The 144,179-nt window shown below is 41.8% G+C and overlaps 2 protein-coding genes across 2 annotated transcripts; both read left to right on the top strand.

Annotated features, from left to right (window-relative positions):
* The first annotated feature begins 23,361 nt into the window (after positions 1 to 23,361).
* Positions 23,362 to 79,927, top strand: ACVRL1 (activin A receptor like type 1). Its single transcript, XM_032212051.1, has 10 exons — positions 23,362 to 23,773; positions 38,278 to 38,358; positions 42,676 to 42,900; positions 44,698 to 44,912; positions 45,819 to 45,918; positions 48,634 to 48,780; positions 49,062 to 49,337; positions 51,345 to 51,542; positions 65,771 to 65,901; positions 78,201 to 79,927. The coding sequence occupies exons 2-10, from the start codon at positions 38,283 to 38,285 to the stop codon at positions 78,339 to 78,341; spliced, it is 1,509 nt and encodes a 502-aa protein (XP_032067942.1). The 5' UTR covers positions 23,362 to 23,773; positions 38,278 to 38,282; the 3' UTR covers positions 78,342 to 79,927.
* Positions 79,928 to 93,798: 13,871 nt separating this feature from the next.
* On the top strand, positions 93,799 to 139,873 carry ACVR1B (activin A receptor type 1B). The gene is made up of 9 exons (XM_032209968.1): positions 93,799 to 94,091; positions 118,937 to 119,176; positions 121,296 to 121,544; positions 125,741 to 125,971; positions 128,898 to 129,065; positions 130,190 to 130,346; positions 131,275 to 131,399; positions 132,905 to 133,035; positions 134,016 to 139,873. Exons 1-9 carry the CDS (start codon positions 93,992 to 93,994, stop codon positions 134,139 to 134,141), a joined length of 1,527 nt encoding a protein of 508 aa, XP_032065859.1. The 5' UTR covers positions 93,799 to 93,991; the 3' UTR covers positions 134,142 to 139,873.
* Positions 139,874 to 144,179: the final 4,306 nt, after the last annotated feature.

Genomic DNA, 144,179 nt, shown 5'->3' with positions numbered 1-144,179 from the left:
CCTTGAAGCTGGTGGTAGTATTGTTTCAGTTTCAGGATGAAAGGAGCAGAGAGCGAAGCCTATAAGTGATGTTCTGATCAAGGAAATTTACCAGAATCCTAGCAGTATTAGCAACTTCATTGTTCTAATGCCTCCACATTTTCAGCACAAACAATTAAGGAATTGTCCATTTTACCCGAAAACAGAATGAGCAAATTAAAATGACTGAAAGTAAAGAAAAGAATATTTTTTTTAGTTTGTGATTATGGATCACTCCAAAGTTAGTTGTGTTCTAAATAATAATGTTTTATTACTAAAGGATAAACTGATTGTCTCTTCCTTATGCTTCTCTTTTTTTCTTTAGGAGCCAGGTTTCAGCCAAGGTATCCTAGTTATATAAACATTTCCTCTGATATCTAAAATGAGAAATCCTGGTTAAAGAACTCCCTGAAAAGAGAATGTAAGGAGAGATGTGGCTATAGTAAGCAGAATTAAGAATAGTATTGAATAATTTGTTTACAATAAAAGTGCAATCAAAAAATCATAGGCCTCTGAAAAGCATAAATGAAAACGAATAGAATACTTCCAAATCAGAGGGTATTCAGCAGGTTCTGACTAGTTCTGGAAAACCGGTAGCGGGAATTTTGAGAACCGGTAAATACTAACTTTGACTGGCCCCACCCCCCATCTATTCTCTGCCTCCCAAGTCCCAGCTGATTGGGAGGGAATGAGGATTTTGCAGTAACCTTTCTCTGGAGTGGGGTGGAAATGAAGATTTTACAGTATCCTTCCCCTGCCATGCTCACCAAGCTACGCCCACAGAAATTTTGAATCCCACCACTGTTCCAAGTACCAATTGCAATGTAAGTATCAGTAGAATGAGAAATTGTGGAAGTCGTTTGCCATGAAAGCAAACCATCTTAACAAAAGGCTATATAAACCTTGAGCCTCAGTTTGCAACCCTTTAATATTCGGAGTTGGGGAAGAGCCATCAAGTACAAAAATGGGAATCAGGTTAGGAGAGCCACCTCATTATTATTTCATCTCCATTCCCATGCTGTTTTCTTTCTTAGCTGCCTTCTCCAGCAGAGCCTACATATGGGATGGGGGCGTGCTGCACATGGATGTGGGAAATATCTGCTCAGTACACCCTGTCCTTGTTCGCCTTCAGTGTCTGGTGGTGGAGGGGAGAAAAATGGGGGAAGCCAAGGATTCCATCCTGAGAGATGCTAGAAAGTCTCATTCATCCAATTTTATGGGTTCAGCCTGTATGGGGCAGGGACGTAGATGTGTTTTGGACAGTTGTTTAACAGATTAACAGGTTGGAAGGGACCTTATAGGTCATATAGTCCAACCCCCACTCAAGCAGGAGACCCTACACCATTTCTGACAAATGGCAGTCCAATCTCTTCTTGAAAGTCTCAGGTGATAAAGCCCCCACAACTTCCGAAGGCAACTTCTGTTCCATTGGTTGATTGTTCTCACTGTCAGAAAGTTCCTCTTTGTTTCTAAGTTGAATCTCTCCTTGGTCAGTTTCCATCCATTATTCCTTGTTTGGCCTTCAGGTGCTTTGGAAAATTGCTTGACCCCCTCCTCTCTGTGGCAGCCCCTCAAATACTGGAACACTGCTATCATGTCCTTCTCTTCACTAGACTAACCATGCCCAGTTCCTCTAAGCATTCGTCATATGTTTTAGTCTCCAGTCCCCTAATCATCCTGGTTGCTCTTCTCTGCACATTTTCTAGAGTCCCAACATCTTTTTTATAGTGTGCAGTACTCTAGGTGTGGCCCTATTAGGGCTTTATAGAGTGGTATTAGTACCTCAGCTGTCTTCCCAAGGGTTAAAATGGAGTTATTAATATCCTGAAACCAGAAATGCAGTGCAAGAAAAAGGGAAGGCATGCATCTCATGACTCCCCCCACACACACACTCCTTGGGATCAATATTAGAAGTGCATTCAGAGGATACAGAGCAGGTCTTCTAAGCACCAAGCCAAATCTCACAGAAGGATTCCCCCATCCACCAACTCAACAGGATGGCCTCACTTAACCACCATTTGTGCCATGACCATTCAAAGTTAATGACAGCACTGAATGTGGAGACTTACAGCTGGTCCTCAAAGTTGGAGTTTTTGTGGTATCCCTGCATGCATATGATCACAATACAGGCACTTGGCAACCAATTGATATTTACAACAATTGCGGCATCCCATAGCCACATGATTTCCATTTTAAGCTTGCACCGCCAGCTTCCAACAAGCAAAGTCAGCAAGGAAGCTGGCAGGAACTCGCACGTCTCCTCCGGATTCCATCTGCCAGCCAATGTCAGCTGGTGACCCCCAGGGGGAGAGCCTTCTCTGTTGCAGCTCCAGCCCTCTGGAATGATCTCCCTGTCGAGATCCGGACCCTTACTACCCTCCCAGCCTTCCGCAAAGCCACCAAGTCCTGGCTGCTCCAGCAGGCTGGGGGGCCTGTGAAACATCCAGCTCCATGGAAATTGTGAATGTTGCGGTTTTGTTTTTAAAGTGTTGTCTTTATCTAGTTTTCCCCCTTCCCTTGTCTATTGTGAGCCGCCCGGAGTCCTTCGGGAGTGGGCAGCATACAAGACAAATAAATACAAATACAAATACACGTGGGAATCATGTGCCAATGTGCCTAATGGTCACCTAACCACCGCAGCTGGAATTGTCAGAATTGCCGTTGTAAATCAAGTGAGGTCATGTGATATTGTGCTTTATGCCTGCATTGCTTAGCAATAGAGTACCCAGTCCCAATTATTTTTGCTAACCGAGGACTAATCGTAGAAGTCAGTTATAGGCCGTAGCTACATTGACCTATCTGGCACCAAGGGCTTGAATATATAAGCTGCTCTCAGGGACCAATGGCAGCCACAGTGGCACAGTGGTCTCATAGGAATGTAACAGTGTGTAATGAGTATAGAGAATGGCCTTGAAGGACAGAAGAAAGATCAATTGACAAAGCAATGTTCAGGCCAATAAGATTTGAGACCAAGCCAAGAAATTGGTTTACAAAAATGCCTCAGACAAACCTCACACACACCCTGCCAGCCCACCCCCATCACCTCCTGAATATAAAAGTAGGAGGAAGGGAAGCACATTCAGACTTGCAAGATTTTGCTACTATAGTGTTCTAATAAAAGTAGCTTTAGATCTACGCAGTGTCTGTTTCTAAATCTGGTCTGCCATTTAGGGCTAGGTCAGGGGTCTGCATCCTTAAACACTCAAAAGAGCCAATTGGACCCGTTTCCCACAGAAAAAAAGAACACTGGGAGCCACAAAACCTGGGTGGGTGACATCACTCACTCCCACTCAGTCACATGACTCACCTAGCCACGCCTACCCAGCCGGTCATTAGGGCAGAGAACTGGGAACCACAACCCACCCTCTCTCTCCACCCCACTCCCTCCCTCTCTCTCCCTCCCTTCTCTCCCACACCCAGGCTAGGTTATCAAGTCCAAGCTACAAGAAACCAAATTACTAGATGCAAACCCCAAGGCAACCTTCACCTTGACTGGTATTTACACCACTGAAGGTATTGAAAAGTGAGACAAAAGGAATTAGGATAATCAAACAAGGGGGAAGTAAGATTGAGGTATGAGACAGCTTCCAGCGTTCGTTGCTTTTTTTCCTCTTCATGTTTAACATTCTGTAAGTCAAGAACAAGGGAACTGCCAAAAACAATACATGTCAACAGTCAATCATGGGCTACATATAAACTTGATTCATTAAGAGATGATTTGTTGTTGTTGGCATATGATACAATCTTCAGAGACTTCTTTCTTTGGCGAACTTTTACCAGAAAAAAGCCAAAACCCATCTATTTTGTCTTGTTTAGTGAAATGGAGAGTAGATCGTTGGCTTTTAGACTATATACTCTGGGTCAGTGCTTCTTATTGGAAGACTAATGCAACTCAAATGGAGTTTTGGGACATGGTGTTCTATGTATCTAATCAGATGAATTGCAGTGTGTCCCTTCCATCTACTCTTATTCTCCTGAACACAATCCCATATTTATGAATTCTGATTACAAAACCCTGAGACAAATCAGCTTTAGGCTCAATGGGATTGCTTGAATTAATTCCCAAGTACCGTATTTTCACGCATATATCCCGCCCACGCAAATAACCCGCCCACGCAAATAACCCGCAGGTTTTCAAGATTTATGTAAAAAAGTTTTTATACACCCCGCCTTCTTATATAACCCGCGACGATTAAGCCATCGGACCTCCCCATTATAACCAATCGACGTTATATGTAAACTTTATTGCTAATTACAATGGTATTACGCGTTACCTTTACCGATATTTATCTTCAATAAATGTGAAATCTTTTTAAAATATAGGCCATACTGGGAACAATCACGACCGGACTTCGCGCGGGACAAAACCGAACGCGGCGGTGGCGGCCTCAACTTTTTTTCCCCCCCTTAGCGGCCGCGGCGAGCGCGCCAAACCTCGGCTGGCCCTGCGCCACCCCGCGTGCCTTCTTGCGCTTTGTCTTTTCCGCTCGGCGGCCGCGGGGAAGAGAAGCGCGCGGGACTGGAGGCAGCGCGAGCTCCTTTCGAGATGGGTTTGATGATGTAATCGCAAGTCAGTGAGCAATGAAATTCAACACCCGAGCCGCGGTGGGGAGGATTTGCTTTGCTTTGGGGTTGGCTGCTCGCTCCGCTCCAAAGCCAGAAGCTCTCGCCTTTCAGCGCCGAATCCCTGCGCTATTGCCACTCAGGATGCTGCAAAGAGCAATCTGAAATCTCTTCGCCGCTGCTATACTGGTACGTCTCCCTTTAGTTAATCTGCTAGTTGCTGTCGTGTAAAATATTTTCCGTATACCCCGCCCACTTTTATACCCCGCGGGGGGGGGGGGCATGCGGGGTAGGTAAAAACGCACATTGCCCGCGGGTTATATGCGTGAAAATACGGTAATTTCTATAAAATCTGGATATAATGTGGCTTTTGTCTGGGTGATGTGCCTCACCTACCTCAGGAATTTTTAGGCTTTTAACCCTTGCTTAACTCTGCTTGAGTGATCATAAAATGGGTTCTACCACAAATGCGCGAACGACAAAAGCGCGCCTGACTAAACCGCGATGACAAAACCACGCCGACAAAAGCGCGCCGACGAATGAGAGCTGAAGCGCGCCAACAGCGCGCCGACAGAAGCGCGCTGTAACCCTAACCCTAAACCTAACCCTAAACCTAACCCTAAACCTAACCCTAAACCTAACCCTAAACCTAACCCTAAACCTAACCCTAAACCTAACCCTAACCCTAAACCTAACCCTAAACCTAACCCTAAACCTAACCCTAAACCTAACCCTAAACCTAACCCTAACCCTAACCCTAACCCTAAACCTAACCCTAGCTCCCTCCCCCCACCCGTCCATACATCATCAAGATGAAGAGCGAGAGGAGGAATTTGGGAGTTGAAGTCCACAAGTCTTAAAGCTGTCAAGTTTGAACATCCCTGGGGCTTTTTTTTCTAAAGGGTTAGGGGTGCAAGGGTCTTGTTGTAACTTGACAACTTTAAGACTTGCATGGTCAGAGTTTCTGAGCCAACATTTTGGTTGCTAAGCAAGAGCATTGTTAAATGAGTTTCACTACATTTTACAAGTTGGCCATGCCCACCCAGTCACATGGCCGGCAAGCCATTCCCACCCACCACATGACTGACAAGCCACTCCCACCCAGTCACATGGCTGGCAAGCCACTCCCACAAAGCAGGTCACACCTACAGAAGAGGTTCTAAAAAAAATTGAAACCCACCACTGCCCCTAGTCCTTCTTTTCACTAGACTGGCCATACCCAATTCCTACACTAGGTCCTCATGGACTCAGAAACATTCTTTTTTTTCCCCCTGCCTTCAAATTTCAAACATTCCCACAACTTGATAGAACTTCAAAGAAGAAAATTAAAGTCACCTGAGGCAAATTACCCCCAATATTGTTTTTATTATTTGATGTACATTCTGGTTTTGGTAGTTAGACAAAGGAATGGTGCCTCTAAAGAATATACTTAGTTTTCAGAAAGACAAAGATCATTTTAAAGAATTGTTTTGATACAGATTTCAAAAGTGGATCAAAAGGTAAAGGTTTCTTCTGCCCAGCTGAGTCCAACTTTAGGGGTATGCTACCTAAAGCTTTCTCTAACCTTAACCAAATTAATTTGATGCTTACAAGAACTCTTTCCCTTCCACCTGCTTTCATTCTCAATTGAAACATTTCCTGTGATCCTTTGCTTTGCCGTCTTTCCCTCCTTTTCAACTTTCCTTTATCATCTTGGGTTTTCTTGAAGAACTTTTGATTTTATTAAAATGAATAGACGGTTAGGTGCAAGAATGCATGGTTTTTTTCATATATGTCTGGGTGGAGAAAGAGAAAAGATGGAGTAGAAATTTATTGCATTCTTTGCACCTTCTTTCCTTCATTCTCTTTTCCTCGTCTCATCTCATCTCCTTTCCTCTTCCCCTCTTGGTAATAGAAGTCCACATGCAGAAAGTTGCCTTATCCTTAAATCCTTTCTGTCTTATGCAAACTTGCAGAGGGGAAAGTCATGGCAATCCTATGCATGCATTCTATTGTTTTAAAAAGGGATTGTTAGTCTCATGGAATATCTGCATTCCGTCTTCCATGAAGTCAGTATTTTCCTGACAATACCACAAAAATAAGGAGGAGGGGATGGCTTAATGAAATGGTGCTTTTTCTGACAGCCAAAACATAAATGCCTATGGCGTCAGCCTTCCCAACTAATCCACACAGGAAACACAACCAGATGAGCTAATTTCACATTATTGCAACATTACATTGACAGAATCTTGGAAGCCTGAAAGTACAAATCTCCTGTTGTCTCTTTTAAAGCATGGTATGATAGGGGAGGGTCCTTTCTGAGTTTCTTTCTTTTCCCATTATACACCTGCAGGCTATGCCCCCTCTTATTTGATCGTTCCCTAGGCACCATTTCTTCCCCCATCTCTCATGGTCATTCCCACATCCTGTACTATTACATTAGGGGAACCAGAACCCAGTGATTAGAGGAGATGGCATGGTATTGCTGTGGTCAACTACAGCTCAGCATGTTGCCAAGCTGCAAAGATTTTGGTTCATGCACCCTGAAATATCTGCATGGGATGGATTTTCTCCAAGAAAAAAATCTAGAAAGTGTTAAATCAGATAAGACCAGCTTCAGTTTGCTGCAACATTGGGCTACCTATGACTGTTATGGTGAATCTATCACACGTGTGCCAGAGGTGGCATGCAGCGCCCTCTCTGTTGGCACACATGCCCTCGTCCCAGGTCAGATCTCCATGGCGTTTCTTTTGCGAGCTTCTGTTTCCCTGCAAACGGTGAAACAGAAGCTGACAAAAGAAAAAGATCTTACCTCTTGCTATGTTACCAGTGTTGGGATGCCCCGCCTTTCGTCGGCCAACTGGTCTTTGAGTCTCCACTGCACATGCATGTGCATGTCCACGTGCAACCTTTCAGTTTGGGCACTCGGTGTCTAAAAAGTTTGGCATCAATGGCCTATGACCCTGATGGCGAACCTATTGCACACGAGCCACAGGTGGCACGCAGAGCCATGTTTGCTGGCAGGGCAGCCCTCAGCTCCGGCGCGCATGTGCACACTAGCATGCTGGTTTTCGGCCTTCCGGAAATCCGGAGGAGTCTGTTTTCGTACAACTCAGGCTTCAGGAAAGCCTCCGGAGCCTGGGGAGGGCGAAAATTCTCCCCCTGTGTGTGTGTGTGGGGGGGTGCATGCACAGGGAGGAGGGTCGCAAACACATGTGCAGGTGGGAGGGCACATACACAGTTTTGACACACCTTTGGCCTATGACATAGAGCAGTGATGGCTAACCCTTTTGTCATTGCATGCCAAAAGTGAGAGCACCCATAATGCAATGTGCATGCGACTGCTCCGCGCCCCCTGCGCCCCCTAACACATGCACCTAATCCCCCATGCATGTGCATGCCCGCACTCCCCTTCCCCCCCCCAAGCATGTGCCCCTCCCCATTTTTAGCTTCCAGGTTGGTGAAGGAGACCTTCCAGGCCCAAAATTTTGACCTGCAAGTGAAAACCGGATGCAGGGGGGCTGCACAAGGCCCCAAAATGCAATGCAAGCACCCCCCATGCATGCGTCCTGCCCTCTGCACACGCACGGGTGCATCCGATGCACGCATCGCACCCCCACGCATATGCGCCAGAGACCCAAAGACCAGCTTCAGGTCTCAGAGGCACGCACGCATGCGCGGTGGAGCTGTGTTGGGGCGACAGCGTGCGTGCGTTCAGAGAGTGCTCTGAGTGCCATCTGTGGCATGCGTGCTAGAGGTTTGCCATCACAGCAACATAGATGAACCACTGGAAAACATATCCTCAGAATACACCTTTGTACCTACTTGCAAGAAACGGTGTGGATAAACTCTAAGCAAACCACAAACTCTTTTTTTTAACAACTAGAAGCTCAGTTCTTTGGACTGAATTGTTGCAGAAAATGACAGGCTTTAGACTTCTCAGGATACAGGAAAAGTTTATTTGGCAGCCAGGTTCAGAAAGCTAACCCAAGGCTAGCATTGCAAGTTCTGAACAACCTTCATTATCGAAGCACGCATTCTTATTCATTCTCAAAAGCATTATAACACGGAAATACTTAACTTATTTCTTATTGGTTATTTTGGGGGGAAAGCCTTATAAGTAGATGAGGGTCTTACTTCTCCTTTTGTTACAGGTATGGACTACATGCCATTAACGAACTTTATCTGAACCTTGCGGTTTGGACTTTTGACATAGGGATGTTGGCTAGAACATCTTGTGGTTAGAGGCTGATGACATTTCCTTTAAGCAAGCTTCTAACTATCCTTTTTATGCCATGTCTTCATTCTTATATTTTTAGTCCATATTTTATTCTACTTTAAAGTGATAATTTTTAGGATTTTTCATTTTCCATGAATATAGCCATTAAAACATGATGTCTCTTTTAATCTCTATGCAAGAGATTAAAACAAAAGCAAGATCTGTTTTCTGTGTATTTTTCTTTTGCCTAAAATTCTTCAGTCTGGCTGATTTGCTATATGCCAAAATTTCACAATCCTATCCCAAATAATGTGAGGTGGAAAAGATTCAGATCATGACAGATCATAAGCCTAAAATTGGATAAACCATATTTATTTTTTAAAAAATCTAAGTAATATTGTATGAGAATGTTTCAGAAAAATCCTCCCTTCCTGTCCTGTGTCAAATTTCTGATAATATGTACCATTGAACTGACATTTGTTTTTCTCAAATGTGTTGGGATTTGGGAGTTGATGTGGATGCTTAATTTGGCTGCTAAATGAGAAAGTCTTGAATGTAATTGTATTATGTTCTGTCACAATTATAACTAGAATGAAAGAGTGAATAGAACATTTCACACATTGTGACCTTGGAGTTCTGTACTTCCAACCAGCTGACCTCAACCTTTCTCCAAGTAGACTTGATCTTAGCCTCTAACCTCATTTTTCAGCAGGGATATGTACTGCTGTTCTTGTTGATTGTGTAGCAAAGCATCTCCAGGATTACAGTGGCTATAGAAGTGTGAAATTCATTTTATTTAATACCAGTTCTGTGGGCATGGCTTGGTGAGCGTGGCAGGGGAAGTATACTGCAAAATCTCCATTCCCACCCCACTCTGGGACCAGCCAGAGGTGGCATTTGCCAGTTCTCTGAACTACTCAAAATTTCTGCTACCGGTTCTCCAGAACCTGCTGAATTTCACCCCTGGGCTGTAGCATATACAGTTCATTGTATCAGTTCATTGGTTTGAGTTATTGTGGTACTAGGGATTGTTGTGAGGGTTCTATTGGCACCTTCTAGCATTCTATCTGATGGTACATCTCTGCTGAGCCTTGGTAACTGGTGTTTGAGGGTTGATTCTCCCTGACTTAATTTAAAATATTACCTGGACAGCCCAGCAGTTCTTCCTTTGCCCACTTAAGGGCTGGAATCACCAATGAGGCAATGCTCTTTGGAAAATAATACACATTTTAAGTTTACGCATCTTAAATGTAACTTTCCTGGGAAGAAAGAAAGTACACATTGAAAAGAGAGTGACAGTGGTGAAATTAAAATTGTTTTACTACTGGTTCCTGTGGCTTGGTGGGCATGGCCGGATGTTGGAAGGATACTGCAAAAACCCCATTCCCATCCCACTCCTGGAGGAAGGATATTGCAAAATCTCTATTCCTGCCACATTCTGGGGCCAGCCAGAGGTGGTATTTGCCAGTTCTCCGAACTACTCAAAATTTCTGCTTCCGGTTCTCCAAAACTGGTCAGAACCTGCTGAATTTCACCCCTGAGCTGTAGCATATACGTACAGTTCGTTGTATCAGTTCACTGGTTTGAGTTATTGCGATACTAGGGATTGTTGTGAGGGTTCTATTTGCACTTTCTAGCATTCTATCTGATGGTACATCACTGCTGAGCCTTGGTAACTGGTGTTTGAGGGTTAATTGTAGCTAGTTTATCTCTGATGTTATGACTCATAGCAGATGTGCTCCCTAATGGAAAAAATGGTAGTGGTGTTCCAGCTTTAGGAGTTGACTGCACATCCAGTTGTTCTTCCAGGTGTTCTTGGGTTGTATGTAATGTATAGTTTTGCCTATCTCAAGTTATGATAGCAGCAGCATCCTCACTATGTTGAAGCATTGGGTAATTAGCTGTTTTTCAGTTAGCATTGATGCAGATCCTTAGTCTTTCCTTAGATCCCTCATATACTTCAGATACCCCCTCTCCTTAGGTCTGCTACTAAATTCAATCGGTTCCAGAGTCTCTTGCCTCCTCCATGTGTGGTTTGTTCCAGTGACCTATTTATTATCAGATTTATCCTGGTTCTTTGACATCTGATGGACCTTGCCAATCCTGGTGACATCTAAGCCATCTCGTGTCATATTTCAGGTAAGCAGATGAAACGTTAGGGGGTCTTTATCAGGGGTGGACTGCTGGGGGATTGCACAGGTTCAGGCAATCCTCTACCTGGGATTCTGCCCAGTTTGGCAAACCCCCCAAATACCATCCCTGGCTGGCCACGCTCATCCCCCACCCGTCCCAGGAGTCTCCACACGGCCTGTTCATCATGCCAGGTAAGTATAGGGCCCGCACAGAGTTTTGCGGGGGTGGGGAAAACGGGCCAACCAGAGGTTCTAGAAGTCCGGAAATGAACCTGTTTCCCGCCTCTGGAGGGGAGCCCGGGGGAGCCCATTTTCATCCTCCCAGAGGTTCAAGGAAAGCCTCCAAAGCCTGGGAGGGTGAAAAATGCCCCCCCACTGTGGTGCAAGAAGCCAACTAGGCCACGCCCACCATGGCCATGCCCACCCAGCAGCAGGGCAGTGAACCCATTGCTGCAATTGTTGAAGCCCACCCCGGTCTTTACCCAAGAACCCCTACTGGCAAAGTAGGTACCAGCTGAGATTTGAACCCTGGTGTCCCTCACTGAAGGTGGTCTTTTAACCACTTCATTATCTAACTTTTACACACACACGCATGCAAAAGAGAGAGAGACTGCGCATATGAAAGAGAGAGACAGAAAATTAGTAATTATATATATTTATTGTAACAGTAATTTAGCAGGTTACAGTGCATTAGTCCTTCTAATTTAAGATTCGCCTCATAGCCCAAAGAGAGTCTATTGGATATCTAGACTTGGATTTTCTTTTTAGTTTTACCGGCAGGCTCCAGTTCTCTTTCTCTTGGCAGGTGGCAATTCAACAGATCAAGCTTTCCTGTTGCTGAAATTTCAGATGGCGGGAGCATGCATGTCACATTGTAAGGACTGTTTAGGGAGGAGGGTGCTGACAAGCCGCTTGTATCAGGAAATAAAACAACCCTGTCATGTGGCGTTTGGAGTGTTGAGAATTCGGCTGAGGAAAAAGAACTCTTGCACAGAAGCTTCATTCTCTGAAGAAAAACGAGAAATGCCCTGAGCTCCTGCTGAAAAAAATACGTTACTATTTCAAGGGAAGCGTCGATAAAAGATTGGTGCAGAAATCATCTGGGGCTCCATGCTCTGCCATAGATGGGTGGGCAGCTGAGATTTCCAAAAAGGGAAAAAGATGGCTGGCATGATTAGAGGAATTAGAGGTATTCCAAGACCCATTTCCTGCAAGGAGGAGACTTCCTTTTCCTGCCTGCCTAGCAACAGACCTGCTGGTTATCAGATCAAGAGTGTTTATTTCCAGTTCAACAGAGGCAGACGCCTTGCTTTCCCATCTGAGGATCTGAAATCAACCCCGAGGCTAAGATAAGGAACAGCTCTTAAAGCGATAAACTCAGATAGCAAGCGATGACCCCCAGATCTGAAAAAAGAAAAAGAAAAAAGGCTTATCGGTATATGTGAAAGTAATTTCACATATATAATTTCACAATGTTTTAGAAAGCTCAAGTGCTGCCTTTTTTTCCCCACAGGAAACTTCAGAGGAGGAACTGCATTTCAGCTGTTTTCTTCCCCATTCTAATAAAGTTTATAAATAGCTGTTGCAAAATGATTACTAAACTTAAAATGCTATCTTTAAACTTCTGAGGGGGACTTTAAAACATGTGATTCCCACTCTCTGCACTCAGACAGAAATACCAGCGATATAAAAGTATATACTTCATAGAATGTTAAGAATGGTACACATCAATGGTGAAATTCAATTTTTTTTACTACTGGTTCTGTGGGCGTGGCTTGGTGGGCGTGGCAGGGGAAGGATACTGCAAAATCTCAGCCAGAGGTGGTATTTGCCGGTTCTTCGAACTACTCAAGATTTCCACTACTGGTTCTCCAAAACCTGTCAGAACCTTCTGAATTTCACCACTGGTGAATGGGATGTTTGTAAATCACATCGACCATTATACCAGAGTAATTTGTATTCTTAGAGTAAGAATTAATTCTAGCTTTCAGCTTTCATCAAAATGCTAGTATAGGGAGAGAAATAAATATCTACTATTCATCCTGGCTCATCTTCAAATATTAGTCTTGGTCAGACTGTTACATGAATCCCCAAACATAAGGGGGGGGAAGCAATTTTTAAAAGGGAGGGTAGGACACCTGGTGAATTTTTGGAATCAATAAGTGATCAGGAGCTTGATATGGTGGCTTCTGAGCAGGAATTATGTCAGCTGATTCTAGAGACCACCTTGGTTGATCAGAGACCTCTAAAAGATGAAGCAGTAAAAGCAACAGAAAGGATGCCTAAAGTACCCTGGGTAGAGATAGAACACTGAATTTTATTCAAATAAGAGCTAATATTTAAACCTATATCGTGGCAATAAGAGTGCATTTTGAGCTGCAGTCTCCCTGCAGCCTGCTTCCCTGCTCGTCATTTTAGCAATAGCCCTTAGACTTATATACCACTTCACAGTGCTTGTACAGCACTCTTTAAGCGGTTTACAGAGTCAGCATATTGACCCCAACAATCTGGCTCCTCATTTTGCTGATAATATTGCTTACGTTCACTGAAGTCTTCTTAATTGGCAAAATCTGGAGAGGTGATTGAGATAGTTCCTTGTAGAGCAGTGGTTCCCAACTTTTTTTGGCCATGCCCCATCTAAGCATCTCTAAAATGCTGATGCCCCCCCCCCCCCGCCGTGACATATAATTCTTACTTTACTCAAAAAGTGAACTCTACTCACCCAGAGGAAGCCTAGAAGGCCATTAACTTGGTTTAAACAAGGTTCAAATTGGCCCCATTAAAAATCAAAATGCCTCCCTGTGGGGCGTAGGCCCCAAGTTGGGAACCACTGTTGTAGAGTCATGTCCATGCATAGCAACTTGTAATATCATATAAAGTCCAATGAAATGGATAGATTGTTCTTCGTCATAAACTAGGCTATCTTTAGCTTGGATCCACTTCCATTCTTTGGAAGCTGGCATATTGGATGGGCCCCTGAAGTGCTGGATGCTGGTGTTGCCTGTCCTGAAGAGGTCCTTTCAGAATCCAATCATATCAGACAATTATCATCATGTCTTCAATCATAATTTTCTGAGCAGGGTGTTGAAGCAGGGGGTTGGACTAAGGCCAATAGCAGATTTCCCCTCCCCTGCTGTTGGCCTTACCTTCTGGTTCCAGCCCACAGGGCTCGCACTGCTCTGCTCACTGTGGCTGCCAGCAAAAGTAAGGCCCGCACTCGGCTGAAGGTCGCGAACCGGTGCGGGAAGCCAGCTGGTGGAGGAGCTATGTGGGCGGTGCAGCCTCATGCTCCCTGGCTGCTGGCAGCCACAGCAGGTGAGGCCCAGCAGCTGCACAGAGTCCGGGGGAGCAAGATGTGGGCTGGGGAGGGCGAGCGGCAGCGGCTCGCCTTTCTCTCTGCCACCAGCCATGGGAGAAAGGGAATAGTAGGCGGGAATCAGGGGTCATGGCCAGCCCAGAAAGCTGAACTGCTGCCCAGCCCAGAGCAGCGAAAAGTGGTAAGGAGCCTCGCCATGTCCACCCCACCCCCATCCTGAGACGGCCCTTCGGCCTAGCGCAGCAGGCCTGGAGCAGATTTCCCTCCCCTGCCATTGGCCTTATCGTCCAGTTCCAGCTCACGGGGGCCATACCGCTCTGCTCACCGCAAATGCCCGCGAAAGTGAGGCCCACGCTTGGCCAAAGGGCAGGGCCAGTGGGAACACAGGGTGATGTGGGCAGGGCAGCCTCATGGTGCCATGCGGGCTGGATTAATTGCTTCGGTGGGCTGTATCCGCGGGCCATAGTTTGAGGATTCCTGGACTAGAAGATCTTCAAGATCCCTTCCAACTAAGTTGTTCTGTTCTGTTCTGTTCTAATATGTGTGAGTGTCATGGGCAATAACACCTGTGCAGGAAGCCTCCAATTGATTTCTGGGTATATTCCCAAGTGATAGTTTTAACCTATCAACCCCGATTGGCTTGGTTCCAGGTATCTTCAGAGCCACCTCTTCCAAGTAGAACTAATCAACTGGTAAGATCTTCATAAAGTAATGGAGGAAGTGAGTAGGAAGTAGTATTTGGGATTATGGCCCCTGGTCTATGGAATATAACCTTCCCACAAAAGCTGGTCAACCCTAACAATATTCCAGAAGTTGCTGAAGACAGAATTGTTCACTTAGAGGCAATTGTGTACTCTTAATTTGACTGGTAGTATTGTTGCTGCTATTTATAAGCTTTTATGCCCCTTAATTGTTATGTTTGTGACATATTATTAACTGCTGGGAGGCTATTATGGGATTAGATTAGAATTCAAAATGGATACACATTACTGGATTTAAAACAGTGGGAAATAGCTTCAAATTCTCAGTCAGCTATGAAGCTCATTGAATGATCTTCATAATCACTTTATCTCAGCCAAAGTTTTTATGAGGAGAGATAGAAGGTGATTTCTTATGCTTTTGGGAAAATGGAGGAATAAATATTGAAATTATATAAATATTATAGCTTGGAGGGTCTGCTAAGCTTTATGCCAGAAGATTTATATATAAGAGGGGAGACCTGCTCACAATCACTATTAGAAATAGCTATCATAGCACATAATTATATCAGATTATATATAAACACTTTCAGGTTAGTCCCAAAGTAGTAAATTAGCCATAAGAAAAAACTTCATTTAATATAAGTACTGGGTTTCCCCAAAAATAAGACAGGGTCTTATTTTCTTTTGACCCCTGAAATAAGCACTTGACCTTATTTTTGGGGAGGTCTTATTATTTTTGAGGGGCAGGAGGAGGCGAGCGTGGTCACCTCATGGTTACTGCTGTGTTGCAATATTTTCAGGGAGGGCTTATTTTAGCGCATGCACTCAAAAGCCCGATTAGGCTTATTATCCAGGGAGGTCTTATTTTCAGGGAAACAGGGTATATGAGGGGTATCTCAAACTGAATAGACCAACGATGCATCCAGAAGTTGGAAGGATATCATTTATGAAAATGCCAAGCAACTATATTTGAAATATAAATATTCCATTCCACTTTATGCTTAAAATTCTTTTTTACTTACGGTATATACAATCCAGTTGGTTTGAGATATAAGTCATGGGTGCCCGTAGCAGGAATCAGCAAGTAAAGGCAACTGCTGAACTGTGAACCAGGAGGTTGTGATGCAAACTCCACTTCTTATATAGTTGTTTGTGATGTTTTGAGAGAAATATGACAGGCCACAGTTTGCATTGTGATGTCACATTGTTCATTTCATACTTCTGGCAACATCACAATTAGGTATAGAGGCACAAAGATATATTTAAATGGCGAAGATGAAAAGATGTATTGCAGACTGAGGATGGATGGATACTTAGCTGAGATGGCGAAGAATAAACTTCACCTAAAAGTTAGCTGACCAGAGCATGTAAAGATTCCAGCCTTGCAATAATTTCAAAGGTCACCCATACTTGCCTGTTACAGCAAAATTAAAAAAGGCTGACAAACCTGGACGAAAGACTGAATGTCACTGAGGAACAAGAGAATGTTAGAATTAGAAGAACTGTAGGAAGTTAAAACTCTCCTAGAAAAATGAAATATCCTGGGAAATATTGAAAAGGCAAAATATTATATTTCCCTAGATAAAACAAACTCACTCTTAATATCCCCCACCTTTGTCAATTGGCCATTAAAAAAGCCTGAGCTGGTCTACTCTACATAACACAGGTAGGATTAGTCTTCCACAGAAACTCACCACAGGGCACCTGGGAAGAAGCAATGCTCAACCAAACTTGGACTCAAAGCACAATTTAAAGAGTTCCCCTGCATGGCCCCATGAGAGTCTGACAACCAATCAGAATACAAACTCAAGATCAAAGGCCAGAAAGGAAAGCTAGGAACTTTCAGCATCTCTGTCTCTTTTCTTCTTAAACCAACATCTGGAAGCATGTGATCCCCATTTTCTGTTCAGGAACTCAAGCCATGTGTTCCCGTCCACCATTAAACCATCTTTCCAAGCAGCCTCCATGTTCCCAGTGTCTTTTTCCCCACTTGGAGCTGAACCCAGATGGACATTTCTTCCAACAGAACATAACTGGAGGTTTGGTTCAGATCACTTTTTATGGTAGGATAAAGCATGAGTGCTTTAATAGAGATTTTTAAAAGCATTAACAAGAAGTGCTATATTAAGAATATGGAATGAATACAAACTCAGGCTGTGTCCTAAAATACCTTTATTGGTCTTTTAAGCATTTTATAGAAGGAGGAGGAGGAGGAGGAGGAGGAGGAGGAGGAGGAGGAGGAGGAGGAGAACAACAACAACAACAACAACAGGCAAAGACAAATGGTTAACATATCAAGATTTGTAGTGTAGGAACATGGAAAACTTTAAGATGAGGTCAAGAGAACAACTGACTGCCAAGGGATTTATTTTTCAAGTGTTTCATATGCATAATTAAAAGAAATATTTAATTCAGATTAAAAATCTAACTAGAATTGAACAACATAAGATGGAATTTGAAATTGAACTATATACAAATGAGCGTGTGATTGCAGAAATATACGAACTTTTGTTGAGAATTGAAATGAAAGAAGAACAAGTTAAAGTTACATGATAAAATAGATTAAGAATTTTGGTTATAACACAGATGGATCAGTAAGAGAAGATGTGGGTAAAAGGATTGAAAGTTATATTGTGTTATAATTTAAGAGAGACTTTTTATATAATCATGTGCCATTGGTATACTACATCAGAGACATTATCTAAGATATATAAAGCTACTTCTAGGTAATGGTAAAAATGTGAAAAACACAAAGAGAGACCTTGTGATCTTTGGTGGACGTATACAAAAATAAAAAAAATAGATACAAATACTTATATTGATATAAAGAATTTTTAAACAAATACCAAGATGAAAGCTTTTTATACTGGGACATGGATAATCATTTAGAGATTTATAGAAGACTGATTTTTTAATATTGTAATTACAGGAAGATTAGTATATGAACAATGATGGATAATTACTGAAATACTCACAATGGAGGATTGGAATGTGAAGATGACAGAATTACCACCAGCACCACCACCACCCCAAAAAAACCAGCAAAATTTACCTATTAAAAGATTGAAACTTTGAATGGATTTTTGCTGAAAAAAGTGAAATGGTGATTTATGGAATTGCTGATTGAAAAAAAAAAGAGTTGAATCTGAGACCAAAAGGGATCTCTGTAATATAATTTGAATGAGCAAGGAGGGATAATACTTTATCTATAACTGCTGAAAAAAAGATCAAAAGTCGCTTCTTTAATTATCTTTTTCTTTTCTTTTTCTTCCTGTAATTTTTCATCTATTTTCATGTTTACCTTTATCTATTTTTTAAATAAAAACTTTTGAAAACCTGACAAATTCATAACTTTTGTTGAATATGTATGTATGTATGTATGTATGTATGTATGTATGTATGTATGTATGTATGTATAGTAGCTGGTGGAATTTATATCATAATAAATGTGTCAGGATGATTTTTGTTGCTATAACCTTATTTGAGTTTTGGATCTGTGAGGAAATGATTCGGACTGAATATTAGCAAAGGGTTTGAGGAGGTGACTAAGAACTGGACTGTTAGTTGCGAAGTCCTGTTTGACCCATCGCGACCACATAGACAACGTTCCTCCAAGCCTTCCTGTCCTCTACCATCCCCTGAGTACCATTTAAGCTCACGCCTACTGCTTCAGTGACTCCATCCAGCCACCTCATTCTCTGCCGCCCCCTTCTTCTTTTGCCCTTAATCTTTTGCCAGCATTAGGCTCTTCTCCAGTGAGTCCAGAACTGAATAGTTTGATTCAAAATAAGCAGAAAAATTTTGGCAGGGTTTCTGTATAATAGGTAGATTTGTATCCTTTCCAAAGGAAATTGCTGAATTTAGATTCAGTTTTTTCCAACAGGAAGAGGAAGTTAACGGGAGACAGGAAGGAGAATGGGTCTCTTGCCACATTTTTGTCTTGCACTTTTAGTTTTACCTTTATGTGGGGTTCTGATTATACTAAGATCATCGTTAACTGAAGGACTTTGGGAACTAAAATATTAGTTTCACACAAATGCACCCTTTAATTCTGGCAAGTATTTCAGACATTACTCATTAAATCGATAGGAAAACATGACAGAATTTACATCTGATATGAATGCAATCAAATGGGAAACTTTCTTTTTTTTACTATAGAGATTATGAAGTTTATTCGGAAAGGAGATACATTGGTTTGGATAAAGATCCACTCAGTGTAACAAGTTCTGCAAAAATAGTTACATAATACTCACAAATTAAAACCACCATCCTATTTTCTTCACACCAAAAAGCAGGAGGGTTAATATACAGCTTCAGTTACCCGTATATTTTGTGGTAAGTACCTAATTTTCAAGCCTGACTTTAACAGAGCTAATGCTGCTAAATTAAAACTGTCGGGTTCCTAACTTATTTAAAATTTCTAACATATCTGCATTTCCATGGAAGTTATACACAGATGGATTTATTTTCAAGGGCTAAAAAATTAAACCAGTATGGATTAATGTTGGATTAAGCATAGATTAATTTTGCACAAGATTACAAGGCCATAGATATCTTCTAATGTTACGGGATAATAGAATTTATCTTCAGTTGCCCTTATATAGAGTACAAATACAAGTAGTCCTCAATGTATGACCAAAATTGAGCCCAAAACCTCTGTTGCTAAGGGAGACATTTGTTAAGTGAGTTTTGCCCCATTTTACAACCTCTCTTGCTACACTTGTTAAGTGAATCACTGCAGTTGTTAAGTTAGAGACACGGTTGTTAAGCGAATCTGGCTTCCACATTGACTTTGCTTGTCAGAAGGTGGCAAAAGGTGATCACATGACCCCGGGACACTGCAACCGTCATAAACGTGAGTCAGTTGCCAAGTGTCTGCATTTTGATCAATGCTGCAACAGTGGTAAATGTGAAAAATGGTGCTAAGTCACTTTTTTCATTGATGTTGTAACTTTGAACAGTCATCAAATGAAACTGTTGAAAGTCAAGGACAATCTGTAAATTAGCCTTCTTTGAAAAGCTGGCATGGCAGAAGATTGCTTGATTGCCGGTCACTGGAGTTTCTCTTTGACAACTTTATTAAAATTCTTGGTAAGAGCTGCTGTGGCATTAGCAACCTCCTTGCCGTGAAGGATGTCTTTCAGTTTTGCTCTCCAATTTCACTTCTGAGAAATGACACAAATAGAGCATAATGGTCACAAGAGACATTTAATTAACCTTCAGAATTGTTTTAATAAATATTGGAAACAAGGCAAGTTGCTCAAAACACCAAGATGAAATCAGCATAATGCTATTTCTCCCATGTGTTCTCCCAAACCTCTCAGAACATACTATCTACTCTCTCTCATGATTAGAGAACTGGAAGCATCTCTTACAAAACAAATAGCAATTAATTTCTACAATATGTTTGTCCTCAAGGTTGCTTAAGCATTGGCTGTTTCTAAACACTGATATATTTTTTTACTTCGCTCACTATTGTCTGAGTTCATACTGTGTATCCCTTGGTCATAAGCTTTATTCTAAAAATCACAATAGCTGAATTCACAAAGTTACTGTAGTATAATAAAAGCATTAAGAAACGACAATTAGCAAGGGGCTACACAGTCCCATGTTTACATTCTTTAATTGACGGGGTTCGTGAAACCCTAAGTGTAAATCTGGAAAGCCGATGCTATAACCCCATGATGGCGAACCTATGGCACGCATGCCAGAGGTGGCGTGCAGAGCCTTCTCTGTGGGCGCGCGCGCCATTGCCAGCTGCTCCTCATACGTGTTGGCCAATAATGGCCATTTTCCAGGCTGTTTCAGGCTGTTTTTGGAGGTGTTTTCCAGGCCTGAAAAATGGTCTGAAAATGACAAAAAAAATGGCCAAAAACAAGCATGCACACACCAGCCAGCTGGTCTTTGGGTTTAAGGGACTCCAGCACGCGCATATGCGCACATGTTCCAGTCCTATATTAAGGTTAACAGAATTCTACTCAAAATCAGAAGTTTGAATAGCATCTTAACAGTTAAATGTTGAAACCCTTTAACAAACCAAGTTAATGATTGAAAAGTCCAATCCAATGCACATTTATGTGTAATCAATAAACATTATACCCTGGAAAAATTGGCATGTAATTTCAACCAGTGGGATGTTTGGATGGCAGGAAGGGCTTTTATAATACCACTTTATAATGCCTTGGTAAGACCACAATTGGAATATTGCATTCAGTTTTCATTGCCACCATGAAAAAAAGATATGGAGACTCAAAAGAGTGCAGAGAGGAGCAACGAAGATGTTTAGGGGACTGAAGGCTAAAACATACAAAGAATGGTTGCTGGAATTGTGTATGTCTAGTTCAGGGGTCAGCGATCCACGATGTTGGAGCTGCATGTGGCTCTTTCATCCTTCTGCTGCGGCTCCTTGTTGCTCAAACTATGCATCATAACCACCAATGTGTGACACCCACCAGCATGCAAGTTATTGAGCTTTTCAACTCCAATTAAGCCAACCATGGATAAATCCAAAAAAAGAAAAGTTTCAGAAGAAAACAAAATGTGTAATTCAACTGCATATGCTACTTTTGTTGTCGCTCAGGAAATAGTCAGGCACAGGGTTTTGTGGCTCCCGATGTTTTCTTTTCTGTTGGAAACGGGTCCAAATGGCTCTCTGAATGTTTAAGGTTGCTGACCCCCGGTCTAGTTTAATGAAAGGAAGGACTAGGGGTGACATAATAGAAGTGTTCTATAATAGAAGTGTTCAGGGGCTGCCACAAAGAAAAGAGTGTCAACCTGTTCTCCAAAGCACCTGAAGGCAGGACACGAAGCATGGATGGAAACTAATCAAGAAGAGAAACAACTTAGAATTAAGGACAGAATAATCAATCAGTGGAACAACTTGCCTATAGAAGTTGTGAGTGCTCCAACACTGGATGTTTTTAAGAAAAGATTGGGCAGCCATTTGCTTGAAATGATATAGAGTTTCCTGCTTAAGCAGGAGGTTGGATTAGAAAGCCTTCCAAGGTCGCTTCCAACTCTGTTATTATGTTATTTTTGTTAATGGGGCCACAATATTACAGTTAAAGGGTCACCTCTTTGTGCATGTGTATGATGAAGATACACACTCAAAAGAGGCAGAGGACTGACATGCACTCATATACAATGCTGCTAATTTCAGTCAAAGAGTTTCATAAAAGCTACTCTTTTAACCTCTCCAGGTGACTGGCATCTTCTGTGACAAACTCTTACTAAAGAAGGAACAATTCAGAGTCTTGCCTGAAACTCCTTAGTTATTGCTGTCCCTAGTCGGGACCAGTTCTAAGGAGTGAGACAAGAGATACCAGATACCAGCCAGTCAAACAGGGCAGCCTGCTTTGGATTTCTAACTGGGTCAGGATCAAGTATGGGCCAAAATGTGGAGCTGTGCTTGCAGGATGCAAGCAGCAAACTGAGGGCCATGAGGATATGGCCATGCTAAGCAGGTTGAAAAGTCAGCTCTTCTCCAGATGTCCCCTGGCTGCAGAGCCGAGCACACAATGTGGAGCCATTGCTGCTCCCAACAGAATACAATTGTGCCACTTAGGGCCTTAAGGCCAACCATGTGAATCCATCAGTCTGTAATCCAGTCAACTATGGCTTCATCAACACATCACAGCCAAGAGAAGCATGATCTAAAGGAGGCATCAAGTCACTGGTGGATCTGGCAACCTCTGAAAATGAAGCCCATAGCAAGGAAGAGGGGGGAGGAAAAGGTGAAACAAGAGGGGCTGTATGGGAGATCATGGAAAATGACTGCCGAGGGGGGTGCTTGGGTTTTGTAGGGAAAGTATGTGTGTGTGTGTGAGAGAGAGAGAGAGACAGACAGACAGACACACACACACACACAGAGAGAGAGACAGAGAGAGAGATCCAGCCAGAGATACAGAGATACAGAAAGAGAGAGAGATCCAGCCAGAGAGAGAGATACAGAGAGAGATCCAGCCAGAGAGAGAGAGAGAGATACAGAAAGAGAGAAAGAGAGAGATACACAGAGAGATACAGAGAGAGGGAGAGATACAGCCAGAGAGAGACAGAGAGAGAGATACAGAGAGAGATCCAGCCAGAGAGAGAGAGAGAGAGAGACAGAGACAGAGACAGAGAGACAGAGAGAGAGAGAGAGAGAGAGAGAGAGAGAGAGAGAGAGATACAGAAAGAGAGAAAGAGAGATACACAGAGAGATACAGAGAGAGGGAGAGATACAGCCAGAGAGAGAGAAAAAAAATACAGAGAGAGAGAGACAGATACAGAGAGAGAGAGACAGAGAGAATGTGTATAGATCTCTGCTCTACAATAGGAAATGCTTTATTAGCTGGGAGTGGTGGAGAAAAGCCAAGCAGGAAGAGGCAGTAATAAGAAACATTTTTAACTTCTCCCACATCCAGATCTTGCCAAACCGCTGCTTTCAGGCAAGAGGCTAAGAGAGGGGCTGGAAATAAGATCTCGTCTTCTATCCCCCCCCCCCCGACACACCCACCCTGCTTTTCAACACACCACCTCCCTGAGACAAACTTTAGCCAGACTGAGCTTTGGGCTGAATCAGTGGGAAATCATCTTCTTTTCCAGTTGGGAAATAGCGAAATGGAGAGGATGATCAGAAAGGAGGTCTGTGACCCCCTCTCAGGTTAAGGCGCAATCAGAGAAAAACTGGGATTTGCCCAGGGCAGAGACATTTAAATACACCTTTCCAAAAGGCACTTCAGGTTTTGATACTGGAAGAAAACCACACATCGGAGGAAGAGTTCATCACAGCCTGCCAGAAGCAGGAAAGCAGCAGGATACAGGACGTAGTCAAGCTCTGCTCCCCTCCCAATTCAAAATCTTCCGGGTAAGTTGCAATATTAGTGTTTCTTTTTTTCTGACTTTTCTAATTTTTTTTCCTTTTCAAAATTCAAACGCTCCCAAGCAAGAAAGGAAAATATTCCCATCTCCTAAGACTGACTCTTTCAGCATCAGGTCTTCTGCAGGGGGCGAGAGGGGGCAGTGGGGGTGGAGGTGTCAGAACAGGAGACGCAGCGTAGCAGGCTGGAGTTTCCCAGTGAAGTTGTCAGATAATCAGTCACAAACTAAATGAGTTTACTTTTGCCCCTTTTTTTCCTGAATGACTGCCCATTTCTTTCTTGCCGAGTTCAGCTTGAAGAATGGTTCCCCTTCTAAATCCAGGCAACAGTCATGTCAAATTTCCAAAGCATGGTGAAATTCAATTTTTTTTACTACTGGTTCTGTGGGCATAGCTTGGTAGGGGTGGCAGGGGAAGGATACTGCAAAATCTCCATTCCCTCCCCACTCCTGGGGGAAGGATACTGCAAAATCTCCATTCCCACCCCACTCTGGGGCCAGGCAGAGGTGGTATTTGCCGGTTCTCCAAACTACTCAAAATTTCCACTTCCGGTTCTCCAGAATCTGTCAGAACCTGCTGAATTTCACCCCCACTCCAAAGACAGCATGAAGCTACTTCCACTCTAACTTAAAATTCAAAGTCCATCTTCCAGAGGGGACTTCAATTCCTCAACGGAAGGGCATCCACATCTGTTGAAAGGCTGTCAGGCCATCAGCAGTTAAAACTGAGCATGATGGCCTTGTAGAATATTTGTATAAAGACTACATCTTGGGATAATGATAGCTGATTTATTTTTTAAGGGATTTAGGAGGGATCCATCTTGGGTTGTAATAGCTCCAAAGAGCAGGGCCATGACTTCTTAAGAATCAAAACCCAGTCACTACAAACTCTTTAAATATTTCAAACATAGGTGACAGTTTTTGCAGGCCTAATTCCAAAGAAATATAGTATCAATGGTAAGCTAGTTCCAGCAGCAATAAATGTAGGCTCTTCCATTCTTTTCTCAAAATATGATTTTAAAAAAATTATTAAATTTATATGCCACTCAGGTCGCTGTTTAAAGAGACTCTGGGTGACATACATAAATTAATACCAATTTAGCAGGCAACTGGAAAAAGCAAAAAATGGACAGGTAATCTGACTGACTACATACACTTATTTAAGGGATATAAAATGTAATTGTTGTAAGATCCAAAAACTATATGGAAATGTTAATGCCAGAAATGTTGCACTGTGTCCAATGTTTTTAATGTTTATCTAATAAAAAACCTTTTTAAAATAAAAAAGCAAAAAAATGTCCTCCCACCACCACAAACAGACCCCATCTATGTATTTGTTGGATTTGTACTTATTCCTGTCTAAGGGACTGGTTCTGATTAAATTTTAAATGGGAGACGTCTTGGGACTTAATCCAGATTGAGTTGGGGGGAAACCCCAACAACCCCATTGTACCAGGAAAAAATGTAATCACAAGTCAGATCTGACTTAAGGACAATTTACGTTTTCCCTCCTTTTTTGTGTGTGGAGACTCTGGCTTTTATGCCAGCATCAGGCAGTTGTAAGATGTCAAGGTAGTTGGCCAGAAATGAATAGAGAACCAGCACAAGAAAGAAATAGTTAAACCTCGTTTGTGGAGAAGAGATGGTTTCAGAGAGAAAGCAGTACTTTTCTCTCTGGGCTAGAGAAAGGTTAAGTCTTCCTCCGTGCCTAACCACTCCCTAAATCAGGCCCTTCCTTGCTAAATTGCTAAATTCAGATGTGCTCTGAGATTGTTGAATATTGCAGGTGCTGCCTCTTCAGAGTAAAACAAAGCAATTAAAATAATTTGCTGCCACTCACAAAAAGACCACATTTCCAAATCAGAGGTATAATTAATGTCTAATGTGGAAATACTTACAATACAGAGAGCAGATTGAACTGAAACAGAGATTGCCTAGTCAGTTTTTTTCTTCAATAATGAAATACAGTAGATTGCTATTTAAATTACAGTCAGTGTCAGTGGTGGTATTCAAATAATTTAACAACCAGTTCTCTGCCCTAATAATTTCTTCCAACAACCAGTTCACCAAAGTGCTCAGAAACCTAACAACCGGTTCTCCCGAAGTGGTGCAAACTGGCTGAGTGAATATCCACTTATGCATGTACACATGCAAATGTATATGTATGTATGTATGTATGTATGTATCTATCTATCTATCTATCTATCTATCTATCTATCTATCTATCTATCTATCTATCTATCTATCTATCTGTGTTCTATATCATATTTTGCTCTCTTATTTAGTGATCCTTCAGCAGCCAGTTTAATTAAGATTTGTTGCCTGAACAGATTAGAGCAGTGTTTTTCTATCTTGGCAACATGAAAATGTATGGATTTCAAACTAGCTAGTGAATTCTGGGAGATGAAGTCCACACATCTTCAAATTGCCAAGATTGGGAAACACTGGATTAGGGAATACAGAGCAGTCATAGAGAAATGCTGTACTCTGTTTGCATAATGCCTTTTTAACTGCTTGTGTTTTCTGCTACTGGCTTGTATTTACTATGTAAACATGGGACATCTGTGTAATGCAGCAAGAAGGAGGAATAAACACAAATCAGTAATATTAGAGATATTTGGAGCAGTCATAGGTTCTATAACTGGCTATTCTATAGCCTCAGAATATGTCTGTGTATTCAACAGAGACCTCAATATTAGGTCTTAGAGACACGGGATGTTATCTATATAGGCATGTGTCATTTCCATATGAGGAAAGTACCTATACAACATTCTACAATATTTCTATATAGTAAATGCAGTCAGTAACAGAAAACCACAAGCAATTAAAAAGGGCACTATTCAAACGAAGTGCCTACTTTGTCGATGGCTGCTCTGTATTCTCTAATCCAGTGTTTCCAAATCTTCCCAATGTTATCCTAGAGCATTGATGGTGAACCTATGGCACACATGCCCCAGATGGCACACAGGGCCCTTTCTGCAGGCATGACAGCCATCACCCCAGCCCAGCTCCACTGCGCATGTGGGTGCGCCTCTCACCGGCCAGCTGTTTTTGGGGTCTCTGCTGTGTATGCCCATGGGGGCATGTGTGTGGGGTGTGCACGTGCATGTGTGAGGGGCATGCATAAGGTGTGTGTCCCCGTGCCCGTTTTGGCTTCCGGATTTGGTGCAGAGGCTTCCCAGGCCCAAATTTGGGGGGGGGGGACACATGGAGAGGCAGCATGCACAGGGATAGGAGCACGCGGAGGGTCGTGCATCCATTGCATTATTGGTGAGGGCACAGCACATGAAGACAAAAAGGTTAATCATCACTGTCTTAGAGTCTAGATTGAGGAACCATCCCCAGAAAAAAACTTTTTAGTCCTGACATTTCTGAATGGATTTTCCTGTGGAAGGTCTTTCAACCTCGGTTTTCCATGCAAGCCTGTTTAGATGAGGAGATGGCAGCAAGGGAAATGTTCTGATCCAGTAGACTTAACAATGGCACAGCCTTGCAACCAACCATCATTTTATTTTGCTTAATACAAGGACACTATGAGATACTGTGCAAATGGCAACATGGTGGTTTTCTCTTTGATTTATTTACTCAGCACATCCAAATCAAAGGATGTCCAAAGGAAAAAAAAAGATCAGATCAAATGCTGGTGTTCAGAGTAAAAAGTGTTGCATTTGGTCCTGATTATTCTGAAGGGGGTAATGCTGAATTATGATAAATCATGGTTCTAGTAAATCTACATACATCTGGAGATGGGGAGGGAATGCATTTACATAAACATTTTCAAGTTTAACTGCCCAGAGTCACTGTTACAGCACATAACACAGTGGTGAAATTCAAATTTTCTTACTACCTGTTCTGTGGGCATGGCAAAGGAAGGATACTGTAAAATCTACATTCCCTACGCACTCCAGGGGAAGGTTACTGCAAAATCCCCATTCCCTCCCAATCAGCTGGGACTTGGGAGGCAGAGAATAGATTGGGGCGGGGCCAGTCAGAGGTGGTATTTGCCGGTTCTCCGAACTACTCAAAATTTCTGCTACCGATTCTCCAGAACTGGTCAGAACCTGCTGAATTTCACCCCTCATGTAACAGTATATATAAATTTAATAAATAAGTAAATAACCTCAGTAGATTTCTCCCAGTAGTCATATATCTTTCAATCAAGGGCTAAAGAGAGAATATTTGAGTTTTTGGGGAGGGGAATCAGAGTAGATCCCCACAAGCCTGAAATCTATCCATGCTTGGAAGCATAGATTGAAAATCTGAAACTGAACAGGTTAAGATAATTGTGATAATATAGCAGGAGTGTCAAACTCAATTTCATTAAGGGCCACATCAGGGTTGTTTTTGACCTCAGGGGCTGAGGTGGGCTGGTTAGGGTGGGCATGGCCAGCTTGACGTCACTCGTGTCGGGAATGCCTGTGGTGGCTCAAGTGCTCTATCAGTGAAAATGGGCTCCTGAATTCCATGTTCAGCCACAATGACCTCCTGCCACCCTCTACCAGCGAAAATCGAGCCTGGGCTGTATGCAGCCCTCCCAAGCTCTGTTTTCACTGGCAGAGGCACCGCAGGCCAGTCCTTTGCTGCTTCCAGGGTGGCCAGAAATAATTCCTCTCTTCCCCCAAACAATTTTTAGTAGAAGAATATATGTAATCTTTTACACTCAGAAAAAAAAATATACAATGTGTTTGTTGGAATGTGGTATGTTTGAAAAGGATTTGGGGCTTCACCAGATCACAAGGGAAGTCTTTTCCACTTGCACCTAATCACACCATAAACATACATTGACAACAACTTTTTTCTTCAGCATCTCCAAAATATTGCCTTCATGTCACTTCCAGTCCATGTATAAAGTTATATACTTAGATTTAGATTGCCCTTGGTTATAGGGATGTCTGTTTTCTTTATTCTGGCATCATATATAGGCAGCCTCAAAAAGTATAAATCTTATTAGGCTTGCTGTCAGACCTGCCACAGCTTAAACCTCTAAATAGAAATGATCCTTGGCTCCATTTGTTGAGAAAGGAATAGTTTATGAGAGAGTGTATTGCAATAGTGCAAAACCAGAACTGAGAATCACACGCCAAAATCCTTAAATTCTACTTTTCCATCCCTTAACTCATTGCTCCCCCCAGCATAGCCAATCTATCAGGTAAGATGTTTTCCTAATGGTCAATTAAAGCATAACTTTAGTATGCAGTTTCCAATTGCCTTGGAGGCATATCAAGAAATTCTAGTGACCAGGAAGAAATATAAGCTGGGAAGGGCAGCAAATCTGACATTGGTGTGTGTGTGTGTGTGTTTTGCTAACTCAAGGATTAATAGAAAGCACTTTAGCTTAGCGGTGGTAAAAAAAAAAAGAATCACACAACTTCCTCAACTACAGCTAGGTTTCTGCACAGAATCAATCAAACCACATTTTGTACGTGCCAATTTACTTGTGTTATTTGGCTGTAATTTGTAGAGTCATCGTTTCTCTTTTTATATGATAAACATATAGGAAGTCGACAAAAGCCAAGCCAATATAAGAACCTGTTTAGCTGGGTTCTTCCCTTTATCCAATACTAGATTCATTTAAGTGGAGATAGTTGGGGTTTAAGCTGGGACTCTGCTACTGAAAGCTCTTCCAGACATAGGTGATAATCAGAGGTGGGTTTCTGTCGGCATTACTGCCTGTTCGGTGCGTGTGCGATTTTGCGTGCGCACATGACGCGCGCTCCGTGCATGGGTGCAGTTACCTACAATTAGGTCTGTGCATGTGCAGAACATTTAAAAAGTTCAAAAAAAGATGTTGCGGTGACCGGGGAACCAGTTCGGGGGCGTGGCGAGCATGCCGTTCCTATCCGTTTGGAGACCCAGTCGCCATTTCCACTACTGGTTCCACTGAACTGGTGCGAACCAGTAGGAACCCACCTCTGGTGATAATCTAACAGCTAAGGAAGATGACATCCCAGGGTGATACAGAAGTTCTAAGTTAAAATTGTTAAATTTAAATGCAATATGGATTTAGATATTCTGTTGACTTCTGATTTTTCCCCTCTATTGCTACTCTTTATTGTTTTAGCACTCGTGTTTAATAGCAATTAACAGTATGACTTGAGTATCAGGTCCATGTAACATATGAGACACAATGGATGGCTTCATTGTAACCCGAAACCGTAATAAGCACTGTATTGTTTTTGCTTAGCATAAAGTGTGAATTTAGCCATTGTGGTTTACAAGCCATGCCATATTGCTTTTTTTGTTGTATGAATTCAACAAATTATAGTTTATTCATCTATGGCATATGATGTGAGCTCGCTCAACATGCCATTTTATCAATTCTCACCCATCATCTATAAAAACATAAGCATACTTTATCCAATCATCATAAAGATTGGGAGCTTACTGAGAAGTCATTGGAATCCCCGAAAAATCCTTTCCAAATGCAAAAAAGAATTCTGTTGGTCTCAAAATCTCAAAATAATTTGCTGATTCTCCTTTTTATCGTTAAAATAAACAGCTGTGTCTTGGTTCCTCTTCTAACAATAATATCCATGTGTCTTTGTGTGCAGAAGTGACTTTTGGCCAAATTTCAAAATAGAGAACTGGAGTTGTGATGCCCAGGCAGTGTCATACTTCCGCTCCACAACAATAATGAAAGAAAGCCTAACTAAAAGCCAGATTCATGCTTAAAGAGGGAATTGCAACAGTCTTGTAATTTCACCAATCTTTAATAGTTTCATAGCAGTGACAACGCCTCTATCATAGTTTAATCTGAAGACAAGCAATATTTTTGGGGCATGCAGTTATTGTGTGGACTGTTAAGGTTATATTTTAAAAGGGGATGGTGCCACTGGGGAAAAAAGGTCCAAGGCATTAGCTAATATTTAATATAATTAAAAAGAGCTCTGCCATCTGCAGCTGGATCCTTCTACGACAGCGGTGTCAAACTCAAGGCCCGCAAGTCAGATCCTTGCCAGAGTGCTGCAGGAAGCTGTCACAGCTGAAAACAGAACCTGGGGAGGTCGCATTCCCCCCCCAGCTCCTTTTTTCACTGGAAGACTGCTAGCAAAACAAACTAGTAGCAAAAGTGGATCCCCCCCCCCCGCAACAGATGCCCCTGACAGGAGTGGTGTTGAGCTGGCCACGCCCATAATGCCCACTCACATTGGCCACTCCCCCCAGGCCAAACACAACCCTGGTGTGGCCCTCAATGAAATCAAGTTTGACAGCCCTGTTCTAAGAGATCCAAAAGAAAGGGATGAAACCCTTAAACCGCTGAATATTCCTATATATATATGACACAATTGCCTAATATACATAATTTTAAAATATTTTTATTATGCCCTCATATTTATGTGTGTGTATATATATATGTGTATTATCTATCTGAGGGCACACACAGAGAGACCCTTAAAAACTGAAGATAAACTCTTCTGAACTATGTACGTTAAAACAAACACTGTACATTTTGTGATTACATGGGTTACTGAAAAAATGAGAAAAAAAATAATGTTATTTTTTAAAAAACATCAATTTCAAAATAGTTTAGAAGCTTAAATTTAGAAGGCGGTTAACCATGAGTCTTAGTTACAAATAGAACTGCCATAGATGTCAGATGGCAAAGCATTTGGTAATATGATCAGAAGGTTCCTAAGCCCAGGCTGTATATTATTTTCCCTCTATTAATAAGTTTGTGAATTCAGTGCTGCAAGATCTGGCAATAACCGACAGCTCAGATGACTTTAAAAAAAGTAATTAAATTTATGGAGGAGAGCTCTATTGGTAGCTCACAACTATGTTTCTCTGGAAAGATCAGCCATTGTCTTACATCATCATTATAACCTTTTTCTATGAAATGATATAAGATTTCCTGCTCCAGCAGGGGTTGGAGTAGACGACCTCCAAGATCCTATCCAACTCTGTTGTTCTGTTATTCTGTCTTCATATGCACTGTAGAGAGATGTTATTGTCACAATTAATGTAGAGATAGATTTCTCCTTATTCTTCAATATCAAACTGCTAATTGTTGCTTTATTTTCTTCTATCGAGCTTTCACAGTTTATTTAAATGCCTAGAAAAACACCTACACTTGAACCAATTTACTTCAGTTAAAATTACACTAAATTAATTAAATTTATAATTACTTTTCAATTATTTATTCTTTTTATTTTTCTAACACATTAAGAATTGAGTTGGTAGCTAATTCTCAAGGGAACTTGAATTCATACCTAAAGTTTTAAAGGTTCTGGAGCTGCTGATTAACCCTAACCCTACTAACTCTGGATAGCAGCACTTTTCACCAGTGGAAAGTTTTCAATTGTCTTCACAGGAAGATCCTCAGAAACATGACACAGTAGAGAATTTCCCCGGAAGTCTCACCAAAGCAGAACTGGGTGATACACTTCTCTTCATGGAGATTAGAACTTCAGTAACCTTTGAATTGCTGATTCATTCTAACCACATTTAGTACTTCCCCATTCCAGCAGCTTCATACATGTAAAATGTGACTCTGGTACAACTTGAAGATAATCATATTAGTATTCTGACCACCGATGAAGCTTGGAGCATAAGTTCCAGGTCTCAATCTATTCTGAATTACTTAAGGAGAGAAATTGTAGAAAACATCTCATATATAAAAATATGTGAAAAGACTTATTTAATCAGTTTATTTATTCATTCATTCATTCATTTATATTTCCTATTTCTTAACTGCCCATCTCCCTTAGAGATTGTATTCAGTGTTCTCTTTCTCATATCCCTCTGAAAAATCCATAGGGCTGAATCCGATAAACTGACATTCAAAAGATGTGTTTCTTCTGAATCTAGGAATTGTTCAAGTGGCATTTAATCACTGGAAAAGAGGGGGGACGAAAGTAAGTTCGTCTTTGTATACACTGATTTACACCTATCTTTCTCTCTGTGTGTCTCTCTTTGTCATTTAAATGAAAATGGACTGAAATTCTGGTTTTAAATGCATGAAAAATTAAGGAGACACTGTTTTTAAGCCTTTAGATATTTATTTCTGAGTGGTTCCATTCTGAAATGCCATGCATTTCCAGGAATGCCATCTGAAATGCTTACCCTGAGTAGAAAAACAGATTACAAATGAAATAAATAATTTGTTAATGTTTCTAGGTGAGATGGGTGGCAAGTAAGTCAATCAGCCAATCAATTGCTATAATCTCATGATTATGTCATGAATCAATGTGCTATAAAGATTAAAAGAATTCCAGATTCATTTGATTTTACAGTTTCAGTGAAGTTCTAGAACCATTTCTCTTTGCTTATAAATTGTACAACAATATATATATATATATATATATTTAAAGATGTTTAGATCAGACTTTGACTCAACGTTAGAGTGAACTCCATAGTGCTGAGTTCCAAATATTATTTCTCCTCAAGCATTGTGGTTTGTAAGTTTCATTCATGGCTTCTTTGGTTACAGAAGATAAAATAGTATTCCCCACCCCCACCCCTCCATGTTTTTATGTTTTTCTTCTCTCTACTCTTGTCAAAATGTAATTGCCCAATTTTTGGATCAGAATTATAAAAAGGTTTGATTGTATGATTCCCAAGTCTCCTCTTAAGAGAAGACACAGAAGATAGTTGACATGAGAAGGCGCCTCTTTGGCGTATCCTCTGGGGACTCCAATGTAGACGATGTCTGTGAGAATTAGAACTCAAGCCAGTTGTGAAAGAAAGAGGTCACTGAATTTTGCACCGAAGGCAGAGGAGTCTGGGAACAGTTGGAGGAAAAGTAGAACTCAAATGTTGAAGCTGAGGAGCTGGCCAAGAGGAGGAAAGATACAACAGAGGGGGAGGAAATACAATGGGGGGGGAAGAAACGTGGGAACCAGACAGAGTTCTCCTGTCATCTAAAATATTGGCCCTAAGATGAATATGTCCAGAGAGAGAGGGTGTTCCACAGTCTGAGTATAATCAGACACACAAACAAAGTTCCTTTTGGAAAATGGGAACAATCAAAGAAGACTTCTGACAAATTCTTCCACTTCAGAGCAATCATTGGCAAGATGCACTAAAGCGTTGGCTGTGTGGCTTAGCCTGAAGTGCAAATTCATTCCTTGCGATTCACAAACTGTACAATAATTGATGGTTTATTATTTGTTCAACACACAGTGTTCCAAATCAACAGTGGCTTAATATAATTGTGGATCCATCGTATAAACCATGGCTTGCAGAAATGCAAAGGTGCTACCCTGTTTCCCTGAAAATAAGACCTCCCCGGATAATAAACCCAATCCAGCTTTTGAGTGCATGTGCTAAAATAAGCCCTCCCCTGAAAATAAGACCTCCCAAAAAATCTTGCAACACAGCAGCAGCCATGAAGTGGCCATGCTCGCCGCCTCCTGCACCTCAAAAATAATAAGACCTCCCCAAAAATAAGGCCCAGTGCTTATTTCAGGGGTGGGTCAAAAGAAAATAAGATCTTGTCTTATTTTCAGGGAAACACGGTACTAAACACTCATTAAGGTCTGCAAGGAAAATGAATTGGTGGTAGAGATGAGAAAGAAGCACCTGCATTAGATTTTCTGGGACATCGTATGCAGAACTTTGATAGCGTTCTTTTCTGAGTTCTCAGTGTTTATAGGCCTATATTGTTTGAAAGTTGTGCCTGTATTTTTCTTTCATCAGCAGGAACAAACCCAGCTGTTTCTTCGTGAGGTAGTTTGTTTCCCTGCGAGGCGGCCTCATGGCTGGAGCCACATTGGTGATGTCTTCCTCCGATAGATCTTTACAAGCTTATAGATCTCTCTGTATATGTCTCCGTTTCTCCCCCATCAACAGCAGAATCTAAACAATCTTGATTCCTGTCCAGCCTGCAACGCCCAGGCTACAGGCTGGAATTTTTGAATGGCAGGAAACCGAGACATAGCTTGTTTGTTGTGTTAGGAATCTGTGGGTGAAACAGAACAAAATGAGTCCTGGACTTTCAGGACCCAGATATTTCTGCATTTAACAAAGGGGAAGGTTGCACGCGTTGGAAGCAGATTGGGCTGGGTCACGACTCTGCTCGATTTAGTTTGGCAGGAGTTTTTCTTTCACAAGGAAGTGAACAAATAAGCAACCTCTTGCACTCAGAAAGAAAGAAAGGGGGGAAAAATCCGTTTTGCTCCTATCTTCTCAGTGGAACAGCTGGAACCTTTTTGGATTCTTGCAAAGAGTATTTTTATATCCTTGATGAGGTTGCTGCAAAAAAAAAAATCCAAGTCTCTCTCAAATCAACAGTTGACCTCAGTTCATGAAGATACAAGAGCAAAGCTGGAAAAAAGCCAGAAATGGTGTGGGGGGGGGAATCCATCACCATCATAGTAGTCTAGGGAAACCCAGGATCTTTTGAGGCCAGAGACTACCCCTAAATAGCTTTTTGTCTTCTGGACAGGCAGGAAGAGTTGAGAACAAAAATATAAAAACTTAAGGTTCACAAATGAACTGGATGTGCAATGAGGCCATGCACATTACCTCTTCCATGGCTTATTATTAAGATTTATTAAGATTATGGACAGCCTTCTAGTGCATTTATTTGCAGATGACACTAAGCTGGCAGGAATAGCCAACATCCCAGAAGTCAAATTCAGGATCCAAAAAGATCATGACAGACTTGAACAATGGATCCTATCCAACAACATGAAATGTAATGTGGAGAAAAGCAAAGTTTTACATTTCAGCAGGAAAAACCAAAGAGGCAAGTACAGATTACATTTACATTTTACATTTTACATTTTATTGAGATTTATAGGCCGCCCTTCTCCCTGAGGGGACTCAGGGCGGCTTACAATCACAAGGGGAGGGGGTGCAATACCAAGAGACAAACAATAGTGAACAAAATAAAATGGTAAACCACAACATGCATTCAACAGTCAGCACTCGGGCGGGTAAATTGGAAACCTATCCCCAGGCCTGCTGGGAGAGCCAGGTCTTGAGGGCTGTGCGGAAGGTCTGGATGGTGGTGAGGGTACGAATCTCAACGGAGAGCTCGTTCCACAGGGTCGGAGCTGCAACAGAAAAGGCTCTCCTCCGCGTAGTCGCCAGTCGGCACTGACTGGCGGATGGAATTCGGAGGAGGCCCAGCCTGTGCGATCTAATCGGTCGGAGGGAGGTGATCGGCAGAAGGCGGTCTCTCAAATATCCAGATCCACTACCATGGAGTGCTTTAAAGGTGGTCATCAATACCCTGAAGCGCACCCGGAGACCGACAGGTAGCCAGTGCAGCTCGCGGAGGATGGGTGTAATGTGGGCGAACCGCGGTGCACCCACTATCACTCGCGCGGCTGCATTCTGGACTAACTGCAGTCGCCGGATGCTCTTCAAGGGCAACCCCATGTAGAGCCCATTGCAGTATTCCAGCCTAGAGATCACAAGGGCACGAGTGACTGTTGCGAGAGCCTCCCGGTTCAGGTAGGGCCGTAACTGGCGGACCAGGCGAACCTGGGCAAATGCCCCCCTGGTCACAGCCGACAGCTGATGGTCGAAAGTCAGCTGTGAATCCAGGAGGACTCCTAAGTTACGGACCCTGTCTGAGGGGTATAAAATTTGACCCCCCCAGCCTGAGTGTTGGAATGTCAGCCAAATTATTGGGAGGGAAGCACAACAGCCACTCGGTCTTGTCCGGGTTGAGTACCAGTTTGTTAGCGCTCATCCAGTTCTTAACGGCCTCAAGACCCTGGCTCATCACGTCCACCGCTTCATTGAGTTGGCACGGGGCGGACAGATACAATTGTGTATCGTCCGCATATTGGTGGTATTTTATCCCGTGCCTCCGAATGATCTTGCCCAGCGGTTTCATGTATATGTTAAAAAGTAGGGGGGATAAGACCGAACCCTGCGGCACCCCACATGTTAGGGGCCTCAGGGACGATCTCTGCCCCCCGACCAACACCGACTGCGACCTGTCCGAGAGGTAAGAGGAGAACCACTGCAAAACAGTGCCTCCCACCCCCACCTCCCGCAGTCGTCGCAGAAGGATACCATGGTCGATTAGGCAAAATCTGGCTCAAAAACAGTAACTGTGAGAAGGACCTTGGAGCCCTAGTGGACGTTCACTTAAACATGAGCCAGCAGTGTGTGGCAGCAGCCAAAAAAGCTAATACAATCCTTTGTTGTATAGGCATAGAATCAAAATCAAGTGAAGTATTAGTATCGCTTTATAAATCCTTAGTAAGACCACACCTGAAATACTGCATCCAGTTTTGATCACCACACTACAAAAAAGATGTTGAGACTTTGGGGGGGGGAAAGTGCAAAGAAGAGCAACTAGGATGATTAAGGGCCTGGAGACAAAAACATGCATAACAGTTGCAGGAATTGGATATGTACGGTCTAGAGAAAAGAAGGGCAAGGGATGACATGATAGCAATATTCCAGTTTTTGAGGGGCTGCTACAAAGAAGAGGGGGACAACTTATTTTCTAAAGCTCCAGAAGGCAAGACAAGAAACAATGGATGGAAACTAATCAAGGAGAAAAGCAACCTGGAATTAAGGAAAAACTTCCTAACAGGAAGACAATTAACCAGTGGAACAGTTTGCCTTCAGAAGTTGTGTGTGCTTCATCACTGGAGGTTTTTAAGACTGGACAGCCACCTGTCTGAGATGGTATAGGGTTTCCTGTTTGACAGGGGGTTGGACTAGAAGACCTCCAAGATCCCTTCCAGCTCTATTCTGATTCAATATAAATCTAAATGCTATTGCAGTTGCTATACACAAAGGTAGAAGAAGGAGGGAGGGAGGGATACAAATTCACTCTTAATTTGACTAGCCCAGGGGTCGGCAAACTTAAATACTCAAAGAGCCATTTGGACCCATTTCCCACAGAAGAGAAAACACCAGGAGCCACAAAGGTCCTAACCGGAAGCCCCCTGTTCAATTCTGGAGCTGACCAGAAGTTTACTTCCCTCACCATAAAGTCTCCTCCTAGTGCGGTGTACTTTTTCCTCTACCTGTCATAACTGAAAGCACTATCAATTTTGGAGACAACTAGAAAACCCTCCCCTTGCCATAGAGTCTTCTCCTAGCGCACTGTGCTTCTCATCCCCACCACCACCGGAAGCTCCTCTCAAAATTGTGGTGCCGACTGGTGACGGAGCCGCAGCAGAGGGAGGAAAGAGCCACATGCGGCTCTAGAGCCGCAGTTTGCTGACCCCTGGACTAGCCCAATGGTCAGGATAAAGACGAACCACTAACATTTCCATAGAGATAATTATCCTAAGATGTTTTCAGCAACTGTGTCTTGTCCGGTTCATTTGTTTCCTTGGGAGAATTCCCAGCTCTACAGTATCTTTTCCCTCTTATTTTATTTGATGTTTTTTTTTTCTTTCTTTCTCTCAGATGGATAACCATACTCTGTACGTTTATCCTTCGTTTAAAAAAAGGATGTGCGTGTAGAAATAGGCACAAGACATATTTTAAGATGACAAGTTTTATTGCAGTGTGTGTTTGAAAAGTGCTTGTTAGTATCCTTATTAATAACTCATTTTGTTTTTTATTCTGCAGAGAAAATGCTTTCTCACGAAGCTATCGCTGGCATTTTTCCAATAATTCTGTGTCTTGCAGGAAACATCGCCCTCACAGCTGGTAAGAAATATTTGAAGAATAGAGAGGCTTCCCTGGAATTGTGTTGTTCTGGTTTGCATTAACCTCTATGAAGTTTAGAGAAAAATATTAATGTTGAGCTCCATTGTCATTCACAAATATGGTCCATTTTATGTGGGAACTCTTCATTTGTTTCAGTATATTTTATTGAATCGGCTTCAGTTGGCTAGCTTTATTCATTGTATTAAGACTGTTAAATTAAGACTATGGTTTACAACCCACAGTGGCTTGGTTCATAAATCATTTTAAGCCAAAACCATGCAAACCACATTAAGGTTAGTGTGTCATATGTGAATTTGTATTGTCTGAAGGTCTCCTGTTGTAGTGGGAATAGAGAATGGCCTTGAAGGACTGTGGGAAGATCTGTTTCCAAGACAACAGACAAGCCTGATTTTGAGCGCATTCCAAGAAAAAAAAAATTAAGAAAATGCCTCAGACATTTTCCCTAAGTCACATGAAGACAAAATGAGGGAAGCACATTCATACTTACACAATTCTGTTACTATGACTGTTCTAATTAAAATGCTTATCAGAACACCACAAACACAGATGTCATTTGTTTCTTAATGTGGTCTATCTTATAGGGCTGACACCTGTTCCTTCAAAAAACTCCTACCCCTTTTTTCTTTCTGCCCTGTACACTTGAAATGCCTCGCAAGCACAACTATCTTGGTTTTATCAGATCTCTCAAAAATCTTCAACTTTTTCACCGAAATCGTTGGAATCTCTTCCCAGGACTTTAATGGCAACTTTAACTGGTGACTTCCAGTGAGCTAGTTAGCCATATTCACATACTTTTATGAGCATTCCTAACATTATAATCTTCATTGTCACCACTTCTGTGATTTTCCTTTCCACAAAAGAATCTCTCTGTGCAGGGTTTCCTTGTTTACTCCTTCCTTGGCATAGTCTCCCATTTCCTCTGCTGTTTTCCGCAGGGTTGAAGTTTAGAACATACCGCCTTGTGGTTTGTGAAATGCCATACATGTAGATGTGGTTGTCTAACTCTAGCATTAGAGAGCACTAGTTAATTTGTAGATAATTATGTCCAGTTTCAGGAGAAGATTAAAAAAAAAGAGGGAGTAAAATCAAAGAAGGAAAGAATTCAACTTACAGTATCACGCTGCCCTGGCATACAACTGAGAGAGCTGGAGGATCACTATTAAAAGCTTAAACATTGACATCCAGAAGCTAAATGTGGCTCTTTCTTAATGCTTTATGTGCTTTAAGGGAAATAAAACTTCCAGAAGGGTCTTTGAAGTTATCAACGTTAAAATGTATTTTGTGTCTGAAGGAATGGGGATGGGGGAGGGGAACGCACATAGATCTTACAGTTTTATCATATGAGCCAAGCTAGCATTTACCAGAATGAAAAACAATGGCCCTGTTGTTTTATTCTCCCAGTACTGCATATCCCTCTCTTAATGCTAGTGATTGATAGCATTTTCCAGAGTTGTCCAACCATCATTGTACAAAATAACAATAACATGGACTAGCTTTACAGTACTTCAGCAATAGTTGGGTAATCGTAGGAACATGCTGGAAGTCACTTTTGTGGAATTTACTCGTGACTGATTTTGTATGCTTTTGATAGTTACACCGGAACACTTCATTAGATGCCAGTAGAATGCTCATGGGCAGGGCAGACGGACTAGATTAAAGCCACCACTGTTTTCTCCTCTCCCATATCAATGGTTTGGTGGTAAAGCAGCAAAGCATGTCAGCTGGGAACAATTCACCAGCAGTTTCTTTCTGATAACAATTTGAACAACAAAAACCAAGCAGAGAACCTGGGGACAGAGTGAGAGAGAGTTTGAACTGTTACTCTGCTTCTTATTCACTCCTGCAATTTGGATCCAGACAGCTTGGGTGTAATTGGTCTTTACCAAAACAAAAAACAAAACAAAAAACCCGCCATTTTTTTTCTGAATCTGAAATTGCCATGATGTGAAAAGCCTTTCTAAGCCAAGTACAGGGACTGATTCTTAGGAATGGAGACCAAGTGGGAATCCCAGTGACATGTTCTGCAGAATATCTTGAGGTAGTGATTCAAGGGGTGAATATTCCCCATTGGATTTTGCCTCCATTCTTTTATTGTGCTTTGCCATTTTTCTGGGAATGCTCAAGGTACCCAGAGAGCTCTCATCCATGGATTATTGATCCATCCAAAGCTTACTTCTTTTCTCCTCTATCGTTAACTGCTCCTGAAAGCATTTAACCTTAAATATTGGCTGGCCCAAGTAGGTAAACCTTTCTGGCACCAGAACTTCAGAAGACATCCAGTGTATTTACATGAATGTGCATGTTGATACAGACACACTTCCTCTTAGATGCAATTCTGTGCATAGACATATACTGAGTCCACATGCAATCTATTTTTCACTAAACATTGACTCTCTCCTTTTTTGGTCTCAAAACTACAACATGAGGTTCACCCGTTTCATTGTTCCAAAGTCTGCTATATCTATGTATGTCCATATCTTGGACAGATCATGATAGAATGTTTATGTTTCCGGTGTTTATCCTACTCACTATAGCTGTTGGTTTATTTAATAACCAAGGGGAAGGAATTAACTTGTAAGTAGTTTGCACATTTATTTTTTCAGTGCAGTTTTGTTAGTGGTGGTGCAGTAGTTAGAATGCAGTATTGCAGGCAACCTCACTGCTCACTGCCAGCAGTTCGATTCTGACCAGTTCAAGGTTGACTCAGTCTTCCAGCTTTTCAAGGCTGGTAAAATGAGGAGCAAGATTGTTGGGCCCAATATGCTGATTCTGTAAACTGCTTAGAGGGTGCTGTAAAGCATATAAAGCAGTATATAAGTCTAAGTGCTATTGCTAGTACATGAGCTATGTAGAAGGTGTGTATGCTTGAAAATAGCCAATTTCTTGAAATTTGAAAGGCACAAATCAATCTCTGCATAATCTCATCCTGTGTTGTCACATTAGATATTATCCCATCATTCACTCTCACTATATTTTTAACCATCACTATTATCTTTTAAACATTCCACAAGTTCTTAAAGATGGACAGGAAGAAGGTAGAATTTGGGCTATTCACTAAATAAAGATTGTATCATTTGGAGCTTCTATAAAAGGTGCATCAATTATAAAAATTAGCAAAGATGCAAGACATATTACAAGATCAATTTGGACTCAACCATGAACACCCACCCACCCACACCCACATATACACAGAATTTCTTACATCAACCCATGCTGATATGAACTCACACAGGAGCATGTGAACCCATAAACCTATACAAATGGACAGCCTTCTTACCCACAAGCCATTCCTTTAGACACAAACAAAAACATGGATGTACTTAGCCTCTCCTTCAATACACTGATAATATATACCTATATACCACATAAAAGCTCCCCATCACCATACATACTATAAACGCATACATGCCACCTACCAAAGCACAATTATTCTTCACACACATATCTGCACATACACAACCTGAATAATCTTCATCTAAGGAAGTAAAGGAATCGTAGTTTTAGAATAGCTGTGTTTTCACTCTCACTACCAGCCAAATAAGAATAGCTACTATTGCTTCATTGTAGTAAAGGAGGGCAGAGTGATTCACTAGTCTAACTGAGACATAAAGTGTATAACATAAAGTTATCCAAGGGCTGGATAAGCAACTGGGAATTCAAAGAAGCTGGCAGGCATATGGATGCAAACCTGCATGCTCAACCATGTCTGTTTGTCAAATACTAAATTATGGTTAATTATAAAATTAAGTTATTTATAAAGAAAGTCAGTTTGGTGTAGCGATTAAGGTTTTGGCCTAAAAACAAGAAGACAGTGAGTTCTAGGTATGAATAACTGGCTAGGTAATCTTGAGCCAGTCATTCTCTCTCAGTCTAACTCACTTCACAGGGTTCTTGCTCTAGGAAAAATAGAATGAGATATTGGTATGTTCATCACCCTAAGTTGTAAAAGGTGAGATACAAATTTAAAAATGTGGCGGGGGGAACCTGGATACACCCAATATTTTCAAATAAAACCAAACAAATCCTAATTGTGTGACTCCCGCCACTAAATACTATGCAGCTGTTGTATTAGCTTAGTGGTTTCCAAACTTGGCAACTTTAAGACTTGTGGACTTCAACTCCCAGAATTCTCCAGCCAGCAGAGCAGAGCTGGCTGGAGAATTCTGGGAGTTGAAGTCCACAAGTCTTAAAGTTGCCAAGTTTGGAAACCACTGTATTAGCTGATTTAGAAGGCATATGAACAAATAAGATGATATCCATGCATATTTGTGAATGATATTTTCTTTTGTATTACAGGTCAGCCAAACTGCGTCTGTATGAATTCGCTATGTTCAGAAAATTTCACCTGCTCAGGAAATTGGTGTTTTGTAAGCAAACACTTGGAGAATGGGGAAATGGTCAATAAGAAAGGCTGCCTGGAGGAAGCACATGAACTTTGCTGGGGCTCTATCACAAAAATCTACGGCATAAAATGCTGCAAGGGCAACATGTGTAATTTCAATCTTTCTATCCGGCTAATAGGTATTTTTTTTTAAAAAAAAATCCTTCCATAAAGGCTATTCTCCCCTAGACGGGAACAAGATTGTGTGTGTTTTGACTTTCCCCCTACAATAATATACACAACAGGTTGTAGTATTACATGCACACGAGTGCATAGACACGCAGCCAGCAGTTGTAATCTTTCCATTCTTGGACAAAATGAGATGCCATGCATTTTGTGAATGGATTAGCTAATCAACCCAATTATTGTTATGATTCTGCTTTCTTTTTAAATTGGATTGTTACTCACCATAGTTATCTCTTGATGGTTTGGGTTTTGTGCAGAAGTTAGGTTTGCAATAAGGTGAAGAGGCTGCTTTAGGTGCTAAGCTTTCCACACTTTTTAGAATCATAGGACTAGATGGGACCTTGCGGGTCTTCTGGTCCCTGCCCAAGGCAGGACGCTTTACACCACCTCAGACAAACGGCTGTCCAATCTTTTCTTGAAAACCTCCAGTGATGGAGCACCTACAACTCCAGGAGGCAAGCTTTCCCATTGATTACTTGTTCTCACTGACAGGAAATTTCTCCTTAGTTCTAGGTTGGATCTCTCTTTAACCTGCTTCTGGTTAAAGAGATGTAAAGAGGACAATGTTTCTTGTCCTACCCTCAACTGCTTTGGAGAATAAGTTGATCTTGTCCTTTTCTCTCTGGCAGCCCTTCAAATACTGGAAGACAGATAACATGTCTTGTTCTCTTTGTTAGGCTAGACATACCTAGTTCCCTAATTGTGCATCATTTTAATTATCTCTAGACACTATATTAGCATATTAAAAAGCAGAGACATCACCCTACCAACAAAAGTGCATATAGTCAAGGCCATGGTTTTCCCAGTTGCAATGTATGGCTATGAAAGTTGGACCATAAGAAAGGCTGAGCGCCAAAGAATTGAGGCCTTTGAACTGTGGTGCTGGAGAAGACTCCTGCGAGTTCCTTGGACTGCAAAGCGATCAAACCGGTCAGTCCTACAGGAGATCAACCCTGACTGCTCTTTAGAAGGCCAGATCCTGAAGATGAAACTCAAATATTTTGGCCACCTAATGAGAAGAAAGGACTCACTGGAGAAGAGCCTAATGCTGGGAAAGATTATGGGCAAAAGAAAAAGGGAACGACAGAGAATGAGGTGGCTGGATGGAGTCACCGAAGCAGTAGGCATGAGCTTAAATGGACTCCAGAGGATGGTAGAGGACAGGAAGCCCTGGAGGAATGTTGTCTAAGAGGTTGCAATGGGTCGGACACTACTTTTCAACTAACAACAAGACACCATATTAATGCTCTTTCTTGTTAATTATATTGTCAGAGGAAATGAAAATTCGAAGACTGTATGGCATCCTTGAGTTATGGAGTAAAGAAATTCTGATGCCTCCTTCCCAGAGAGATATTTCTATTTGTTCAGAATAACTGGGAAGCCATACATGGTTAGCCAATAGGACCCATTGCCATCAGAAAAGCAGTAGTACCCAACTTTAACACTGGGCTTTGATTATTGGACTTGTTTATGGCTATAGAAGTACCAAGTGTTATGGTTGATTCTAACTCAAAGGGTCACTGTATTTTACGTTTGCATCTATACCCAAAAAAGTCAGGAATTACTTTTTTCTACAGCTTTTTTCCTTTCTTGTCAGCATTCGCCAATTTTGCTTTTTCCCTGTCCTTTCCTTCTTCTCCCTCTAATTTCTTTTTTTTTGTACAGTATTTTGTATATTTTTTTTGAAATTTAATAAAGTTTTATTTTTTATAAAAAGCCGTAGTAACTAAATGGATTCTTCTTCCAATCAGATGACAGTCCGATTGAAGAGGATCTACCTTTGAAGAACCTTCTCTTGATGGTCCTGGTTCCATTGTTTGCTGTTTTGATTCTCATGATATTAGTTGGTCTCTTTGTCTGGAAGTGGGCCCAAAGCCGGCGGAGACATATGCCATTTGGGTCTAATGAACTGGGCGATGTGGATTTTATGCTGAAGAACTCTCTGGCTGGGGACAGCACCTTAGAAGTAAGTCTGCATTAGGAAGGGCATTCAATGCCACTGTGGTTAGTTGCTTGCCTTAGTAAAGAATGAAAAACAATACATTCCACAATCCTACTCCTTCTATTCCCCCCTCCCATCGACTATACTAATGAAACAGCATAATGAAATAAGAGAAAGTGTGGCAGGCCAAAATTCTAAAAGGAATATAAATGCAGGCCTGACATACATGTTCCCTGCTAATTGTTAGCCCTGTTGCCTTCCCCCATATGAAGGATCCTAGAGATCCACTAAAATTTCTTTCAAAGTAACATCGGTATAAAACTATGGAGAAGTTTTCTGAGATGGCAAGCTAAATCAAGCTAAACCAAAATGACAAAGGTACATTAGAATAATTTCTGGCTGGTGTTAGAGCTTGATTTTTTATTCTTTCCAGCCCAACTGAACATTGTAAAAGAATTACAGGTACAGCAGTTCATTTAGTTACAAGGGCATTGAAAAAAGTGATTTATTACCGTTTTTCACACTAACGACCGTTGTACGCATACACAAGGTCGCATGATCAAAATTCACTTGGCAACTGGTTCATATTTATGATGGTTGCAGTGTCCTGGAGTCATGTGACCTTCTTTTGCAACCTTTTGACAAGCAAAGTCAATGGGGAAGTCAGATTCACTTAACAACCATGTCATTAACTTAACAGTTGCATGAGAAAGTTCCCACTGCATTCCTGTGATGGAAGCAATTGTCACATAATGCTGCCAAACACACACACACACATACCAGCTTTCCTTCATGGGCATGCGGTGCAGAGTGCAATTTACTAAGGAGTTGGAAATTCCAGAAGCAGGCTTGGCGTGCTTATTACTCTCACCAAAATATACCTCTCCATCTATTCCTCTAAAATTCTTCCCATGTTTGATTTCTATTTAGGTCTTGCTGAATGATGACTGCACTACTGGAAGCGGCTCTGGGCTGCCCTTTCTAGTCCAAAGAACGGTGGCTCGGCAGATCACCTTGGTTGAATGCGTTGGTAAGCTAAGGAGAGAAAGAAACGTCTGAATTCTCACAGGCAGAGGACTGCTGAACTAGTTGGAAACAAGAATACACATTCCAGTTCTCTGATAAAACATACAGATTTGAGCCATCTCTTTATTCATGAGGCATATTTGTGTCTCTGGCTTGCACTTTCAGAACACTTCCACATGCAGCACTCTTTCTACGCACAATCCCTATAAAGTGCTTTGAGCCTACAGACTGTAGATTATGAAGCAATAGCAATAGCACTTAGACTTATATACCACTTCACAGTGCTTTACAGTCCCCTCTAAGTGGTTTACAGAGTCAGCCTATTGCTCTCAACAATCTGGGTCCCCATTTTACCAACCTTGGATGTCGGGAAGGCAAAGTCAACCTTGAGCATGGTGAGATTCAAATTCCTAGAGTGAGCAGTGAGTTAGACTGCAGTAGTGCATTCTAACCACTGCATCACCGTGGCTCTTGAAGCAATTAAACTCTGAGAGACCCCACCCTCAATTTGCAAAAAAGAAAAATTCAGTATTGTTAGTAACCTCCCATCCACATTTTATTGCATGTTGTATAATTCTGGATGATGATGAGGAGGAGGATGATACCATCACCATGACAAAATTACCTTCAGCCAATTGTAAAAGGCTGCTTGACCTGGAACCAGGGGTGAAATGCTACCGGTTCGGACCGGTTCGCCTGAACCAGTAGTAAAAAAAATGCTACTGGTTGGCTCGAACTAGTATTTCCGACTATCAGCTGTGACATGCAATTTATATTAGCTAGAATCATCAAATTTCCTGATTTCTAGCTAATCTAAATCACGTGGCAAAGAGGATTCCCCCCCCCCCCCCACTATTCAACTTGCCTTTGCAGACTCGGAAGGCTTCAAAATGTTCCTTTTTCAGCGCTGGGTGGGCATGCCTCAGGTGCAAAGCGCACACTCGGTAGCAGACTCACCGAACCGGTACCCGACTTCAGAGGATTTCACCGCTGCCTGGAACAGCATATAACATCATGCAACAATATCTTTAATATTATTAAATAACAGCATCTGGCTATCCCAGGTCATTGGGAGAACTTCATGGACAAATGTGAAATCCAATCTAAGCATCTGGCTAGCTGCGTCACCAGCCGTAATAATAATATATTCGTAATGGGGTGAATCTGCTCAGCTACCTCCTTATCTCTAAGGATTCCTCTTCAGAAATCTCACCTAGAGCTGTGAAGATTGCATGACATCACTATATTAATTTCATAACCAGAAATTAATTTGCTTTTCCCAAAGCTTCTAATCTTGGTTATAGGCTGCCCTGAAGGTTACTGGCAGGAGGGAGAAGACAGACAGCCTTGAAGCGGGCCAAGTTCCCCTATAAACAGAAATATCATTTTTCTTCCAGACAGGATTATCCCACTATAAAGCAGAAATTTATTAGCTCACTTGCTGAATATAGAATACATCATGAGAACACAGAGGTGCAAAACAGATTCTGTAGTCGAGTAAAGAAATAGCCTGACTTCTTTTATGTGCAAGGATTATTTGCGCATGGAAAAATTCAAACCCTGGGTAGTCTTCCTGCTGCCTGAACTATTCTGTTCCATTAATCGATGCTCCACGTAAACATGCTAAGATTTATCACTCAGTTCTGAGCCCTTTCATTAAACATGCTTCTTTCTGTTATCTGCAAGCCAACCAAAAATGGAGATCCAGCTTGCACTTGGGCTGATCTGCCTTAACTCTGAGATACTGAGAAGAAAATTCTTAACTTAACGGGTAAACATTAGGCAAGGAAAGAGCTGTTTGTCATCTGTTAATTTTTCCATGGAAATATCTCTTATTGCCAGTTTTCTGCTAGCAAAACGTTTTGGAATATTTGACAAACAAACTTTGCGTTCTGCTAGCAATCATCCTCCAAACGTTTTGTTCTCAAGCATTTAGAAGTATTTAGATTTTGAATGGGTTGCATATTTATCCCTGGCAGTTTTGGAAAACAGGCTATAATAGCCAACTATTCATCAGTAACTATCGCTGATTAAATTGATCAAAGGATTTTTCACTGCTGTCAATTCCTGCAAAAAAAAAAAAAGAGTCAGGTACCTTATTTTTCAGAGTATAAGATACACCGGAGTATAAGATGCATCAAGATTTTGAAGAGGTACATTTTTAAAAAATGTTTTTGCATTCTGCAGACCTCCCAAATCCTTTGCACACCTCATTTTTGTGAAAAACGGGGCATGCAGAGAGTTTGAGAGGCCTGCAAAGTGCTCCTAGGGGCTGGGGGGGCAAAAATGAGCAAAAATAGGCCCATTTTTGCCAGAAAAAGGACATGCATAGCCTTTACAAGGCTTGCAGAGTACTCCTGGGGGCCAGGGCGGCAAAAATGGGCAAAAAACAGTCCGTTTTTCACTCGTTTTTGCCTTCCCCAGCCCCCAGGAGCACCTTGCAGTCCTTCCAAACCCTCTGCACATCCATTTTTGTGAAGGAAGAGGGGTTTCAGGAGGCCCAAAATGCTGTATTCAGTGTATAAGATGCACCCAGATTTTTACTCTCTTTTTTGGGGGGGAAGGTGCATCTTATACTCCGAAAAATATGGTACGTCACATATTTAAATACTAAGATTACATCTAATATGAATGTGAAATATCAGTCAGCTTAGGCAAGAAGTCATTTATGAAGGCAAGTGAAAAGGTTTGAAAATTATGTTCCTCTCCCCCACAATAGGCAAAGGACGCTATGGGGAAGTGTGGCGTGGCATTTGGCATGGGGAGAATGTGGCGGTCAAGATTTTCTCTTCCCGTGATGAGCAGTCATGGTTCCGTGAGACTGAGATTTACAACACGGTGCTGCTAAGGCACGACAACATCTTAGGTGAGTGAAAACAGTGCAGAAATTCAGCAGCTGTATCAGTCCCAAGACGTCCTAGCCAAGCAATCGGAGGCCGCACATTTTAAGACCCATGAAGCTAAGTACATTTCCTAAATGTGCACGAGGGATTTAAAGAGCTGAAGAAGCTCAGAGATTTAAAAGTCTCTGTCTCATTTACCCATACACACAACATAACATAATTTATACATACTTTGATAGCTTCTTTGGCCCTTTTGGTACTTTGGCAATGTACGCTGAGCTTTATCCTCCTTCCCTGCCCACAGGATTCATTGCATCAGACATGACATCACGGAATTCAAGTACTCAACTCTGGCTAATCACCCACTATCATGAGCATGGCTCCCTCTATGATTACTTGCAATGCACAGTGTTGGATGTGGAGACCTGCTTGCGTTTGGCCACCTCGATCATCTGTGGGCTGGTTCACTTGCATGTGGAGATCTTTGGCACCCAGGGCAAGCCAGCCATTGCTCATCGGGATCTGAAAAGCAGGAATATCTTGGTCAAGAACAATAAGCAGTGCTGTATTGCTGATTTAGGTGAGTGGGTTTTAGAGCAAATGTTTTTGGCAAAGCAGAGGTGCTGATGTGTACCTTTTTCTTAAGGGCAGAAAAGCTTTCTAGGGGAAGTAATCTGGGTTCTTATATTTGCCCCTTAGAACTTCTAAGGCATTAACCTAATAGCCTTCTACAATCTGGTTGCCCTCCAGATGTGTGGGCAACGTCACAGAATTCCCACTGAGAATTCTGGAATCAAAATTTATATATCTGCTAGGTTGGGGGAGCCTGGCTTAACAATATACTTCCCACCCTGCCTGCATGATACACCTCTGCTACAAATATAGGAACAAAATGTGACACAGGTAGGGATGGAAGTTACAATCTTGATTAGGCTCCTAGCAGAGGGCTTAGAATTTAACTACTTCCTGTTTACTACAGCCCTTATCTGATTTAATTATATTGGTTGTATGGTGTAAAAAAATTGGATGCTACATTGTTCTTATCTTGTTCTTACCCTCCTCTTTTCATGCATGTTCTTATTTTATTGTATTTTAGTCTTTTTACTTTAATATCTTTTGTGAGTCTGGGACCTGCTGGGATGGAATAGAATGAGCCATTCACACCAGGGAGACAAAGTTTCCTGGCTTCAGATATTAGCTTTTACCAAATCCCAGGGATTAAGCTTTCTGTTTAGACCAGAGTTTTCCAAATTGTGCGGTGTTCCCCTCTCGAGGAAGTGCAGGGAGACGTGAAGAACATTTTAGATCAGTGGGGCCCAACACCCCAGTCCATGAACCGCTATCGGTCCATGGCCTGATAGCAATTGCGCCACGCAAGTGGTGGGGAGGCACAGGAAGCTCTATTTGCGTAAGCAGTGTGCGTTCATGTGAAACCATCTCCTCCTCCCACCGCCACAGCCACCGTCATCTGTGGAGCCAGAAAGTTGAGGAACACTGTTTTAGATACATTGTTAAAATAAATTCACCTTTCCCAAAATTTCATTGCATTGTTTTCAATATCCATTTGTATTCATTTTGATGTTTGGATTTTTAGGGGAGATGTGTACATTAATGTTACACTAAAGCGCGGTATGATAGCAAAAAGTTTGGGAATCCCTGATTCAGATATTCCAAAGAGATTTGATTGACTAGCCCAGTCAGCCTTATTCCTAATTAGTTTCTCAGCAGAACTGTTTTGACCTAGACTTCCCCAAAAAGCATGAAGCAGAGTCCTGGTCCCGACGAAGCTCCTTTTATCAAATGAATGTGAATTCCTCTCATTCACATTAAGCAAAGGCCTGGCAAACAGTCTTTCAAAGGAGTAATTATGACTACAGACCTTATCTATCTTGGAAAGCTGCCATGTAAATATTTTCCAAATGAGGTGCTGTGCAAGGAAAGACTGGGCACAGAGTCTCTGAGATTCACGGACAGATCTTCACACTCCTGAAACGAATCTAAAACGAATCTAACAGCTCTAGCTGTTCCTCGGCCCCACTGCTGTCTAGCTCCGTAGGCACCTGATCACTGCCAAACAGCCTCAGCCCCTTCTCTGCCTCCGAAGCACACCCCTCGTTTGAGCCTTCCCCAGCCTCCATGTTCCTCCCCAACTTTCTCACTGTCCGACTCTGCTGCCAGCTCCACTGGCGGGCCACAATAAGAACAGAGTTTACAGAGTGAACCACAGTGGCACCTCTCAGCTCCAAAAAAAAAAGAAGCATGATTCTTACTTCATAGAAAGCCAAGTGCAAATATAGTAAAAGAATAGACAGGAGTTGTGGTGCATGTGAACTCGAATGCCATAGACAAAGGCACATACATATACATTCAGCCCACTAAACCAAAGTGCATATGCTCTCTCTGTAATGCTATACAAGCCACAAAAGTTAAGCTATTCTCCTAAACTCAGTGTAATTCCCCTTTTTCCAGTTAAATCTGACCCTTTTGATGTTTAGCTTCCTGATGTAGGATTGCCCTCTTGTTACAAAAAAAAAAAAAAAAATAGGACAACCATCCTTATAATGGTGGCATTGTTCCTCTTTTTCAGGATTGGCAGTCATGCATTCCCAGAGTAATGATTACTTGGATATTGGTAACAACCCACGGGTGGGCACCAAACGCTATATGGCACCTGAGGTTTTGGATGAACAGATTCGTATGGACTGTTTTGAATCCTTCAAGCGGACAGACATCTGGGCTTATGGTCTGGTCCTGTGGGAGATAGCCCGAAGAACCATTGTGAACGGTAAGGAAAGCCAAATGGAAATGAGTTAAGATGCGGTAATCTAGGGCCTTACCTCATGGTTCAGGCAAATTACTATCCACTTATTTTTGCCGCAGGGTGTTTATATATCATTGTAAATTGCAAGTAAGATAAGATTCTAAGTTCAAAAGGAGAGCTCTACAAAAATGGATAGAAATCTAGCAGAAATCAATCCTCTCTGATCCAGACACAATCAGATGTTTGTTTTTTTCCTGCTAGTCACAGAACTATTTTAAATATCTGAAATAGCATCTTCATGCGCAACATTTAACGGCTTCTGGCAGTGTGCCCACCTGTTCAGAAAAGGGTAAAATAGAAAGCATGCTGGAGGTTACAGAGAGCTGTCAGAGCAATTTGTCTTGGTTGCAGGAAGTGGCTTTGTGACTGGCCACACCCAGGGGTGAAATCCAGCAGGTTCTAACAGATTCTGGAGAACCAGTAGCAAAATGTTGAGTAGTTTGGAGAATCGGCAAATGCCACCTGTGACTGGCCCCAGAATGGGGAGGGAATGGGGATTCTGCAGCATCCCTCCCCTGCCACGCCCACCAAACCACACCCACAGAACCCGTAGTAAAAAAGAGTGAATTTCACCACTGGCCACACCTACCAGGTCAGCCATTTTGTCAGGGAGCCTTATGCTAGCTACCTTCTTGGATCAGGCCAAATGTCCATTGAGTCCAGCCATTTTAGCAGTTTGTAATGCAGACGCTGGGTCAGTAACACTCTGGCATTGCTGGCCCTCATCAACTGGGATTCAAAGGTCTCTCTGGTATTCAGAGATTTATTCCCTCTTAACATGGAGACAGTTATTCCACTCCTTCATGCCAAAGTGTTGCCATAAAGAGAGGAAGTGTTTTGCTCAGTTTTCTGTATCAGTCGGCCATCTGATCAGCAGTGGCTGAAATCTCACAAGATGGCCCTCTCTCTTTGTTAGTTCATGCTGGATTCGGCTTCCTGCACAGTCTTGCAAACATTTGTAGAGTTGTCTTTGCAGTGCTGTGGACCAAGTTAGAACTTGTACATATACGAGTGGAATAACAACCAGCTTTTCACAGCTCTCCAGCAACTCTTATCTGCTCAGAGATCCTGCAAAGAACAGATCCTAATTGTGTGGCCTAGAAAATCTTAGGACAGTTCATACAAGGGGTTGAGCATAATTTGCTCAGCTGTGATTTGCTGAATAGATTAAAACTGGCAGGGTTCACAGAGGGCCGTTGGTTCTTTCAAAATGGCAGTGGGCCATCTCCATTCCTCCATCAGACCAAGCCAACAGAGAAAAGGATTGCCCGGAGCTGGAGTCTTTGGGGATCTGCAGGTTGCCCACCTGTTGAAGAAAAAACCTGTAACTTCTGGCGCTGCCATTGAGTTCATTGCTTTATTGAAGGAACTGGAATCTCAGCTGCTGTTAGAGAATGGAAGGAGCCAGCCCTGGCTGCCATCCCCCCACCCTCGCCTTTGGCTCCCTGTGTAGAAACAATCGCTAATCAGGCCTGTTAATGGGGATGTTTTTGACTGGCCTAGTTGGAAGTGTTTTCATTTTTCTTTTTCCACACGAATGATTAGCTGTAAATTATAAACACTGTAATCTAGTGTCAGCGCCCAGCTTGCAGATTAAAGGGACCATTAGACTCAATCAGCACTTTGTTTGTTCAACTCTGATTAGGAAACAAGCAGCATCGCAGCTTAGCTTGGCAACTGGCCACTTTCAAGGGAACTTCGGCTATCCTCTGACCAACGCAGCAGTGAAGCCGCCTCTCTGCTCCTACGTTGGCAAAATAGGCAGAGGCTTCCAGTGATGGTTTCTCAGTTAATTTTTTTGCCCCCTCTTTGCATTTTAACATTCCTTCAGGGAAGAGGCTGGAAAAGGATCCCACCGCTAAAGTGTTCTTGTGTGCAGGCCTCCTATACAGGTTTACAGCGAAGATTGCTGAAAACCAAGCAAAGATCCAATTTATTTTTGTGTGTGTTTGGTGGTGTGTGTGTGTTATGTACTTGTGTTAAAGATTAAACCAATACAAACTATTGTATTTTTCGGAGTATAAGTCGTACTTTTCCCCCCCAAAAAAGAGGGAGAAAATCTGGCTGCATCTTATACACTGAATATAGCATTTTGGGCCTACCAAAACCCCACCCCCTTTGCCAAAATGAACGTGCAGAGGGTTTGAGAGGCTTGCAAAGTGCTCCTGGGGGGGTGGGGAGGGCAAAAAAGAGCAAAACATGGGCCATTTTTGCTCGTTTCCCCCCCAGCCCCCAGGAGTATTCTACAAGCTTCCCAAAGCTCTGCATGCCCCCCCTTTTTTTTTGCAAAAACTGGACTGCTTTTGCATTCCCCCCCCCCCAGGAGCACTCTACAAGCCTCCCAAAGCTCTGCATTCCCCCCCCCCCTTTTGTGCAAAAAACGAGGCATGCAAAGAGTTTGGGAGCCCTGCAGAGTGCAACTTTTTTTAAAAAAAATTACCTCTTCAAAATCATGGTGTGTCTTATACTCCGGTGCGTCTTATAGTCTGAAAAAATATGGTAATATAAAGTAGAGAAAGAAAAGAAAAGAAGAACTCAAAAGGAAAAGCTAAAAGTGCAAGAAAAAGAAAAAGAAAGAAAAATAGAAAAGAGAGGAAAAGGTACAAAGGATACCTCCTCTTTATTAAGCAGGTAGAAGAACAATTAAAATTTACCTCTTACTGTTACAACGTATGATTGAAAATTGTAAATCATAAATTCAATTTTTGTTTTAGTTTTATGCAAAAATCCATACAGCATTTCCAGTTAGCAATAAACAGTTTTTGTTTTCTCTGCTCAAAGAAGTCAATTTAGCCATCCCAGCAGGGTCTATCATCTTTACCAACCATTCTTCTAGCCTTCTATCTCACTGCAGTAAGATCCAAGGAATTTTTGGATTTCCAGGTTTCTGCTGGAAGCACTAGTGCAGAAACTGCCCTAGTGTGAAAAAGTAAGACAGTGTATCTATAAACCTGTGCATTTTTCAAGGATCAGAAGTATTCAGTTGATTGACCCATAGAATATGGATTTGGAGAATTATGATGCTCAATAGTAAAGTTTCTACGTTGTTCAAAAGGGCCCCAGTTCAACCCTCTAAATGGGGGGGGGTCCCTTTCTGAAACTTTCTGAGGGACGCGGTGGCTCAGTGGCTAAGACACTGAGCTTGTCGGCCAGAAAGGTCGCAGTTTGGTGGTTCGAATCCCTAGCACCACATAACAGAGTGAGCTCCTGTTACTTGTCCCAGCATATGCCAACCTAGCAGTTTGAAAGCATGTAAAATGCAAGTAGAAAAATAGGAACCACCTTTGGTGGGAAGGTAACAGTGTTCCGTGTGCCTTAGACGTTTTATCATGCCGGCCACATGACCACGGAGACATCTTCGGACAGTGCTGGCTCTTTGGCTTTGAAACAAAGACGAACACCACCCCCTAGAGTCGGGAACAATTAGCACATATGTGATGGGAACCTTTACCTTTTACCTTTCTGAAACTATGGGCTGGAATAAGCAATTCTGAGCTAAAGGCCAGCCCTCTTGATTTCAAGAGCAGCTTAAGTGAGGATATACATGTGAATCAAGAGCCAGCCCAGCACTGGGGTTAGAATGCTAAAATAGAAACTAAGGTAGTCCTCATTTAACAACTGGTCAAAATTGCAATGGCCTCAGAAGGGGTGCTTTACAACTTATAATAATATAAGAGAACATGATGCCTTGTAACATAAAAAATACACGGATTCATCTCAATCTCACATACACCCCCATTCTTTCCTCGGTTCCCCAATGCATGTTGAAACAGCCATGTCTTTAAATGCTTCCTAAATATACCACATGGGGGTGCAGTTCTCCTATCAGGGAGGCAAAAGCTATAACATAGAAGGTATCTCCTACCAGAAATGGTTAAAAATTAGGAAGTTGCTATGTACAGATGCTGACTGCTGATTCATGTTTGTGATTGGATTGATTTGATCAAATGAATGAATGATTGCCCTTTATCCCACCTTTGTTATCTTTTATAAATAATTCAAGGCTGCAAACGTACCTAATATTCCTTCCTCCACCTATTTTCCCCACAACCACCTGTGAGGTGAGTTAGGCTGAGAGAGAATGACTGGCTCAAAGTCGCCCAGCCAGCTTTCATACCTAAGGAGGGACTAGAAGTCACAACTTTCTGATTTCTGGTCTAGTGCTTTTACATCAAACTATGCACTCGTTTTCAGATCAAAGGCTAAAGTTCTTGACTGAAGGGGAGGCAGAATTTTAATTTTAATGTAAATAGTTTAATTTAGAAGTCGCCCATCTCCCAAATGACTGAGCCACTGACAACTAAAGTTTGCGGTGCCTTCCTCTGGTTTTTCCAACCCATTCTTGGAGATGCTGGAAACTAAGTGTGGGATTTTTCTCTTCGCAAAAGAAGGAAGGAAGGAAGGAAGGAAGGAGAGCAAGAAAGACAAAGAAAGAAGGAAGGAAGAAAGGAAGAGTTTGTTAGGGGCTTTTTCAACATATTAAAAGGCATAAGTTTTCATGAGCTGCATTAGATGCATAGAATGGTTCTCCTTTTCTGCAAAAGTTTTCCTTTTTCCTTCTTTCAAGAGAGGCACCCTCGGGACTAAATAATTTTACTCACCCGGGCAGAAGGGAAAAAATGAGGAGATGTTTAACAGAGCAATACCAATAGCCCACTTTGTCCAAGCTTATTGGAAGGTGCTCTCAATGTGTAACTCTGGATTACCACCCTACAAACCCTTACTTCTGTATGGTCCCTTGCTGTTTGGCTTCTTTTAAGTTCTTCCCAAACCACTAAGTCATTGGTCTGATTAACAGACTGTGCTAAACCAAATGGGTTTCTTATTTTTGGCTTAGCCTGATTAAACAAACAGAAGCTCAGCTTGGTGCCTGAAGCTAACCATGTTGATGTCTGCCCTGTTTCAATCTGGAGGTTTCTCCACCAACCCACCCCCGTATCCAGAGATTATACTGTTGAAGTTTGTGAGCGTGTTAATTTCTTTCTTCTAAATCTCATTTCGTGTCTGATCCTTGACTACAGAAACAAGAGGCTTCAAAGAAAATAGTGATTACATTACAAACAGCCAAAATATTGTACAATCCAATTGAGGCATGTATTAACTGAGCTAATTCTGTCTCCCTTTCTGAATAAATACCTGTAGTACTAGTTAATAACTCAATTACATTCACAATAAACGATCTTCAGCTGACTGCCTTTTATGTGCCCTAAGATACATAGCCACTCTCTGTCTTTGGAAGATCGTGTACCACCTGCATATGAAAATTTGGCAGTATTGCTTGGCCAGGCATCATGCCTGTCTTCTAGCTAGAGCAAAGCACTGAGATGTGCTTTTACTGGGAATCAGTACCCACATTCAAAATCAGGTTGTCAGATGGATTAGGGTCAAGTTACATTGAACTGTTTAGTATAGAAAGGTTTAACAAAACTGATGGAGGTCCTAGGTAAATAGAGTTCTTGACCAGCAGGTGGCACCAAAAGCATTAGTGCTGACAGCTGGTAGGAACCATTGAGTATTGTTAAGGAAAACATATCCAATGAACCTATGGTAGTTTATTTTTTTATTTATTTGTCAAACATGTATAAGATAACAAATATATGTAAAGGTAAAGATTCTTCTTGCACATATGTGCTAGTTGTTCCCGACTCTAGGGGGCGGTGCTCATGTCTGTTTCAAAGCCAAAGAGCCAATGCTTTCCGAAGGCGTCTTCGTGGTCATGTGGACGGCATGACTAAATGCCAAAGATGCACAGAACACTGTTACCTTTCTTCCAAAGGTGGTTCCTATTTTTCTACTTGCATTTTTACATGCTTTTGAACTGCTAGGTTGGCAGAAGTTGGCAGAAGTTGGGACAAGTAAGGGGAGCTCACTTGTACCTCGTAGGATCCCTGCTCCGGAGCTTGTCGGGTGTGAGTCCCTACTGGTGACGCTGGACCTCAAGGGTCAAGTGGGTCTGCTGCTTACGTACCTGCCTCCCAACTGCGTTGCAGCAGCCCTCCCCTCGCTCCTCGAGTCAGTAGCCGAGCTGGCAGTTGAGTTCCCTAGGCTTATGGTTCTGGGGGACTTCAATCTGCCTTCGCTCGGTGAACACTCTGATGGAGCGCAGGAGTTCATGGCTTCCATGACAGCCATGGGCTTGACCCAGGTAATTCGAGGCCCAACCCACTCAGCGGGTCACACGCTCGACCTCGTATTCCTCTCGGAGCAGTGGAGTTATGATCTTGGTCTGAGGGGAAATGAGACCATTCCCCTGTCGTGGTCAGACCACTGCCTACTGAGGCTAGACTTCCGGAGGCCAAACCCCCACCGTAGGGAGGAGGAACCGGCCAGGTGGTTCCGCCCCAGGCGACTTATGGACCCAGTAAGGTTCCAGACGGAGCTTGGGGTTATTCCAGATGCTCTCGCCCACAGTTCGGCGGAGACTCTTGCTGCGGCCTGGCACTCGGCAGCATCAGAGTCTCTGGACCGGATTGCGCCACTACGGCCCCTCCGGGTCAGTGGCCCACGGAGGCCTCCTTGGTTCACCGAGGAGCTCCGTGAGGTAAAGCGCCGGAGGAGACGCCTAGAGCACCTGTGGAGGTCCGATAAGTCTGAGTCGAGCCGGGCACTGTTGACAGCTTGCACCAAGGAGTATATTCGGGCTCTAAGAACAGCCAAAAGATCACACATTGCCTCCTTGGTAGCATCCGCCGAGTCCCGCCCAGCCGCCCTGTTTAGGATAACCCGCTCCCTCCTAAATAGGAGGGAGACGGAGAGCCCCTTACAGGGTAAGGCTGAGGAGTATGTACAGTTCTTGGCGGACAAAGTTGCTCGGTTTCGATCGGACCTGGACTCCACTCTTGCAGATCCAGCCGAGACACAAGGGAATGATCTGGCAGACCATCTCTGGGTTGAGTTTCAGGATGTTGCCTCCGGGGATGTGGACAAGGCTATGCGAGCTGTGAGCGCCTCCACCTGTATACTGGACCCGTGTCCCTCCTGGCTGGTTGCCAACAGCAGTGAGGTGACACGAGGCTGGATCCAGGCGGTTGTTACCGCCTCTCTTCGGGAGGGGCATCTCCCCACCGCGCTGAAGGCGGCGGTGGTGAGACCCCTCCTGAAGAAACCGTCCTTGGATCCAGCAGTTCTTAATAACTACCGTCCAGTCTCCAACCTCCCCTTTGTGGGGAAGGTTGTTGAGAAGGTGGTGGCCTTCCAGCTTCAGCGTACCTTGGAGGAAGCTAACTATCTTGACCCCTTCCAGTCTGGCTTCAGGCCCGGTTACAGCACAGAAACCGCTTTGGTCGCATTGACCGATGATCTCTGGAGAGCCAGAGATGGAGGCCATGCGTCCATCCTGGTTCTCCTTGATCTCTCAGCGGCTTTCGATACCATCGACCATGGTATCCTTCTGCGACGACTGCGGGAGGTGGGGGTGGGCGGCACTGTTTTGCAGTGGTTCTCCTCCTACCTCTCGGACAGGTCGCAGTCGGTGTTGGTGGGGGGGCAGAGATCATCCCCGAGGCCCCTTACTTATGGGGTGCCGCAGGGCTCGGTCTTATCCCCCCTACTATTTAACATATACATGAAACCGCTGGGCGAGATCATTCGGAGGCACGGGATAAAATACCAGCAATATGCGGACGATACACAGTTGTATCTGTCCGCCCCGTGCCAACTCAATGAAGCGGTGGAAGTGATGAACCGGGGCCTTGAGGCTGTTAAAGACTGGATGAGAGCTAACAAACTGGTGCTCAACCCGGAAAAGACCGAGTGGCTGTTGTGTTTTCCTCCCAATAATTTGGCTAATGTTCCATCAATCAGGCTGGGGGGACAAAATTTATACCCCTCAGACAGGGTCCGCAACTTGGGAGTCCTCCTGGACCCACAGCTGAGTTTTGACCATCATTTGTCAGCTGTGACCAGGGGGGCATTTGCTCAGGTTCGCCTGATGCGCCAGTTGCGGCACTACCTGAACCGGGAGGCCCTCACAACAGTCACTCGAGCCCTTGTGATCTCTAGGCTGGAATACTGCAATGTGCTCTACATGGGGCTGCCCTTGAAGAGCATCTGGCGACTTCAGCTAGTCCAGAATGTGGCCGCGCGAGTGATCGTGGGCGCACCACGGTTCGCCCACATAACACCGATCCTCCGTGAGCTGCGCTGGCTACCTGTTGATCTCCGGGTGCACTTCAAGGTCCTACTTACCACTCACAAAGCGCTCCATGGTAGTGGATCTGGCTATTTGAGAGACCGCCTTCTGCCAATTACCTCCCTGCGCCCCATCAGATCGCACAGGGTAGGCCTCCTCCGAATTCCATCCGCCAGTCAGTGCCGACTGGCGACTACGCGGAGGAGAGCCTTCTCAGTCGCAGCTCCGACGCTATGGAACAATCTCCCCGTGGAGATTCGCACCCTCACCACCGCCCAGGCCTTCCGCGCGGCCCTTAAGATCTGGCTATCCTGTCAGGCCTGGGGATAAAAATCTTAGTTTGTCCCCTCCCGAATGATGAATGAATGTTGTGCTTTATTTTTAATATTATGTATTGTCTTATGTCTTTTGTCTTTGTACCCCCCTCCCCGTGTTTTGTAAGCCGCCCTGAGTCCCCTCAGGGAAAAGGGCGGCCTATAAATTATAATAAACACTCTCAAACACTCTCATTACACGGTGCTAGGGATTCAAACCGCTGAACTGCCAACTTTTCTGATCGATGAGCTCAGTGTCTTAGCCAGTGAGCCATGTGTCCCTAAAGTATAGGTATGAACATAAAAATGAAGAAAGGAAATAAAAACAGATAAATGGGGACAGTAAGACAGGGATGGTAGGCACGCTGGTGCGCTTATGCACACTCCCTTTACGGACCTCTTAGGAATGGGGTGAGGTCCACGGTAGACAGTTTGAGATTGAAGCTGTGAGGGTCAAGTAGAGCATTCTAGATGTTGACCACTCTGTTGCTGAAGTCGTATTTTCTGCAGTCAAGTTTGGAGCGGTTTACCTTGAGTTTGTATCGATTGTTTGCCTGTGTATTATTGTGGTTGAAGCTGAAGAAGTCGTTGACAGGAAAGACATTGTAGCAGACAATTTTGTGTAAAATGCTTAGATCGGACCGCAGGCGGCGCAGTTCCAGATTGTCCAAGCCCAAAAATTTCAAGCCTGGTGGCAAAAGGGATTCTATTGTGAGCAGAGGAGGAGTAGTTCAGTTTCTCAAGTCATTTGTTTGGTAATGCTGAGTTCCACAACCATTCTAACTGTAACGTCAGACATTTAAAAGTCCATTGATAGGAAAATTCACATCCAACTTCAGCAGAGCATTTTAATACTCGAAACGTTGTGCTGAAGTTGGATTATGCCTCAAAAATCTATTAGAGTAGGGTCTGTAAAGCAAGATAAATACTGAATCCATCCACACCATGTTTGCATATGTTTTTCAGTCTGCATGTAGTACTTTTCACTTTGTCAGCATGCACCTGGGTGCTTGTTCATGGATCTTCTGAACTGAAGAACTTATGCACTGTGGAGAGAAATATTCTTTCTGGTGCAGGCTTTGTTTCGGTTATCATCTAGAGCAGTGATTGCGAACCTTTTCGGCACCGAGTGCCGAAAAGGGAACACTTGGCTGCTATCAAGAAGTGGAATTACCCATGTGCCCCCCCAACATTAACTTCCTGTTTCCGGCCCATGCATTCGTGCCAGCCAGCAAGCCTTCCACTTATTGCCACACTTATGCACGCATCAATCAGCTGGCGCATGCGCACTCTGGAAAATGGAAGGCCAGCTTTTCTGGTTTCTGACACTGCACACACACAAAGGCCAGCTGATGGGCAGTGCGCATGTGCACCGGAAACCCAGAAGAGGAACAGCTGATGGCATGTGTGCCAGGCAAAATGGCTCTGTGTGCCACTTTGGGCACGCGTGCCATGGGTTCAATACCATGGATCTAGAGTTTTTTTTCTACTGTACATATTTCTATGCCCTGATTGTGACATTGCAGACTTGTGTCCCTGATGAGTGCAACGCTAATTGGGTTAGCCAGAGGAAGCCCCTTAAAAGGTACACCCACTTGATGAGGTATGTCTCAGGACTTTGGAGAGGGTGGGGTGGCTTTTAATGTATCCTTCCCTCAAAATTCACACACTTGTTTCACACACTTTTTGTCTTGCAGGAAACAGCCAAAACTCTTTTTTCTGGGCAAGGTCTTTTGAGTGTAGCTTTTTTATCCACTTGTCATTGTTTCACCCTTGGATTTATTTTTATTATCATCTATTTTTACATCCTATGATTTGAAAGGCATGCTAATGTGGATAGTGAAGTTATAATAATAACAGTATAACAATGACACATAGACTTATATACCATTTCACAGTGCTTTAGAGCCCCTTCTAAGCAGTTTACAGAGTCAGCCTATTGCCCCCAACAATCTGGGTCCTGATTTTACCCACCTCGGAAGGATGGAAAGCTGAGTCAACCTTGAACTGTTCAGAATCGAACACCTGCAGAACTGCATTCTAACCACTGCACCACCATGGCTCTGTGTAATATTTCCATCAAAATGAAAGTTAATAAAAACTGACAGGTTTTTTTTTCCAGTTAATGCATTGGTAGTTCCTTCTACCTATAACGATGCCAGGATTTTGTAACCATTAGTCTCAAATATCTTTAAGGGGTTATGGTATAATTTAATTCAACAGATGCCCCATAATTTATAAAGATATTCTTTCTAGATGCTTACTAAATCATTTGTTATTAATCTTGGCTAAAATATGTCCCAACAGCAGAAACTATATAATTTTGATCCTAAGTCAAAAGTTGAACTACATTGGTTTAATATCACAAACATGTTTCAAGAACATGAATCTTGTGTGTTTCAAGTCGTAATGAGTAGAGCATCCTATGAATGTAATTTAGAAATGAATAAAATTGCAAATTGGGAGTAAGATTGCAGCAGTACTTGTCTGTGTTTGTTTGCACAGAAACAAGAACAAGATAGATGAGTCATTAGAACTGCAATATTTATGTTTGCCAAATTCAAAGTAGCTTTCACAGTGAGAAATATTGATTCTAGCATGAGGTCTGCAAGACCCTTGCCGAGCAAGTAGCTCCCAAAATATATACAGATAGTCCTTGACTCATAACAGTGTGTTTAATGACCGTTCAAGTTACAACGGCACTGAAAAAAAATGACTGCAGGCTACTTCTACTGACTGCCGGCTGCCTGCAATTTGGCAGTTCAAATCTCACCAGGCTCAAGGTTGACTCAGCCTTCTGTCCTTCCGAGGTGAGTGAAATGAGGACCCAGATTGTTGGGGAAAATATGCTGACTCTGTAAACCACTTGGAGACGGCTCTATAGCACTGTGAAACGGTATATACCATATTTTTCGGACTATAAGATGCACCAAGATTTTGAAGAGGTAAATTTTAAAAAGTTTTTGCCCTCCCCAGCACCCAGGAGCACTCTGCAGGCCTCCCAAAACCTCTACATGCCCGATTTTTTAAGCCTACAAAGTGCTCCTGGGGGCTGGGGAGGGCAAAAAACAAGCAAAAAATGACCCATTTTTTGCAGAACAATTGGAGGGCAGAGGATGTGGTAGACCTGTTGAGTGCTCCTGGGGCTAGGGAGGGCAAAAATTGAGCACAAAATGACCCGTTTTTTTGTGGGAAATGGACCCATTTTTTGCTTGTTTTTGCCCTCTCCAGCCCCCAGGAGCACTTTGCAGGCCTCCCAAACCCTCTGCGTGTCTGTTTTTGTGAAAAACTGAATGCACAGGGCCAGGTTTGGGGAGGCCAAAAATGTTGTATTCAGTGTATAAGATGCACCCAGATTTTCACCCTCTTTTTGTGGGGGGAAGGTGCGTCTTATACTCTGAAAAATACAGAAGTGGAAGCTGCTTTATTGCATTTAATGGAAGACATGTGAGCATTTGCTCATGAGGCGTGCATGGGCATGTGTGTTGTCACTAACAAAAGTAGTCTCTCCACTTGCTATTCCTCTGCTATGGAGGCTGTTTAAAACACTTTTACCTTGGTCTTTCCTGTATTTTTCCACTCAGCTTTCTCAGGGCTCTTCTCATGCTGTTTTCATACAAAGTACCTTATGCCAGGGGAAAACCAGTCATGTCTGAAATGTAATACTTGCTAATTTTGTAAGTTCTTTATCATTTTGTAAGGGATGCTTAGTGTCCACTTGCCGAATTCTGACAGCTCTGAGATGATAGGAAATTGAGCTCACTGTGGTTTCGGATTGTCCTATAATGCACAAACCTGTTGTGGCTCACCAGCGGAGCTGGCCGCAGATTCAGAGAGTGTGGAGGTTAGGGAGGAACATGGGCAGTCCTGGAGTCTAGGAAAGGCTCTGATGAGGGATCTGTGTCGGAGGCAGAGAGGGGCCAAGGGCTGTCTGACAATTATCAGCTGCCTTCAGAGTCAGACATCAGTGAGGCAGATGAACAGCTGGAGCCTGTTCCCAGTGTGTGCATGCGCAGAGTTGCCAGACCAAGGGAACAGCTAAAGAACAGGGGTCAACTTGGGAGTAAGGCCACAGGTGGATGATGAATGGCCCCTCCCAGAAGAAATAAAAGAGGAGCGAAAGGGGAGTGGAGTTTGCAGGAGACAATTAGTTCGCTTAATTGGTTCGTGACTCTTGAAGACTCCTTGCCAGGTTTTGCAGATATCAGCCTGGCAGCTCTCCAAGCCAGATAAGGTCTGTGACTGTAAATCCTCCCTTGAAAGACTTTGCTGGATATGAATGAGCAGAATTCACAGTAAATTAATAAAAGGGGTTTTTATCGGAGTTTGCTTCATGTTCTTGGGAAGCCTCGGTCAGAACAAAACCATACTGGCTTCACTGTCATATTACCTGTAAGATTCTAGGCTGTCTTTGGATTCTTTGTTCTTTCTTAAACTCTACACATTTGATATTGTGCATCTGCTTCAGGTCGTAAGAGAAAATACATTTGCTTTATGCGATTTTTTTTTCTTATGTCTCAAACTTTAAGAATCAATTTGTAAATGGATTCTTGGGAGAGTTGCTGATTTGCTCATGCTTCCTACTTGTCTCCAAAAGATTTCAATGCTCTCAACTAAAGAGTTAACAAATCAGAATAGAAAATCTGACTACTGACCACGAGTATTTACTATTGTGCTTAATAAGAGTCAAACCAAATATCTAATTGACACTCTCTAGATTCTCACAGAATAAAGGGGCACTGGAATAAAACCATGTGGAGCACTTTGCCCTCATATGTTGCCTCCTATGCCCACCTGGACGTTGTCAGGGTGGAATCTTTTCTGAGATTTTTCCAGAGGAAATGCTTTAAAGTCCTTTATTTAACACACTCTTGGAACTGGTTGGGTTGCCAAATGATAGAAATGCACATCAAAATTGGAAAAGGGAAAAGACCCGAATACAACAAGACCAGTGTGTGTATGTGTGTGTGTGTTTGTGTGTGTATGTTCTGACCCCCCTCCCCTCCATACGGTGAGGCACGCCGGCACAAGATTAATGCTAGACAATTTATTCACAGTAAATTAAAACAAGGACAAGACTTTGGCAGCAACCAAGACTTCCAAGATAAGAAATACATACGAGAGCTTCTCCAGCCTTAGTATATTAGTTGAATCCTGCAAACAGCCTCCTCCCAAAGTCTCTCTTTATATACTCTCTTGGGAGGGACCTAATCACAACCACCTGGGTCCAATTATCTCCTTTCTCTCCTTAATTGCTGCCGGCATTTATCCGCCCGCCTCTGCCAGGCGTCCGGGACCAATTCCCTCTGAACCTCATCACTGCTCAAAGGCCTGACGTCTTCACTACTGCTCCAGGGCCTGACATCATGACCAAACTCCCTTTGGCTTTCACCACTGCTCCATGCCTCAGGCGCCTCCTGGTGACCAACCAGCCTCTCTGGTCCCTGCTCAGAGTCTGAACCCTGTCCAGGGTCCTCCACATCTTCCAGAGTCGACACATAGGGTGTCTCGCTGTCGGAGTCTGTTTGCAGCTCCAACAGCTCCTGCTAGGCCACAACATACATACATACATACATACATACATACATACATACATACATACATACATATTATATTCTTTTGTCCTTATTTGACTATGTTGGACATAACAGATGGTACAGGAAGACGATGTTCACACCCAATAATCTCTGCATGCTTGCCATCTCAAGACTTCACCTTCCTGTTCCCTCCATATTTTTATCCTGCAGGGATTATTGAAGATTATAAACCTCCTTTCTTTGACTTGGTTCCAGCCGACCCCAGCTTTGAAGACATGAAAAAAGTGGTTTGCATTGACCAGCAGACACCCACCATTCCAAATCGGATGTTCTCTGACCCGGTGAGTCAGTTAGAAAGATAACTTTTAGCATTTTATTTTGTTATTTAACAGGAAGGGGTGTTTCCTGTTGTTTCAAAAAGGACGCTTTCTGAGCTAGGATTGATGTGTGGCCATCAACTCCCAGAGTAGAGGCAGAAGCAAAGAAAGCATCTTATACCACGCCAGCCTAGGAATCAAGCTTCCCAGCTAGATCTATTGAACAATATGGGGAGACAGAGGCTCCTTCCATGCAGGAGGAAAGCTATGCCCTATCCCAATGATGCCATGTATCAAGAGGTGGGCTTCAAAAATGTTAACAACGGGTTCTCTGCCTGGTTGCTGGGTGGGCATGGCCATGCTGGGCGTGGCCTTGTTGGCCTCCTGCACCACACTGGGAAGGGGCATTTTCGCCCTCCCCGGGCTCCAGAGGCTTTCCTCACGCCTCCAGGAGGGCAAAAACAGCCTTCCGCAGGCTCTGGTGGCTCTTTGGAAGCTGGAAAGTCCCGTTTCTGGCCTTCTAGAACTTCCGGGAAGCCCATTTTTCACCCTCCCAAGCCTCCACGTGGGCCGTGTATGGGGACTCCTGGGAGAAGAGGGGCAGGAGGGGAAGGGCCAGCTGGGGTGGAATTTGTGGGTTCTCTGAACTGGGAAGATTCTTAGCTAGAGCCTCTCCCAAATCCGTGCAAACCCTCAATAGCCCACCTCTGCATGTATCTTCTAACTGTCTTGGAAATATGAGATGATTTACCCCACCAGCTAATTCACTCCCCTTCTTCTCTGAAAGAGCTGCCCTGATGATCATGTTTAGCACTTCCTCCAAAGCAGCGTTCCTTAACCCAAAGTCACTGTAATATGCGTAGACTTCAACTCCCAGAATTCCTCAGTCAACATGCTAACTGGGAGATTCTGGGAGTTGGAAATCCACCCATTTTAAAATTGTCAAGGTTGAGAAACTCTGCTCTACAGCTGCATTTCCCTACAAGAATGCTCACTTTTGCTACACAAGGGCTGCTGTGCCTTGGCGTTCTTCCCTTGGGAGAATTCTGGGCTGCCATCACATTATGGCCCTGTTTGGGATACTTAACTATTTAATTTATTTATTAATCATATTTGTGTGGCAACCCAGCTCACAAAAAGTGACTTTTGGCAGTCTACAACACAGATGTCAAACTCGCAATGTCACATTGTCGTCATGTGACATATCACGACTTTTTCCCCTTTTGCTAAACCAGGGTGGGTGTGGCTAGCGTGTAACGCATCCAGCCTGCGGGTAGAAAATTTGATATTCCAACAACCAACAAAATAAGAACTATATTAAAAAAAACAATCATTATAAAAGAATCAAATATCATTATTAAAACAAAACAAAAAACACTATTAAAATTAAAAAGAGACTGCTTTGTAAGGTTGTTTCAAGAATTATGAGGTGGGCTTGAGAGGCAAGCTATCTGCATGGCAACATCTGAAGAAATAATATTTCTAACAGTCCAGATTGCCACTTAAAGATTTATCATATAGCTTTGTGTCTTCTAGCTAGTCAGAAGACACAGGGCCCATATGTGTCTTGTCCTTTCTAATTCCCTATCCTTTTTCTACATTTTCTATCTTTCCCAATTTTCTTTGTTACAAAAACCAGTATTCTACGACTGTAGAACATCTGTCTAAGATGTGGCTGAATGAATGAAGCAGGAATAGGGAAGAAAATCCGTGATTTACTCTTTGTTTCCAGTGGGCCAGGCCAATCTCTGACTTGATACCCGACAAATCAGTTGCAGGACCTACTCGACTTTTATAAGACAGAGAAATGCAGATTGTCTTGTAAATTATGACTTCGGATGCATGGAAGAGAATCTTGGCACTAGTTCAGGGAAAGAAAGAAAAAAAGAATGCAAAGATAAGACAAGCAGGAAGAATCGTGGGCAGCAGCTGCTGGAATCCCAGAAGCTAGAGGGAGGATGACCAGAGCCTTGGGTGGTCAGGAGATAAAATGCCAGCACAGAGCTATTCGCCCTCCATAGAGTAAACCATGCGGACAAACAAGTGGGTGATAAGGGATTGTTTGTTGCTTTGCAGACCACCAAATTGAAGATTCCTTCATGTAAGCAAGGGTGTGCCCCAATTAGCAATTGAATTTGAACAGAGCCATAACCTTAATTAAGCAAGGAATGAATGAAGGGCCAGCATCATTGAACCTGAACACCATTTCATTCCTTGAAGAGCCCCGTCCGCTACTTCATCCCATGAAGAAAGCTTTTATTTCTCATTCTCATATTCCATGACATTTTTTTTCCTTCACTGAGATCTGAATCCATGATGGCGAACCTATGGCACAAGTGGCGGGCACACAAGCCGTTGCCCAGCCTAGCTCCACAGTGCATGTGCGCACACACGCATGCCTCCTGCCAACCAGCTGGCCTTTGGGTCTTTGCCACATATGTGCAGGGGGTGGTCACATTGCATTTTGGGGGTTCACGTGCACATGCCCCCCTGCTCCCCATTTTGGGCTTGGAAAGCCTCCTGCACCAACCCTGGAAGCCAAAACGGGGTGCAGGGGCACCATGCGACCGCCCCCCTCATGCTCTGTTTTGAGTCTGGAAAGCCCCATGCACCAACCTGGAAGCTGAAAATGGGCGAGGGGGGTGGGGCGCATGAAGGGGGGGGGCGCTCGCATTGCATTTTGGGATTGCACACATGCACTTTGGGCACTTGGCACCAAAAAAGGTCTCTATCACTGATCTAAATGGTAAATATGTCCCCTAAACTGAATTAGTGCTGAGCTAGCAAATAGCTCAAGATCATATACAATACAATAGCAGAGTTGGAAGGGACCTTGGAGGTCTTCTAGTCCAACCCCCTGCCTAGACAGGAAACCCTATACTGTTCCAGACAAATGGCTATCCAATGTCTTCTTAAAGACTTCCAGTGTTGTGGCATTCGCAACTTCTGGAGGCAAGCTGTTCCACTGATTAATTGTTCTGTCAGGAAATTTCTCCTCAGTTCTAAGTTGCTTGTCTCCTTGATTAGTTTCCACCCATTGCTTCTTGTTCTTGTTGCCTTGGAAAATAGTTTGACTCCCTCTTCTTTGACCCATGAGATATTGGAACACTGCTATCATGTCTTCCCTAGTCCTTCTTTCTATTAAACTAGACATATCCAGTTCCTACAACCTTTCTTCATGTTTTAGTTCTCCAGTCCCCTAATCATCTTTGTTGCTCTTCTCTGCAGTCTTTCTAGTGTCTCCACATCTTTTCTACATCGTGGCGACCAAAACTGAATGCAGTATTCCAAGTGTGGCTTTACCAAGGCATTATAAAGTGGTATTAACACTTCACGTGATCTTGATTCTATCCCTCTGTTTATGTAGCCTAGAACTATGTTGGCTTTTTTTGGCAGCTGCTGCACACTGCTGGCTCATATTTAAATGGTTGTCCACTAGGATTCCAAGATCCCTCTCACAGTTACTACTATTGAGCAAGGTCCCACCTATACTGTACCTGTGCATTTCATTTTTGTTGCCTAAATGTAGAACCTTACTCTTTTCACCATTGAATTTCATTTTATTAGATAGTGCCCAAGTTCGTCAAGATCCTTCTGTATCTTAAGCCTATCTTCTGGAGTGCTGGCTATTCCTGCCAGCTTGGTGTCATCTGCAAATTTGATGAGTTCCCCATTTATTCCCTCATCCAAATCATTGATGAAGATGTTAAAGAGTACTGGGCCTAAAACAGAACCTTGGGGTACTCCACTGCATACTTCCCTCCATGTAGATGCAGTTCCATTGAGGACTACACATTGAGTGCGGTTGGTCAGCCAGTTACGAATCCATCTGGTGGTGATGCGTCCCAACCCACATTCTTCTACTTTATCTAGTAGTAGGTTATGTTCTACCTTATCAAATGCCTTACTGAAGTCCACGACATTCCTCTGGTCCACTAATTTTGTCACTTTGTCAAATAATGGAATAAGATTAGTCTGGCATGATCTGTTTTTGACAAACCCATGTTGGCTTTTGGCTATTACTTTGTTTACTTCTAGGTGTTCACTAATTTGTTGCTTGATTAACTTTTCCAGAATCTTTCCTGGTATTGAGGTCAGGCTGATAGGTCTGTAGTTTCCTGGATCTATTTTTTTTCCTTTTTGGAAGATGGGAACCACATCAGCTCTTTTCCAATTCTCTGGTAGTTCCCCGGTGCTCCAGGATCTCTGAAAGATATAGTTCAGTGGTTCTGAGATCTCGTCTGCCAGTTCCTTCAGAACCCTGGGGTGTAATCCGTCCGGTCCTGGTGATTTGAACTCGTCTAGGGTAGACAGGTGCTCACTTACCATTTTCTTCCCTAGTTCAATGTGTTCAATATGATGAGCTTCATACTGAGGTGAATTTCCTTGGTCCAACCATCTCTGTGGCTGATTTCATTTTGATAGTGTTTTTTCTATACAGGTAGTCCTCAACCAATGACCACAATTGAGCCCAAAAGTTCTATTTTAAGGGAGTTAGCTGTTAAGTGAATTCTGCCCCATTTTATGATCTTCTTTGCCACCGTTGTTAAGTGAATTGCTGCAGCTATTAAGTTAGTAACACAGTTGTTAAGTAAATCTGGCTTCCCCATTGACTTTGCTTGTGAGAAAGTCACATGATCATATGACACACACACACACACACCCCAGGAGGACACTGTAACCATCGTAAATGTGAGTCAGTTGCCAGGCATCCAAATTCTGATCATGTGACCATGGAGATACTACAGAGGTCATAAGCATGAAAAACAATCATGAGTCACTTTCTCAGTGTTATCGTAACTTAGAACCATCACTAAATGAACTATTGTAAGTTGAGGACCACCTGTAGTTTATTTGGAAAGGAGACTGGAGTGTAGCACTCCGAATTATGAAACTCTTCCCAGACCCTCATTGCCAGCTACCAGAAGCCTTGAGACACAAATAATCTATCCTCAATACTAAAGCCATAGGGTGGGGGTCAGCAACCTGCGGCTCTGGAGCCACATGTGGCTCTTTCATCCTTCTGCTGCGACTCTCTGTCGCTAAAAATATGTGTCACAACCGCCAACGTGCGACACCCGTCAACACACAATTTATTGAGCTTTTCGACCCCCAGTAGGCCAACCATGGATAAATCCAAGAAAAGAAAAGTTTCAGAAGAAAACAGAACCTTTAATTCAAATACATCTGCTGGTTTGGGGGGCGCTCAGGAAACAGTCAGGCACAGGAAGGGTTTTGTGGCTCCCAGTGTTTTCTTTTCTGTGAGAAACGGGTCCAAATGGCTCTTTGAGTATTTAAGATTGCCGACCACTGCCATAGGGTAACATAGCTTTAGCCTATGTTAGCCAACATTGTACCAGGTCCTCCTGATTATGTAACTTGTTCCTACAGCATGGGAAATTCTGTAATGTCATTACACAGGCTATATGCTGAGACAACACTTTTAGAGCTGACATTTGCGTGCCTAATGAAGCAACAGAATAACTTTGCTGCACAGCCCAGGAAGAAAAACAAATGAAAATTGTCCTATCCATTTCGCTGATGTTACTCTAAAGTTACAACAAATTGGGATGAAGTCATTCACATTATCCTTTGCCAAAGATCGAACATTCCTAGTGATCAAGAACCCCATCACAAGATACACAAATGCATTTATCTTGCTTAAATTACTGCAAGACGCTTTGCAAAGGCTGCCTTGGAAGACCATTCAGAAGCTTCAAACTGGTCCAAACTGGGACAGTGCATAGTTAAAGGCATATCATTGACTGATAAGATGCAGGGAGTGCAGGGAGGCGCAGGTTCACGGTTTGGAAAAACCTGGATGGCTTTGTAGATTACCCATCCTTGGCAGCAGGCACTGGTCTGCTAAATTTTAACCCTTTTTAGTGCTTAAGTAGAACAATTCCTTTCTTTCTTCTGTCCATCTGTCTCCTATGCCTACTCATCTCTGGGTTTTTTTTCTAAAGTAGTTTTTATTAAACATTTTTACCTTTAAAAACAGGAAGAAAAACACAATAACAAAAAAAGAAAAAAAGACATACATAACAATATAAAGTAATTATACAGCCTTCTGTATCGGCATTCATTTAGCCTTTGTAGTTCTCCATTAGCCATTGCCTTCCTATCGGTTTTGCCTTCTCTAATAATATAATAACAGTAGTACTAACACTTGTAATAATGTTAATTGTTATCTCTGTTTTATTTTTGAATTGTTTCATCTCTCTGTTTTATTCTCCCTTCCTCTTTGCTTCTTTGGCAGCTCAGCTACTCTTTTTCCTTGCCTCTCCCCGTTCTGTTTTTTTTAATTGGGGTGGGGAGGTTGAAGACAGGATGTGTCTCTGCACAAACATATACAGTGACCATTTAGTGACCATTCAAACTTACAACAGTGCTGAAAAATGTGACTTATTGCAGTTTTTCACACTTTAGAATCGTGGCAGCATCCCCGTGGCCACGCGATCAGAATTTGGACACTTGGCAACTGACTCGCATTTATGACGGTTGCAGTGTCCCTGGGTCCTGTGATCACCTTTTGCGACCTTTTGACAAGCAAAGTCAACGGGGAAGCAGATTCATTTAACAACCGTGCTACTAATTTAACAACTGCAGGGATTCACTTAACAACTGTGGCAAGAAATGTCATAAAATGGGGCAAAACTCATTAAACAACTCTCTTAGTAACTGAAATTTTAGGCTCAATTATGGTCGTAAATTGAGGACTACTTGTATATGTACTTGTGTTTGTGCACGTGAGGTTGATTTTGGTGTAATTGGCCATATGCAGATTGGCCTCAATTTATTTTATAAATGGATATCTTATTTTATAGGTCAGTTATGGCTAACCGTTTTGCCATCCCATGCCAAAAGCAGGGGAGGGTGGGGGGATCGTGCATGTGCGTGCCCATGCCCATAATTCTATGTACCTTCCCCCCATGCATGCGTGTGACACACATACCCCCACGCATGCGTGTATAGACATCCCCCACGCATACACGATGGAGCCATTTTTGCCCTCCCCAGGCTCCAAAGGCTTTCCACAAGCCTGGGGAAGGCAAAAACAGCCTCCCCCATCTCCCCCACCCCTGGAGGCTCTCTGGAGGCTGGAAACGGCCGGTTGGTGTGTTGGGCTGTTTTTCATCCTCCAGAGGCTTTATGGAAGGCTCCTGAAGCCTCCAGAGGGCAAAAAATAGCCCAAAATGAAACCTGAAATCAGCTGGTCAGCACGCGCATGCACGCTGGAGCTGACAGGACAACACTACACATGCCTTAAGAAATGACTCCACGTGCCACCTGTGGCACGCATGCCATAGGTTCGCCAACACGGTTATAGGCATTTCTAATTCATTCTAGTACTTGCGTTGTGTTTTTGGTTTTTTTGTCCCTGTCCTCCTTGGATAGAAGCATATTCCCCCCACATATTTATTTGGGAGGGTAGGCCTTTCACAAGACTTTTCTCTCTCTCTCTCTCTGACTGCTTTTTTAGAAGCAGTCATCTTAAAATTCAGGGTTGCCTTTTCTTTCATGGATATATTTCATTATTGATGCCTTTCTGATGTCCTCAGTGCCAATCTCCTCAGGGGCTATGACTGTTGCTAGGACACCTCCCTCCTTCCCTCCCCTTCCCAGAACTGTGTGATTGACACACAAGCCCCGCTTCCACTTTTCTGTAATCCTTGTCAGACCATCTTGGTACCTGAACAATGAGGGACGAGGGTTTGCATCTGTTGCTGCCCCCCCTCCTCAGGTGATATGTACTCAGAACACAACAGAGGTGGGTTTCTGCCAGTTCAGTCCGGATCGGGCAAACCAGTAGTGGTGGTGGTGGGAGGCTCCACCCACCTGCCTGGACTCTTCTGCACAAGTGCAGAAACGTCACGTGCACACATGTGCACCAGTGGTAGGTTCCGGATCCCTTTGCAACCAGTATGCTCAGCAGAGCATCGGGCAGGCACCCTGTGTTCTATGCACATGCGCAGAAGCGCCGAAGAGCTCAAATACAGGTAAGGAGCTCAGGTGGGTAGGTGGGCCCTCTGGAGCACCGTACTGGAATGGTACCTAGTGCTCCAGGCAGGCACCAGTACGCCCTTACCGGGTCGTACCGCCTGCAACCCACCACTGATACGCGCTCGAGCAAACTGGTAGTAAAATAAAATGGAAACCCACCACTGGAACGCAATCTCTAAATGGCATCTTATGGAAAGTCTGGAAAACACCATGCTTAGTCGGTTCTATTCCAACTTTCATTTCAAAGTGTACATTGCTTCCTGTTTACAACAGGCACCTCCAGAAATCCCTGTTCCATCAGATAAATCGAGGGTTATCTCTACATTCTGTCTCCCAGGGTATCCTATAGTCTGGAGACATTACATTCTCAAATGCCTGCTAAATCCTCAGAAGGAAATGATAAATCTTCAGGGTAGCTTTAGCTGTCAGCCAAAATGAACCTTTCATTTCCTCAGCTTATTTTCTTTTCCCCTTCGAGGAGATTTGCTTGCTAGTTGCAGATGTAGCAGTGATATAATTGAACAAAGGCAACTAGGTGACCTTGTAGCAGCCATTCTGTCTCAGCTTTAGGCAGAAGGGAATGGCAAACCACTTTTGAAAAATCTTGGCAAGAAAAAAAAAACTGCAGGGACTTGTCCAATCAGTCACGAGGAGCCAACATTGAGTTGAAGGCGCCCCTCCCTCCAAAAACATATTTAATAACCTCCTGCTTAGAAGCTTGTTTGCTTATTTATTTATTTATATATGTATTGTTTATATCCCACCTTTGTTATCTTTACAAACAACTCAAGGTAGCAAACATACATAATGCTCCTCTTTTCCTCACAACAACAAAGCTGTGAGGTGAGAGAGTGTGGCTGGCCCAAGCCAACTTTCCTGCCTAAGATGGAACTAGAATTCACAGGCCCCCGGTTTCTAGCTTGGTGTTTTAACCACTAGATCAAACTGACTCTCAAATGTGTTGCCAGCCATATTGAGGAAAAGAATAAAAGGAAATTTTATAGAACTAAGATCTATTCTATATTATTGGGTGTCACAAATGGAAGTTGACCAAGTTTGACCCTCTCAGAGTAGGAGAGAGATGTTCATATTTGATTCTGTGTTAATGATGGCACCCCTACTGGTTCAATTGCTGTTTTGCTGCAGAGATCACCATGACAATGAAATCATTTATATTGTACCTTACCAAACTTCAGTTCCTCCCCCACGCACACACACAATTCTTTAACATGCGTCTATTCCAGGAATAATTTTTGAACAGTGCTAAAATTCTTTCTTCTACATTTCAACCAGAAAATAACAAAATAACTGGTGCTACAACAGACTTTCCAAGCTCTTTTAAAAATCAACTCAAACTGAGTAACTTTTGGGGGCAATTCACCCTAGTAGACCCTGCCCCTACTGGACATGGGATCCAGATATAAACGCAATCTTAATCAGAGACTGATTCACTAATGACAGTCAAAATTTTGATTTGATTTGATTTTTGATTTTATTGACATTTGTAGGCCGCCCTTTTCCCTGAGGGGACTCAGGGCGGCTCACATAAAATCAGGGAAGGGGAAATGCAGACAATAACATAGACACATATAATAAAAACAGTAAACAACATGCATTCATCATTCGGGAGGGGCAACTATCTTCATCCCCAGGCCTGACGGGCTAGCCAGTTCTTCAAGGCTGTGCGGAAGGCCTGGACGGTGGTGAGGGTACGAATCTCCACGGGGAGTTCGTTCCAAAGGGTCGGGGCTACAACTGAGAAGGCCCTCCTCCTTGTGGTTGCCAGCCGACACTGGCTGGCCGATGGGATACGGAGGAGGCCCAATCTGTGTGATCTAATTGGTCGCAGGGAGGTAATTGGCAGAAGGCGGTCTCTCAAGTATCCAGATCCACTACCATGCAGGGCTTTATGGGTGACTAACAGCACCTTGAAGCGCATCCGGAAATCGACAGGTAGCCAGCGCAGCTCGCGGAGGATAGGTGTTATGTGGGTGAACCGCGGTGCACCCACAATCGCTCGCGCGGCTGCGTTCTGTACCAGCTGAAGACGCCGGATGCTCTTCAAGGGCAGCCCCATGTAGAGCACATTGCAGTATTCCAGCCTAGAGGTCAAAAGATTTGAGGTACAGGTAACCCTCAACTTACAACCACAATGGAGCTCAACATTTCTGCTGCTAAGTGAGGTAGTTGTTAAGTGATTTTTGCCCCAACAACCTTTCTTGCCATCTAGGATTTATTCACCAAACCGTAGTTGTTAAGTGAATCACTGCATTTTTTAGTAACATGGTTGTTAAGTGAATCTGGCTTCCTCATTGACCTTTGCTGGTCAGAAGGTTGCAAAAGCTGACCACATGACCCTAGGACCAGGGGTGGACTGCTGGGGGTTTGCATAGGTTCGGGAGATCCTAGCGAACATTCTGCGTGGTTCAGCAAACCCCCAAATCCCACTCCTGGCTGGCCATGCCCACCCCTTCCCTCCCACCCCACCCCTCTCAGGAGTCTCCACGCAACCTGTCCATCATGCCAGGTAAGTGCAGGGCCTGAGCAAAGGCTCGGGGAGGGGGCAAAATGGGCTACTGGAGTTTCCAGAAGTCTGGAAACGAGCTTGTTTCTGGCCTCCGCAGCCCAGGGGAAGTAGTTTTCTTCCTCCCAGAGGCTCAAGGAAAGTGCCATAGTGCAGGATGCCAACTAGGCCATGCCCACCTAGCAACGAGGCAGCGAACCCATTGCTGCAATTTTTGAAGCCCAATCCTGCCCGGGACATTACAGCTGTCATAAATATGAATCAGTTGCCAAGCGTCTGAATTTTGATCATATGTCCATGAGGATGCTGCAACGATCATGTGAAAAATGGTCATAAATCTTTTTTTTTTAGTCCACTGTAAATTTGAACAATCACTAAATGAACTGTTATAAGTTGAGGACTACCTGTATTCCCACCTAAGAAATATCTCCCTAATCTGAATAACAGTATAAACTAAGAATTTAATTTTCATTGTGTGTTCACATTATAGCTGTGCTTGGTGCTATAGACTTCTGAATTGCTCCCAAAGTCAGAAATTGAGAATATGACTATGACTATACCTAGACTCCTAAATGTCATAAATCTAAAAAACTTCAGCATCAACTCCAAAGCTAGCTCTGACTGAAAATTCTGTCAGGCAGTAAGAAATGACATGAAAGTATTAATCCCTTAGTTTATCCTTGATCTATCCTGATAGACTCTAACTCTGATTGTGGCACCAAGTTCAACAAATACCATCCCTGACTTCCACCTCATATTAACAAGCAGGCCTAATCAACGGTGGTATTCGAAAAATTTTGCTACCAGTTCAGTGGGCGTGGCTAGGTGGGAGGGCATGTGACTGAGTGTACGTGGCCAGTGTGATGTCATTCATACCCATGCCCACACAGTCGCATGCCTCCACACCTAGCCATGCCCACAAGAAAAGGTAGGAACATTTTTAGGATTTTTCCCTATCCATCCCCGCCCTCCCTTCGCTAGTCGCCGTTTCCCCGCTTCCCCCCCCCTTTGGTTGCTTACCTTCTGCGGTGGCTGGTCCAGCCCGGAAGGCAAGCTGACTGGCGTTTTCGGCCACCCCCAGCCTGCTGCCACTGTTGGGAAGCCGCTGGCTGGCAAAGAAGCTTCCCAGCTGCCGCCTCGTTGCATACCAGCTCTCAAAGAGGCCAGCAGCTGGCCACAAACTGCTGAAAAGTCCTCCGGTCAACAAAAAAGTGGCTGCCATTGCCGCCATCTTCTTCACACATCCACATCCTATTGCCTTGCAAGTCTCCTTGGACTAGAGCAGTGTTTCCCAACCTTGGCAACTTGAAGATGTCCGGACTTCAACTCCCAGAATTCCCCAGCCAGCGAATGCATTCGCTGGCTGGGGAATTCTGGGAGTTGAAGTCCGGACATCTTCAAGTTGCCAAGGTTGGGAAACACTGGACTAGAGGACTACCAGTTCACCGAACTGGGCAAAATTTCTGTCCCTGGTTTGGGCGAACCAGTGCGAACCGGCTGAATACCACCTCTGGGCCTGATACTTAAAAACAGAGAGACTGTCCTTTAAAACATGTGAGAAAAGTCTCCCACCCTTGCATGACTAGTCGTCTCAGCATGATGTACAATCACAACATCTAAGATTTATTCAGCAAACCATAGTTAAACTGTGTCAGGCTTTTGCTCAGGATGGGAATCCAGTGAATACACATGCAAGATTCTAGTTGTTTGGGAATTTTGGAAGATGTGTTAAGTCTAGATTTTGATTCTAACTATCCCTTCTCTTTCCCTCAAACCCCCCCCCCCCACCTTCCAGGCTTTATCTTCCCTAGCTAAGATCATGAAAGAATGCTGGTTCCAGAGTCCCCCAGCAAGACTCACAGCTCTGAGGATTAAAAAGACACTGAAAAAACTCAGCAACTCCTTCCACAAACCCAAACACTCTCCTAACTTCTAGGAGCAGAGATTGAATTTCTGGCTCCTTGGCGCAAAGGAAGTTCAAGGTCACCCCTTCAAGGTTTCCTGCTGGTCCTGGCCTCTGTCTGTGGCTTGAACAGACCTCCTTTGAAGCTTGACCAAGAGGATTTGGACTAGAGCTCTATAGCTCAAACTAACCCTCTGCAGGGAAGTTTCACAGAACAGATGACAGCTTCTGGGATCCTTAATTTGTTCCTCTAGCAACAAAAGGGAGGAGGGGCCCTACCCACTTCTTGCAGAATGTACATTAATATAAATACTCCCTGGATCTGTAACCTGACGCCAGCCCGTCTCGCCACCAAATCCTGAAAAATGGGAGGGATCCCATTTGCAAAGAACACAGCTGCTATGCCCAAAGGGGTTTGAAACGCCTTTGAAACGCCAGTTAAGGATCATTTGCAAAGGTAGTGTTTAGATTGAACGCATAAAATCTATCCGTGCCTCTAGCTGTGTGTGCATGTATGTGCATGCATGCATGCATGCGTACAGAGGAACCATTTCAAAAGCACCTACAATGGTTGAAAGGGATAGGCACAACTATGCAAGCCTTTGTACCAGATAAATCTGATTTATCCGTTATGGGCATACGACAGGATTTTTTCTATCTGTATGTGAACGTGGAAATCTGTCTAGATTACCAGTGTGATGTTGCTTTGCTTGTATGTAGTCATGATTTTTTTAATATAAGCCGGAATTTATAGCACGAGGCTCCAAAATGGCTCTCCATCCTGTAACTCATCTTAGAACCAGCCCTGACTAGCCCTGTCATATAATCCCTGAACATGGTCAGTAAAAACAGGATGTAGCAACCATGCTGAAGAGAGCTGGCTTTACTGCCTAAGGATGGAAGACGACTACCGGTAGTGAACATACACACACACAATCACACACACACAAACACACACAGAGGGAGGGAGAGTGTGAGTCAGGGAATTGCACAACAGATGTCCAAATGAAGTCAGAGACGCTGATATAAATTTGTAGTTTTATATAAATAAATATATTTTACATCTATGTTTGCAGCAAACAAGATAGTCAGACTAACAGGAGCATCATGAAGTAAATCACAGAGCATGGAGGCAAAAGGCGGGAAAACAAAGAAACTCCCCCTTTTACATCCACAGAATCCAATCACAGCACAGACGGCCTCACACAGGAGCCAGCGCTCTCCAACCAATCTACTACAACTGTGGCTTCTGGCTCATTGCACAACCCCACTGCTCTAGCTATTAAATTTAAATACCTTAGCGCACTTGCACACGCACGTGCGCGCACATACCCACACACAATGCAATTTTTTCTGCATTTGAGCCCAGCAAGAATTAAGCCTCACCAACACTATTGTTCAGCCACTGCAGTTTTTCTTAGGAGCCCTCAAAGGTTTTAGGGAATTCAGAACCAAGGTGAATGTCCAACAGTTGGATTTGCATATGATTACATCAATTGAAATTTCAGTATGCAGATGCAATAAAAGGCAAAAGTCTAACCAAAAAGTCTAACCAAATATAAATCATTGGAACTTGACCCTATTGGTTTTAAGATGGGAGTGAGAGGAATGCACCCTATTTAAAATATAAGCTGGGTCAAACATTACGCTTTCCACCTGATGTTAATGTATTGCATGGATGAGTTGCAATAGCTGTAAGCTTCACAAACCCTGTGCACAAATGGAATAGTTCCGCTAAAACTGAGATGAGTCGATTCCTCCTTGACATGCTGGATACATCTACAAGTAAACAAATTGCAAAGGCCAAGGCCTGTCCTTGTAAAATTGCTATTTTGAATAAAAGTGTGGAAGGTGGAAAAAGTTTTCAAGATTTTAATCAGGCCTAAGACTGAATTTCTGAATAGCCTATTACAAGACAAAACATTAACAGGAAAGCAGTGGGGAAGGCCTGTTCATTCAACAGAGTTGCGCTAATATCTCCAAGGAATTAGCTTTCTATGCCATAGAAATGTATATCAGCATATAATATATATGCAGGATAGTTACGTAGACCTTAGTGAAAAACGCATAACCTCATTTCATCAAAAGCCTCAAAATTGACATCATTACTAATTTGTACAGAAATTATTTTTTTATTTATTAAACATCCGGGGGGGGGGGGAATAAGCAGCCTTTTCTTGTTGTTTGCAAAAATGTTCCAAAATAACTGGCTCCTGAGAAAGATTCTGTAATGTGGAGAAGGATGAGAAGCACAAATTAACCAAAGAGGACAAAGAGTTTCAGGGGGGGAAACAACACAGATTTTTTTTAAGCTACATCTCCACTCAGAGACCACTTAAATTCCATTAGGACTAACAGAAGTCAAGTGTTCTAAATGCATTCCAAGATGGCAAGTAATAATTAAACTATGCCTTTTCTTTCAGCTCATGCAAATGAATGGTGCATGCAAGCTTGTTGGATTGCAGTAGTTTAAAAAAGAAGGGAAAAACATATTTGTTGAGGGATACCGATATTTCCAAACGATCAGCTGAAGTGCAATCTGAATCCAGGATTTCCTCTGTCAAACATCTGCTTGTCGAAGTCTTTTTTGGCATTTGCCATCATATACTTTAATAAGACTGATTGAAAATACATCCATGTTATTGAGCTGTGGTGGCACAGTGGTTAGAGTGCAGTACTGCAGGCTACTTCTGCTGACTGCAATTTGGCAGTTCAAATCTCACCAGGCTGAAGGTTGACTCAGCCTTCCAAGGTGGGTAAAATGAGGACCCAAAATTGTTGGGGGCAATATGCTAACTGTGTAAACCACTTAGAGAGGGCTGTAAAACACTGTAAAGTGGTATATAAGTCTAAGTGTTATTGTTATACTGGGAAGTTAGTCTCCCGATTTTCAGTGATGATTTTCACTGATTTTTAAGAGCCGAGGTAGCGCAGTGGTTAGGGTGCAGTACTGCAGGCCACTTCAGCTGACTGTTATCTGCAGTTCAGCGGTTCAAATCTCACCGGCTCAAGGTTGACTCAGCCTTCCATCCTTCCGAGGTGGGTGAAATGAGGACCCAGACTGTGGGGGCAATATGCTCACTCTGTAAACCGCTTAGAGAGGGCTGAAAGCCCTATGAAGCGGTATATAAGTCTAACTGCTATTGCTATTCAGGAAATTGCATGCATAATGCTTTTTGGCTTTTTAGATGTACATAGTATTTTATATATAACTTAAAAATGTCAGGAATAAAACATACAGTAATAAAAAAGGTTTTGCAAATATACTTATCATATACTAATCAGAGGCAGGATTAGCTGCAGGATGCTTGTCAAATGCACAGTTTGTCTTGGGTTCAATCCTGATCACTTGGGATGAAGTTGGGAACTCTCTGGAACTGAGGAAGAGCCACTGCGAGTCAGTTTGTGACTGAACTAGATAGCTTCTTATGCGCCCTAAGAGCTCAACAGCTACATGATTTCATAGCCAATTGCTTGCTGATTGCAAACTGCTGTTTATCCAGGATAGATGAGCGTCCAAAATATTGCGGCTGGCTCCATATTTTTATTAGTATAGGAAGTTCTGAATTCCACGCAGCACAGGCTGGAATTTTTATTATGCTATTTGCCCATTAAGAACCCAATCAATTTTCCAGCTTTATAATGGATGTTGGACAAAACTACAAAATAGCACATTGATAAGCCAAGAAAACACTATGTTAGATGCATCTGCTATTACAAACCATCATCTCAGCTTATTTGTTAGCAAAACGGTGCCCCCACAGCCCTCCAATTGGCACAGAAGCTTAACTGTATATTTATTTTAATCAGAAGCTTGCCCATGTGAATCAGTAACATATGTAGTAATAAGTCTACATATCCAAACAGCTCTGATCAAAAGTAATTCAGCATAAATCATTCCATGTGCTGGAAAGAAGCCCTCATGTACAGATTCTAAACTCAGGGACAAGTCTCAGTCTAAGCTAAATATGGATTTGATTTAAAAAAAAAACCTCTGGTCTCCATAGCCACTGAGATAGCAGAAATGTGCAAGTCTGCAGGAAGAAAAAATTAGGTTAACCAGGGAGACAGGTACAATTTAGCACAAGGATCACATGCATGTTTCTCTCATGCTTACGGGATCATAATTTAAGAGCTGTAATTTATCCTTAGAGAATAGATCAGGGGTGTCAAATTCAAGAGCTGGGGGCCGGATCTGGCCCTTGCGTGGGCCCTGTGCAGCTCTCACGAGCTCCGTTTTCGCTGGCAGAGGGTTTCAGGAGGCCGTGGCAGTTGAAAACGGAGCTCAGGAGCCTGTTTTCTCTGACAGAGTGCTTGGGCTACCAAAGGCGCCCCCGACATGCGTGACATCGAGCTGGCCACACCCTCTGGGCAGGGCTCCCTGTCTCCCCCCCTCCCCAAGGTCAAACACAACTCTGATGTGGCCCTCAATGAAATTGAGCTTGACACCCCTGGAACAGATGGGTTTTTTTCCTCAGCATGTATTCAGAAATTCCTCTGTTTTCTTTGCATGTCCATCCTGACATCTGATTGTGAGACATATGAGAGCCGAGGTGGCGCAGTGGGTAGAGTGCAGTACTGCAGGCCACTTCAGCTGACTGCTAACTGCAGTTCGGCGGTTCAAATCTCACCGGCTCAAGGTTGACTCAGCCTTCCATCCTTCCGAGGTGGGTGAAATGAGGACCCAGACTGTGGGGGCGATATGCTGACTCTGTAAACCGCTTAGAAAGGGCTGAAAGCCCTATGAAGCGGTATATAAGTCGAACTGCTATTGCTATTGCTATTGATTGTTGAAGGACCAATGGATATACATTGCCAAAATGCTGCCAATATTGTTCATATACTTTCTCACTGTTTAGTTTACATTCTTTTCCTCACCCTGTAAACATTAGGTAACACTGAAAATAATTAGGCATTCATAGTTAGATTTACAACTCAACTGTGAATGAGTCCTGTGCACAACTCTTATACAATGTCCGTAATTTTCCAGTGAATATGTGAAATTTTAGCATTCATATAACGTACGCACTTGTGTCTCTGTTCAGAAACTGATTAATATTGAAAGAAAGACAGATCCTACAGCTGATAATATGCCAACAGTTGTTCTAGTCTTGTGTAACTACATTAACACAAAATAAAACTTTAGTTCAGGGTCAAAGAGGTACCCCCCCCCAAGCTCTCTGTCTCACCTGATTTTCATGTTTTTTTTAAATTAATTTATTTTTTAGAGAATAGGAAACAGGCATGCTGCAATGCAAAGCAAAATGCTCTAGCACCATATTAATTTGGAGCATGCCTTTGGGCCCCATAAAGGCCCACTGGGAGAGTAGAAAATACGCTTGGGGGGAGTGAGTTTGTTCTCTGGCTAAATGGGCATTTGGGGACCACCGTTGCTCATTGCAGCAACCATTATCAAAACAGGAAAGTCTGACTGAGGGCCCTTTGGGGAGTAATGCTCATCATGTGCTCTCAACATTATGAATGTGCCCCTAAGTTGAGTCCAGTTCCCTACATGGTTAAGGGAACCTTGATCTGTCTGAAGCCCCTGAGCAGAGAAAGCCCATACACAGTGGTTTCATTGTCTCCCTGCAGGGATCCTTGCCAGTGGCCCTGTGATACTTCTCGTGAAAACTTTGATCTTCCAGCATTTGCATACCCTGAATGATTTCAGTGATAGTTGGCTGTTCTTTTATGGGCCTTTTCAGCCTTCTAATAAACTTCTGGTTTGCCTTAATCCAGTAAAGCTGTAATAGCATTTGCTTGGGAATAAATCTCCTTGAACTCTGCAACCCTAACCCTGAAAAAGTGAACAGGCTATAAATCCATTCCGAGATACAACATGACTCTATGTGTTTTGTTAAAAATCTTTTCTGTTCAGCTTCGAGTTTAAAGGGGCAAAGAGACTTACTTATCAAGAAGCAAATCCCACAACTATACAAGCAGTGCTTACAATACATCTGAGTTGACAGAGATAAGACTGTCCTCTAATTTATGGATACTTTGTTGTTCCATACAAAAAGCTGCAAGGATTTATATCCCCCCCACCTTTTTTGTTTTTGTTTTACTATAACAAAATCTGGAAGAAACTGTAAAATCCTAACAATAAAGATGAGGCATGAGGGGGGTGGGGGGGGTGGGGAGAAAAGAAATCTGTTACTGTGGCAATACTGAACACTTTTGTAATTAGCACTAGCAGAAAAACTGAAGAAGCAATATGGAGGCCTCATTATTAAAAAGCAATGATGATGCTTATTTTCTAAACTAGCCCCATCTTTCCCTACCTTGCCCCATCTTCACTTTTAAAACTAGAAACTTCTAGAATGACATTGGCCTTCAACGACCCAGGCTATATTGTTCTGTCCTAGATGCAGGAAAGTAGTGGAAGTCCAATTGTTGCAAACCATAAATCCTAGTGATTTCCATCCAACCAAATAATGGCGAGAATGCTGGCAGCTTCAATTCAGCAACATCTGGATGGCCACAGCTTTGTTCTATTATTATTAATAAACATAGTCTCAATGTGCTATTTAGTTTGCAGAATAGGCCTTTGCTGAGACAGCATGTGTATTTGCAGATTTTATGGGAAGAGAATAAATAATATGCACTCACTGCATGTATTTTTTGTCTGAGAAAAAAACATGGGCTTGAAGGCCATGTTCAGGAGATTCCATTTTGATTAAGCAGATCAAGTCTGCAGCCACTGGAAATCAATCTCATTGTTTAAACAAGACTATAGTACAGACTCAAAATGTCATGCATGACCCAAGCTTTTATCAGCCAAACTACTACAGCTAAAATTCCAGGAGTTTCCTGTTGATAGCAGCAACAAATTCAACCCCTCCATTTTTTTAAAAGAAATCAACCAGGACAGAGATGAAAGAAGCAAATAGGCCAAAAATTTTGTTGAAATGACTGGTATAAATCTATGATAAAAATCTGAATGTGCAATTACATTTCCTGGAATATGTTATTTCCCCCACTTCTTTGTCACTGATTCCAGTAATATTGCAAAATATTATAATGTACATGAACTGAAAATGACCTATTAGACAATCATTAGACTTAAAAGCCCTTTACCAAGGAAATATGCTGCATGCCTTGGCTTGTTAACAAGGAGGGCAATTTTAGGACCATCCCACTGGTAAAACTGTCAAAATCCCTCTCTCACATCTCACTTGTTCCAATAGAACAGACATTATCATTAGACAATTAAAAGTGGCCTTGGGAGTTCAAGTCAACTGAGCAATGAAGTACATAAATACATGGCTCTGAGAAGCTCCAAATTATTCCCAGGCCAAATGCATTTGCCAAGTTGCTTTCTAGGCCTGGGCAGCCTGCAATTCCCAGAATTCCCAGGCAACATGGCTATTGTTGGAAATATTAAAAGATGAAGATTACATCCCAGTATCCAGAGTGGAAAGTGACATCTCCCAGTTCTCAAAGTCACGTTACTGTATGCAAAAGCATATGTAGGTTGACAGCAATAACTATCTTCTAAAAGTGTCATCCCCAAATTTGGGGCACTCCAGAAACATTAAACTGTGCCTGTACTTCATATGTACCATGATAACTGGAAATTGTAACAACTGCAGTCCATCACATCTGCAGGTCATTGTTGGGAAAAGCTCTACTACAAGGTAAGTTGGATATTTTCTCTATCAAGACAGAAATTCTATTACATTTCTCAAAGCCCACTCTGATGGCCTTTAGGAAAGCCGTAAAAACTTGGCTGTTCCGACAGGCCTGGGGCTGTTGACCTCACTGTTGAGGTCCGGCCCCGACTAGAATGACTTCATGAGAGATGACTGTTGCTTTAAATTGTATTGTTTTTATGTTTTTTATATTTCTATTTGTAAGCTGCCCGGAGTCCTTTGGGATTGGGCAGCATATAAAAGTTTTAAATAAAATAAAATAAAATAAATAAAAAACAGAAAAAGAAACTAGACAGAAGATGATTAAACCTGATCATTGAAGTAACATTACTGTTTACAAGTCTATTTACTAGTCTGTCCCCATGAGCTGAGTGGAGATTTCTCCTGGACTAAGGATGGATAAGAAGTGCGGTTGGAAAGTGTGTTCAGGAATTATTCATGAGTATCTTTCTAGTAGCATTTGATCTTGTGAAAACTTGTTGCCACAATAAGAATTTTGGAGATACGTCATCAGTCTATTTACAAAATGACCTTTTGTACGATGGTTGCTCACAAAATTGTTACCTCGACTTATGTTTTGGCTGATACTCAACATTTGTATTATTCAAGAGTGCTAATGTGGTGCCCACTTGAACTCCAGAGGCATTCTTGGCAATAGAGATGATCCTGGAGACTGACATACTACCTTACTATATAATTCAGGGGGACCTGAATTAACATCAGTACTAACTCCATATTCTGTTAAATGTTTTCCTAATACTTTTTTTCTCCAAGGCAACAGAACAAGCAATATGTACAATTAGATACCCTTAGGATTTGCAATGATGTCAAATTTCTCCAAATCCTATTGATCCAGAACCCAATTCAGCATCCTCAATGCCTCTCATGTTCCTTCTTGCATATGCTGAAGGAGCAATAGCTCCCAATTTTCTGTCTTCTCTTCTGTACATGGATTGGAGAACAAAAGTATATGGTAGTATACATACTACCATATACAAAAGTATATGGTATCATCAAGGAATCGACCATGGTATCCTGCTGCGGCGGTTGCGAGAGGTGGGGGTGGGAGGCACCGTTCTTCGGTGGTTCTCCTCCTACCTCTCGGGCAGGTTGCAGTCGGTGTTGGTTGGAGGACAGAGGTCGACCCCTAGGCCCCTGAATTATGGGGTGCCGCAGGGGTCAGTCCTGTCCCCCCTCCTGTTCAACATTTACATGAAGCCGCTGGGAGAGATCATCCGACGGCACGGGATAGGATACCACCAATACGCGGACGATACTCAATTGTATCTGTCCGCCCCGTGCCAACTCAGTGAAGCAGTTGACGTGATGTTCCAGTGCCTGGAGGATGTGAGGGTCTGGATGGGGGTGAACAGACTGGCTCTCAATCCTGACAAGACCGAGCGGCTTGTGTTTTTTTCCTCCCACAAATTGGCTTAGTATTCCATCTCTCAGGCTGGGGGGTGAAATTATACGCCCCTCAGACAGAGTGCGCAATTTGGGAGTCCTCCTGGACCCACAGCTGACTTTAGATCATCAGTTGTGGGCTGTGACCAGGGGGGCGTTTGCCCAGGTCCACCTGGTGCACCAATTGCGTCCCTACCTGAACCGGGAGGATCTTACAATAGTCACTCATGCCCTCGTGACCTCAAGACTGGACTACTGCAATGCGCTCTACATGGGGCAGCCCTTGAAGAATGTTTGGAGACTCCAGCTGGTCCAGAATGCAGCCGCGCGGGCGATTGTGGGTGCACCCCGGTACACCCACATCACACCTATCCTCCGCGAGCTGCACTAGCTACCTATTGGTCTCCGGATACGCTTCAGGGTGCTAGTTATTACTTATAAAGCCCTACATGGTATTGGACCTGGGTACTTGAGAGACTGCCTTCTGCCGATTACCTCCCACAGACCCATTCGATCCCACAGATTAGGCCTCCTCCGTATTCCATCTGCCAGCCAATGTCGGCTGGCGACTACTCGGAGGAGGGCCTTCTCTATGGCTGCTCCGGCCCTTTGGAACGAGCTCCCCATGGAGATTCGGACCCTCTCCACCCTTCAGGCCTTCCGGACGGCCGTGAAGACCTGGCTGTCCCAGCAAGCCTGGGGTTGAGTTCCCCCCGCTACTCGAATTTGCTGTGTCTGTTGTGCTTTTAAATTGTTTGTATTGTCTGATTGTTTGTCTTACTTTTTGTAATTTCCCCTCCCTTGGCTTTTGTTCAGCCGCCCTGAGTCCCTTCGGGGAATAGGGCGGCCTACAAATAAACTCCAAACTCCAAAAGAATTGAAATGGAAATGGGCTGGTTACATAGCAAGAAGGCAGTGGACCAAGGCAGTCATAGAATGGGTCCCACTTGATTAAAAAGTGTCCACAAAAGAGACTTAAAACAAGATGGGTCAATGACATCAGCAAGTATTGCAGGCCCAATTGGCAAAAGAAAGCTCAGGACGTATTGGCTGGAAACATGTGAAAAAGGACTTCATCCTGCAGTGGATGGACAATGGCTAAGATGATGGTGATGATTTCCCATTCTGCTCCAGAATTATATCAAAACTCCCAATACTAAGCCAGGTTGTGAGAAATCACAACCAACAAGGCAGGATGTTGGATTTTTTCTCCACCTCCTAGCTCTTCTCAAGGGACTAGGTTCAGGGTGAAATGATGCATTTGCTTAAATAGGGAAGTCTGGATCGAACAGATTGATTGATTGATTGATTACATTTATATGCCGCCCTTTTCCCCGAAGGGGACTCAGGGCGGCTCACAATTCAATCAGGGAAGGAGGTACAGACAGGGGGATAAAAAAGACGAGACATAACAATACAAAATTTAAAAACACACAACAACCATACCATTCGAGAAGGGGGGCAAAAACTCTTTAGCCCCAGGCCTGTCGGAACAGCCAGGTTTTAAGGGCTTTGCGGAAGGCCTGGAGGGTGGTGAGGGTTCGAATCTCCACGGGGAGCTCGTTCCAGAGGGTCGGAGCAGCCACAGAGAAGGCTCTCCTCCGGGTTGTCGCCAGTCGGCATTGGCCGGCGGATGGAATTCGGAGGAGGCCTAATCTGTGGGATCTGATCGGTCTATTGGAGGTAATTGGCAGCAGGCGGTCTCTCAAGTACCCAGGTCCAATACCATGAAGGGCTTTATAAGTGACGACTAGCGCCTTGAAGCGTATCCAAAGACCAATAGGCAGCCAGTGCAGCTCGCGGAGGATAGGTGTTATGTGGGTGAACCGAGGTGTACCCACAATCGCTCGCGCGGCTGCATTCTGGACAAGCTGAAGTCTCCGAATGCTCTTCAAGGGCTGCCCCATGTAGAGCACGTTGCAGTAGTCCAGTCTAGAGGTCACAAGGGCACGAGTGACTGTTGTGAGGGCCTCCCGGTTCAGGTAGGGACGCAACTGGTGCACCAGGCGAACCTGGGCAAGGAAAAAGAAGTTCCTCCATATATTAATTTTGAAATCTTAAAAACCAGTATCAGTCTAAGATAATGGTCAATTTGAAAAATTTCGGAGGGGGGGGGGAGGACTTGGGATCCTCTGACATCAGCACATACTTGTTTGAAAGGTTAGCCTCTCATAGTGCTTGTACTTAAACTTCATGCTAAGGAACAAAGCAATATGATTTGTTTTCTTTTGAATCCATCTGCTTTATGAATCCAAATGCAGCTTATACAATAAGCAAGCATTGAGATAGCAAAACATATGAACAGTCTAACTAACTCCTCACTATTTCAGAACAAGCTGTTTTCCTAAAAAAAAAAAAAAAAAATCCCCAAATTCTCTGGTCTTTCTTCACATAGCATGCTTCTTTTTCAGGCATCTCTGGTCTGCAACCTCAGAACCTCTCCTGGCGGGAGTCATATAGCTAGACAGGCTCTCTGACTTAAGCTTTGGAGCTCTGGTGTAACTCTGTCCAAATGCACGCAGACTACAAATTCCACAAGTGAATCATGAGCTGAGCTTTCAGAAAGAATTTAAGATAGGGATTTTCTAGAAGGCAACTGCTCCAACAGCACATCTGCTTCCCAAGGGACCAGCAGTAGCACAATATACAGGAATAAATGTGGGACTCCAGATCTCAAACAGAGCAAATGCATTTTCAGTGCTAACCCACATGGATATATGCATTTCTGAGGAGCCACCAGTATGGCTTGAAAAGAGTCAAAGACCAAGAAGCTCTCACCAGGCTATCCTCCTGACGACTTTAGCACAACTCCCTGATCAGTTCAGATGTTGAGTATCTGAAAATAGCTCTTCAGATTTAGGGATATCCAATGTCATTGTGTCTGCATTTTACACACCATCAACTGTTCATGAAGCACTAAACCACTGGCTTCTGAATCCCACTCAACAGTATTCTAATTTTATGGCCATTAATTTTATTTGAAATGAAATCATTTTCAAGCCCATACCTTAATGGTAAGAACTTATTTGCACCAATAGTATCCATTATCCATTAACATATCAGTTAACATAGAAGCAACAATTTCATGCTACCTTTGATACATTTAAACATATGACAAACTACCTATTTTTTTGCAAAAAGTATACATATATTGCATTCTTTCTTTCTTTTTTCTTTTTGCATGTAACAAGAGCCCGATATTTTGTGGTGGGGGGGGGGTGGGGGTAAAATACCATGCTAAATTGTGGTTTACTTTAACAATTGCTTATTAAATAAATTACAGTGGCTGAATTCATTCATTAGACTGAACAAATAATTCCAACAGATGAGTGTATATGTATCTCAGGGTTTAACTGTGGAGTCCTTGGTGCTCTCTGAGCTTGGTTGTTTGCTTACATACATTGCATTAAACAAGGAATAAACTCCACACTCAGTAACACTGATGGTGTTATCAAGTCAGGTAATGAAACATCTACAAGCACACAGCCAAGGTCAAAGTAGCATTAAGGACACCACAAAAACAAATGATTTTAATGGCTTAGCTCCATGGTGATTCCAGCCTATTACTATAAGCAAACACATCTTTTTTTTCTCAGTAGCTGAATTCAACATGCAGCCATAAAGCAGAACCAAATATAATGATAAATATGTTTGCTGGATGTTACAATTTTAGGTTAACATTTTCCTACCCAGGGATGAACACTATTTCACTATTTCTTGACCCCTATCTAGGGCATGCAATATTTCATTATTTCCTGATCCAAAACACAAAGTTCTTCACACATACCTCACTACATTTTTGTAGTCATATGCCAAACAGTAACAATTTTTACATGTGAATAAGCATTAGGCAAGGATGCATAATGGGAATGGTATTCTGGGTGTTTCAGTAAACCGAAGCCAGCCATATAATGCAGCTACTAAAAACGCAAATACTACATTGTGATGGAACACATTCATTTTCATTCATAAGAAATCACAGTCCCACCCTACTCTGCATTGGTCAGGTTCCATTTTGAATACGGGGTCCAGTTCTTGGCCATCAAGATGGTGAGGTGGTTGGAAACCAAGTCCTATGAAGAACCATTAAGAAACCAGATATGTCTGGAATAGAAAACTGGGAGCGGGGGAGGGGGGGAACAAACACTACCAATCAGCAGACAATTAAATGGTTGTCACAGAGAAGAAAGGGAATGCCATTATTCTCTTTTGCTCCAGAAGACAGGATGGGAACCAATGGGCTGAGATTACAGGTTAGGTATCTCCTGACAGCCCTACATGGTATTGGACCTGGGTACTTGAGAGACCGCCTTCTGCCGATTACCTCCTACAGACCCATTCGATCCCACAGATTAGGCCTCCTCCATATTCCATCTGCCAGCCAATGTCGGCTGGCGACTACTCGGAGGAGGGCCTTCTCTGTGGCTGCCCCGGCCCTTTGGAACGAGCTCCCCGTGGAGATTCGGACCCTCTCCACACTTCAGGCCTTCCGGACGGCCGTGAAGACCTGGCTGTCCCAGCAAGCCTGGGGTTGAGTTCCCTCCGCTACTCGAATTTGCTGTGTCTGTTGTGCTTTTAAACTGTTTGTATTGTCCGATTGTCTTTGTCTTACTTTTTGTAATTTCCCCTCCCTTGGCTTTGTTCAGCCGCCCTGAGTCCCTTCGGGGAATAGGGCGGCCTACAAATTGAATAAAATCCAAATCCAAAATCCAAATACAGTAAGAGCAGTCTACCACTGGAGGTATTCAAACAGAAATTGGAGAGTTATCTGTCTAAAATGCATTGGTGACTGATCCTCTTGCACCATAGGAGTTTTGAAGTATCTGCAATAATAGTTGTATCTGCAACTATTTAATTAATGTTATGGTACAACTCTAGCAAAAAAAAAAGTTCATATAATACCAGATAACAAAATAAGCCCACTTTTTTATCATCCCTCATTGATTTGATGAATTGCTTGACGAATTATTTCAAGTGAGAATTTCAGAGATTTTCTTGGGCTGTGGTGGTCAGGGCCGGATTTTCCTATAGGCTAACTAGGCTTCAGCCTAGGGCCTCAAGATCAAGAGGGGCCTACATTCAAATTGTTAGCAAAATTAAAATTACACTATTCTAAAAACAGTGAACACTAAAACACTGAACCGAAAATAAGGAGAAATCCTACGCATATGACTAATAAACAGACATAAAAATGTATTGGTTAAGATCGTTCCAGCGCCGCGGCAGTTGTGGAGCCCGCCCACATTCCCGGCACCGGCGGTCGGGCAAGAGGTGCGGTCGCTCCCAGTAGCCGCCTCGTTGACGCAGAGCCCACCAGCGGCCAGTCAGGTGAGGGGGCTGAGCCGGGCAGCTGAGCGCAGCAGGGGAGGCGGCTGGCCTTGCTGCCTTTGCAGAGCAGAGCCACCCTCCGTCGGGAGGCCAGCTATATATATTGATATATTGATATATATCACAGTAATGATATATTTTATTGTCTCTCATGTAATTTACAAACTTAAAAATGGGAGGTGAAAGGGCCTCATAAGTGGAATAGCCTAGGGCCTCTTTTCATCTAAATCCAGCCCTGCTTACACTTAACAAAGTGGTCAAGTTGTGCGTGAATATCTTTCTTTATGATGGGGGATACCACCTGACTTCCCATATTTTCATTATATCCCAAGAGAGGACATCATGAGGAAGATCTTTGGACGGGGGCATTGTTGATAACAGCGTTTGGCCACTGGGAAGGACTGATCATTCAGGCCTTGAAAAATCATTAGAATTTATTATCCCCCCCCCCCCCCAGCGAAATCCAAAGAAATCATCCGCCCAAACGTCTTCTTACATATTTGGTGGAGAAATACGAAAGATTACGGTGTTATTTCCCACAATCATTAGAGCAACATCCTTTTTAACTGAGCTGCCTGATACAGCAGTGTGGGTGTCTGTGAGCATAGAGAGAGCGTACATGAACCAAATTGTATCACCCCCAACCAATCATGCCATATCTATCTCGCCAAAAGATATCTGATGCGAGCCTAAATGTCTTATTACTAACAATAAAATACGCTCTGCTTTGTCCCTCGGATGGCTTCCGATTTATGCGGGAGCCAAACGGAGCCCGAGTCACCAGCTCTTGACTTGATGTCTTCCAAGCCCTTACACGATGCGCTTCGGGGAGATCACTTCCCTAGATTCCACCACCCGAGGTACACAACGCACGCTTTCACGCGCACACCCGTGTCTTGAAAGGTAAAGCAACGACCTCCATAGGCACGCACCCAAAACAACCCTGTATACCCGCCTTCCTTCATACTCCGGGAACGCCTCACGATCTTCTTTGTGTACCGCCGCGGATTTACTGTCGGAGGATAATTTACCACTTCGCCTCGCTTTCCCTCCCTTCCTCTCCTTTAAAGCCCCAAAGCCACATCCCCTTTAAAGGCCGGCTGGCTTGTCCTCTGTTGAGAGCTCGCTCGCTCACTGGCGCGCGCTCGCACTCTCCCTCCCTCCTTATGTCTAATTCGTCTCGCGCTGCCGCCGTTGTTATTCGCGTCTCCTCGGAGCCCGCGTGAGCTCTGCAACGGGCGTCCGCGAGGCTGTTCTCTCTGCCTCCGGCGCTGCCGTCGCCGCCAGGGAGCCGTTGCCATGGCGGGGGGGCTGGCTCGCGCCGCTCTCCGCGCCCTCCCCCCGCCCGTTGGGCTGGCGCTGCTAGCGCTGGTGCTCGGGGCCCAACGGGGGGCCCAAGGTGAGCGTCGGCGAGGTGGGAAAGGAGCCTCAAGCCAACATGGCGGCCAGCGCTTCGGCGCCGGGCTGGGCGTGGGAGGGTAGGGGTTGCCCCAAAGCCGTCAGCGGGAACCTAGGGGCCACCTTCCTCCAGGTGTGTGGGGTGGCGGTCTGCGGGAGGGTAAAGGTGCCGCAGCCATGGCTTCCCGGGGTTGAGGGCTGGTGAGGGGAGTCGACCGGGAGTCGGAGGGAATGAGGAAGTCGTCTCCCTTTTTCTGTTCCCCCCCTTACTGAAGCCTTTTCCCCACGGGGGGGTGGGGGTGGGGTTGGTAGGGTGTTCCGTACTGAGGTGCAGGGCCCTGGCAGGCTTGGGGTAGCGAGGTGCATGCAGGGATTGGGGAAGGTATGGCGGATAAGACGATGGAGGTATGGGGGAGGAGAGGCTGGAATTAAGGAGTATTCTGGTAATTGCGAGTGGCATAGAAAAAAATGATTTGGCAGGACAACCATCAGAATGTGCCTGTTTTGCTATTGTTTTATTTTGAAGCTGAAAGGGGCTTTTTGCTTTGATCTTTTAGTGGTCTTCAGTTCTGTATATCTGGGATGCTTTTTGATGGGGTTGATGGAGGTCACATGGCCACGAAGCCAATGAGACTCATTGTTTTCATGAACTGTTGCAGATCACATTTTGTAATTAGCAGTTAAAAACGCACACCCTGAAATGGGTACCATAGCGTTGAATTTTTTATATATGTATGTATGTGTGTGTATGTATGTATATATATACAAAACTCAGTAAACAGAAACATGGTGCCAGAAAGATGCATTAGATTTGAATTCTAAACCTTTTAAATCTGCTATATAAGCTTGAGTTCACCCAAAAGCCTTTTCAAGCCTAATAACTGAAGATTCCTCTTTGCTGTCTCAAACAAATTCCTCAAATAAGCAAAATTTAATGTTGTGTTTGCAGACTTCTTTGCTAATATTTGTTTATATATAATATATTGTTTATAATATAAAATATATTTCAAAAGAAAAGTGTAGGATGCTGCCAGAGGGACATACTATATATTAATAAAGCTTTTGATGAGATATCTTGTTATCTACAGATACTTCCATTAGACAGCTGGAAAATAAAATTAAGAAAAGTGGATGGCTAGAATTCTATTATAAAACGGCAGTCCTGTTTCTGATATGTTAAAAACCTGTGTTGAATTTAGTCTCGGTGAGTTGTGCCATATGGTAACCTGCCTGACTGAATGCTTCAATATGTTCAAATTACTTGTTCAATTTGTAATGAGTTAGTCTATATTAGCCTTCAATTCTTCTTTCTCCGATAGCATGGATAACCAAAATTATGATCTGAGAGCACATACAGTCATTTAAGATAATTTGAGTTTGGGTACAGTTAATCTCTGAATGGAAGATTATCTAAAATCTACCTAATATATGCTGCAATATATTTTATTTTGGGGAAAGAGTGTATGAATCAAAGCACTTACCCACTTTTCCACTATCAAAAGTAAACATGATTTATATGTGGAGTATAGAAAATGAATGGGGAGAAAATACACTCACATGGACATGTTGGGATTATCAAGGAAGCTGATGATGGAAGTTTCAGTCCTGGCAAAAAAAAAGATGCTACCTCACACTACAAAATGAAAACAAGCAATTTAGATAGGTTAATTCTTTCTATTAGTGTGGCTAAGAAAAGATTTAAAACTGATGTCTTCTTTACCATGTACTGAGAATATATAGGAAGTATTGCATTTATGTTTTATATGAACATCTGATTAGTTGTTGTGGAAATACACTTTTAAGATGAATCACTTTTGCATGCTTATGCTTTGGATTGGAAAGGTCTGTTCCCTAGCAAATAGTGCATCTTCACAGCATTATTTTGACTTGATTATTTACCCAATACCAAGGTATGCACACACACAAAAAGAACCCCAGTTCAGAAGGAAGTAACAAGAAGCAAAGAAAAACAAGTAAAATCAGTCATGGTCACATGATTTTCACTTAGTGATTGCTTCATGAGGACAACCTCTTATGAAAAGAATAATGCCATTTTAAAGAATAAATTTGTTTATCTATCTATCTAAAATTGTTTAAAAACAATAAAATTGTAGTCTTGAATATGTTGGTTCTACCAAATTCAGTACTTGGGTTCATACATCATCCTAAGACATAGTTTAATGTTTTTTCCCCATAGGTCATTGTTAACATATAGTACAAAGTCAAAATCAGACTTCTAATGTTACTTTTTAAATTGAAGATCTGCTTTTCTTACAAGTATGTCAAAATAACGAGCAGTTTAAAAAATCAGTAAAATCAGCAAGATAGTCAGCCACAAATATATTAGCTATGTAACAGATACAAATTCAATTAGTCTTAGAATGTTTAGAATTTCATCCTGAAATGCTTGTTTAATATGGGTAGCTTGTGAACTTGGTAAACAAATTAATATTATGCTATCTTGTATCTTAAAGATGAATTGCTAGCAAATATTTTTTGAAAAAAGCTAAAAGTTATAAGTATATACGATGTAATAAATTCAGATTACAAGATACTCATAATAAGATTTTGGGGATAGTGACAGTAGTCGTAGCTATCTAACATGGAAGGTAAAGATTTTTTTCTTTTTTACTTTATAGTATTTAATTCCTTCAGTTGCTGCCTGCAAGAAGACTATAGTGAATGTTCTTTCAAAGAAGAAACTGGAGCTAAGATACTCAATTGTTTTAGATAGGATATCAAATAATTTTTAATAATTTTAACTTTAATTATGGACTTAGGTGCCCAACAATGGATGAAAGTGGATTTTAGAAAATTAGGGGTGCATTTATAGTTAAATACCTGTCTATAAAAATCCTCATGCAGATGAAGAAGCTTTTGCCTTTGATATTTCAGACTCCTCTGAAAAGCTTATATTGATTTCCTTGTAATTTATGCTTGTTCAGAAAAATAAACAGGAATGGGGAAATTGACTTGATTATTCTTTGATGGCTTTGTTTGGGCAGATGATTACTATTTCCAGGAAATGCTGCTGCTTATTTTTATGTTTCTTGATAGTGTGCATGTATTTCTGTAATGACTATGCAGGCGTGTAAACTATGCAAAAAGAGATTGGTGTATTTATCAGTGAATGAGATCAAGGAAGGAACTAATTCTGTCCAGTTACAGGTGAAGGTTATCAATAAGTGAAAGTTATTTACAGGATGTATAGCAAACAGCAAGAACTGTGAATGCTTATTCTTTCACTTGTCTGTTTACAGGCACAATGCTTTTTTCCTTACAAAGAAGGGCAGTTTTTAAACTTGTTCTAGTTGCATTTGGATATGTAAGGTTTTTTAAAAGTGTAAATTTAAACAATCTCGATGTAAAAACTATAGTTCAGGTTGAAATTTTCCTCAGTTTGATTTCACATGTTTCCTCATCATATGATTGAGGAAGCTTTACGAAGAATCTATTCATTTCTTAAAGAAAAAATTAAAACTGTATATTGTAATCTTAGTAATTCTTAGAACATAGATGTACATAGCTTAGATTGGTTTTTAATACAACATAATTTATGCTTCATACCTTCCCAAGAAAGGTACCATTTAAATGGAGGCTAAGTGCACTGTCCCAAAAAGCATTAAAAACAATAATAATTCAGCTTGACAGGTAACATTCTATTTCCCCATTTCTGGCAACTGGGCAGTCTATGCACTATTGTGAATGAAGGCTTTGGTGGGAAACTGCTTTTGCAGGTGACCTCAATTAAAACAATATTCAATATTCAGGGACTGACAGTGTTGAATTTGATTACCTTCTGCATAAATCAAGTGGGTTTATTATCAACGTTGATTCTGAATTCTTGCATATCAAGAGGGCAGATGAGACCAGCTAAAAGAAGCCTGATGAAAGGCAATGAAAACTGAGATGGCAGCCCTATAATGATTCTAGATATAAGTGCTGGGTTTAAGAAGCAATAAAATTAGAATCCATTCTCGAGAATCAAGAACAGCAATACCTGTTATTAAGCTTGGAATACTTGGTAAAATTTATTGTAAAGAAAATGATTTAATCATCCAAAAGATAACATACGTAATTGTGAATCAGACCATCCACAGATAAGCTAATCCTCAGAATTTCAACTGAAATACCATGAAATATGTTTCACTCATATATAAGGTGATCATTGATTTTTTTAACCACAATGACAGACAGGAAACTTCAAACTGTTACATCATCATTTGCAAAATTGCATCTGTGATGGGCTTTAAAAATCTGAGCTATGGTCCGCTGATAAAACACCCTCAAAATTCGGTTCGTATTTTGGAACATTCTTGCTTATCCACGAATATGTCTTAAGTGTAAGCAAAAAACTATTGGGGTTTTACTGTAGTTAGAATATGTATAGAAAAGGAAGTAATGTTTTAACACTGTTCTGTGTTGCACTTTCTTCTGCCTGTGTATGTGTATGCAGGAGTCCTGTTTCTACTGATTTTAGATTCCAATAGATGTTTTTCAGTTTAAAAAATAAGATGAAGATGCTATGTGAAACTTTGCACAATATAAAACTACACTTAATCTGTTTGTATATTGGCTTTAAGTTTAAAAGTGAGAAGTCTAAAAGTTATTTCAAGGGATTAATATAATTCACACTATTAGCTCTGAAAGCTAACAGGTGGATACATATAACTCTACAATTCAGAAGTATTCAGAACATTCAGAATCCAGATTGAACGGATATGCTTTTGCTTGTCATGTCCCACACTTCACAGTTCTGGCTTTACAGATATTGGGTACTGCTAAGTTAATTTCATCCTTCATATTTATAAGCTTTAATCACAGAATGTTTTAAGTCTGTAATATAAATGCTGAGTGGGCTGCATTTAACTTGACTTCCTCTCATGAGCTTTTATTGGAGATTTGCTGCCAGATGCAGTTAATAGCTTCGAATGTTGCTTAAATATTAACAGGCAAATATTTAAAGAACAGCTAAAATACAAAAGTAATATTTCAGTAGACAAATTATGTAGACCTAAAATGATGCCTGGAGTTATTCAAATGAATAGATACATTGTAGCAAGCTGTGGTTCACTTGTTTCACATAGCTGCACAAGTCTAATTAGGAGGGGATGTGAGGGTGGAGGTCTGTGAAGAGCTGAATAGCTCCTCTTCACAGACCTGTACCTGTTCCTAAATGAAACCTATATCTGTTTATTTGAGCCTCCAGGAGCCATTTTAAAGACTCCTAAAGATGTAATCATATCAATTAACTGTGGGTAAGCACTTTTAAACACAGTGGTACTTTATTCTCAGATGTATTTGCGTTTATCTAGAATTAGAAAGCAGAGGATATGTACTCTGGTTGACACTAATTTGTAGTATTTATTTACATTTGTTATAGTTCCCAGTCATAGTAGCATTACTAAATCTTGGACGTGGAAGAATAAGAAGGTTTTTAAGGTCCTCTTGCCATCTGAAGCTTAATATTTGGCAACCAGAAAAAGAATGTATTCTGTCACAACTAAATTCCACTCCTGAAAAAGGCTTATTAGGCAGCAATATGTTTGGCATTGTGAAAGATATCTTTCTCCATAATGAGGGGAGGAGTATCCAGGATGGGTTAACCTTTTCTTCTCGTTGATTAGACTGAGTCAGATAAGCTCTTGTTATATGCCCCTGGTCCACTAGGCACCGCCAGTTATCAACTCAGTCCCTCAACTGGACGGTTTGCCATCCTGGATCTCTGATAATTTGGAAATAATTTTAAAGAAAGAAATAGGATTAATTCATCTCCCTACAGCAGCAGCCGCAAGCAAGCTGGACAGTTCCCCAAGGTGCAAGAAAGCCTGCCAAAAGCCCCCTTGGGGGCAGCACGCTGCCCAGGCATCTGGGTGAGACAAGTGTCACTCAGAAAAGGAAATCTGCCGGGCAAGCAGGAAACAAAGGGCACAAGCCTTCCAAAGGCAAGCCCTGCCGCAGAGGCTACAGTGGTGCTAGAGTGCTCCGCCGCTCCACACAGGGTCGAGTGGCAAGCTGCGGCTTCCTCAAGCACCGCGGGGCGCGAATCTGGCCACCAGCAAGCGAGGGCAGCACTAGATCCCCGCCCAGAAGATGAGCCTCACCGCGGGAACTCTGCTGGGCGCCGAGCGCTCCGTTGCTCCCAGCTGGGTTGAGCAGCGAACCACGGCTTCCCAAACGCCCACACCATTATTCACGTGGCCCACTTCACTTGAGGGGGTCCATGGGCAGAGCAAAGCCTCTAGCGGAGGCAGAAGAAGTAAAAAAGTAAAAACCAGCTGCAGAGGCACGCGGCAGTTTCTCGGAGCACAAGCCGCCAGAACAGTACTCTTGCTGAATATTTTTTACTTAACTTTACCATATTTAAAATGCCATATGGTATTTTAAAATTAATGCAACTGAGACACTTTTTTTTTTACTGGATAGATGGTTTTAAATGTATCAATAAAAAGCACTTGTTTTGTTTATTGAAAAAAAATAAAGAGAAGAAGGGTGAGAATGGCCTTTATTTCCCCACTCAAATTTGTGTCATAACAAGTTTGTGTTCTGTCTGTGATTAAAGTACAGTTCATTTCAGCAAAAATGCATACCTTGTAGATCTCTTGTTCAAGAACAAAGCTTTCATTCTGAGGCTCTGAAGCTTAATGTTAAGCTTGTTTAAACAGCTTCTTCAGGGGTTGGGTCTGACTTGCAGCAGAATGTCAGACATAAGCATGCCAAACAGATATAAATACAATTCACAACAAGCTTGTCTTGCACCTTTTTTCCAGTGCATCTTATCAGAGGTGTAGATAAAGATCTTAATCTCTCCTTATGGTATCCAACCAGAAAAAAATTCTTTTATTTAATTACATTAAATTATATACTGAGGACTTCTACCTCTGCCCTTTATTTAACTGCTAGGAAAAAAAAGTATTTTTATTTTATTTTTGCATTTGTATAGGGTTGTTTTTTTTATAAATGTTGGACTTGCTCAGACAACCTCAGCTGCAGTCTGAATCATTTTGTTAAATATATATATACTTGCCTCATACATGCCTGTTGTTTTATGAACATTCCCTAAGCCGTAATAATTGGGAGTCTGCTAGTTTGATTTTAATGATGCAAAAAGATTCATTCTCAGTCACTACCTAGAACTTGAAATGCCAGAATTGTCCCAATGCTTTTTTAACTGATATTTGCTGGTCATCGCTTCTTCACTGGAAGGATTGAAACTGATTTAGCTGATTGCTTCTTGTAGTTGCCAGTACAAGATGTTGTAGACAAAGGAAGGATTCGCATTACATTGCCAGTTTGGGATATATATTATTTAGTATTTCTTACGTTCCTAAGATTGTTGTATAGAAATTAAAAAATAAGATGGTATCTGTTTGCAGCTTCAGATTCGAATAGAAATAGAGCAGAAGGAAGGAGATGAAAAAAAATTTGTTTTGAGAAACCGCTTCTTCATTGATCATTCTTCCTGGATGACAGATGGTGCTTTCATTATCCTTACCAGTGCTTCTTACCAGTGGAGAAGCCCAATTCGTGCACTTATCTTCTGTGCAGGCTTAACATCTTGCTTTCCGTTAAAATCCAGATACATTGGGGTAGGCAAATATACTTCAAAAATGGTTTTGGAATATAAAGCAAACTTTCCATTCTATGCATGTTAATTGTTGGAAGTAGCGTTCATGGTGCTTGGGGATCATCAGGTTATGGGAAGACTGCTCTAGAAAGTCTACAGGTAGTCCTTGACTAACAATCACTATTGAGCCCAACATTTTTGTTGCTAAGTGAAACACTGGTTAAGTGAATTTTGTCTCATTTTATGACCTTCCTTGCCATTGTTGTTAAGTGAATCTGCAGTTGTTAAGTTAGTATCATGGTTGTTAAGTAAATCTGGTCTTTCCATTGACTTTGCTTATCAGAAGGTCTCAAAAGGGGATCACATGACCCTGAGACACTACAACCGTCATAAATATGAATCAATTGCCAAGCGTCCAAATTTTGATCACGTGACCATGGAGATGCTGCAATGGTTGCAAGTGAAAGGCAGTCATAAATCACTTTTTTCAGTGCTGTTGTAACTTTAAATGGTCACTAAATGGACTGTTGTAAGTTGAGGACTACCTGTATTGTTTTTAATTGGCATCTGCGTAATGTAATTTTGATTCTGAGGAAAAGTAAGAAGAAAATAATAGGAAAAGGGTACTATTTTAATCAATCCTACCTATAGAATTATAATAGGAAGGCTAACCATATTTCTGTATAGATATCTTGTTATTCCTTCTATTACTAAGAGACTGTTTCCATGTAGAAGACTTTTTGTACTTGTGGATGCAGTGGTTAATTATACATGACCTACCTCTAATATGTGGACTGTGTTGATATGTGTTTTTTTCTCCAAATTATAAACTATTTTTTTCAGAACTGTTAAGTGTCAGTCATTAGCTACTAGACAAAGCTCTGGTTAATTATTAGTGGTACTTTAAGTTGCATTTGTGCCCCATCTTATTTTCAGTATGAAATCTAGACTGGGATAGTTTTCTTGGTCATTAAAGATGGAGCCATCAGAAAACATTTAACTTTACCAAATCTAGTTAAAAGGAACAGCTTGGGTTTTATTGCTCTTCTGTGGAAGAAACCCTTCTTCTTTAGTCTGAATCTGTAATACTGTTACAATCAGTAATTTCTAATGCTTTTGATCCTTCATGGATTTCCAGAAACCACATTTTTTGTGTCTCTCAGGCTTTCTATTGTTTCATATTAGTCTACCTTATTTCTTGATTTATTTTCAAATGTGAATATTTTTTCACACATTCATATTTTATATATAACGTAAAACAAAATGTTAGGCAATTCTTAATCTCTTTTCTAAAACATTTCTAAAATATGTTAAGCCAACCAACTAGTGTTGGAGCTGATAATGTTTTTGTAATGAAATTTGCAGAATTAACCATAATCTACTAAAAGATACTTTGAAGACTAGTTTTATTCTTAATGATTGCGTCAATGCAGTTCTTGCAGGTGTTTTGTAAGTGATTTGCCATTATTTTCTTCCAGTCAATATGTTTTTCAAATTATCAAACAACTTTACAAGATGTCTGATCCAAGTATAGCCAGCATTGTTTGGCTTTTGAGATTTATTATGGTTTAGTTAGATTGTGCCATTTGCCAATAGCAAAATTTGGCCATAGAGTCAGTTTGGAATAGTAGTTAAGGCATCAGGCTAGAAACCAGAAGACCATAAGTTAGGCAGAAATCCAACTGGGTGACCTTGGCCAATCACTTTCTCAGCCTATGTTCAGTCAGTGGCAAATCACTTCCGAAAAAACTTGGCAAGAAACTGCAAAGACTGCAGGCAGTCTCCAAGAATTGGACACAATTAAATACCATTTTATTATAAAAATAGTTCGATTGGGAAGATATAAGATAAAGAATTATATGTTTTTGAACAAGAATGTTCACATAGCCCATCCATAAAAAAATGAACTGTGATCTATCTGTGTTAATAATGTAGAGTGCACCATTTTCATTACTTTAACCTAGTAAAATACAATGAATTCAAAATGCTGGGGAAAGAAAATCTTTATAGCTGTGCTTTACATTCTTGAATTAGCCTCCTGTATATTTAACATATTTCTCACACCTTAAAAATTGTTCTGGTGCAAAGCAATATGAGTTTAAAGTTGTTGCATCTCACTTTTACAATGAAAATTACTTCTAAATCTTATTGCAATACTGTATTGCTGTTCATTTATTTTACCAAATATTATATGCCACAATAATCAGGGATTCTTAGCAGCTCACAAATACAATTCCTAAAATACAAGATAATAATAAAAGGAATACAACATAACTAATAAAAGATCACTTAAACTAAAACAACAAAGCAATCAGTTCCAATAAATCATCCTTTTTGTACCAAAGATGCAACCAAACCACTGTCTTAACTGCTGTCCCAAAGATAAAAATAGAGATTAGACTGAATTTGTGGGACTAAATGTTCCATAAGCTTGTTTCTGAACCTACTATATAACTCTCCACCTTCATATGAGGGGGGAAATCCTCAACAAATTAAGCAGGATTATATGTGTTGCAAAAGGAAGGACAGACTGAAAGCCAAATAGAGCATATAAATCATGTGATAGCTGATGCTTATCATCTGGTGCCTACTGTATAGGTATCACCCAGATTAAATCATCATCTAATATATTTTGAGGATAAACAGCCTGTTTATGTTTCTGAAATTCAGTTTGAACTTCTTTTATCCCATCCATTCCCTCACTCCTCCAAATGCCCATTTGGAACCTCCACTACATCTCGTCTTTGGAGATATTTAACAGGATATCATCAGCACATTGATGATGCTTTACTCCAAATTAAGAGATGATAACTCCCAACACTTTCTTATAGATGTCCAATAGGATAAGAAGAAGGACCAAGCTTTGAGGTACTCCACACAGGAATGGCTTACAACACCCTCCTGCTTAGGAAAGAACAAAACCATAATATAATACATTGCCTCTAACATCCAATCCTTAGTAGATTGGAATAAGCACTCAAGAATAGTATGATCAGTGGTATATAAATGCCACAGAAAGCCTGGTAGAAACAAAGACTCACATTTGCTCTGGTCAGATTACACTCTGGATCCTCACAAGAGTGGCCAGTTTCCCTCCCTTGCCTAGATCTGCAACCACACAGGAAGATATTAAATAATCTAATTCACTCAGGATCCTCTAAATCTGGCACTCTACCGTCATCTTCACAACATTCCCCCCAAAAGAATTGATTGGGACTAAGCAGAAATAGTTCAACATAGCTGAACCATCAAAATAGTACCATCGGAAAGCAGCTGGCATTGATATGTAGGTAGTTGTCAATTTTCCTGGGCGCTGCTCTGGAGAATCGAAGAGTGGGTTAAATACATCCAATCTGCCCAGAACTGAATTGGAACTTTAAACCACACCTCTAATGCTGACCATCCTCCGTCGCCAGAAGGCCTTAGAGAAGCAGTTTTCCAAGGCCCAACAGCAGGCCCAGGCTCCAAGCCGGTGTCTCCTAGGGAACCCTCTCTGGAAGCCCAGCCTAGTCAGGAACATCCCATTTATGAGAATGAGGATGATAGGCAGGAGTTTTCTCCCACTGCTTCCCTTGCCATGGCAGGTTCCCTTGGACCCTCAATGGCAGACCAGGCAGACCTCTTCGCTTGCCCTTCAGACTTTGAGGAAGAGCCAGCTCCTGTGGATCCTCTGGCGCCCCAGCAGCTGGTCACACAACCTCCTTCCGGGGTTAGGCCTGTGGAGGATCAGGGTCACAACCTCTCAGCAGAGATGCAATATGTCATAACCAGGGCCATTTCCCAGGGCATAGAGGCAGGCATACTGTAGCGGGCCAAACGCCCATGCAAGTCCAGGCCTCTGCCGACCCAGAATCCCTCTCAAGAGGCGTCCGTGGCCCATCCACCTCAGTCTCCCCATTCTTCCCTGGCCAGTGAGGATTCCGACTGGGAGGAGGACATCCTCCCCAGACCGGAACCTGAGTTCTCGGGGGACGAAGGAGCGGCCTCCAACAAACCCGCCTTTACTGGTTTGTTTAAGCTTGTCAATTTCAAGACTATTTTAAACAAGGTTAAGGCCTCGACCCATTTGGGTCCACCACCACCCAGCTCAGACAGCTCCTCACCTTATGGACCTTTCCGAAGGGCTCTTTGAGGAGCCGGTGCCAGTACAAGAGATCGTGCCTGTTCCTAAATTACAATAATAAAAGGGAATGTTAGTGCATAGCTTGGAGATTATCAACTAGAAATTTTAATTTGCCATTAGAAATGGCAAACAATTGTTGTTGTTTTTAACTACAAAAATAAAAGGGAATGTTAACGTATACTTTGGTGATTATCAACTAGAAATGTCAACATTTTTCTTTTTCTCTTTAGATTGTCTTAGATTTTAAATAGTCATTTTGTTAACACATATTAATAGATTGTTGTTTAGAGATTGTTGCTTTTTTGCGTCTGTGGAGAGAAGAGGAGAGAAAAATGCAAATAATCCCTAGTTAACTATAATAACAATAAAGATATGTTAGAGAGAGGAAATGTTAGATGTCCTACTAATTGACTTTTTCTTTTTCTTAAAATATGTTATAAAGATATGGCAGATTGACTGAGACTTGGGGAAGGGGGGAAAAATGCCAGCAGGTCGCTGTGTTTTTGAAATCTTAACAAAATGAAAATGGTGGTATGGTGATAATAAAATATATAAATTTTTAACATATACAATTTAAACTGAATGGAATATATGTGATTGTGGAAAGAACGCACGAAATGTACTTGTGACCAATGGATACGCTTTCTACAAGATGTAATGAAAGATGATTCTTTTCTTTTTGTGTTTTTTTCTGTAATAAAACTAATAAAAAAATTTTTTTAAAAAAGAGGGCTCTCATGGAACAGGAGATCCTTTATCTCAGGGACATCAGGGCCATAGAACCGGTTCCATCAGGTCAGGAAGGGACAGGCTTCTATTCCCTTCTATTCCTAGTCCCCAAAAATTCTGGGGGGTGGAGGGGAATTCTCGACCTAAAGAAGCTAAACCATCATATAGCTTACAGGAGGTTCAAGATACAGTCCCTTCAGTCAATCCTGGGCTGCATCAGGCATGGGTACATGCTAACCTCCATAGATCTCAAAGAGGCCTATACCTCCACCTCCCCAATTTCAAAGCTCACCGCAGGTTCCTGAGATTCTTTTATGCAGGCCACCACTACCAGTACAGGGCCTTGCCGTTCAGCCTGTCATCGGCCCCCAGAACATCCACAAAGATTCTCGCAGCGGTGGCGGCCTTTCTTAGATCCCATCCAGTGCGACTTCATTGCTACCTGGACGACATCTTCATCCAGTCATCGTCGCACCAGCAAGACCTGCATTACACGATGAGGATTCTGCAAGACCAGGGCTTCTTCATCAACTTAGAAAAATTTCAACTACAACCGACAACCAGACTACAGCATCTAGGCGCCATCATCGACACTGTGGACTGTCAGGTATTCCTGTCACCAGAAAAAGTGGTGAGTCTCAAGGAACGGGTCCTGCAGGTGCAGCAATCCGCTTACGCCAAGGTCGTGCAGTTGCCCCAGCTCTTAGGGAAAATGATGTCCTGCCTGTCCATCGTGCCTTGGGCGAGCCTTCATTCTCAGCCTCTACAGTGGTTTCTTCTACTTTACCAGAGGGCCAACAAAAGCAACTCCACGGCGTTGGTGCGTGTCTCCCCGAAGGTACGTCATTCACTCAGGTGGTTGCTGTCTCCCACCCTAGTGAAAGGCAATCCTTTCAAAGAGCTGGACCGTCTCACCATCACAACGGATGCCAGTCTTTATGGCTGGGGAGCCCATCTCCACAACCAGATTGCGCAGGACAGGTGGTCTCCAGCCGAGGCAACGCTGATGGCAGAGGCTGAGTCCCTGGGAAGGTGGGCAGAGCAGCACCTACACTCAATACAGGCGGAGCACATATCCGGAATCAACAACATCCAGGAGGATTGGTTGAGCAGAGCCACAGTTGACCACTCGGAGTGGCGACTACATCCGGACCTGTTCCACCGCGTTTGCCCTTCACTGCCCATGGTCGTCGGGTCTGCTGTGTACATTTCCGCCATTGCCTCCTCTTCCCAGAGTCATCCGGAAGATCCTGTCAGAGGGAGCGGAGGTCCTGCTCGTAACCCCGTTCTGGCCCAGAAAAACTTGGTTCGCCGACCTGGTGAGTCTCTCCGTCAATCCTTCTTGGCGGATTCCCCACCACGAGGTCTCTCTCAGCCAGGGAGCACTTCAACATCCGGAGCCCCAGTGGCTGCAACTAGCCATCTGACACTTGAGAGGGACCTCCTGAGCAGGGGCAGTCTTTCCACCAAGGTCATTCACATCATTCAAGCATCCAGATGGCCCTCCACGATCAGGATCTACGATGCCACCTGGAGATCATTCGACACCTGGTGTACATCTCATGGTGTGACAGCGACCTCAGCTACTGTTCCACAAATATTGGACTATTTGCAAGATGGACTAGACAAGGATCTGGCGCCTAACACACTCAGGCATCAGATGGCTGCATGATACTTGCCCCAGATGAGCACTCATCCCTTGGATGTGATCCCACTATCCGTAGTTTCCTGAGGGGGGCAACCAACCTGAGGCCCCCAGGGGTCCACAGATACCCATCATGGGACCTCAATGTAGTCTTATAGGCCCTGATTGGGTCACCATTCGAACAGCTTCATACTGCCAGCCTTAAGCATTTGACGTTTAAAACCGCCTTTTTGATTGCCGTCACTTCTGCACGGCGTACTTCAGAGTTGGCAGAGGTTCGCGAGGACTTGTGCATGATACAACCGAACAGGGTGGCCCTCCGACTGGACCCGTCATTCATTCCTAAGATCAACTCCTGGTTCCACCGGGCCCAGGAGGTCATTCTCCCGGATTTTTGGCCGCATCTCAAACACCCTAAGGAGAAAAGATGGCACATGCTCGATGTCTGTAGAACTCTCCGTAAGTACATCAAGTGCACAGCTGTGTTCAGCATTCTGAATCACTTTTTGTTTCATTTCAACCTGCATCTCAAGGCCGCAAAGTTTCCTCATCTACCATTGACTTACCTGAAGGGTCGTTTTCTGGGCGCTGCGAAGGAAAGTCCAACCCCACCCTGGGGTCTGCCTCCACTGTTCAGTGCAGACTTTATGGACTGTCCTTTTGGATATAGTCATACCTTGTTTGGAATTGGATTTGTTATTGGTCTTCTCAGCGAGCAACAGTTCCACGCCTTCATTGAAAAAAAACTCAGGATGGTCAGCACCAGGGGCGTGGCTTAAAGTTTCAGTTCAGTCCTGGGCAGATTGGATGTATTTAACCCACGCTTGGACTCTCCTTCGTAGCACCCAGAAAATGACCCTTCAGGTAAGTCAATGGTCATTTACTACTAGTTTGAACCGGCAACTTGGTTGTTGATCAAAACAGTCATTCAGTGACATGCCTACATGATGGTTTCACACAATAACCACAACTCTGGTCTCCCAGTTGCAGTCATTAAGTGGATGGAGGAAAAGAGCTGACTTCCAGACAGTTCCACTCTGTGTATAGAAGTTCCTCTCTGTGTATGAAAGAGAATTTCAGCAGTTGGCAGGGGCAGAGGGGAAAGGAACTCCTGTGCTGGGCTAGAGAAAGGAGGCTCAGATTTTTGTGATCTTTGCAGGGATTGTAGAGACTTGAGCTTTATTTCTCCAGCCTAGCACAGGAGTTGTTCTTCCCTCCCTGTGCATAAGAGGACACTTGTGAGGTGTAGGAGCAGAACTTGGGTCTTTGGGATCCCCACTTTGTTTTCTCCAGCCCAGCATAGAAGTTCCTCTCTTCCATCCGCACAAGGGAATTCCTCCAACAAGGGTTGAAGAAATAAAGCCTGGATTTTCATGGTCCACTTAAACTTACTCTAAGATTAATTTCTTAGTTAATAGAGAGTCAGCATACTTTATGACCAAACGAGGAAAACTGCTCAAAAACATACTCCTTATCTTAACAAAAATTTGGGGGAAGTGCCTACTGTGTTTTATCCATTTTCTTTGTATTTTCGATAAACGTTTGACAGACTTATTGTCAGAAATACATTAGCTTAACAACTCATTAGAGCCCAAACCTTAAATGGAGTGTCTGATTCTTTTTCACAATAAAATAACATTTCTCCTTTATTGTGGTTGAAACACATACCATCTCTCCATCTTGGAACACTAAATTTTATTTGTTCAGTTTCTTTTTCCCCAGTCCCCAAATAGAAAGGATATCTCCCTGTAGCAGACTGCAAGGTTGATGAATTAATTTATGTTTATTTTTGTAAGCTATTATAGGATGCCATGTTTAACTTTTTCCTTTAGTTTGTAGATTGTCTTATATACACAAAAATCCACATTTAATGAATGATATATTTGCTATCAGATAATGCAGTCACTTTCCTGCAACATATTAAAGATATATGAGGGGGAAACGAAGTTGGGGGTGTAAAGATGAGATTATTCTAATCGTAGCCAATAATTACTTGTGTTGATGACTAATTTTCTGCAAAGATCCCATGATTTATCAAGGCTCTCTGGTGCTACACTAAAGCTTTTGCTATAGTGGTAATATTGAGAAGTATGTTTCTTTGTGTCACTGCTTCTTGTAGTATCTAGAATATTTCCTTTCAACTGTCTTTCCAAAAAACACTTAACTTGGCAAACAAGTTTATTGCTTCAAATCATGTGATGACTCTTTTTTATTATTGTTTTGAAGTAATAAGAATGTGTCTGTTTCAGTATATATAAAGGCAAATTGTAAAAGGCACACCAGTGTCCATAATGAACTGGTACTTCATAGCTGCAGATTTTCACATAGTGTGTTTACAATTCATGAAAGTATATAGAAGACCACAATAAACACTATTGAGGATGAATTGTGAAGAGATATGATGTAATCCTATGATCTTCTTGATTTATAGCATTCTCTTGTTAGGAATGGGAAACCATTTCCCCCCTTTGTTTAGATAAATCTAATTTTTTGCATTAAGCTGTCCAACAGGTACGTGCATGCTCTTTATTCCTTCTGGGAAACAGAATCTGCTGACTATTGTAGAAAGTATGTTATGTTTCTTAGGTTCACACACCTTTTTCCTTGACATTACTAAATTTATCCTTACTGCTTAGATTTAGCTTGATTGATTTCTCCATAGTGAGGGGGGTTGAGTATCCAGAATGGGTTGACCTTATCCTCTCATGATTGGATTGAGTCAGATAAGCTCTTTGGGCAACGCCCCCTGGCACCAGGTATTCCCCAGTTTCTTATGACTCATCCGATTGTGAGAGGTTGCACATTCTGGATCTCCAGCAATTTACTAGGATTTAAAGAGAATTCATTTAGACCTGTCAAATCTTGCTTCCCTGCACTGTGCACAGCCTCCTCCTACAGGATTGGGACTGCCACCAGCCCCCCTGGGGCGGCACGCTGCCCTGGCCACTGAGTGAATCCGAAGACACTCAGTGAAGACCTTGGCCGGGCAGCAGGAGGAGAGGGCACAAGCCCTCCTGGAGGCAAGCCCTAGCTGCGGAGGGTTGTAAGTCGCTGGAGTGCTCCGTCACTCCACTCAGGGGTTGAGCGACGAACCGGGGCTTCCCAAATGCCCCGGAGTGCCCGCGCTGCCTCCACGTGGCTAGAGGATTGTGAGGAAGCCGAAGAAGCCTTTCCTGGCCACAGCGGCATCAGAGAAGAGGCAGGAGGAAAAGAATCCAGCTGAGAGGGTGCGTGGCAGCTCCCTGCATCACAAGCCACTCTGCAAGTACCTTTGAATTTCTCGCCCCTTTTGCCAGCCATGCGGCACCATTTTGAAGCCGGGAGGACCCACGTGGTCCAAGATGGCGGCGCCCAGCAGCTACCAGGAAGAAGAAACCCAGGCAGCTGCAAGCATGGACTGCAGCCCCACCGGATGGGCAGAAGAGCAAGCATCCAGGTCAGTGGCTTCCCCAGAGACTGCCCGAGGGGGGGGGGGGAGGAAAGGCTAAATGTAAAAGCAAGCACCTCTCCCCCAGAGCAGATCCAGAGGATGGGGGGGGGGTCACAAGCCTTCCAAGCCCTCTAAGTACGAGAGGAGGAGGCATAAGACTTTAGAGAGGCTCTGCAAGAAGGCTGCCAGCCATCAGGCCAACCCAGGCAAAGGGGGAAACACTCCAGGCACTCCCTTACCCAGTGGAGGCACAGTGGAGAATCCAGCCCTGCCAGCAAGGATCCCTATAGACAACTCAGGACTTTGGGGCGCTACTCAGGGGTGGCAATCCCCTACCACTCCTGCTGTGGGGGCAGCCTTGCCTACTGGACTTCCCCTCTTGGGCATTCCCCCTGCTCAGGGAGGCATAGGCCCCAGCCAGACACCTCCCACAGGGGCCCCCAACTTTCAGGAGATAATGATGCAGGCATTTCAGCAATGCATGGCAGCAGCATTCCACCACTATCAGTACCGGGCCCTCCCCTTCAGGCTTTCTTCGGCCCCGAGGGTATTCACCAAGATAATGGCAGCGCTGGCAGCTTACATGAGACAGGTTCCGGTGCGCATCCAATGTTACCTGGATGACCTGCTTTTGCATCTTCCTTTAGGGGTGCCCTACAGATCTAGACGTCACCATGACAGTCCTGAAACCTAAACCTAGCCAAGAGTTACCTCCACCCCTCTACTAGTCTGATTCACCTAGGAGCCAGAATAGACACCCAGACAGGCATGGTTTTTTTATCGCCTGACAGACAGATAGCGCTTAGACAGCTAGCCTCCTCAATAGCCAGGAAGCGCAAGGTGTCCTTAGCCACTCTCTAAACTGCTGGCACCATGGTCTCCGCCATTGGCATCATCCCGTGGGCTCGCCTCCACACCAGAGATCTCCAATGGTTCCTCTTGCCATTCCAGCGAAGGCACATGAGCTCTCCATAGACCAAGGTACTTCTCCCGGTAGAGGTCTCCCGCTCCCTGACTTGGTGGAGGTCCCCAGCAATCACGAAGGGCGAAACTTTCTGGACACTAGATCGGTAACAACGGATGCCAGTGTGAGCGGGTGGGGTGCCCATCTGCTGGCTCAGATGATGCAAGGACAGTGGACTCGGGCAGAAGGGACTCACAACATAAACTGGTTGGAGCTCAGGGCAGTCCGCCTGGCCCTGTTACATTTCCAGAACTCGGTCAGGGGCCAGCACATATTAGTCCTCACAGACAATATCACCACCAAGGCCCACATAAACAGGCAGGAGGGGACCAGATCAAGGGCCCTCATGAAGGAGGCCAAACGTGTGGGACAGTGGGCCGAAAGGAACCTCCGGTCTTTGAGGGCAGAACACATAGTGGGGGTGGACAACACCAGGGCCGACTGGCTCAGCCGGGCTGAGGTGGACAACCCGGGCTGAGGTGGAGGCTGCAGCCGGCAATCTTCAAGGAGGTGGCCAAGCGCTTCGGGTGCCCGGAGGTCGATCTGTTCGCCACACCCCTCAACACCCAGTTCCCGAGGTTCTTCTCCAGGTACCAGACACGGGGGTTGGAAGGGACAGACGCTCTGCGAAGTCCATGGCCCAGGGGTCTTCTGTATGCCTTTCCTCCCTTGCCCCTGATCCCCAGGATCATACAGAAGGTCCTTCAGGAGTGGGCGGAAGTGGTTCTGTTGGCTCCTCACTGGCCCCGGAGGCCGTGGTTTGCAGATCTCCAGTCTCTGTCTGTAGAGAGGCCCTGGAGAATCCCCCAGGAGAGGATATCCCTCAGCCTGGGGTCGCTGGAGCACCTAGATCCTCAATGGCTCCAGTTGACCGCTTGGCGATTGAGCAGAGCATCCTGAGGAAAGACCTCTTTTCCCCCAGGGTGATAAGGACTATCCAGGCTTCCCGCAAGCCCTCCACGGAGCGCATCTACGGCTCCACGTGGCGGGCCTTTGACTCTTGGTGTAACTCCCAGGGGTACAATCCTATCCAGGCTACGGTGCCACAGGTTCTGGACTTCCTCAGGTGGGCCTGGATAGAGGGTTAGCTCCTAACACAATTAAGAGACAGGTTTCAGCCATCTTATCAGTTCTTCTGTGTGGCAGAAACCAGAGTTTGACGCACCACCCCATGGTCAGGCAATTCCTTAAGGGGGCTTCCAATCTCAAACCACCCACGGTACATAGATACCCTTCCTGGGACTTACACAGGGTATTGGACGCTCTAACAGGCGCTCCATTTCCCTTAAGTTCCTGACTCTGAAGTTCCTGGTGGCCATCACCTCCGCCAGGCGGATATCCGAATGGCAAGCGCTGTCCACCAGGGAGGATCTCTGCATCTTCCACCAAGACAGGGTGGTGTTACAACTGGATTCGTTCTTCATCCCCAAGGTGTGCTCCTGCTTCCATCGAGCCCAGGAACTGATTTTGCCCAACTTCTGTCCAGACCCTTCTCACCCGTTGGAGAAGAAGTGGCACACTCTGGACGTAAAGAGGTATGAGGATTTACCTCAGGAAAACCAGGCCAAACAGGAAATCCGAAGCTCTGTTTGTCTCCTTCCAACCAGGGTCCCTCGGTAACAAGGTAACTTCCACCACTATAGGCAAGTGGTTGCGAACCTGCATTGCCGCTGCATACCAATTGCAGGGCTTACAGACACCAAATCATATCACAGCTCACTCCATGCGGAGCGCAGCCATATCCATGGCCTGGGCCACGCAGGCATCCCTGGCCGAAATCTGCAGGGCAGCCATGTGGGCTTCCCCCTCTCCCTTTGTTAGGAACTATAAGCTGGACTCCTTTGCCTCGGCAGAAGCCTCGTTTGGCTACAGGGTGTTGCAGGCGATTCACAGGGCGGGGCCCACACCTCAACAGGCTTGAGTGGGGGACATGGGGCCTCAGGGGTCTCAGGCTTTGGTATGTCCCATTCTGGATACTCCTCCCCCCTCACTATGGAGAAAGGGTGTTGGTACTTACCTGATACGCCTCTTCTCATAGTGGGGGGAAGAGTATCCAGTCCCTCCATGACTATGTTTGTACGACTAAGTGTTATGTTCATTGTTTATGAAGTTATATAAATATTGATGTTGAAGACAATAAAAGCTAAGAACTGAATTAAGAGTCTGGAGTGAATGGTGCAACGAGTCAGATAGAGCTCTTCGTCAATAAAACTGGGGAATACCTGGTGCCAGGGGGCGTTGCCCAAAGAGCTTATCTGACTCAATCCAATCATGAGAGGATAAGGTCAACCCATTCTGGATACTCCTCCCCCCACTATGAGAAGAGGCGTATCAGGTAAGTACCAACACCCTTTTTCCGTGTACCTTGACAGAGGAATGGTTTTTGCTCAAAAGCTGTAAAGGTGAAATTTGATAGCTGCTTTGTGTTTGATTAAAAAGCAGAATGTAGTTGTTTTCCAGTGACATAGCAAGTGACATCACACAACATTTGAACTGAAATTATGTGCAGTGTTGACAAATATTTGTTCCCAAGTCTGATTTTCCTGACATGGAACGATTGGCAGAGGGGGGATTAATTATTCCTGTGCATATTAATATTTTCTGCAATTTTTTTCTTCTCCTGCCATTAAGTAGTGTTATTTCATTCGGATTCATTTTCTGTTTTTGAGGAAAGCTGGAAGTTATCACAATATCTAGTAGCAATATCATTTAGATGGGAGAACTGGATATAGAAAGATCAAGCAGCCCTCTTATAATTCTCCTGTAAAATTCCTCTTCTTCTCTATAACTTGTTAACAATTCTTCCTCCCTCACAAATAGATTTGTATTATGAGGGAGAGAGAATGGTACCAATTTTTGCAATTTAGTTCGCTTTACATGAGATTTTGTAACAAGAGGAATATCATACTTTAAGTTATAATTGGTGATATTTTGCTTGTACAGCTAGCACTTGACTTACAACCCAGCATTTTTGTTGCTAAGTGAAACACTTGTTAAGTGAATTTTGTCCCATTTTACGACCTTTCTTGCCACAGTTGTTAAGTGAATCTCTTCAGTTGTTAAGTTTAGTATCATGTTTATTAAGTGAATGTGGCTTTCCCATTGACTTTGCTCGTCAGAAGGTCACACAAAGGGATCACATGACCCTGGGACACTGCAAGCATCTCAATTTTGATCATGTGACTATGGAGATACTGCAACGGTTGTAAGTGTGAAAAATGGTCATAAGTCACTTTTTGCAGTGTTGTAACTTTGGTCACTAAATGAACTGTTGTAAGTTGAGGACTACCTGTAGACTTTTTCTTTGTTATTTGGGGTGCCCTCCAGTCATTGTTGCCTCCTGGATAAGTATCTGCAATTTTCTTGGCAAGGTTTTTCCGGAAATGATTTGCAATTGCCTGTTTCCCAGGGCTGGGAAAATCACCCAAGATTATCCAGCTTCATGACCAAGGCACAACTAGAGCTCATGGTTTTCAGGTTTCTAGCTTGGTACCTTGACCACTGTCCAAACTGGCTCTCTGTAATAGCTGTTATGACTTACTAATGTCTGAAGAAGTTAAATTGGAGTACAGATATAGATAATAAAAATGTCCTTGAATTATGCTTGACTTCTAATCCTTCCATAGATATGTTCATGTAATTTTATAAATAACAGTCTGGAAATTGTTTGTCAATGCCATCTGCTGAATTTTTCTTCTAAAAACTTTCCATTTTAGTTGACAACCTTGATATTTCCTGATAGTTTCCTATCCAAGTATTAATCAAGCCTGAACTTACTTAGCTACCAAACCCAGAAAAGGTTAGCCAACTGCTACCATTTTCTGAGACATGTAAATAATAATATCCATACATAAATGTTTTGAGTTATATTTACATGCATATTTATTAAGAAAACAGTAATCCTTCTAAACATAATGGGGCTTACAAATAACTTTATAGAGATTGTATTTTAGTATTTAAAGATTTTTCTCATACTGTTCAGATATTGTATTCACTTCTCTAAACCACATACTATAGCCATGATGGCGAACCTATAGCACGCATGCCTCAGGTGGCACACAGAGCAGTCAGCACGTGAGCCGTCACCCCAACTAAGCTCCACCGCACATGTGCCGTGCCTTCCACCAGCAAGGTGATTTTAGGGTCTCTGCCGCACATACATGGGGGGCAGGGGGCATGCTGGAGACACATGTGCAGGGAGGGCAGGGGGAACATGGCACCCCCATTTTTGGTCCCAGGAGGTGGCAGGGAAGCCTTCTGGGCCCAAAATAGGGTGGGGGCGCATGCGCGGAGGGGAGGCGCACATGCAGGGTGGTGTTGCACACACATTGCATTATGGGTGTGGGCACATGCGCATGTGACGTTGCATGCACGTGCACGCTCTCAGCACATGATGACAAAAAGGTTAGCCATCACTGTGGTATAGGATACATTTTGTTTTCTCTTTAATACATCAATTTCATAACCTGTTTTTATCTAACCACCATTTGCTAAGGCATTGAATTAAGCAAATTATGATTGTTGTTAACCTCAAACTGTGGATTAAAGTGGTTTTGTGGTGTACAATTTGAAATGGTTACTAAGCATAATTTGGTCAGTTAAGATATAAGTACAGTTGGAAGAAACTAAAATATAGGAGAATACTGGTGTTTGAGAAGACAGAAGAAAAGTAAGAATTTTTAAGTATTTTAAGTAGTGCTTTAGTAAACCATTCAGATTTGGCCCCAACCAAATAAATCTTTAGTCATGCTCTGTAAAATAAGCTAACATCAATATTAGTACATTGATAGAATAGGGTTTATTCTAGAATACCTAGTATATTCAGGACAGGCCGGAGGTGGGTTGTTCCCAGTTCAGCCCAGATTTGGTGAACCGGTAGTAGCGGTGGCGGGAGGCTCTGCCCATGCGCGGAAGCTTCACGAGCACAAGCAAACCGGTGGTAAAAAAATTAGAAATCCACCACTGGGGCAGGCTAAATTTTCAGTTGCAATGACCATTCTTTCTCACATAATTAATCTATAGTAAATCAAGTGAAATCTGTCTTGAACTGATCTTGACTGCTGATTATGTATGTAGCTTCCCCCCTCCCCTCCCACAATAGTATGGAAATGCCTTGCCATTGCCTTCTTCCAGGATGTTTTTTTTTTACTTTTCATGATAGCCTACAGGACTAAGATTTCCTGGTGATCTTTCATCCAAATACCAAATAGACCTGACTTTGTTTATCTTTCTAAGGGAAGCCTTTGTCACATAAGTAAAGTCACATGAAACATAGTATAAGTTACAGATAGTTGTGAAAAAGCTAGAGGCAAAACTGGCTGGAATTTCCATTATTTCAGGATTGGATAGCTCTTTGTTTCTTTCTGCCACTTCACAAAACAAGCTTGAATCTACAGCATTTTTCTTTGTTCTTTAGCCCCAGTAAAATAGAGAGAGGGAAGAAAATACTGCTGTGTTTGTTTATTTTGCTTAAATATTTCATGTATTTGCAAATTAATTATTAAAATATATTAATTTGTCTGCATATAGCATTCATCATTTTTAAAAGAAGGAAATTTATTTTTGTTCTAGAGAATTGATGGTTGCCTTAGATAACGTTTTTCTAGATGGTGAGAGACTAATTGCTGAATCTTTCATTTCAGATGTTCAGTTTGAATCCTGATTGGTCATTGATATTCACACCAATGTTTGAACCTTCTCTTTTCAAGACAAGTTCAGTGGAAGTTATTTTGCATGTTCATTACAGTAGATTTTCATTATTCCTATTAAAATTCAGCTCACTTGCCACAAACAGAACTGCATCTATAGACTTGATGCTTTCAATCTTTAAAAAGTCAGATGGAGCAGAAACAGTGCTGAAATAAATGTATTACTGGCCTTTGTCCAACATAGGATTTTTAATAGTGTTGGTCCTTCATTGCAATAGATGGAATATCTTTGCGTTATTCAAAAATATTTTGTTTTGTAGATCAAGTGTAAAGAAATTTAGTACCTACTTCTAATATCAGATTTCCTTCAAAACTGAATTGACAGAATAACCTTGAAATATGAATCTGCATTCTGTAGAAAGCAGCTGTGCATAAGAGAAATGGGCTTGTGTTATTCCATGGGGACATTTAAACATCAGAACTATACCAAGTAGACATTAATTATTTTGTTCTATAGGCTTCTCACAGAGAGGAAGCCTGTGGAATAAAAACATTGTTCACATAATATTGACCTAATTTTGTTCAAAAATATTTTGCAAATGTCATTTGTATTACTTTAAACTGCTAATGGCTCAGTTAAACCTTGAAATAATATATGTTCATTTCAAAGGTAATACAATTCCAATTAATCCTTCTCATAAGTAGTTTGTCACACAGAATTATTTTTCTCCTTACTCCAGCTTTATTATGTTTGTGCTCTGACTGCAATCAAGCCAATGCCACATGCGAAACAGATGGCGCCTGTATGGTCTCCATAACAAATGTGAATGGAATGAAGCATCACACCCGGACATGTATTCCTGAAGTAAAGTTGATTCCTGCTGGAAAACCATTTTTCTGCCTTAGTTCAGAAGCTGTACGCAACACACATTGTTGCTACTTTGACTACTGCAACAAAATTGATCTTATGGTACCCAGTGGTAAGTACAGTGATTATGAGAATGTTCTGTGAGTCTTTATAGGCAATTAAAGCAAGCCTGATTATTTTTATGCTGTAGCTATATCAACCTCAATATATCCTGGTAGTTATTTAGTTATTATTTATCTATTTATTCAATTTAAATAGCTTCCCAACTCAAATTCATGGCTCTGGACCACTAAGAGTGTTAAAAGAATGCATATACATTTAATTAATTAAGAAGAAAAAATAAAAATAGAAGCTTATCTTGCATGTGCGCTGCACATTTGTGCACACTTTTGAGAAAAAGTACCTTCCCCATTACTGCTGGGCAGAAAAAACATCTGAGGCGCAGTGATCCATTCTGCAGTGCGACTCAGCTAAGAAGATATAGATGAGCTAAGTGCAGGTGCAAGCAGGCCCACTTCATCATTGGAGCGAATCTGTTCGCTCCCAGCTGATGGTCAGAGCTACCGGTTCACCTGAACCGGTCTGAACGAAGAATCCCCCCCTGTTGATAGGGTCCAGAGCCAATTTAATCTCTAGGAACTATATTCCGACAATAGGTCAATGAAAAAGAAAAAGCTCCCTTCCTGGATACTCCCAAATGGCATTCATTATTTTATATAATTATTTAAAATTTTTACACCACTCATTTCACCCAAGTGACTTGGATGGTTTACAGTGTCTTAGATAAAAAGCACAGTAAAGCAGCTGAATTTTTTAAAAAGTATCAACAACATAAATGTATTTTAATTTTTTTCCATAAGAGTTTGTCTGCAATTTTTAAAAAAAAAAAAAAATAATAATCCCTGGATTCTCGGGAAATATCCAATTAACCTGAGATATTAGAACTGGATTTATGTTAATGAAGATTGCATTTTAAAAGCTGGACTTGTATTTAATGTTTAAGGGGCTATTTGGAAAAGTATATTACTGCATCTGTTTATGGTATCATTTTGTACCAAAACTAATAAAAATTGGTGAAAGTACAGCCATATGAAATAATCAGTTGAACTTCTAATTAAATGTCACTTTCCAACATATTATAAAATCACAGGCAGGTTTTTAAAAATCCTATTCATTAGCTAGGTTACAATATTAAGTTCTATGGCAATACTATCAGTCTCAAGTACCATAAAGAAATATAGTTGGAGAAGGGTTTGACTCCCCCTTCTGGCAATACATTATAGTGCAGTATACTTATTTTTAGCTAGAGGTTAAGACTGCATGAGTGATTTCAGAAAAATAATCTGTATTTAGAATATATGGAAATCTTTAACAAAAATTACTAATATACTGTATGCTCAATAAAACATTTCACAAAATTATTCCTTAATCAGTTAGGGAAGTTGAAATGGAACATTGAAAGTAATGCTTAATACTATTGCAATAATCTTTGGAAGTATAGTGGAGTCTTTTGTCTTCCGAATTGAACACTCAAGGTGATGTAAGCTTAATTCTCTTTCCATAAGCTATATTATCAAAAAGTCTCCACTGACAAATATGTTCCCACTAGAGGTACTCAATCTTTGGGAGGTATTGCTTTTATTATATGAGGGTATATCTTCATATATATTAAATAAAAGCAGTGAGAAGAATTAGTTTCAGTGATCAAATAATAGTGTTAACTTTCAACAGGAATATAGGACCATGAAAGAAGAAAGGTCCATTTTCTTATTTTGAGACAATGTTCTGTTTATTAGCAATATGGGGAAATGATAGGGAGAAACTTTTAAATTATTAAAAACATTATTTCAGCTTATTTGATCTTTGTTGTTTGCAGTTGTTTATATGTAATGCTAAGCAGAAATTTCATGTTATGAACATGAATCCCAATTTCTTGTTTTTGATGCAACAACAACGGGGGAATAACAGAAATATCTATTTCCACTTTTTATGCTTTTGGTGTAATTTACAAGCTTTTATTTTTAATCAGTAAAAATAAATGTTTCTGATTTAATTATAGTTCATACATCCCTGAGACTCCAAGCCACTGTCAATGCCTTTAAGTGTTTACCCTTACTTTTCAATTGTATGCCTTCAAATCTATTAAATGTAGACCTCTTGGTTTTTTTTTAATCCTTAGCTATATAGTGGTTTTGAATTTGAGGCTTTTCTTTCTTGTCTTCCCTCTCCAGGACATTGGAAGGATAATGAAACTTCTTCAATCTGGGGGCCTGTGGAGCTGGTAGCTGTCATTGCAGGACCAGTCTTTCTTGTGTTCATCATTATGATTATAGTAGTTTTTGTCTTCCATCACCATCCACGTGGCTACCATAATCGTCAGCGATTGGACATGGAGGATCCATCTTGTGAGATGTGTCTGTCCAAGGATAAGACTCTGCAAGATCTAGTCTATGATTTGTCTACTTCTGGCTCTGGCTCAGGTATAATGTGTCTTTTATGCAAAGATGTTTAGCTTTATTTTATTATAAACTTCAATACATAAATAATTTGTATTGTTAACCTAAGAATACCCAAGGCTCCTAGTGTTTTTTGAACAACTTCCACCTAAATGGCTACCCAATGTTTTATTTGTACTGAGTGTTTGCCACATACTGCAGCTGTATTAAAAACTAAAAATACACTTCGGAATAAATTATTTGTCCCCAAAGCATATAGTTCATGCTTCCTTTAAATAAGTTATACAGAGCTACAGGTAACTACCGTATTTTTCAGAGTATAAGACTCACCTTTTTCCTTCAAAAAAAGAGGCTGAAAATCTGGGTGCGTTTTATACACTGAATACAGCATATTTTGCCTCCTGAAACCCCGCCCCCTTCTCCAAAATGGCCGTGCAAAGCCTTTGGGAGGCTTTCAGAGTGCTCCTGGGGCCTGGGGAGGGCAGAAATGAGCAAAAATATTACACACACCCCCAGCCCCCAGGAGCACTCTATAAGCCTCCTAAAGGCTATGCATGCCCTTTTGGGGAAGGGGAAAGGGGGGGCTGTTTTCACCAAAAACGGGCCGTTTTTTGCTCATCCCCCCCCCCCAGAGCACTCTACAAGCCTCCTAAAGACTATTCATGCTTTTTTTTTTTTTTTTTTTTTAAAGAAATGGGTTCATTTTTGCGAAAAATGAGCTGTTTTTGGAGGGGGTCTGCAGAGAGCAAAAACTTTTTTTTTAATTTGCCTCTTCAAAATCTTGGTGTGTCTTATACTCCGAAAAATACGGTATTTGAAATCAAGGAGATATATAGTGTTCTAATAAGGACTGATTCTACTGAAGTTAGTGATAAGAATGCTAACAAACAAGATGAAATATTAGTAATTAATAACAATATTATTCTTTTTACAAAACTATTACGTTTCAATAAATGAGAAAATACGAAAGAACCAAGCATTAATATAGATAATGGTAGAGTCAAGAAAAATTAAGAATAGAGGAGGTCAAAATATAAAAAAACACAGAAGAGAATAGCTTCTGGCTTTCTTTGATATAGCTACAAATATAAAATATAGTAACCTTTTACTCTAAATTTCACCATAATACACTGTACTTCCATAATTATAAACAGTTATAATCATCAAATCCCAAAATAATAATTTTATTTCTTTCAGTTTCAAGTAAAAAATCCTAAAGTGGTTTCCAAATAGCAGTAGACTTATATACCGCTTCATAGGCCTTTCAGGCCTCTCTAAGCGGTTTACAGAGAGTCAGCATATTGCCCCCAACAATCTGGGTCCTCATTTTACCCATCTCGGAAGGATGGAAGGCTGAGTCAACCCTGAGCCGGTGAGATTTGAACCGCTGACCTGCTGATCTAGCAGTAGCCTGCAGTGCTGCATTTAACCACTGCGCCACCTTGGCTAGAAAGCTAGAAACTCCTCTTTGATCAAAGTCAATTTTGCCATTTCCTTCAATTCCATTAATTTTACTGTCTGTTCTTCTGTTGTAAGAATTTGTAAACCTTGCCACCTCTGTGCAAGCAACAGTTTTGCTGTTATCTTACATAAAAACCAAAGTTATGTTTTCTTTCAGTTTGTCCATCAAACCTAAAAAGAAAATGTCTTATTTCAATTGTATATTTATTTTAAGAATTATCTGAATTTAAGTACATAATCTGATCCCAATATTTCTTAGATTTCTTATAAGTCTAATAAAAATAATAAAAAGTGCCTTCACACTGATTGCATTTCCAACATATATTTATATACCTTTGATAATTTATCCAGTCTTAAATACCAGTGATACATTATTTTCTATAAATTCTCTTTCAAATTATACTTTAATGTAATTTCGTGTATATATTTATTACCGGCATGTTTTATCAATGAAAATAAAATAAGAAACAGGAAGAAACAAATATCCAACAGTAACAACAACATGTGGACAAAAAGAAAAAAGACTCAAACATCCAACATTAAACATGAAAAAAAATATTCTGGATTTTATTTTTCTTTTCAGCATCCAATCAATGTAATTTCAATCCTTGACTCCACATATTTCCCCCACTGATCAAACATTGCATTGTATCCAAACTGTTTTGTCCATTACAATCTTTAATCTAGTCAACTTCCATATAAACCTTTATTAAGTTTATACATCTTAGCAACAGCACATTCATCATTAATCTAGTTCAAAGTCAGGTTTCTCATTTGTAAAATCATAATTTTTATCCTATTTAAACTTTTTTTTATCACTGAGCATAAGCACTCTCGGGTATGAACTTCCTCTATCAATTCTTCTCTTGAATTTAATTTAGATAAGTCAACCAGTTTCATGTAACTATCATTTCTGTTTTGAAAAAGACTTCTTGAGGTACAACAATAGAGGAATTTTAGGGGAGTCATTCTTTGGTTATACCTTTCCCAAACCCTTAATTTGACATGCCTGATAAAGTGATAGGGTGTGTCTGTGTGCAGTGTGCAGTGATCAAGCAGTTAAGACCCTGGGCTTGTCAACCAGAAAGCTGACAATTTGAGACCTAAGTACTCATGATGGAGATATTCGCCCCGGCTCCTGCCCACCTTGCATTCAAAAGCACATAGACACGTAGATAAAAGATACCAATTTGGTGGGAAGTAAGATGTTCTGTGTGCCTCTGCGTATAGTCATGGCAGCCACATGACCACAGAAGCATCTTTGGATAATGCTGGCTTTTAGGCTATGAATGGGAGATGAGCACTGTCCCCTAGAATCAGGCCCGACTGGCAGGGAAAATCTTTTACCATTTTAATAAATATTAATATCAGTATTGTCTGAAACAAAAATAGCATCCTGGGTAAAAATTCATCTTAATTACAGAAATTATACCCAACAAGAATAGCTGTATTTGTCACATCTCAATTTTTTTTTAATGTCATTCCACACTTTCCCATTGTTATTTTGAAACAGCATGCAATTCATGTTAGTCAATGTATTCCCCAAATGTTTGACATTCATCTTGATTTTAAAACCAGTGTTTTTCTCTTGATCTTGTACACTCATTTTTTTTAACGAACATCTTCGTTTTGTATTTACTACTGCCTTTCTTATACTTTTATCAGGGCTTTCTGGAATAGCTCTAAGTATTAAAAATCTTTCTCTCTATGTTTAATTAACGTAATATTATCTAGTCTTCTATCCAGCTAAGCATCTCTAGGCCCCATTCTATTTCCAGAAAGTCCATTTTGTCATTCACTTGTTTAACTTCGCCAGTAATTTTATTCAATTTATTGTCCAAATATTTTTCCAGCATCTCAAATGTAATTTCTATAGATTGTGTCACTTTTATTGTAAATTCTTCAAACATAGTCCTAAAGAATTCCAATTCTTCAGGTCCAAATGCTGTGATTTTTTATGAGCCAGTCAGTGATAAACTGATTTTTTAAGAGCTGTGGTGGCGCAGTGGTTAGAATGCAGTATTGCAGGCTAATTCTGTTCAGTTCTCACCCGCTCAAGATTGACTCAGCCTTCCATCCTTCTGAGGTGGATAAAATGAGTTGGGAGCAATATGCTGAAGCTCTGTAAGCCACTTAGAGATAACTATAAAGCATTGTGAAGCGGTATATAAGTCTTAGTGCTAGTACTACTTATAAATCCAGTTGATCTGTGCACTCTAGTCAATAGCACCATCTAGTGTCTAAAAATAAATATAAAGGGAAAGGTATGAGTTGAATAAAGAGGTAGGGCTTACATCAAGTTTGAAGGTATGGCGTGCCTGAAAAAAAACAGACACTCGAACTAACATACATAGATACCAATTCATTTCAAAAATATCTTAGAATTATTTTTTAACTCCCAAGGGTGCTTTTTCAAAGGTCAACTGGACTTTCTTCTTTTTCTTAAGACGTTTTGTTTCTCATCCAAGAATCTTCTTCAGCTCTGATTGGATGGTAGGGAATGGAAGGATTTATACTCCTTGTGGGTCATTTGCATCCTTTTAGAGAGTCATTGAGGCCACTTGGAGATTTATGTGTGTCTTCGGGGTTACCTGAGTAGTGTGAATATTCCCATGGGGGGGGGAATGTCACATTGACATCTGGTATAATTATATCAGATGTATGTGTACTTGAAAGATAATAAAATCATGGGGAGCTTACTGTTCTTGTCATTGTCTTCTGCTTTGTGTCTATTTTCATCCTTCATTCTCTGCTTTCAGGCTTACCACTGTTTGTCCAACGTACTGTGGCTCGAACAATTGTCCTCCAGGAAATCATTGGCAAAGGTCGCTTTGGGGAAGTGTGGCGTGGTCGATGGCGTGGTGGTGATGTAGCTGTGAAAATTTTCTCATCACGGGAAGAGCGATCATGGTTTAGAGAAGCTGAAATCTATCAAACAGTCATGTTGCGTCATGAGAACATTCTGGGATTTATTGCTGCAGACAACAAAGGTATTTTTTGCTTTGATGCTCCAGTAAACAAACAAATGCTTCAATTGCCTTTGAAGCCTAATATTAATGTATGATAGGTTCATACTTAAATCTAATTTTCCTTTTTTTTAAATGTGATTCAGCATGTACTACAAAAGAGATCACCTTGAAATTAAGACTTGTCTCTTAGCATGATCTGTGAATATGCTTTGAGGCTTGTGGCTTCTTGGTTTATTCCACGTTTTCCCTATCCATACTTCTTACCAATCTGCAGAGTATGGCAAAACAGTTTTAAAATTAAAAAAGGCAGAAACACAATTGTTACCTTTGCTTGTTCATGGGCTTCACTCTGAACTGTTTACAGCAGTGTTCAAAACCACAACTAAATGTGATTTTAAATTCAATTATTGTATATTAATGATATAGCAATAGCTATTATATGCTGCTTTGAATTAAAACCCAATTAATAGGTTACTATCTAGAAATAGTAACAGAGTTTTGACAGGCAATTTTGGGGGAGAGGAGCTTGGATAGAAATAAAAATTTACATTTACTTAAGTGGGGACATGGTGCCTCAGTGGCTAAGATGCTGAGCTTGTGGATCAGAAAGGTTGGCAGGTTGGTGGTTTGAATCCCTAGTGCCATGTAATGGAGTGAGCTCCCGTTACTTGTCTCAATTTCTACCAACCTAGCAGTTCGAAAGCACATAAAAATGCAGGTAGAAAAATAGGAACCACCTTTGATGGGAAGATAACAGCATTCCATGCACCTTTGGCATTTAGTCATGCCAGCCACATGACCACGGAGACGTCTTCAGACAGCTCTGGCTCTTCGGCTTTGAAACTGAGATGAGCACCGCACCCTAGAGTCGGGAACATCTAGTGTGTGTGTATATATATATGTATGTGTGTGTGTGTGTGTGTGTGTGTGTGTGTGTGTATATATATATATATATACATATATATACACATACATACATACATACATACGAGGAGAACCTTTACCTTTAAGAAGTGGGGATGTAAATATTGAAGAAAAAAGGAACAGTGTCAGATTTAAAAGCAAGAGGGAATACATATTGACAACAGGAAGAAATGGCTGAGGGTTAAGTTTAGGGTTAGGGTTAGATATGTTACCTAGAAACATATTCTGTCAAAAAACAGAAACCAAAATTGAGAAATTGATCTGATCTTTTGCAGTTCATGCAAATTTGTTAAGTTTATCTTGAAACACCTCTGAATATCTGCTTGGTTATCAGTTATTTACAATGTTCATTGTGTGATGAATTCAAGACTGAACAATATTAAAATAACTTGGCAATCTAATTACATCTAAGTGTATGCTGTGAGGCACAGTTAACATCTATAAAAGTATCCAGAAAAGAACATTATTTTGAAGCTCTTCAAGCTTCAATAATCTAATGCTGTATGAAATGACAACATTCCTGCACATTAGTTTTTAACTGCCTTCTAATGGAGCAAAGACTGGCTAACTCAGAATCAGCTTTTATATTTCTATCCCCTAAGCATTATTCTCTGCTTTTACGATGTGCCTTTTATAGACACAAAAGCAGTCTGCAATCACTATTCTGTGGAGAGAAGTATATAGGGCTGGATTAGTTTGCTGCATTGTACAGTTGCAAACCTAAACACAAAAATTGGGTACACAGACCATCTGAGATATGTTATAATGTTTATTAAAATTTACATAAATATACACAAAATGAATACAAGTAAGGAAAAAGGGGGAACGTATAAAGAAAAAGGAAAAAATATAAAAAGAGATATTCCCTTCATCAAAACAAGTAATACCTTTTGTTGTAGTAATGTGATGTTACTGAAATTGTTTTCAGTAACATCACCTTACTACAACAAAAATTATTCCTATGTCTCATTGCTTATTTATAAACAAAATTTAAAGCCTTTTCATTTAGTCCTAATCAGCAAAATCTATTAAGTTATGAAAAAATAACATATATATTATTAATAAAATAAACCAGTTCCACATTTCTTTCCTTTTAACACACTACCTTATCACTTTTTCTTGTTGTTCCCATATTTTATCTCTTATCTATAAATACATATTAAATATACGTACGTACGTACATACATCTTGCTCAAATAAGGCGACATCATATTCCTTCCCTTTTTTAAAAAAAATCTTGATATTTAAATAGTTTATCAAAATCTGGAAGTTTAACACATCTCTTTTGTAAGTCCAAGGTAAGTTAATTGTTCAAATCCCGTGCCTTTCCTACAGCTCCCAGGACTCTAAAACCCACCAGAGCAAGTGTCTTATAATCTTCTTGTAGGGAGCCACTAACCCTTGGTACATGTCCCAGAGCCAGGGGTTAAGGCCCAGGCCTCAGAAGCGCCAGGCAAGCTGAGAAGATGCATTTGTGCAATCATCGCACACGCACAAAACCATCCCCTCCCCCCTGCTGCCAGCAGTCCTCAGAGCTGGAATCGTTTGGGATTGATGGTATAGAGAATTTAAGGACCATCCCAGGTTCTATCTTTACTGATCCATTCACCAGCTCCTCACTCTACTGTAGATGTCAGCTCTGCTCTCCATGGAATGCCATTGCTTCTCCAGATGTTCCTGTTTCTTACCTCATTTCCCATTGGTCTCATATCACAGGGCATGTTAGCAACATTTTCTGGAGCAAGAGTGAGAAGAGGAAATCATTGTCAAATTCAATCTCTACCACAATATTTTGATTGTTGTGAGGATTAAACTGGAAAAGGAATAGTACAAACTTGCATTAGTATAAATCCCACAACAAACAGCTACACAGATACATACAGTTAAAATGTAACATATTTCTGAACTGTGCTAAATAGCAGCAAGCAGTAACGAGCAATCTCTGTTGTTCAATGACATCTAAAAAAAGACCATTGTTATTTTCTTGTTTCAGTATATTTCCCCTTTTTTGTATTGCCAACAGATAATGGCACTTGGACACAATTATGGTTGGTCTCTGATTACCATGAGCATGGCTCTCTGTTTGATTACCTCAACCGATATACTGTAACTATTGAAGGGATGATTAAATTGGCTCTGTCTGCTGCCAGTGGTTTGGCACATCTGCACATGGAAATAGTGGGGACTCAAGGTAAGGGGTACTAATGTAGATTTGATAATGAACAACTGGAAATTAGAAAAACTAAATTTGATATTATTGATAGACATGAGCTGAAAAAGAGATTACATTAAATACATTCTTTCGATATAAAGAGATTCATTGACTAACAACAGCAACAATAATAATTTATTAAACTTGTGTTTTGCCCAACTCTCAATGACTCTGGATGATTCAATTTTTTGAATCATTAATAAAAGCAATAAAAGACGCCAAGTAAAACAGACTAGAACATGAGTGTCAAACTTGCGGTGTCAAGTTGCCATCACATGACATATTGTGACATATTTTTTTTCCTTTTCTTGGAGCTGGGGGTGTGTGTGGCCTGCCTGTGACACATTCGGCCCATGGGCTGCCAGTGTGACACTCCTGGACTAGAAGGAGTGAAGCAAGGGATCTCATTCTCACTTCCTAAAGGTCTGGGTGAAGAGCCAAGTCTTCATGACTCCTCAAAACAACAGCAGAGTGGAGGCCAGCTGGCTCGGGGGGGGGGGGGGAGCATTCCAAAGGGTACAGTTTGCTACAAAGAAGATACACTTCCAGGGTCCCAATTGGTCATATTGTTTAATGAAAGGAACTGGCATCATACCAACTTTGCTGGCTTGAATTAGCCTATATGTTAATATTGAGAAATTTTAGAAATCTGTTATTGTTTATTTAAGAGGAAGAGATATTTGGAATATGTGGGCTAGTGATTCTGTTTAGTGAACTGAAGCGTAGTATCTCTTATTCAAAGTAATGAGGAATTGTACTTTAAGATAATCAGGATTGATGTGCTAAGGAAGGATATAAGTGAGAATAGATCATTCCCTTTTTTCATCCTACATTTTAAATGGTGATTTAACAAGATAGAAATAGTATATGTGAACTGTCCTATTGTCTTAATCTAGGATGAGTTGGCAATAGAAGACTCATTCAACTTACATTGTTGAAGTTGGATAAAAGAGCTTGTTTTTTTTTCCCTTTAGGATAAATGACAATTTCTAGATCTCGGATGAACATTATCATGACTTAGCCAAGGTTTTTACATGGCACTCTTTTTTGTTTTTTCTTGGCCAGAGTGTATAAACAGAACTCACTCTCTCATCCTTTGTTAGGAAAACCTGGGATTGCACATCGTGACTTGAAATCCAAAAATATATTAGTGAAGAAGAATGGAACTTGTGCCATTGCAGACCTTGGTCTAGCTGTCCGCCATGATTCTGTTACTGATACAATTGATATTGCCCCTAATCAGAGAGTTGGAACAAAACGGTGAGTAATTACACCTGAGCTGACTGGGTTGGATAGATAAAGATACAGCTGGTAATTTTGAAAGCTTCCTTTCTCTGTAGCCGGTTGGTTGCTTCATTTTTAGAATTGTATTTTCTTAGCCATTAGCTGTTAACTCTAATTAGTTTTTTTCCATATGCATAATTGGAATTGGGTATTTGTGAATCAATTACAGTGTTAAATTACTTCTGAAATTTAAAGAGTTTCCCAATAAGGTACTTTATAGCATAAAATATTCTTTAACAAAATCATGTGCATTAGAAACTTAATTAACGTTTCTATAAATATGAGCAGTTCATTAAATGGTGAATTGTAGAAGTAGCTATCTTTAATGATAGCTGAACACATATTAGTTAAGCAATTGTCTTTTATCTACATGAACTATATACTTAAAATTTGCATTGTGTTTAATATGTTCTTCTTTCAAAATGATTTCCAAATAAATTATTTGGGATAACCCTTAATATCCTTAGTGTAAAATCTTGTGGATTGTATTTCAACAACCTTTTCTGGCAACCATACTTTTTGTAGAGCTAAATCCAAGCACTCACATAAATATTGTATTACAGAGCATATAACTAAATCACTTGATAAATGAGAGGAAGTTTTGTAGAATGATTTCTATTCCTGCTTCACCTTTCCTGCCGAGAAGTGCTCCTAACTAGCAAGACAAAATTATAATTATTTTTAGCTTGATTTTGTTGGTAAACGTTTTACAAATGCTGTTAACAGAAAGTCAAATAATATAAAACATTCTAAAATATTATAGGCTTTCCTCAAAGTTGTTGAATGAATTCTTGTTCTTATTTATAATAGTTGACAATAGATCATGATTTTCTGTGTAAGTGGCATATGTGAAGCATACGTGTCTCAAATGGATGCCATTAATCTGATTGTTCTTTTGCTACAGTTACATGGCCCCTGAGGTTCTTGATGAAACAATAAACATGAAACATTTTGATTCATTTAAGTGTGCGGATATCTATGCCCTTGGCCTGGTTTACTGGGAAATTGCGCGCAGGTGCAACTCAGGAGGTAATCTCTCTTCCCCCTCCCTCTCTTCCCCCCTCCCTCCCTCTCCCTCTCCCTCCCTCCCTCTCCCTCCCTCCCTCCCTCTCTCTCCCTCCCTCCCTCCCTCTCTCTCCCTCTCTCTCTCCCTCCCTCTTTCCCTCCCTCTTTCCCCCTCTCTCTCTCTCTCTCTCTCTCTCTCTTTCTTCCTCCCATAAAAGTTAGAGTTTTCTATTGGCTTCAGATCTTACAATTCAATGCATTTTAATTCAAAGCAAATAGCAAGTTGCTGACACAGAATCTAACTTTCTTTCCATTGATTTAGCATTGTAATAGGACTTTCCTTTAATACGTTCAAATCATAGTCATTGGTTCAAACCACAAAGCTACAGTTCAGGATTAACATTAAATGTTATTTTCTTGTTCTCTTTGTTATATTAATTAACAGAGGTGGTATGTCATAAAGTATTTAAAAAACATTCCTCTTTAATCTGCATGACTGCAGAATTTATTCCAAAGTAAGATAATTTTTTTACTATATTTCTATTGACCAGTTATGAGGATTATAATTTATTTTTGTCATCAACTGAAAAACAATATTGTTTATTAAATGGAAATAAGCAGGAAGCAGAAAAGAGATCATAGTTAACAGTCTATGCTTATTAAAAGTATTATTTAAATTTACTTTTATGCCATCCCAATCATCCAAAATAATTCTAAGAGGTGTATATAATAAGATAGGCAATTAATCTCTTATTGAAGATTTTTGTGTAAGATACAACTGTGTAGTAGTTGCTAAGTTTATGGAACCAGGAAAATCACTGGTTCCCAAATACAGAAGGTGAAATGAACATGTTTTGAATTTGTGTTTAAAAGGAGGGAAAGAGATTTTGTTCATTGTTATGTTATCATGATATGTAATATTGAAAAGTAGTTTGGAAAAAGCAGTGGTGAAATCTAAATTGATCTTAATAATTTCTTTGTGAGAAATCTGAAGAAAAATAGTTTCATATGGATTGGATAGTATATTCTGTATATTGGGAAAGCCCTCAACCACCAAAACTGAAAGACTAATATATTACTTCTAGGTTTCATTTGGCCGTTATTTATGATTCCTTAGGAGAAAAATATTTTTAATGCACTGTTAGAATTAAGAATACAATAGTGGATAATACTAACATTAAAAAGCCACAGTATACAAGTGCAATCATGTACTTTAGAATTTAACACATATTATATTTCCCCCCTCCCCCTAGAACCCCACCTCCCTTCCCTCCCCCCGACTTTTATAACAATAAAAATATTGTTAAAGAAGCAGGCTACAGACTCTTTTCCTGTGCACATATCATAATTTATTATTATTGAAAACCAACTTGCACACATCAGATATCAGCTTCACTCCTAAGTTCCATGTTGTATGATACTTCCTGCTCCTTTTGCAGGCTTTTCATCCTATATCATTAACGCTACTGTGCCTATGTAAAAGATATTTTCATAAGAAATAATAGCTTGATTCACTTTTTTCCTTTTAGGTATTCATGAAGAATATCAGCTCCCATACTATGACCTTGTGCCCTCTGACCCATCCATTGAAGAAATGCGAAAAGTGGTATGTGAACAGAAACTACGACCGAACATTCCCAACTGGTGGCAGAGTTATGAGGTACAGTTGATCTTGAAAACTGAAAAGCATGCCATAAGGCCTAATTCTTAATATATAATATTTGTCATATTAGCTAGAGGGGAAAGGAAAGCTTCAGCAAATTCTTGACATGAAATCTTGGTACCAATTGGATAAAGAACCCCAGTTACCAATTCATCCTCTCTTTTTAATGTTTTGTATTGAAGCATTTTATTCTGGTTTATTGAATAAGGTCTGTGCAATCAATAGATTAATCCACACAATTTTCTATGAAATATATTAGAATTCTGGCTTTGATTGTAGTTCTAGCCAATCAGTTAAAATGGACTAGATTATACAGTACATTGCACTAAGCTAAGATTTGCATAATTGTGGCACTTTAAATAACACATTGGATTCCCACATTTCAAGCCAAGCCAAACCAAACCAAACAGGACCACATTATAACCAGACATAGAATTTAAACACAACCATTTTTTCAAATTTTCTTCATTTGTTTGTAGAAAGGTAGAAATGAATAGTTTACATGCAAAAGACAAAACTCAAGTGCAGATTTCAGCTTCAAAGTGTTAAAAAGAAGTTGGTTTGGCTCTGGCTTGGTTTTCATATAATACAAAGCAAAAAAACACCCCAAATTTTAGCATAGTGTTTATCCTAGTATGGAATATTTAACAAAACGTAGTTTTTAAAAACAGCTTTGAGTTCTGTGGAAATGCAGCCAATGACAAGAATTGTCTCTTTCATGATTGTGAAAGACAAATCTTTGCTTCTTTTAAGAGGCAATTGGCAAACACTGAATTTTATTTTGACTAGATTTTTTAAGAAGTCCTAATAAGAAAATAAGATGCCACTTCATTTTTAAATGCATACTAATAAAAAAATAAGCACAAAGCAGCACCATAAACATAAAAGCAACCTATTCTTCATAGATTTTTTTTTTTAAGTGGATTCGATCTACTGAAAAGAGATTTCTCTTAATCCCATTCTCCCCATGTTCCCAGGCTTTGCGAATTATGGGGAAAATGATGCGGGAGTGCTGGTATGCCAATGGAGCAGCACGGCTAACAGCTTTACGCATCAAGAAAACTCTTTCTCAACTCAGTATCCAGGAAGATGTGAAAATTTAGACTGCAAGCACCATCTTGAGGAAAGTGCACAAAAAGCTGCCATGCAAGAATTGATGTGGTGAAGAAGGCCTACCTCGTCTTTGTATTCAGCCTGCTGCTATCAACTGGACAGCTTGGCCTGCAAGTGGCCAGGTGAGGAGGATCGACATTAGAGACTTCACTCATTTCCTCATTCAAGAGTGAAATGCATCTTTTTTGAATTTCCTCTCGAAAGCGTTTTGAGGGGCTTGTATAGGAGAATGTCAGTCACAATATAACCTTGTTTCTCTTATGGAAATCCCTGTAAATTTGAGTTATGTGCTGATTAGGGAAAGCCTTATGGCTTGGGAGAAGAAGATACTTACTTGTGGATTAAAAAGTGTGGCAAGGGGAAGGTTTCAAGGACTGATATGTACACACAGGCACCTTGTGTGCACTTTGTCGGGCCAGATAGTGGCCCTTTTCTAGCTCAATAGATCCTAAGCCAGAACTACAGCGTGTGCATGTGCAAAGGTATGCATCCCTTTGCCTCGTAGGTGTGTATTGTGTCTGCTTGTGCTCCTGTGCATGTTGAAAATGTAGAGTGTCCTTTTGTGAAGTGCAGGTGCTAATTCCCTATTTCTCACTAACTGATAATTAGCTGTCTTCTCACTAGGAAGGAGTAGGTTTCTGCTCTGCTAAATAGTAGAATTGGGGGGAGGGGCACCATACAAATGGTTTCACTGCCATTATTCCCCTCTTTATTTAAAGCAGGGAAAATACTTTGATTGTGCGTGTTTGTTTTTTCATTTATAATTCTCTCATAATGGGTAGCAATGATTACCTAGCAAGCAGAAAGAATTGTGAAAGAATTAGATATCTGCTGAAATTGGTGCTTTCCTAGTTAAAGAAAGACAAACAAAATTGACCGTATAGGATCATTGCCCTTCCATTTCTCAAGGTGCCTTTGGCAGAACTACATTTCTCTATCGAATGAAATGGCTGTGGAGAAATATGCACTCAGAGACTTCCTGGCAACATTTGTCCTTTCAAGGAACAATGACTGCAAAATAAAGCTGGTGTGTGCGTGTGTGTACGTGTGTGTGTACGTATGTTTATGTGCATATAGATAGTTAAATATAATATGATCTCCCTTATTCTGGAAGCTACTTTGTGTCACTTGGGGGTGGGGTGGGATGGGATAGGGAAGGATTGGGAATGGATTAACTGCATGCATTTTGTTTGAATTAAATGATCAGGGCGTAGTAGGATTAGGCTGTCACATCTTTTGGGGTGGGGGGTGGGGAGACAGCCTGAGATTGTATTGTGATGCAAATAATGCATTAGAAACTCCATTATGTGTAGGTTGGGTGTTTGATAGATAACTCCTGAAGCCATAACTTTTAACTGGAGTGGTTTGATTAATTTTTTTAATTCTTATTTTAATGGAGGGGCTGGATTTTAACTTTTTTTACTATTGTTTATAAAATAGATAATTACCTCTCATTTGTTTATAAAGAAATCACTGCAAAAAAGGAAAAAAACTGAGAAATGCACACAGCTCAATTTTACACTGGAACTGTTTCTATATAAACCATGAGCCCTCGACTACTAAGAGGAGGAGTTATCCCTTCTTGGACAGGGGATTTTATAAGAATATAAAACATTCTGTGTTTGTTGTTTCTCCGAATAGGCATGTGTTTGTCTTTCCTTCCCTCGCCCTTAACCTTTCTTGTGTCTTTGTATTATATACATTGCAGAGTTGCATTGTGTATTGGAGTCAATTTGACATGTTCCTTTAGGTCTGTAACAAGTTGTAGCTTCTTTTAATGCTGTGTTTTGAAAATCTCAGGCGCTTTTGTTTGTAGGGATATGTGGGATTTGTGCTTCTGATTGTAAAACTTGCCTTTTTCTATTATTTTGGTCTGATCATTTCTGAGCCAGAGACCACCACAAATCTCTAGCAAAGGGACACCATTTACTAAAATCTTCCTTGCATTTCTGATCTAAAGTAAAAGGCACCTTGAAATTTATGTTAATCATATATTTTCATAAATAAGAAATGGCATCTATGATTGCTGGAGTTGGAATTGAGAACAATGTATCACGAAGATTTACACTTGGAGCTCAGGTAATGGAAATGTTCATGTGTATAATTTACTGTCAAATCCACCTCCAATTAAAAAGAGCCATTTGATTTTCATAGATAAGCTGAAGATTTTAAGTGATAGACATGAAATTAACTTGAGGCTAAAAAGTGTGTACTTCCCTTAAACGTGTTTTGTATTGCCTAGTGGTAAATAATTTTGCCAAAACGTGTGTCCTATTCGTATTGCATACTTCTTGACATTTTACTCCTAGATCTACGGCTTAGAGGCAGATTAACCTGTTTTGTATAGTCAGTTTGGAGTAGAATTCCCCCTATTATGCCTTATAGTAATTTGCTTCAAATATTACATCAGTTGCTTCCTTCTCAGAATAAATCAGTTCTGCATGAAAGGCTATTTATTTAATAGTGCATGTAATCTGCTCGAATCCCATAAGAAATTGGGGATGTACAACATCATAACAAAAAAATCCCAACCTATAACAATAGCCAAATTCAAATACTTATCAATAACAAAAAATAACTACAGAGAGCAGAAATAAAAAGATAAGCTGGCCATCCAGGATCAAAAGTGCACTGAAATAAAATAGCTTTAAACCTGTTTACATTAGGTGGGGACTGCATATACTTTTGCGGGGAGAATATTCCCTGAGTTGGAGGATACTGTAAACTTCACAGACCCTTTCTTGATGACTAAACCAGTGAATGCTGGTATAATATTGCCTGCATGTATCCCACCATGTGCCATTTAGGGCTTTATGGCCAATGGCCAGCACTTTGAATTGGCCCAGAAGCTTACCATCTACCTATGCAGGATCTTTAATATAGGTGTGATTCTGGCTAGATGGGGCTATCTTGCCAATAATCTTACTGCCACATTTTGTATCAGGTACAACTTCCAGATTGTCTTCAAAGGCAGCTCATTGTAATACACATTGCAGTAGTCAAGTAGTAATCAAAGTCTGAGTTATTGAAGACAAGGCATCCTGTTCTATGTAGGATTGTAAATAGTGAAAACCTGACCACAGTTTCCACCAGTCATTTAAGTAGGAATTGTGAATCCATGCAGACCCCAAATTGACAACCACATCCTTAAGGGGGAGATAATGCTGTCCAGAGTGGTCCACTGACCATTATCAACCCTGCCTCACAGAATTTGATGTTAGCTTGCTCCATCCAAACCTCATAGATGCTGATTCAAAACGTCTGTAGGATTGTGAAGTATAATTGGCAGTCCTTAGGGTTCAAAGAAGATGCTATGTTTTAGAGCTCACCTGTGGACACAGGGTGGTTCTGCAGTCCCAGTCTGGAAGTACAGAGTCTAGCACACAGTGGGGGCAATGGAAGTCCATTGTTGTAGTAAGAATGGGTGTTATTCTCTGATGCTGCCCAGTTGTTGTTTTTTCCAGTTTTGATGGGCGCCTGGTTTTTAAAGCTGGTTAAGACTTCATAGCACAGAGCTTGCTAGCATATTCTGTCATTAGTTGTGACTTCTAGTTCCCATAGTTGGGTGTCACAGTAGCATAGAGTTTCATTTGCAGTGTATTTGTAGAGCTTGCATGGTTGACTCTGAAGTCTCTTCTCAAGCTCCAGTAGAGCAACTGGCAAGGCATATAGCGGTCATCCATGCTGAGGACATATCTCACCCATCTCCTATGACCTCTCATAATTAGGGACTTGGTGCTGGTGGACGCTGCATAATCCAGGACCTCCAGATTGGAGGTCTTACCAATGAATGCCAAGGGTTGATTGGAGAGCGCACATGTGAAATTTCTCCACTTTGATGTATCTTCGGTGCAGAGTCCAGTACTCACATTTATATAAGAGGGACGGTCTACAGCTCTGTAGACTTTTTGCTTCATGGAGATATGGATGCTGTGTTGATTAAGCACTCTAGTACACAGTCGTCCCCGTGCTTGACTATCCACGCTGATCCTGAAGTCAAATTTCTTTCTCCAAAAAAACATCACTCAAGATGATGCTTCCAAAGTATTTGAAGCTACTTATCAGCTTAGCTTGAGCCAGTAAATCGCCTGTTCCACCAGTTTCATATAGATTTTAAACAACATGGAGCCCTGTGGGAGTCCACACTAAAAACTTCATGGATTCAAGTGCAACTCCCACAAGTCACTGAATGACCACACTCTCAGGTAGGAAGCAGTACTACTGTAAAATGGTGCCTCAAACTCCTTGTAAGAAGGACACCATGGTATTCTTGATGGCATTTATACTTAGTTCTGATAAAACCAAGACCGGCATAGTCCCCTCGCCCCATCTGCATCTGAAGGAAGTTTATCTATCAGGAAAGACAGTGCCATTTTTGTCGCATAACCAGGTCTTGATCCTGACTGAACAGGGTCCAGATAATCTGCTCCCTCTAGGATCTTTGCTAGCTAATTACCTACTACTTCGCAATATCCTTTGTTAAGAAGGGTAGATTACATATAGGGCAAGCTTTATCAAGCACAGCTGTACCCAGTTTTTCTTTTTCAGTTGCCCCCTTCAAAGCAGACAGCATCCGCTTCTCTCTCAAAGAAGCATAAATAACCTCCCAGATCCAGCTGATCACACTCTAGACACCCACCCAAAGGAGTCACAAATACAACATAATGGTGGGTGATCAGACTGCAGAGGATTCTGTCTGCTTTCTTGGATTCCACAAGCTCAGAATAATCCAGATCACATCTGGTGGCACCCCGGGCCCCACAATAGGCTTTGCCCTCCTGGCATCCAATCCAGAGAAGACAAGGACCATTTTATTCATAAAGAAACCATCAAATTAATCCAGCAAAACTGGATTCTTGAGATTGTGTGTGTGTGTTATCATGACAAAGTAAAAATGACCAAAGAATTGTTTTTCCTAAATGGAAAACAGGAATATTTGCCTGATTTTACACTGTAGGCATATTCAAAAAAGGGCCCTTAGATTGCACCATTTTAATAAAGCAGAGTTGAGTGGTGCTTTAAGACATTTCTTTGATGTGTCTATATCACTCCAGTGACTTGGTAGTTAGCTACTGCAGTTGGCATCTTTGACTAAGAGGAGCAAATATTCTGTTTACTATGATAACAATAGCATTAATATTTCTAACCATTCCTTATAGTTACTTAAAAGTAAAACTAGTAGGAGGTTCCATTTTAAATTAAATCAGTAACTGTCATGGTACATTGAGGTTCTTTTCATGAAATTTTAGTCCAATGACCAATAATCCAGCTATGGGGTACAATAGCAGGATAGAGTCCCCATGTTAAATTCCATTTGGGGAACGTCAGCCAACTTTATCAGAACATTAAAAAGTCTTGATATGAAATTTCCCAATAGAAAACTGCATTTGCAATGCCCTTAATGTTTTCCAAAATTTATATGGTATGGCTTATACTTGGGGGTCACACCGGCTTCAGAATAGATCATTCTTGGTACTATTGTCTTGTCTCTTCTGTCTTTCTTGTCCCCAAAATTTATTCCTTCTTGACCTTTATATTTGTTTCAAGTTTTATATGTTTTACTAGAGAAAGACTGTAAAATAGCCACTTAGACACTTTATCTCCTCAGTATGCAAATGTAAATAGATGTAATATAGGAAAGAAATCTTTTGTTTTAATATAAGAATGAGGCTGTCAAATTTTTGCTTGTACATTATTAAAAGTTTGTTTTTATTCACATAAACTCTTGCGACTTTTTATGTTTCAATTCTGACTTTACTGTACTTTACATACTTGAATTTTAATATTAGCTAAGAGAATGGAAAGATAAATACATAAAGACAACTCAAAGATATAACTGAGCTACATGAAACTATGTTTCTAATAATTGTATAAAAGAATACTGTAGGAAAAAATTACGTTGTCATTATTGGAACTGTGCTATGAGAATAAAGCAAATGTTAGGGCTTGAATTGGATCGTTTTCAGAATACAGGTAATCCTCATCTTATGACCACAACTGAGGCAAACATTTCCCTTGCTAAGCAAAGCGATTGTATGTGAGTCAGGCCAGATTCTACGACCTTTTTGCCACAATTGTTATACAGATCACTGCAGTTGAGTGAATCGTGATCATTATAAAAGAATTGGCTTCCACTGTTGACTTTACTTGTTGGAAGCTGGCTGGGAAGGTTGCAAATGGCGATCCCATGACTCTGGGATTTTGGAATTGTCATAAGTACATCCCAGTCGCCAAGCACCCAAATTTTAAACCTTGTGACTATGGGGATATGACGGTTGTAAGTATGAGGACTGGTTGTAAGTCACTTTTTTCAGTGCCGTTGTAACTTCAAATGGTCACTCAATGAATACTTGTAAGTTCATTGCTGCCATCACTTTAATGGTATTCTTACGCTTCAGGATTATTCATCTGTGAAACAACTTCTAGGGAAGTTCTCATGTCCAGAGAACCAGAAATGCGAAAGAGTGAAAAGTGCAAGGTACCTGGCCTTCCTGTTCTTTTTGGTTTGGTGCAACACATTCATCCTGTATAATTTGCTTGGTAACAAGTGCCATTCATCTCAGTAGAATTTACTTACATGTAAAGCATGAGTAGAATTTCAGTGTTAATGAAGCTGTGCTTAATGGATTATCTCACAAATTTGGGATTTGGTTTTCTGAATTACGCTTTAATCTTGCCCTAAAAACGTATTCCCAGTACATGATGGTTGTGCCCTGTATAGCTGTGGGATTGGCCAACTACTAATGCTGTCTACTTTCTCGCTGGAGTGCCAGAAGGATGCTGAACAATCGTCATGGGTTAATCTACCGTGCATTATTTTTCAAATCATTTTGAGAAGTTTTGATTTACTCTTTATCCATTTAAGAGACAAAAAATGGAGAAAGATGGTTAGTTATTGATCTACAGATTTTGAATCTATGTCAGGTCCAACAATCTGGAAAATAATTCCCAGCAAGAACATACTAGAATATATTTAAAACAGCTCATAAAGGGAATAATAGCCTTAAAACGAGAAAATTATCACATCTGAATCAACAATCAAGCAAGGACAAACAAACACTACATAGCAGGACTGAACAGTTTTATATTCTCAAAAATATTCTGCACCCATCTGGAAGAGGATGATAGGAATAGCATACAAGAAAAACGTCATGACTGAAATGTATCTTTACTTTTGCCAGTGTTGTAATACTGTCACCTTAAAAAGGGGTGCAACAATTACACGTAGGTTAGGGAATATTTGTCAATTGGTTTTTATTGTTACCTGTACTCTTCCTCTGATATGTTTTTGTCAACTCCTCTGTAATAATTCATTGAACTATTAAATGGTATAAATGTGGGATTGGATCAGTTTCTCAGCTTCAAGGTCAATTCCATGTAATTACACTTTGACCCAGGGCGACTAGTAGGGATAGGGGAAACTAGAGCTTACTCTAGGGCAGTGTTTCTCAACTATGGCAACTGGAAGATGTGTAGCTGAGAAATTCTGAGACTTAGAAGTCCCCATATCCTCCAGCTACCATGGTTGAGAAACACTGCTGTAGGGAGATAGGCATATTGGCCATCTAATTTTGTACCATATGGCTGAGGAGCTGTGTGCCTTCTTACTCTGTTCAGAGATGTAGGGAAAAAATGGAATAATCAAGTCTGCTTCAGTCCCTAACATTTATCACAAGCTTTCTCTATAAACAGTTCTATACTTTCACTACTGGTGCCTTGAGATGCAGACTGTTAGAATTGCTAATAACAAGATATTGAAGTATGGAATTTCTCTCCTTTCTGATAGCTTTTTTTCCTCCAGCAGCAGCAGCAGCAGCAACAACAACAACAACAAAGCATTATAAAAATTAAGGTTATTTGGGCTTCCAAAATGAATTCTGAAGAACTATTTTATTATGGCTGTGCACAATCCTTATGAAGATGTTTATAAGATCATTCTGCCCTTTATTTCTCTTCCCTATATAATATTTGTAAAACAATCATTAGCAGTTGACAGAAGTGAAACATAAGATTCCATAGACTTTCTCACCCATCAAATCCCCATTTTTACTTCATTTTTTAGTTTCATTACAGAAATATTCTGTCACAGTATCAGGAGCCAAATGGAGAACTGAAACATATTTCTAAAGACACTGTAAATGGATTTTGAGATTGCCAGTGACCCGCATACGCTCAGCTTCCCAGCAGCAGCCATCTACCTGTCTGCCAGCCTACTTGTGAGTCACCTGGGTCTTGCTGGCTTCTCTGTTGACTTTGTTTATTGGACACTTACGGGACGTTATAAGGTGGTCCTCACTTAATGATCTTCAATCCTCATTTCAGACCAACAACTAAAATGCCAGAATTACTGTTGCTAAGTAATGCAGTAATGAGATATCCCACTTTACACGGTGCATCGCTAAACAATAGAAATTCTTCCAATTTCCATTGTTAAGCAAGGGCTACCAGTAGATGTATAACCAACAAACAATGTGGCTTTTCTTTTTTCAGATAATTTCTCTGAGAATGGATGCTTTCCCATTGTACTGCTCAGTTCCTCCAGCTGTTGTAAATCTTGGCACAGATAACGATTTGGATTCCTTCTACTCAATATATGTACAATGTTTGATTTACTGCAGTGAGATCTGTTATTTAAAAAGCTTTTGAATTACATTAATTAATTTTAAGTCCATCTTGGGCTCCCAGAAAAGGTTTTCTAGCCATCAAGCGTTTCTATTAACATACATGACCTTGCACTAGGAATCTGTGGCCTCACTTCTGCGTAAGAGATCCCTAAGCAAGGAGATCCCTCCGACTATTCTTGAAAGGACAGATGTTCCAAACAACAACCCCAAATGAGAAATCCATGTATTGCGCACATCAGTCCTAAGGGGAGTTCCAAAATACAAAATATTAGTCTCTCGAGGGATCTTTCTACAGCCGCTACACCCTTATGTTTGTCTTGCTTCCCATTTGGTTGCTGTTGACTTCTTCATTCCTTTCTGAAAATTAAGATCAGCTGTGGAGACCTAGCCCAGAACTTGTTCCATGGAAATAATTGCTGGCCATGCCTCATAATGCAACAAAGCTCAGCTATCCACATTGTAATAATAGGTTATGAAAAACTAAATTCTTGCTTATAATTTTACCCTTTCTGTTGTGCCTATGTAGTATTAAAGACAGTGTGATAGTTTGGTATTTTTATTTTAGCATTTCCTTTTTGTTGGTAAATTGTATGGAAAACAAACCAGTCCTTCCTTTTATGTTAATACAATGATTTTTCTGTGTTTCTAATATTTTCCCACGAATTCAGATTCAGACTCCAATTCTGGCAGTGCTCCAACTCTGTGTGTTGTTAGCCTCGGGAATCTTCAAACCATGATTCATCTGAGGAGGCTGATCAATCAGGCATCTCCTGGTCACCTAGAGCAGACAAATGTGATGAGGCATGATTCTCAAACCTCAAGTCTGAATGCATTCAATGGCAAGCACAGCAGCGCCATTCACTGAGTTTCCTCTCTAGACAAAGGGCGAATTCTCAAAAATTGTAAAGAATAATTTTAATGAAGGCAAATAATACGTGTCCTAGAGAGAAATTCCCTGAAGATGGGCTCTATCATGAGTCCAAAAGCTCGGAAGACAAAAGCTCTGGTCCCGGTGACTGACCAAATTGGATCCTACAATAATTTTCATTATTAAAATTAAATGTACAGGTTTCATTAAATAAAAAATAAATAAAATTATATTGCCAAGCTCTATAAAGTATATTCATTAACATCAAGATAAGTTACCAATTTTAAAAGGGACGCCAACCTCATCTGTCCTACTGCAATACTGAGAGAGATTGTACATGCTTTAAGGCAGGGTTGTCAAACCCCTGTGTCACAGTGGTGTCTCGTGACGTAACACAGCTTTTTTCACCTTTGTTAAACTGGGCGTGGCCAGCACGTGACGCATTGGCCTGCGGGCGGTCAGCTTGACAGCCCTGCTTTAAGGCATTTGTCCATGTTTTAATGTTTGGAATGAGTGACTAAATCAGGAACCAATCA

This window comes from Thamnophis elegans, chromosome 2 (assembly GCF_009769535.1).
Source record: "Thamnophis elegans isolate rThaEle1 chromosome 2, rThaEle1.pri, whole genome shotgun sequence".
In the NCBI taxonomy this organism is placed as follows: domain Eukaryota; kingdom Metazoa; phylum Chordata; class Lepidosauria; order Squamata; family Colubridae; genus Thamnophis; species Thamnophis elegans.
Note: the sequence above shows the minus strand (reverse complement) of the source record. Positions and strands in the feature narration are given on the sequence as shown.

What these genes read in the sequence shown, in the direction of transcription:
- ACVRL1 (XM_032212051.1), top strand. Translation starts at nt 38,283, where the DNA reads ATGCTTTCTCACGAAGCTATCGCTGGCATTTTTCCAATAATTCTGTGT. An exon ending in CTGGGGACAGCACCTTAGAA is followed by an intron (nt 44,913 to 45,818) that starts GTAAGTCTGCAT and finishes ATTTCTATTTAG; the next exon opens with GTCTTGCTGAATGATGACTG. An exon ending in CACCTTGGTTGAATGCGTTG is followed by an intron (nt 45,919 to 48,633) that starts GTAAGCTAAGGA and finishes CCCCCACAATAG; the next exon opens with GCAAAGGACGCTATGGGGAA.
- ACVR1B (XM_032209968.1), top strand. Translation starts at nt 93,992, where the DNA reads ATGGCGGGGGGGCTGGCTCGCGCCGCTCTCCGCGCCCTCCCCCCGCCC. An exon ending in GGCCCAACGGGGGGCCCAAG is followed by an intron (nt 94,092 to 118,936) that starts GTGAGCGTCGGC and finishes TCCTTACTCCAG; the next exon opens with CTTTATTATGTTTGTGCTCT. An exon ending in ACTGGTGGCAGAGTTATGAG is followed by an intron (nt 133,036 to 134,015) that starts GTACAGTTGATC and finishes CCATGTTCCCAG; the next exon opens with GCTTTGCGAATTATGGGGAA.